The 144,179-nt window shown below is 39.8% G+C and overlaps 3 protein-coding genes across 11 annotated transcripts in view; 1 reads left to right on the plus strand and 2 right to left on the minus strand.

The window, feature by feature from the left end:
• The first annotated feature begins 54,799 nt into the window (after nt 1–54,799).
• CFAP92 (cilia and flagella associated protein 92 (putative)) lies at nt 54,800–88,384 on the plus strand. Its single transcript, XM_081319560.1, has 13 exons — nt 54,800–54,838; nt 56,703–56,879; nt 63,064–63,431; nt 71,091–71,285; nt 73,144–73,426; nt 75,509–75,673; nt 76,523–76,732; nt 79,259–79,403; nt 80,442–80,599; nt 80,995–81,158; nt 82,088–82,209; nt 84,440–84,598; nt 87,656–88,384. The coding sequence occupies exons 3-13, from the start codon at nt 63,385–63,387 to the stop codon at nt 87,697–87,699; spliced, it is 1,692 nt and encodes a 563-aa protein (XP_081175686.1). The 5' UTR covers nt 54,800–54,838; nt 56,703–56,879; nt 63,064–63,384; the 3' UTR covers nt 87,700–88,384.
• Nucleotides 82,811–112,288, minus strand: ACAD9 (acyl-CoA dehydrogenase family member 9). Of its 2 annotated transcripts, XM_081319558.1 has the most exons (18): nt 112,121–112,288; nt 104,030–104,123; nt 103,079–103,180; nt 101,824–101,930; nt 100,531–100,631; nt 98,108–98,186; nt 97,557–97,731; nt 96,140–96,213; nt 95,876–95,951; nt 94,391–94,461; nt 94,033–94,152; nt 92,084–92,212; nt 91,812–91,891; nt 90,515–90,635; nt 88,806–88,883; nt 88,392–88,520; nt 87,387–87,459; nt 82,811–83,074 (listed from the first exon to the last, which is right to left on the minus strand). In XM_081319558.1, exons 1-18 carry the CDS (start codon nt 112,244–112,246, stop codon nt 82,974–82,976), a joined length of 1,836 nt encoding a protein of 611 aa, XP_081175684.1. In that variant the 5' UTR covers nt 112,247–112,288; the 3' UTR covers nt 82,811–82,973. The 2 variants fall into 2 exon arrangements, with proteins under 2 accessions (XP_081175684.1, XP_081175685.1); XM_081319559.1 differs by lacking the exons at nt 103,079–103,180; nt 104,030–104,123; nt 112,121–112,288 and adding an exon at nt 102,081–102,139.
• A 6,441-nt stretch (nt 112,289–118,729) lies between these two features.
• The window catches only part of IQSEC1 (IQ motif and Sec7 domain ArfGEF 1), a 332,174-nt gene continuing 306,724 nt past the window's right edge, over nt 118,730–144,179 (minus strand). For 7 of the 8 annotated variants that reach the window (XM_081317422.1, XM_081317423.1, XM_081317421.1 and 4 more), the window contains 5 exons: nt 140,465–140,564; nt 138,264–138,425; nt 136,079–136,255; nt 124,186–124,235; nt 118,730–122,898 (listed from right to left, as the gene is read on the minus strand). In XM_081317422.1, the coding sequence (XP_081173548.1) occupies nt 122,323–122,898; nt 124,186–124,235; nt 136,079–136,255; nt 138,264–138,425; nt 140,465–140,564 (1,065 nt within the window). In that variant the 3' untranslated portion in view covers nt 118,730–122,322. The remainder of the gene's footprint in view (nt 122,899–124,185; nt 124,236–136,078; nt 136,256–138,263; nt 138,426–140,464; nt 140,565–144,179) is intronic. The other variant, XM_081317425.1, reaches the window with a different exon arrangement.

Here is a 144,179-nt window from a genome sequence, read left to right on the forward strand (position 1 = left end):
TATGTACTTCAAAACGCCTTATTTTTCTCATCATGCCCTGGATTGGCTCAATCAATTCTTTCCTATTGCTGGCAGTGTGACTTCTCTAAATCTTACAGGCAGTTCATTAGCAGACTCTCTCAATGGAATTTTGCTAATCAATTTAATCAGTGGAGGAAAGTATTCTTTTCCCTTTCATTTCATTATTCCCCGGGATGTATTGACAATAGCAATCAAGCCTTTTGTTCCAAATGGTTCTGCCAGACTTTTCCAACAAGCCTCTCTTCCCCCAGAATAAAATACAAACAAAACGTAATCACTAAGGTAAGGTTTTTAGAAACAGCAAGTGATTATAATATATTGCACTACATAAAATTATAGCCACCCGGTTTGGCTTCTCTGAAACAAAATTGCATGCAGTAGAATCACAATATAAGAAAGAGGCTAGAGCAATTTCTCTGTATGCCAGCATATAACATCTGGAACTCGGTTTCTAATTAGTTTGCTGTTGTCAAGAAAGCAAAAAAGGAGTCATTTGCTTCCTTTTTGCATCAATGGTAATAGCATCTAGATTTCCAAACTAAGATACCACCTAGTAATCAAAATATAACAAGGAATCTACTGCTTGTGAAAGTTTTATATTGAATGCTTAGAAAATATGGGATCATCACATGAATGAACAAATTTTGCAGTTCTTGTCCAATAAATTAATGATAGGGTATTTATTGCATGGAGGAAACTATACAAAGATGGAAACTATGCTGAGTTGGAAGCTAACAGAGCTTCCAACTCAACGTTTTAAGAAAATTCTTTCCACCTTGACTTGCCTGTTAAGAAAAGCAGTGGCATAGCATGTTGTATAATCTGGTATGCACATCATCATATTTTAGGTACCTCTTTGTGAGAATTGGGAAGTTGTCCTTCAGTATATACAGGCCACTCTACAACATATAGAAAAGAATGATGATGAAAAGCAAATTACCTTTTAGGTTGTAACGAACATTATTTATCTTGTCTCTAGAATCTCTTGGAAGTTGCTTCCTATAAAAGATAGTTTGTCCATTATAATTATTGTGCATTGCTGACAGGAACTTTCCAGTATCTCAGATAAAAATGTATATTTCTTTCTATAACATTATTCTTTAATTATGTGCTTGTGAGAGAAATATTTACATTACTTTTAAGAAATTGCATATTAGCCTCCTTGACTGGACCTTTAAAAAACCCTTTTACTTCTGAAAATATAAACATTCTTAGTTATTGGCAACTGCATTCAAATGTTTAGTGGGGCAGATGTATCAAAGCAAGCATTTAAAAGCAAAGTGCTTGCAGACATCTTAATAGCAGCACCACTCAAAACCACAATAAAATTCATCGCTGTTTTGCATGAAGGATCAAAGTGGACGATTCCAGTGTTCATGGCTGGAGTTGGTTAAAAAAGAAGTCCTGCTTTCTTGCAGTTCTGTGTTCATGTCTAGCATTACAAGAAGGAAAGCTGTTGCTAGAAATGAAAATATCTTTTTCAATATAAGAAGCATTTACATTTTATTATCTTTTTACTATTTCTAGGCAAAATGTTACTATATATGGCTCGTTCACGTATGACATGCCATGCGCTAAATAAATACATAATTTTTTTCCCAGGGCAAAATAATATTTCAGTGGGAGAATAGATTCCAAAAAGACAATTTAACTGAAAATGCTACATTATTTAGTTTTGCTAAATCAAAAAGCAACGCAAATGTTACATCTTTTTAGGAGAACAAAGCCATACACATTGGCTCTGAAGTACAGTAAATCCCTCACAAAAGGATTGAGCACAGCAGTTTTATTTGCATGCTCAGTGACTGCATATTTCCAAAAGGAAGCCATAAGAGTTGAGAACTTGCAGCACTGATCCCCCCCCCAAAAAAAAAGACTATTGCTATGAACCATTATGCTCTTTCTTTCCTGGCTTGGCCATGATGATTAGATTCACACATTTCATTTTACTTAAGCACAGTTGGTTGACTAAGGAGAATGAAATCATACAGCATTGCATGCAAAAGGTTATGGTTCAAGAATTCAGGCACTGTCATGGGACCTATTCTTAGATAAGTGCACAAAGAAATTTCTGCTTGCTTTCCCACATCACAGTAAGCCAGTGTTTTACAAAATTGTTCACCTTGAATAAGCAATTGAGCTGATAAACAGTTGCTCAGTTTTTCCTGATTTGTTCCCCAGTCTAACAGAATGCTATCAAGGAATTATGTGAAGGAAATTAGGATTCTGCCTGCTGGTCCATTAGCAGAAGAGTTTTCTGAAAACTGAACAGAATGGGCTCAAATTTGATGTAGCAGGAGAAGTTGACAAAAGAAAGATTGAGTTCAAAAATGTTTTCCCCAGGAGAGGCAGTTGCTCTTAATGCTACTGGCCACTTCCATTTTTAAGCCCCCCCCTCTCCTCTCTCCCAGTCATGGAATTGTTTTGGGGGTTTGGAAAGAATTCTAGAAGAAGACTCTGTGATCTTTTTCCTGTCCTGTTTTATAATGAAGTATGAACCCATACTTTATGATAGCATGTTCCTCTTAAACTGAACAACTGAAGGTCAGATACTTTGCCTCTTGAATCCTTGGATGACCTATGTTGTTAACCCATTTGAATTAGCACTAGTTTACTATCAGGGTCATCGGCACAGGGCTAGTTTCAATTTTAACTTTTGGATCACATATTTTCCATTAGCTGAAATGGTCTAGTTTCTTGTGGGTTTTCTTTTTCTTTTCTTATTATCTGTTGGTGTTTCTCTGGGTTCAGTTTTGTTTCCCTTTTTCTTCATTCTTTGTACTCTGACCCTTGGATTTTCAATTTTGTCTTTTCAGTTTCAGAATTAGGATTAGAGTAGTGTAGTATAGTGTAGAATAGAATAGAATAGAATAGAATAGAATAGAATAGAATAGAATAGAATAGAATAGAATAGAATAGAATAGAATAGAATAGAATAGAATAGAATAGAATAGAATAGAATAGACAGTGCTTTTTTTGTAAAAGAAAAAGGTGCCGGAACTCACACATGTCAGACAAACCACCTTGCCTACTCTACAAGGTTCCATCCAAAAAATGTGCCGGAACTCCGTTCTGAGCGTTCTATGAGGAAAAAAAGCCCTGAGAATAGAATATATTTATTTGGCCAAGTTTGATTACATACACAAGGAATTTGTCCTCGGTGCAGAAGCTGTCAGTGTACATGCAAAACAACAGAACAATGATAATCATCATCCTAGTACCAATAGGAGGATGGAGTAAGAAGGATAATAACAATAATAATAATGCTACAGTCATACTAGTAGGGTAAATATTCATAGACATCAGACAACACTGTGAGAATTAGGTGTTCGACAGAGTGATGGCCTGAGGGGAAAAAGTACCCCCCCCCCGTGCTTCCTTTGGTCTGCAATGCCCTATAGTGCCATCCCGAGGGGAGGAACTGAAACAGTTTATGTCCAGAATGTGAGGGGTCTGCAGATTGCAGTCTGTACCTGTTCTGTTTGGTTCCTGTACCAAACCAGACAGTTATAGAAGTACAAATGAAAAACTCAAAAATTCCTCTGTAAAGCTGGATGAACAGCTTTTGGGGCAGTCTGAACTTCCTGAGTTGATGCAGGAAGAGCATTGTTTGTTGTGTCTTTTTAATGACAGTTCTAGTGTTAGGTGTCCATTTCAAGTCATTTATTTAGTTATTTATGCCAATGGTATGCAGGTATAATTCTCTATGATAACGACTATGACAAAAGAAACAAAGATAGTATCAATCATAATAAGAGCCTTGGGTGTAGCACCACTTGAACACAATCAGCATTGACAAAATCACCATCAGTTGCAAAAGACAACTTTACTTGGAACAGCTTACATTCTGCAACAATATCTTTAAAACCATCGAACAACCATATCTGCCTATCCCAGATCCTTCAGAAGTCATCAGTAGGTGGATAAAAATGCCAAATCCAGTTTAAACATCTGGCTGACTATGCAATGAACCATAAAAATAGAAAAGAGTTTGAAAAATCTGAAGTCAAAGCTAAGTGGTGGAAGTATCATTAAAGCAATCAATATTTAGGCAGTACCCATTATACCATGTACAGCAAGAATAGTTGACTGGACCCAGATAAAACTTGGTATTTTGGATGGAAAAACAAGAAAACTAATGGCAATACATGCTTTGCACTCCAAAATGATCAGCTACATTTGCCAAAATCGAAAGGGGGCAGAGGACTCTTATAGGTGAAACAAACTGCGGAGGAAGAGGAAGATGGCTTGAAGGACTATATTAAGAAAAGGCTGGGGGAAATTGGCATTTGAAGTCCACACATCTTAATGTTCCTGAGGTTGAGAAACACTGATTTATACACACAAAAACATTGCTGCAGGAAAGATAAACCAGAGAGGATTCTTTTAACATGCACACTTGCCTAAAACCAAGAATATCCTTTCCATTTATTTATTTATTTTGGCTCTGAACAATCTCAGTTTAATTCAGTGTGAGAATACTAGAGAAAGAAGTAAAACATGGCTAACAAGTCTGATAAGTCACAAATAATATGTTCTGCTGCAGTTGTATTCCCTCCACACCATCCTCAGTCAAGTTAATTTACCTTAAGGAAACTGTATTTTTAAGCTCTCCCTCTGCTGCTTTTGGGCTAGAAAAAAATAATACTCTACCTAAAGTTTCCTTCTTTGTCACTGCATAGAAAGTAATGTGTATGGGCAATAGCTTTACTAGTCTTGCAGGAAGGATGTGGTAAGGGATTGTTGAGGGGGCAACAATTTTGAAAGCAAAGTGCTTTTCTGCCATCTTGGGTATCAGGGAGAAGCCATCACATGGTTGTTGAAATAGGCTCTGTTGTGTGAAAGAAGATGGAAGTGATGTGGCAAATCATTTCAAGGGCTATTCATGGAATACATCTATTCATGCTGTCCATCTTTCACATTGTTTGTTTGTGGCAGGCAACTGCATAACCAAAGCTGTGTTTCCTGATCCCTGTTTCCATTTTTTAAAATCCAGAATTCATAGTCGGCAAAGTCCATTTCCTATACCTAATAGAAAGTAAAGGAGAGTACAACCATTGCTTCATTTTATTTATTGTTCCTGTTGGTCAATGGACAAATATTCTCTTTGGTGTGTTAAAGCCAAGTTCCAGGCCAAATGTACTGATTTTCCTCTGATATTATAGCCAGAGGTTGAAACCTGAAGCCCCTGGATGTTAAGTCTGTGCTGTACCACCAGGCTCCAGCCTTGTATGCTGAATCTTTAATTTGAGGTTATATAGTTGATTATATGGTGCTCCAATAATATGTATGTTTAACTTGTGAGCTATATGGTTGGTAGCCTTGTAAGCTAGACTTTGACGTGAGTCTGTCTTCTTTGTTATGCTATGGGTAAATGGGAATAGTTGATTTCTATTTTTTGCATTAAATACTGTTTCTGCCTTTCCTTACAGAGGTCGCCAACATGTATTCAAATGCATGTTGTTTTCATTTCAACATTTTACTACAGTATCAGCTTATTCTTATTGCTCTTTTTTTGAACTTCCTTTTGTCTCTATATTGGATTCCTTGATTTGTCCTTTGTAAACCATGTTCTTTCTCAAACAACAATATAAGTTTGTGTGAAATTATTGTTCCCATTATAATAAAACACATGCTCTGGGTCTGGGCCATACATATTTGAGAATGTTGGTTTTTCCATGTAGACCTAATCTAACCAAACACAAACCTATGGACCTGGATAAATGGAGTGATGATTTATAATACTTCCAGGAAAAGTGGTTTCTTTTTTTTATTAAAGAGTTTTACAAAAACAAAATTTTACAATTTATCCCCAAATCCCTCCCACCCCAAACCCACCCACTTCCCCCCCCCACTTCCCAGAGCTAAATACAGGATTATAGTTACAATAATCATATTCTAAATAAAAATTATGCATAATATACAATTAACCAAATTCATAATGCGCTTTAACTCTCTTTTAACATAACTACAAACAACGTACCAATAACAATATCCCACTAAAATCTATTCATAAGCTAAATGGTACTTTTTAGTCCCATATTTGTTTTGAATTTTGAAGTAACTTGAATTTTAATCTAACCAAACACAAACCTATGGACCTGGATAAATGGAGTGATGATTTATAATACTTCCATGAAAAGTGGTTTCTGACATGAAGACTGCTGCTGAGTTGCTTGAATTGCTACAGCATACAGATTTCTTATTTGCTTACGTGGTTACATAGACAATGTTACTATGGGGTTTCCTCATTAGTGGCACTTAGTTTTATTGAAGGGTAAGAGAAGGAAGGAAGGAAGGAAAGAAGGAAAGAAGGAAGGAAGGAAGGAAGGAAGGAAGGAAGGAAGGAAGGAAGGAAGGAAGGAAGGAAGGAAGGAAGGAAGGAAAAATGAGGAGTTTCCTAAGAGATAAAACCGTTTTTTCTGGAATTTATAAACGATGCATTCTCTAAATTCTGATGGCCATGCTATTCCACCAAAGTAACACACTGTGTTGTTTTCTGCTTGTTTTGTGTTGAAAGTGTATATGAATAATATCACAGGGATATTATGCCACAATCATCCTCTCATTGTACCTTATATACTGTAAATGTCTCTTCCAGTGGAATTTTGTGGCTGACAATAGTGTTGCCAGTCACATTGAAGGAGTAGAAGCTTTTAATACATAATCTTTATTTCCCCTTTAGTTGTGACTTTTTCTTTTACTGTCAGATTGCACAAATTTAAGAGTCCTATAGTGGAACATCTGGATCAGATTTCCCAAACAAATGCCTATAAAAGTAGAGCATTCCAATTGATTCATGTTTCTATTATGTGCGTATATGTCATTTCTTAATTGATGACATAGTTTGCAAATGTAAAATAAAATCCTAATACTTTATTCAAAGTTCTGAAATAATTAATTTTGATATAGTAGTTATATTCTGTAGCAATCATAAAGTAAGTGGAAGTCAGTTGTGCCTATAAACATCATAGTTCTCAAAACACCCTAAGCAGCAATTATTTAATGAATTTAAGTTCTTAAATTCTGTGGATCTCTAAATAAAGTGAATATTATCTTTGAATATTAAAGTAAAGGAAAATGGGTATAATAATCTATTCTGAACTTTCTGCAAATTATTATGCTAAGTTGCATCTGCTATTTAATCTGCATATATCAAGTCAAATGAACCTTCACCAAGAAGTAGTAAAGCAAAAAGATCCTACAGCAGATGTTAAACAATTATCAATGGTCTTGTCCCAACTATTTTAGATAATTGATTTGAAGTCTAACAAAATCTTTACCAGACTATTAAAATGTCACCTTATATTTTACCACAGCACCTGCAGTTTCCACATGAGTGGTGATTGAGTTTCTCACCCACTTCTTTCACTGGAATAAAAAGACTAAAGTATTATTGAAGGAAACCGAGCCTTTGTCAAACTGTTAACTGCCCAGCTGCTCTTCTTCTGATTTAGAGAATAGAGGTTGAATATTTTGAGAGATGAGTCTTTGATTTAACTATCAGGGTGTTAAAAAAAAAGAAAATACACATCAACACAAAAGCAATTCAAGTTCACATACATTGAAATAATTAAATATACCGATGCTGTGGGTTTGTGGCACCAACACTCTCTTTTCCCCTTTAACTAGAAAATACCACAATTGTGTTCCAGATTGAAGTTCTTCTCCAACTGAAAGAATTCATTGCAAGTCACCCTAAATATTTTACTCAGCTCACTGCTTATTCTAAACAAAAGCTTCACTAATAGATGTATAATCACATGATCACATAAATATATAATACCCATTATTTATATTATCAAGAATTCTTAAGACCTCAGACAATATTCCAGCCCAGGGCTTTTCAACATTTTCACCCATTGTACCACTTTTAGGATATGGCAACATCCGAGTACCACCAGTCGCCCCTGCAAGGTGTCAAAAAACTTGATGACCAAAAAAGGGGAAAAAGTAATGAAGTACAGGTGGTCCTCGACTTACAACAGTTTGCTTAGTGACTGTTCAAAGTTACAATGGCACTGAAAAAAGTGCCCCCCCAAGCCACAGCCAAGCAAGACACCTGCCTGCCCGCCCAGCTCTTCCTCCTGTCCCAGCTCCTTCCTCCTGTCCGAGGTTCTCATTGTTGTGAGCCTTTCTGTTGAAGATTGGCAGCGGGGGTGGGGTGGGGGGGGTGTTTGGTTTTTATTCCCCCCATTTGCTGGGTGGTTGCAGCAGGTTTTGCTCACTTCACATGACCCTGGGAGACTGACCATCATAAATATGAATCAGTTGCCAAGCCTCTGAATGTAAATCACAAGACCCTGGAGATGCTGTAACATTCCAGCTGATTGGCGCTTCTTTTGGGCTCAGCGCCAAGCTCCAGCTGGAGCCTGGTGCTGATCCTGGCGCTTCCGCTGAGCCCTGACAGTCCTGCAGCTCCAGCCATCTTTTGCTCAGGCTTGTGTGTTGCTGCCACCGGTTCAGCTCATTCCCCTCCCCTGCTACCACTTTTCTAGGATGATTGCATACCACCTGCTAGGTAACAATGTACCACAGGTGGTACCCATACCACTGGTTGAAAAGCCCTGTTCTAGTCATTAGAAACAGGAAGCTTATCAGCACTATTTGCTAGGTTAACTCACTTTCAGCCTACTGTTTATTGCATCTATTTTATTCCTGACAAAGTTATCTCAGGGGTGAGATATTTCTACTGTCTAAACATATCTTTGACTAAACATATCTTTGAGTAGTATGTTTAATATGTTGCTAATCAGAATGCTGTTTTCTTCAACATTAAAGATTATTGCACCCTGACAGTATGATGTTACTAGTATATAGTAATAAAAACTGAAAATAAAGTTGATAGTGTAAACGTCTGACTATAAATGAATACTATTGTTAGTTGAAATTACTTCTGGGGGATCTTCAAGGACAGCTACATGTAGAGTGCATTGCAATAATCCCATCTTGAAAGGATCAGGGCATGAGTAACTATCTGGAAGATCTCCTGATTGAAGAGAGGGTACAACTGGTGCACAAGATACAGAGCTTGTACAAAGGCCTTCCTGGTCATAGCTGCCACTTGCTCTTCAAGCAGTTGTTGTTCAGCTTCCAAGTTGTGTCTGACTCTTCGTGACCCCATGAACTACAACATACCAAGCCCCCTGTCCTCCACTGTCTCCCAGAGTTTGCCTAAATTTATGTTCATTGCATTGATGACACCATCTCATGCTCTTCCGTCCCCTTCTCCTTTTGCCTTCCATCTTGCTCAACATCAGGGTCTTTTCCAGTGAGTCCTCTGTTCTCATTAGGTGGCCAAAGCATTTGAGTATCTTCTCATTAGGTGGCCAAAGCTTCAGTATCTGTCCTTCCAAGAACAGTCAGGGTTTATTTCCTTTAGGATTGACTGATTTGATCTCCTTGCAGTCCAAGGGACTCTCAAGAGTCAAGCAATAGTTCATGATGTCTAGCACCATCACCATGCGGTACCACTCATGCAATAGGTTAGGAAAACCTTGAATGCAGGCTTGAAGCAAGTCGTGATCTAATCCCTGCTTGAAGTAGTTGATCAGTGACTGTTCTGGCCACTGTCCCAGCCAACTAGCAACTCTCCTGAATTCATGAACGTACAGGTTGGTCACCCTGTCGGCTGCTTCCCCCTCTAAATTTGCCGCCACAGCATTCACCATCATAGCCCCATCCAGGTAGGCATAAGCATAGCGATCTAAATGAGCCCACAACCGTTTTAAGAAAGTCAGCTTCTCAGGATCCCCATGAAAGGTCATGACATTTTAATGTTTGCCGTTTAGTGTACATTTAAAGTGACAATAAAGTTATTCTATCTATCTGTCTGTCTGTCTGTCTGTCTATCATCTATCAGCTTCTATCTAAGCACTAGCTGCACTCTGTAAGGGCTCCCCAGTTGCGCACCCATTTAAGACCAATGGGGTGGTTATTATTAACACATCATATCATACAGAATTTCCCTCCCTTAACTGCACCTTATTTTGTTAACATCTCATTTTACTTCAACCCAACCAAAGATGCTATGTAGAAAGAGGCTAATAAAGACTTCTATGTTTTCAGAAAGTTAAGTGCATCAGTTCAAAATATGAATAAATTCCTTTCCTAATTATATGCTAATACAAATCAGGAGAGTTCACACACTGAGAAGTTCACATATTTATTCATAAGATGGGGGGGGGGCAGTTCAACCTGGAATCCAGAATTCCTGAGACTTTGGGACAATCCCTTCCTTTTTATGACCCTGAAGTCACTATTTGGTGTAGAGTTGGGGGGAATGAATGGAGCTGAGCATTTACTGGCTGGATGCCCTTCCTGATGCCTACATGGAGTTTGCAACATTTTTTTTCTTTACGCCCTAGGAGAGAAACATCTGCCACTACCCCAGGATAGAACTCTTAGCCTTCTGAATAGGATGCAAGCATCTTTACTACTAGCCCCTCACACTGCTCTTCAGGACAATCTGTGATGGCCCCTAATTTGCAAGAAAAACAGCCTCTAAACTTTAATTTGTAGGGGAATATTGTAGACATAGCCAATGGAACAGAGATAATGCATAAACACTCAATATATGCTCAATTATGTTACCACAATCTTGGAATATTTCATATATATTTTAATAAAATGTGTACACAGTTGAAATAGAAATAAAATTTGTGCCAAATCAAAACCTCACTGGTTTTAAGTAATTCAAAATAAACCAGCAGTTCATCTATTGTATAATGCAGGCATGTCAAACTGCTGGCCCATGGGCCGGATGCATCATACTGAAACCGCGCCCACCTCATTGCTGGCAATGGGGAAAAAGTCATGATACGTTGTGCGACATCACATGATGTCGCGAGCTTGACATGCCTGGTATAATGTAACACTATCTCACTGCATATCTCTTTTCTATTTGTAGGTATAAGAAAATTTAGAATTCATGTATTACCAGCTGTGGTTCTTCTCCAGTCTCATAATCCTCTTAAGAAGAATTGTACATATTTTTGTATAAATATTTTATTAATTTTCTAGTTTTGCAATCATAAGTACTTAACAACTTGTTTTCTGGGTCCATTAGTAATTCAGTGGTACCTATTAACTTCCTCAATCTAGATCCAATACTACGCCATCCAGTGCTTCCTCCCTTCTTCCAGTGGTATACATTTTTCCACACTAGGCAAATGCAATTCTTTTTGTTGTTAATACATATACAATTGAGTATCAACTTTCTTATCACATTTTTCTAATATTATACATAATATCAATAGTGTCAGTTTAAAATATCTTTTCTCAGTGCTTTTTTTGTAAAAAGAAAAAGGTGTCAGAACTCATACATGTCATACAACCTGCCTTGCCTACCCTACAAGGTTCCATCCAAAAAAGGCGCCGGAACTCCGTTCTGAGTGTTCTATGAGAAAAAAAGCCCTGTCTTTTCTAACCAAAACATATCTCAGTTGCATTTGCACTTAAAATCCATTTGTTCAATTAATATCCTGTTTTTCCCACTTTTTTAAAATTTTGATTTCCCATCAATGTTAAAAGTGTCTCTATCACTTATAGTTTTCTCATAATAAATTATATTTGGGTAACCAAATGCTTCCCTTATTCAGACCCTCTTAGCATTTTCATATCTCCCTTCTCATACCAAAATATAGTATTCTAGTTGCAGATCCTAAAATTCTAGTTATAATACTTTTATTTCTAACAATTATCTATTCTATTAGCCATGTTCAGACTATCTATTTAATAATATAATATCCCATCTAATGGGTCAAAATCTCTATTTTCTTCAGTTTTACTTTAGCTTTCTTCCTTTGTCAACTAACTTTCCAAGTCAATGCATTTGAATCATCAAGTAATTCTTCCTCTATTTTTGTGTATATTGTTTGGAATAAGAAAGACAATTTAATTAAAGTATTTTTGGAAGAATGCTCAGCCCATTTATATTCATTAAACAATCTCCCTCCTTCAATTTTCCACAATTCTCCTAACAGGTTTATCTTTCGTTCGATCCACTCTTCTTCCTTATCCTCAAATGTGTTCTGAGATCTTGACAAGTAAGATATCTTTTCCTTTTCTGGTATTATCACTACATCTTCTAATTCTTTGTTTGTCTGAGTCTGTCTGTTGCTTCCTTCCTTAGGTCCTCCACCTTTGGATCCGCTTCCTCTAATTTTCCTTTTATTTTCTGGGTTACTAGTTCCTTCTTTGGGATCATTTTCTGAATTTGTAGGTTTAGATTAGAAAATTGTTCTTTTATCTTTTTTGCATTATTTTTAGTCTCATCATGAGCTAAGGCAATTGTCTCTTGTATTGATTTCAACATAGAAAGAATTTCTTTCTGAGATTCATCAACATTTTTTTGTTGGTATGTCAAGCTGGGGCTTTGAAGACAAGTGTTAGGGAAGTTTTACCACTTAAGGCTAAGTATGGAACATCCATTTTGATTTTGTATGTGGTGTTTATAGTCCAATCTATTTAGGGATTTAAAAAGTTTCAGTCGGTTGTCATTTGAACTCCAACTTACTGAACCAGCCTATGAGTCCATCCTTAAGCCTCCCCTAAACAAATATAAGCAAAATTCAAATTTTTCTGTCCAATGAAAAATGTATCCTTTCTGTCCAGAGAGAAAAAAGCAATTAAAAGTTGTTCATCAATCAAGGGTTTATAATCCAAAGTATTCCATCATCTAAATCAGTAATGCATGTTTCTTCTATAGGGACATAGCTCCACAACACAGGTCTAAAAGTCAGTATTTCTATTCGTAATCCAGGCAGGCCAGTTTCAAAATAGTTTATCGTCTCTGCCCGACAGATAAGCAGCCCAAGAGTTTTTGTTTTGTTTTTTAGTATATATTTTATTGGTTTTTTTTAACACAACATAAATCACTCAATAATTAATAAACAGTGTGTTGTCTGGGTAACATTTGTAAAACAATCTTTAACAATTCATTTCTATAATCTATATTCCATATGTTAATTTCAGTTGATTTCCTCTTCCCCCAAAGTATCCTTCTTTGCAAACATTAGATTAATACAATGCTCATTATTTTGATAAATAAGTTAAGTATATAGTTTTTCCAATATTCTTTAAAAAATTAATAATCATATTGATATAATATTTCTTTTCTTATTACTCATTTTAGTTGCCTTACCATAAATCCTGTTACTGTACTTATTTCAGTTTATTTCTCCCCCCCCCAAGTTCTAAATATTCTTACTGGTGAGAGTTTTCTCAACAATTGATTATATTTACATGGGTGGATTTAATTCTATTTTTTCCATATAAGCCCTCTCACACTTTTATATTTCTTAAGCAATAGATAAAAGAGTAGAAAGAAAAAAGAAAAGCAGACAAGAGGAGGAAAAGAAGAAAAAAAGACAAAAGCAATGAAATCCAACAAATAACATACTACTTAAAATATGTAACCCTCCTAACTTAATATATATTTATTCCCTCAATTACTTATTCTTTTTAACCATAGCTGAAAATATATTTAATCTATTTAAACTTTAAACATTCCATTCAATAGATCTAATCATCTAATCAGTCTGTCCTAGACAAGGTTGCATTCAGCAGTCCTAGATACGTAATTGTCACTAAAGGCATAGGAAAACTCAGTATTTAAACAGGTTTTCTTTTTAGCAATTTAAAGAAAAATATCAGCAATGGTTAGCCAAAAATGGATCAGGTAATGGGTTCAGGTGGATGTGTAATTAAAGATTCTTGATAATTTTTCTGTTGGATTGCTGAAATATGCTGAAAAGAGTTACCTTTGATGGTGGTTCAAAAGCTTCAGAAAGTCCAAATAGAATAGATCTATAATATATTTTATACTTCGATATTTTTTTTCTTTGTTTTAATATAATCATAATAATTTCCTTGGGAAGGACTTGATCAGTGGATAAAAATGACAGGTTCAGTCTAATCATCTACCTAGGAGACCAGCCATCATAATATATATCCTGTAACAATAACTTTAATATTGAAAAACCACAATATCTGCCCATCCTAAGTCCTGGGGAAGGACTTAAAAGGTGGACAAAATAGGTGTCAAATCCAGTCTAAACATCTGGTTGACTGTGGCCAACACCAATATTTTTGCCCAGCAGTTCTAGGTATATATGTACAACTTCTTAAAAAGTCTGCTATCCCTTACAAATATTCTAGCAATCTCTGGTTACTGCAGTGAATAAGATTATAAAGGAAAGTGTTTCTTAATTATGTGCACTTTTGGGGTGGCCTCTCAGGGATCTGTGCCAGATCCTCATCTTGATTATCTTCAGTCACAGTTTGATTTTCAGTGCTTCCTCTCCACTGGGATGGTATATTTAATATATTTTATATCTTAACTAATAGCATCTACTTTATTATCTGGGTTTTAATTTTTTATTGGGTCAGTAAAATTGGCTCAGTAAGTAAATAACTTTTGTCTAGCTTTGTTTTTGCATACACAATGAACCCAGCCTTGTAAATCATAGTTTATGACTTTGCTTGTGTGAATTGAGTGGTTCATTCAATAAGCTATGGTTAAGGAAATGTGGATCAGTGCCCTGGAATAAGTTGAGGTCTGAAGGCTGCATATGATCTTAAAGCTACTTTGTGTGTTTCCCCTAGTAGTTGCCTAGAAACTAGATATGGATTGGAAGCTGGTTGAAGTTTATTTGTGGGCTAGGCCAGGGGTAGGCAACCTCGGCTCTTTTATGACTCATGGACTTCAACCCCCAGAATTCCTGAGCCAGCCAAGCTGGCTCAGGAATTCTGGGAGTTGAAGTCCATGAGTCATAAAAGAGCCGAGGTTGCCTACCCCTGGGCTAGGCGAAAGAGTGGGATGAAGTGATTGGCAGATTTTAAAAAAAAATCCTTACTTTTAGTTCAATGTTTGTTTTGGTGTAAGAGGAAAAAAAGGATTCTAGAGAGCCCTTCCCTCTTGGGACTTAATTCTTCTGATTTACGGGACAGGTTATAAGACTTGATCTTCAAATGCCGAGATTAGTTATGTGCAAAATGGATGTTTTGGGTCCAGCCTCGACCTTTCAAACAGTTATTTTGTGAATCCTGCTTGCTCCAACGGATGGCACCGTACAACCGTTAGTAACTCCAAAAGGAGCCCTACGCCGCCGAAGGCTTGAGAATCCTGCAATAATGACAGAGGAAAAATCCCAGAAGACGAATCCCGGAATCCCAGCCCACGTCATAAAACTACATACTGTACGTTGGAAGGCTTTACCCGAGTTCCCTTTTTTTTTTTTTTGCTTAGCGGCGTTGGAAACGCGTCCGTTGCGCTTGGGCCGTCAGGCGGGCCCTTTCACAAAGCGAGGCCCCGGAGGCTCTCTCTGTTATTAGGAGCGTCTACAGGTGGGGACGGTGGTCTTCTTAGCGACCACTCCGGCCTCGTTGCCAGCCTTGTTTCGTAGTCTCTTGGATCCCTGGCCGGTTATCAGAGCGGGCGTACTCGCGGGGTGGGGAAAAGAGCCGTCGTAACTTCTGCTCTCTCCTCGCTGCCGGGCGGGTTGTTTGAAGAGCCCCTAGCACAGGGGTAGGCAACCTCGGCTCTTTTATGACTCATGGACTTCAACTCCCAGAATTCCTGAGCCAGCTTGGCTGGCTCAGGAATTCTGGGAGTTGAAGTCCATGAGTCATAAAAGAGCCGAGGTTGCCTACCCCTGGCCCTAGCAGAGCGGCTGGCCCGGCAAATTCCGTTCCCTCGACGTCCCAGCGCCAAGCGCAACGAACCGGTTGCGAGGGAGGGCGACTTCTAGGACCGAAAGGGGCCGAGCGGGGATTATTTGGCGAGGCGGAAAAAGCTCGGAGCCCGGACACTTTTGTTTCTGTTGCCAGGCGCTGTGCTTGCTGGCTGAGTGAGTTTCCCGACGAGGTTTTTGTTCGGTTGGCACGGGCTCCCTCCTCCGGGCCAACTCAATCCTGTGTGCGGCCCTTGAGTTTTTTTGCTTTTTTGTTTTGTTGCGGTGGAGGAGTTGCTGGCTTACTTCTTGAACTTGCGGCGTTGATCAGTTAGTTAGGCCGTGTAACTCGGTTGGCTTGCCGCAGGATTGCATTCGAGACTCCCGTTCTTTTGAACCGGCTGCTCCTCTCTCTCTCTCTCTCTGCTTGCCCGACACAACAGGTAGTAGTAACGCGGAGCGATTTCGTCTCGGTTCGGAAGCTAAGCGAGATGAACTCGGGTGCGTCCTTTGATGACAGAGGAGCAGGACTCGTTGCTATCTAGAAGGGCGGAAGGCAATGGCAAACGACCTTTGCTCCTTTGCCAAGACGGTGCTTTAATAATAATAATAATAATAATAATAATAATAATAATAATAATAATAATAATAATAATAATAATAATAATAATAATAATAATAATAATAATAATAATAATATAAAGTTGGAAGGGACCTTGGAGGTCATCTAGTCCAACCCCCTGCTCAGGCAGGAAACCCTATACCATTTCAGGCAAATGGCTGTCCAGTCTCTTCTTAAAAAAACCTCCAGTGTTGGAGCATTCACCACCTCTGGAGGCAGGTTGTTCCACTGGTTAATTGTCCATGTAGTCCCTGGAAGTCAAGCTGGAAGTCAACCCTTCCTATTTGGATGGAGGGTTTTGTGCTTGATGTGCCCAGAACATAGAATAATGGAGTTGGAAGGGACCTTGGAGGTCTTCTAGGCTAACCCCCTGCTCAAGCAGGAGACCCTATACCATCTCATTCTGCCCAGTCTGCCCAGTTGGTGGGACTTTCTGGAAGCAGGCAAGCTTCCAGTGGTTCCAGGCCTGGAACAGTGCTGAGGGGTGTTCTGTTCATATGCTCAGCTTATTTTCTTTAAACTGCCTTCCAAGCCTGCATAAGAATTGCAGCCTGAATAGGTGCAGGCTTCTTAATTTAAACAGTTGATAGCTAGTTGTCACATTCTCATTTTTGAAAATGACTGATTCAAGGTCTCCAGAGGTAACCATATCCATGCTGGCATATGCCTTATGTAACAAATGCTGTACAACTTCCTGATTTATATTTAAATTCCATGATTCTAGCCAAACAATTTTTTTGTTTTGTTTTTATATAATTTTTTAAAAAAAACACCTTTGCTTGGTTGGTAATTCCCATCATTTTTCTTCTTTCTGGTAACTTTTTGCTGCATATACTAGAAACTACAGATCTTAATATTGCAATTATTAGCTGCTGTATCAAATGAGAGAATGAAAATCCTTTAATATTATTTTATGAAAAACATTTCAAATAATATTTTGAAGCAGCTTAAAATATTTAAAAACCTAATTAAAAACAGTGTTAAAACAATTGAAACATACACATTAAAAGCAACAAGGAACAAATAATAGTATTAATCTCTGCCATTCAAATAGGGAAGACATTTCATTGCTGGAAACCTCATGATGCTACACCATCTGGGCGAGCTGAAGAAGATAGAAACAAATCTGTTTAATTAATGTAGAAATGTCTTTTGGTCTGACATTTTTTTAGTAAAATGATGTAATTAAATCTGTTCCAGGATTAATTCATTTTTATTTCTGGATTCTACTTCTAGTTAAAAATAACCAACATTGGGAAGTCTCTTGTAGACTGCACAATGCATAATATGCTTCCGATAGATGAGACCAGCAAAAAGAACTCCAGGGCAAAAAAAGTTTCCTTAAAGAACATATTTATTTGGCTATATAATATCTGGAGTTGAAAACTGAACCCAAGACTGAACCCCCACCCCAAAAGTTTACAAAGTTAAACTTCACACCCCAGTAGTATGTCATAAATCACATTCCCCAATTAACTACTTGCAGAGGTTTTCTCCCAGCAAAGTGCAGTTAGCAATGACCTTGGTTCCCACAGAACAATTTATTATGTTTAAGATAAACACTCATCCCCCCTCCCAATTCTGTGGCAACCAAAAACGAAGGGAAAATGGCTTCAACTAATTTCGTTTTAGAGTTGACAGCATAGCTAGTTTGAGAAACTAGCAAGTGTGTAGGTTGAGAAGGTGAAATCTAATTAAACTTTCTAATCCAGCTGATTAGAAAGACATGTTTTTAAATTACTGTAATATTCTAAAGGCTAATTAAATCCAATTTACCTTGTTTATGTATGATTTATACTTACCAAGATTACCCAAGGCAACTATTTTGTTTCATCTAGGAAGAGTTTCATACCTGATTTTATGTCCTTTTGCAATCTTAGAAGACTTTCCTCAGTCTAAGCAAAGAAACAATTGGTCTTTATGTTGTCTAATCTTTATAAATATCAGTCTTAGATAATAAGATAAACAGTTGGCAGTATCCTGGCAAAAATATTCATAATAAATTATAATACCATGTTAGTAAAGTGGCTACTGATCCCAAAATGACTATTTACAAATTGATTTGTTTGTTTTTAAGTAGGAAGAGGAACTTTTCTGTGGGCTAAACCAGCATAATACTGAACTGCAGCTTAAAATCATATTTACAAGCATAATAAAACAGCAGTTCAAAAATATCTCCTAACTGATAATATGGTACAGATTTTTGCAATACCGTATTCATTTCTCTATGCAACGGGATAGCATATTCTACAGAGAATATAGAGAATGATGGGAAAGTTTGTATGTAGCTATATATCAGTCGGGGAAAGAAAACGTGCTGCTGCTCATTTAATGAGACTACTAATGGGTCATTGATTTCAAAGTTAATCTCATTTGTCTCTCTGCATTTTATCCATTGTTCTCTTAGCTTTCTAGTTTGATTCATTGGGGTGCAGTTTAGATAATGACAGCTCTGCTTTTTATTATATTAAAATATGCTTTTCTTTCTCAAACACACAGTTGAAATCCAAGCTTGTATTTGTAACAAGGAGACATACGTGTGTCTGCTTGTTCTTGCCTTAAGAAATTATTTTAAATGAAAAGTTTCATTTCCTAATCCCTGGGTAGAATTTATCTGGTTAAAGCTGTATTTTTAATCTATCTAGTCATAAGGCTTGAATACTGAATGTAACAGCATATAGCAGCTTTCTGTCTCTGTGGTTCTTGATACATCAGGAATGCTTGAATGAAAACTTGCTTGTTTATGTGCGTTGCCATTGTTGGTTTGGACTGCTTGATTATAGATGTCAGTTCATCGTTTGTGGTTGTCTTCTCTTGTCTTTGGGCCTTTTGGTTACCTTGCTTTGTATTGATAGAAAACTTGTCATGCAAAATATATGTCAAGAGTGGCACACCTTCATGTGGTATTAAAAAAGAATAGCTTATAGTTAATCAGGATTGCCAACTAAGTGTAAATACGGTATATGCATTACATATACTTTTCAGCCTTAGCCTCTGTCTCAAAGTGGTTTTCGGGCTGTCTCTTTTTTTTTTATTAAAGTGTTTTACAAAAATTTTTACAATATATCCCCAACTCCCTCCCACCCCAAACCCACCCACTCCCCCCCCCACTTCCCAGAGCTAAATACAGGATTATAGTTATAATAATCATATTCTAAATAAAAATTATGCATAATATACAATTAACCAAATTCATAATGTGCTTTAACTCCCCTTTAACATAACTACATACAAAGTACCAATAACAATATCCCACTAAAATCTACTCATAAGCTAAATGATACTTTTTAGTCCCATATTTGTTTTGAATATAATTTATCCATCTCCTCCAAACTGAAATATATCTTTCCTGTGAATGATCCTTCAGATAAGCAGAAATCTTAGACATTTCTGCAAGATTCGAAACTTTAAACACCCATTCTTCTACAGTGGGCAAACTATCCTTCTTCCAATATTGTCCCACCAGTAACCGTGCTGCCGTTATCATGTTCAACATCAAGTTAGTTTCTTTAACATCACAATCTACAACAATGCCCAATAAAAACAATTGCGGGGAAAACTTTATCTTTCTCTTAAAAATCTTTTGAATGTTCGAGACTTCCGGTGGCGGCGCGGCGCCGGAGACAGCCCTTTCGGGCTGCCCGCGGCTCAGCTGTGTTATTTCCACCCGAAACAGCGCCGATCAGCTGTTCGGGTGGATTTGAAGCCCCCTCCTCGGGAGAAGAGGAGGGGGTGAGCCCCCAGGTAGGGGTTGAGTTCTCCGGGGCCGCCTGAGCTTAAAGCTTGGGCGGCTGAAGGATCGAACTCCCCCGTAGCCTGGGCTGCTCCCAGCTGGTCAGCGTCTCTGCTCCGTGATTTCTGGAGCGGAGCCAGGCGTTTGCGACCACCCCTGCCAGAAGGAAAGACCATGGAATAAAAGGAGCAGGCAGAGCGGTACAGGAGGGAAAGGTGAAGAGGATTTTCATTGCTGCTTTCTAGCTTAATGGATTTTATAAATTTAAAAGTGAAAGTGCGTAGTAAGTGAAAGTAAAGATGGCGGCTAAATCTCTCCCAAAAGCTCTTTGGAGTGCTGGAACTTCTCCGGTGCAGCAGTCATCATTGCAAGCGTTGCTTCTTCCTGATGTATTGACACCGAAGGATTTACAAGATGCTCTTGGAAAATTTGCCCAGGTAATTCTGGAAGCAATGGGTGATAAATTTGCAAAGATGGAGGAGAAGTTGGAGAAATTGGAGGAGAGAATAGAAGAGAGGATGGAAGAGAAGTTCAGAGTGATGAAGGTAGACATTTTGTCTTCAGTGTATAGAGTGGCTGAATGTGTGGAAGATTTGGATGAAAAAGTGGAAGACTTGACTCAAAAAAATGCCATATTAGAAGCAAAAGTACTGGAAAATGAAGATTTAAGAGACAAAATGGACAAAGAATTGAGTCTTGCTCAATATTACCAGATGCAGTACGCTGTTAGAATCAGAGGTTTAAAAGAGAATATTAAGGAAGATCTAAAGCAGCTGATTTCTGAGGCTTTGGAAGTAGTATTGAGGCAGCCAGCATCTGAAATAAAGGGAGGCATGGATAAAGTGTTTCGTGTGAATTCATGGATTGCCAGACAGAGAAAGCTACCTAGAGATGTGGTGGTTTATTTTGCAAAGAGGGAAATTAGAGACGAAGTTATTCAAGCTGCTTATGGTACTAAAGTCGTGATTGCTGATCAAGAAGTTTTGGTTCTAAAAGAAATTCCTCCAAAGATTTTAAGGAGAAGGAAGGATTTTACATTTGTTGTGCAAGAGCTCAAGCAACGAGATATAAGGTTCAGATGGGAGATTCCAGTTGGGTTGATGGTGATGCATGAAGGTAAAAGGTACCGTTTGGCTACTGTGATGCAGGCGCGTGATTTTTACAATAACGTTTTAAAAGCAACCCCACTATCACTTTTGGAAGCTGCAAAGGGATCTGGAGAAGGAGAACACCAAGAGGCTGAAGATGGACAGACAGAGGAGAATGGTGCTGGAGGAGATCAAGCTACAACTTCTTTGGATGATTCTAGAGAGCAGAGGGAGACGCGTGCTGCTTTAAAACGATCAAAAAAAAATAAAAGAATAAGATCAGCAGAAGTCTATGGAATTTCTAAAATGTATTTACAGCCAAGTAGTGGGAGGAGCACGGCCTAAAAAAAGATAGTCCTATTTAAGCAAAAGATGCTTTTAGTTGGATTATATGCTCCTAATCAACAACAAGTTGACTTTTTTAGTTTATTTCATACAAAGTTTACCTAGTTGGATTATAAAATTTTTATTTTTATGGGGGATTGGAATGGTGTTTTGGATGTACAGATGGACAAGGCTGGAGCTTTTAAGCGCGGCCCAAGTCATGCTAGACTGTCTAAATCCTATTTTGAAATGAAGGATGACTTGGAACTGCGAGATATTTGGCGTGAAAGACATTCGCATGAAAAGGATTATACTTTGTTTTTCTGACAGACATCAATCTTTTTTCAGGATCGATCTTATTTTGTTGACTAATGACTTTTTTTTTAAGGATTAAGAAGGTGAAGATATGTGCAAGAACTATTTCTGATCATAGCCCAGTTTGGCTAGAGATTTATAAGGAGAATAGAGATAGGCGCTCGTGGCGCGTAAATGAGAATTTGTTTAGAAACCAGAGAAATGTGGAAGAATGTAAACAGCGGATGAAGGGTTTTTTTTTTGAAATTTATATGAATAAGGGCACCTCTATGGATATGGTTTGGGATGCTAGCAAGGCCTATTTGAGAGGGGTGTTGATATATATGAACAATAAACATAGATGTGCTGTGGAAGCTAGGAGGGAAGAATTGGAGAATGAAATAAAGGAAAAAGAAAAGGCTTTGATTTTGAATTTAGAGGTTGTGAAGTCTAAGGAGGCTATTAAACTGTTAAGAGGAATGGATTGAGTATATCCAGAACAAATATGGGACTAAGAAGTTTCATGTAGTATTTGAATAAGTCTTCCTTTCTTTTTTTTCTGTTTTTTTTAATATATTCTATATTAATAGTGTTTGTAGTTATCCTATGTGAGCTAGAGAGTGATAGATTTTAGAGTCTATGGTTGTTAGCATATGGTTGTTTATGATTCTTTCTTTGTTTTTTATACCTTGTACTTAGCTCTGGGAAGTCGGGGGGGTGGGGGGGAGGGGGGGAGGGGTAAGGAGGGAGGGACAGGGGAGGGGTAGGGGGGACTGTCAAAGATAAAATGTATGATAAAACTTTTCAATAAAAAAAAAATCTTTTGAATGTTCCACCAAATTTTAATCCAAAAAGCTTTTATATTTCTACAAGTCCACCACATGTGAAAATAGGTAGCTTCTAAACTACCACACCTCCAACATTTAAACTGTAGATTAGGATACATGTTGGACAGCTTCTTGGGATCCAGATGCCATCTATAAAACATTTTATAAAAATTTTCTCTTAAATTTTGAGCCTGGGTAAATTTAACATTTCTGACCCAAATTATCTCCCAGGTGTCCAATGAAATTGGTTCCTGAATATTTTGTGCCCACTTTATCATGCAGTCTTTAACCAGTTCCGTTTCCGAATCCAATTCAATTAAAGCATTATATATCCTCTTTATATGTGCACAATTTGAATCTCTAATTTGCTTTACTAAATTTTGATCTGTAGTTGTGATGCCAACCTTTTGATCTGACTTCCACTTAGCTTTCAATTGGGTATATTGAAACCAAGAGTAACTTATGTTTTCTTGTCTTAACTCCTCTACTGGTTTAAGTTGCCAATCATTCCCTTGCAATCTAAGTAGTTCCTTATAAGAAACCATATCCATACTCACTCCCATAGATACGCCCTCTATCGCGTGTCCAGGAATTCCCCAAATCGGTATTTTATAATTTAACTTATAATAATACTTTTTCCAGACACGCAATAAAGCACTTCTAAGAATATGAGATTTAAAAGCCCTGTCTACCTTCTTATCATAAAGCAAGTATGCATGCCATCCATATACCAAATCCCATCCCTCAAGTTGAAGTATTCTCTTGTTAGTTAGATTAAGCCAATCACTAACCCGGGCTGTCTCTTTACTGTAGCTCATCATGGTTGCTTCATGATGTTCTCTTATGCCAGGTATGAAGGACCTGCAACTTTGCAGACTTAATCTTGAATGGATCTGCTCTCCTTCCAACCTTCTGTGGTAAGAGCAGCATTTTGAGGACCAGGCTTAATCTTAGAGTGTCTGTAGGTAAGGCTGTTTCTCAGTGGCTGAATGTCTTCTGGTGAACTTGGCAATAAGCCTGAGAAGGAACTTACAAAAAATGATTAATTTTTTTAACCTGATTTGTGTGACGTACAAACCAAACCAAAAATGAGTGCTTCGCAACCAAAAGAAAAAAAACCACTTTGCTATTTTAAAATTATGTCTGTATTCGATATGCGGGAACAATATCATCTTTTTTCAAGGATGATTCAGGCCCAGAATAAAACAACTGTTCACATTCTGGTTATGTTTCTATGGCCTGTATGTTTGTTGAAAAGAACATACAAATAAATTTCTTCCAACTTCTCTCTGGGGAGAGTTTTAGTAGAGCATAGGATGGCTTACTGCATTTTAAAAATAATTAATTTTAGAAAGAAAAGCAGAGATCAGAAGAAATTAGAATTATTAATAGTTGGATTTCTGTCCCAGGATGGCAAGTAAACAACTAGATCCTGAGGGAGAAAATGAAAAGGAAGAGGGATCTGAGGCAGATCTCCATGCACAATATTCGGACAGCAGCTATGTATCTGAAAGCCCAGAAATGTACAGTGGTGGTGGCGGCGGCGGCGGTCATCCTACTCCTGAGGATGAAAACCAAGCATCCGTTCACTCCATGAAAAGCCAAGAACTTGATTTTCAGCATCTGGTTACCTGCACATTCTCGGTTTCATTGGCTGTTCCGCTTACTCTTCCAAGTAGGTAAATGGCATTGTGAGTTCTTTTGAGAATGTCATGCAGGTTTTACATAGGAGACTGAACATAGAAAGGCCCTTACATGTTTGTTATAATATTTAAATAAGTCTATACTACACCAAGGGACGTGGTGGCTCAGTGGGTTAGGACGCTGAGCTTGTTGATCAGAAGGTCGGCAGTTTGGCGGGTTGAATCCCGAGTGCCGCGTAACAGAGTGAGCGCCTGTTACTCGTCCCAGCTTCTGCCAACCTAGCAGTTCGAAAGCAGGTAAAAATGCAAGTAGAAAAATAGGGACCACTACGGTGGGAAGGTAACAGCGTTCTGTGCGCCTTTGGCGTCTAGTCATGCCAGCCACATGACCACGGAGACGTCCTCGGACAAGCGCTGGCTCTTCGGCTTTGAAACGGAGATGAGCACCGGCCCCTAGAGTCGGAAACGACTAGCACGCATGTGCGGGGGAACCTTTACCTTTACCTTTATACTACACCAGATTAATGTTATAAATCCGATCCATTGCTGATCTTTGGAATATAAAGATGTGGAAAGTGTATCGATTCTGTCTCAGCACAATTTAACTTCTGCAAAGCACTGATACAGATGGGAGTGGTACAATAGATATGGATAAATGTCACACACTGCATTGGCCTTTTCACAATTTCTGAGGCCTGGTATATTAAATATTTGTTTGGGTGTGGAAATAAGTGTCTAGCTATATCTATACCTATACCTAATGCAGCACATCCTAGGGATCCTATAACTATTTCTGGGAAAAGTGAAATGGTTTTGGTGCTGCCTATTCAGCATCTAATATTGGTACGGATTGCTGTTGGGAAGGATGAATGAGGGTGGATGTTTATTTGAGCATCTTTTGGTAATTTTATCTGGTAGGTATGGATAAATTTACAAATATTTAATCAAACTATGAGATAACTAAATATTATTGTGTTTTCTTTACAATATTTGTGGCTTTTGAATACAACCTATGCAGATTAATTATGTAAATATGTTAAATATGTTAAGATTATACTTTTGTAGGTAAAATGCCAATCTTGGAGATTCTTAATGAAACAGAGCAATTCTAACAGCAACACTCTCACTTTCATTGTTTTCTATTTTTATTTATTTTCAGCAAATAAACCTTGGCAGTCCTCTAAATCAGAGTTGCAAAGATCTGGATCTAAAGGAAAAGAAGGATTTATTCCAAAAATGCATCGTTTTTATCATATGGAGTATTTCCTTCTACCAGATGATATTGAACCTCGAAAATTAGATTTGGTATTGTTTGGTCCAGTGGCTAAATTATTTCTGGATACAGAATCTAAGGTAAAAAAAAGATTATTTATTGTTTTGCTATTCTTAAATAATCATAATACATTCCTGAAGTTTGGAAGTACTGTATTCCAGTTTTATATTATATCACCAATCGTGTTAAATATTGGAGAAATGAAATTCAGTAGTTGGAAAGCTGAATTAGACCACTGTGATTTCTTACCTTTTATGACAAGTGTTCTACCAGATAATTATGAAGAACATGATAAAGAAGATAGGATTAAAGCTTGACAGAATGTGGTCTATGTCAAAGAAAATTCGAGATTAGAAAACCATTCTGAATATCAGAATGGAGTAAATTCAGCAGATGAACCTTTAGAATGAAGAAACTAAAGTAGATAACTTCCGAGGTTGGATGGATTTGTCAGAGGCTGTTTTATCTTAATCAGAACCCCATGCAGGTTCTTCTGGTTTATATTCAAGAGAATTTGGCTTCAATTCAGATTATCCCCTTTCCACCTGACATTCTAAGGCAAAGATGGGCTCGTGGACCATTTAAGAGCCCAGAGGGCGAAAAGTCATGTTTTATCCTACCTACATGATCTACTTGGCACAATGTCCTCTATATAGAAAGTCACCGTGGGGGATAGGCTAAATTGCTAACACTTTATATAGGAAGAATGACATGTGCACCTGGAGATTTTTAGTAAGTTTTTAATAAGTTGATGCCCTCCTTTTGATCTGTTTCTGAGAATGGGACAGCAAGAAGATGAAACACTTCTTCAGATTCCAACAGAACACAGAGGATTATGCTTGGTGGCACTGTGGCTGGAAGGACATCTGTATGCCTTTCTGCACTTTACAGTGCTATCCAAGAGATGCTATCCAAGGGATGCTTAAGACTTGAATGATTCTTATCATGTCATTCTGATACTCTAATAAAGAGATGAGACAGGAGCAACTATGGCATCTTCCGAAACCTCTCTACATTCTGCATCAGGCTCTGGAATCGCATTTGACAACAGAGACCATCTTGGCCCCAGAACAAATGAACATCACCAAAATGAATCAGTTGGCTTGGAGCTTCTTTAATACAAGTAGGCTGTTGTGATTCAGGGTCAGCCTGTGGGTTCGGCAGTTGGGTCGGATGACTCAGATGAGGGGGAGGAGGGGGGTGTTGAAGAACTTGCTGATGATGGCTTTGAGGCTCCGCAGAGCCCCCAGCCAGGCCCCTCCTACCTGGTGGAGACCCAGACCCAGCTGTGTGAGCCTGACAGTGTGGATGAAGATGACCCACAGCTGGCCCTGTTCAAGGACGCCCGACGCAGGAGGCAGTCAAGTAGGAGCAAGCAGAGGAAGGCTGTGGGACTTCTCGGAAGGAGGCAAAGAGAGGCCACGCCCTGAACTCTTTATAAAGGGAATGTTTGGGGGAGGGCTGGTTTGCTGAAAGCAACCGCTCCGATAGTGTTTCAAAGCTCCGGTATCTTGTTTCATGTTTTGTTTGTGTAATAAATTTGGCAGACGTATTCCAGCCTTTTGCCGTCTGTAAAGGGGTTGCCTTTTCTGCAAGGCCGGTAGCAGGCTGGTACAGAACAGTTTGCTTTCAGCCTCCCACCCCTTACTAATATTATGGAGCAGCTACGTGCGGAGAATGCCCAGCTCACCCAGCAACTCACTTTGCTGGCAGCTCAGGTGGCTCAACTGCAAGCTCAGGTTCATGCTGCACCCCCACCATCACCCCCACCCAGGAGAAAATGCCAAGTTGCAATGCCGGATAAATTTACAGGCACTCCAGAACTGTTTCCTGCTTTCCTGGGACAATGCCAGGTCTTTATCAGCGTGAGAGCAGCTGATTTCCCCACTGACCGGGATAAGGTGGGGTTTGTGTTAAGCCTTCTTTCGGGTGATGCAGCTCGTTGGGGCACGCCTCTGCTGGCTCAACCTAGCCCATTGTTGGACAACTTTGTGGGGTTTTGTGATCATATGCGTCTGATGTATGAGGACCCTATTAAGACGCAGACTGCTACTCGACGTCTGAAAGCTCTGAGGCAGGGTCAACGCCCCCTACAGGGCTATATCAGCGATTTCCGGCTGCTTAGCCAGGATTCCGCCTGGAATGAGGCTGCGCTCGTGGATGCCTTCCAGGATGGATTGTCGGAGGAGATGTTGGATGAGCTGGCCCGTGTGGATATTCCCTCAGACCTGAATGGGCTGATCCATCTCTGCCTGCGGATCGATGCTCGGTTGCAGCAGCGAAGGAGTCGCCGTGCCACCCCACAGACCCCTGCCGCCCCTGTTGTGCGAGAGCCCCCAGTTCAAAGGGAGGAGCCAATGGAGCTGGGTGCCGCCAGGTCTCGTCTATCGGTGACTGAAATGAACAGACGATGATCGGGGGGGTTGTGTTTTTACTGTGGGGACCCTGGACATTTGGCTGCTTTTTGCCCAAAGAAGCGACAGCGGGCATCAGTGATCGAGTCTGCCCCGAGAAAGTCCCCTACTTTTCTGTCGGGAAACGCCTCGAGCCCAATCTAGACGGTGTGATAGATCGGGCGTCCCACAACAACAACACTGAGCGACGTCTTTCCGATGCTGCCTGTGGACCTCCATGGCATCTGATATTGGAGGCACGTCTGATCCTTCCTGGCAAGCCAGAGGGGATTCTAGTCCATGCCTTAATTGACTCTGGGGCCACCACAAATTTTATGGACTCAGCATTTGTGGCCAAATGGGCTGTTCCCCAGTGCCCGGTGGATCCGCCCATGTTAGTGGAGACTATCGATGGTCGAGTGCTCCTGTCTGGGCCTATTATGGCCGCCACGCAACCATTATGTATGGCCATCAGTTCCCATGTGGAGGCCATCCAGTTCTATATCACCTCAGACCTGCATTTCCCCGTGGTCTTGGGACTGGCGTGGCTCCGGGCGCATGACCCACAGATCTATTGGTCACAGAACTTGGTCACCTTCCCAAGCTTGCAGTGCGTGGACCACTCCCGCCATATTTGTGCCGGCCAGGTGGAGGGTTTCCCAGGGGTTTCCTTGCCTCCCGAACTGTCCGACTTTGCTGATGTGTTCAGCGAGACAGAGGCGGATCAATTACCCCCGCACAGGCCCTATGACTGCCCCATTGATTTAGTCCCTGATGCGCCTCTCCCAGTGGGGCGTTTGTACTCCATGTCGGACCCCGAGTTGGCTGCATTGCGGGACTTTCTGGAGAAGAATTTGGCTCGTGGTTTCATCCGGCCCTCGTCCTCGCCAGTGTCTGCACCCGTGCTCTTCGTCAAAAAGAAGTCGGGCGAATTACGGCTTTGCTGCGATTACAGAAAACTCAACGCCATCACGGTGCGCAACCGTTACCCGCTGCCCCTCATCCCCGAACTCTTGGACCGACTCCGGGAGGCTAAGATCTTCACGAAACTGGACCTGCGTGGAGCTTACAACCTCGTCAGGGTTCGGCCGGGTGATGAGTGGAAGACGGCGTTTGGTACTCGCTATGGACATTTTGAGTACACGGTGATGCCGTTTGGCCTGACCAACGCCCCCGCTGTGTTTCAGCATTTCATGAATGACATTTTCCGGGATTTGTTGGATCAGTTCGTCGTGATCTACTTGGACGACATCCTGATCTACTCCCCGTCGCGTGAGGTGCACCATCAGCATCTCCATCAGGTCCTGCAGCGACTCCGAGAACATCGGCTGTTTGCCAAGTTGGAGAAGTGCCAGTTCTACCGGGTGACCATCGATTTCCTGGGTCACCGCATTTCTCCTGAGGGCATTGCCATGGAGCCGAGTAAGGTTGAGTCTTTGCAGAGTTGGCAACCCCCGCGTCGCGTGAAGGATGTTCAGCGACTTCTTGGATTTGCCAACTATTACCAAACTTTCATCCCTGGGTTTGCTGCCTTGACAGCCCCCCTCACCCGGCTCCTGCAGAAGAAGACTCGGTTCCAGTGGAACGCACCAGAACAACAGGCTTTCCAGACTTTGAAGGAAGCCTTCATGAAGGAGCCCATCTTGAAGCATCCTGACCCGCAACGGCCGTTTGTCGTGGAGGCAGACGCCTCCGACATTGCCATTGGGGCGGTGTTACTCCAGGCAACGACGCCCAGCGGTACCCTCTTCCCTTGCGCGTATCATTCACGAAAACTGAACCCTTCGGAGCGCAATTATACAATCTGGGAGAAGGAGCTGCTGGCCATCAAAGCAGCGTTCGAGGCCTGGAGACATCATCTGGAGGGAGCGCGGCATCAAATCGAGGTCCGGACGGACCATAAGAATCTGGAAAGCCTGCAGACCGCTCGGAATTTGAACCAACGCCAGATCCAGTGGTCTCTTTTCTTTGCGAGGTTTGACGTCTGGGTTCGGTACATACCTAGCGGGCACAATCAAAGAGCGGATGCTCTGTCCAGGAAGCCCGAATATTCCCGAGTGGAAGACAAGCTTCTGCCCAGGACAGTGATCCCCGTCGAGTCTTTTGCTGCGGTACGGGAGCCGGTTGATATACGGGCTCGGATCCGGGAGGCACAGCAGCAGGAGGTGTGGGTGGCTCAGCGGAAGGAGGAGGTGGGGCCAGATTCTCCTTGGACGGTCACGGATGGACTCTTGTATTATCATGACCGGCTCTATGTTCCGGGAGGGCCACTCAGGGGACTCATCCTCAGCCAGTGTCACGATAACCCGGCAGCGGGGCATTTTGGCCTGTTCAAGACCCTGAACCTGGTCTCCCGTACCTTCTGGTGGCCCCGAGTCCGACACGACGTCCAGTCCTATGTCACCTCCTGCATCCCATGCAGGCAGGCCAAGTCAGCGACAGGGGCCCCGCCTGGATTACTGCAGCCCTTGCCAACACCCAAAAGACCCTGGGGGGCTGTGTCCATGGACTTTCTGACGGATTTACCCCCATCCTCTGGTTTTACGACAGTGTATGTGGTGGTGGACATGCTGACCAAGATGGCGCACTTCATCCCCTGTCGCGGCTTACCGTCAGCCCGCGCCACTAGTATGTTCATTCAGCAGGTGTTTCGGCTGCATGGCCTCCCTGATAGAGTCGTCTCTGATAGGGGGGCCCAGTTTACAGCCCGCTTCTGGCAGGAGTTGATGCATGCGTTGGATATCAAGATTTGTCTCTCGTCCGCGCATCATCCTCAAACTGACAGGGGAACCGAGAAGGTCATCGTTATCCTGGAACAATATCTGCGCTGCTACGTCAATCTGCAGCAAAACAATTGGGTGGACTATCTGGCCATAGCTGAGTTTGCATTTAACAATTCGCAGCACACCTCCACACAGATGACACCGTTCTTGGCCAATGTGGGTTATCACCCCCGGTTTTTCCCCCTTTCTCCCGTGGACTCACCGGAGCCGGCAGCGAACGACTTCATGGCAGAGTTACAGGCGATCCATCGATTGGTGCGACGTCAGTTAGAGAAGGCCAAGGCCGATTACAAAAGGTTTGCTGATCGGTCAAGACGGGATACGCCTCCACTCTCGGTGGGGGATCGGGTCTGGTTGTCCACCAGGAACCTACTGTCAACACGGCCGGTGAGAAAGTTAGATCACCGATATTTAGGACCGTTCCCAGTCGAGGCTGTCATCAATCCGGTCACCTATCGCTTAACTCTGCCACGTTCCCTGCGCGTGCACCCAGTCTTTCATCGGTCTCTGTTGGTCCCCGAGCAACCGGCTTGTCCACTCCGCCGAGCGGAACCTCCCCCATCAGGACCTCGTGATGGAGGCAGCACCCCCGAGTACGAGGTTGCCAGCATCAGGGATTCCCTTTGGCTGAAAGGTCGTTTCCAGTACCTGATTGAATGGAAAGGTTACGGACCAGAGGACTTCACCTGGGAAGACGCGACCGCCGTTCATGCCCCTGCGTTGGTGACTGCTTTTCATGAACAATTCCCATCCCGACCGCATCCGGATTGGCAGCCCCGGGGGAAGGGCCCTGTGGTGCGGGATAGTGTTGTGATTCAGGGTCAGCCTGTGGGTTCGGCAGTTGGGTCGGATGACTCAGATGAGGGGGAGGAGGGGGGTGTTGAAGAACTTGCTGATGATGGCTTTGAGGCTCCGCAGAGCCCCCAGCCAGGCCCCTCCTACCTGGTGGAGACCCAGACCCAGCTGTGTGAGCCTGACAGTGTGGATGAAGATGACCCACAGCTGGCCCTGTTCAAGGACGCCCGACGCAGGAGGCAGTCAAGTAGGAGCAAGCAGAGGAAGGCTGTGGGACTTCTCGGAAGGAGGCAAAGAGAGGCCACGCCCTGAACTCTTTATAAAGGGAATGTTTGGGGGAGGGCTGGTTTGCTGAAAGCAACCGCTCCGATAGTGTTTCAAAGCTCCGGTATCTTGTTTCATGTTTTGTTTGTGTAATAAATTTGGCAGACGTATTCCAGCCTTTTGCCGTCTGTAAAGGGGTTGCCTTTTCTGCAAGGCCGGTAGCAGGCTGGTACAGAACATAGTCCTTGACTTAAAATCACAACTGAGCCCAAAATTTTTGTGGTTAAGTGGAACATTTGTTAAATGATTTTTGCCCCATTTTATGACTTTTCTTACCACAGTTGTTAAGTGAATCACTGCAGTTGTTAAATTAGTAACGTGGTTAAGTGAATCTGGTTTTCCCATTGACTTTTCTTATCAGAAGGTCGTAAAAAGTAATCACATGACCCCGGGACATTGCAATGATCATAAATGTGAATCAGTTCCCGAGTGTGTGAATTTTGATCACATGACCATGGTGATGCTACAACAGTCGTAAGTGTGAAAAAGGGTCAAAAGCCACTTTTTCCAGTGCTGTTGTATCTTCGAGCGGTCACTAAGTGAACTGTTGTAAGTTAAGGACTACCTGTAATGGTATAGAAGGCAGAAACCAGTAGCATTGGCAACAGGGGTCCCTGAAATATTAAGCTATTGCTTTAACAAGGAGTCTATTCTTGTATATGATTAAGAGATACCACTTACATAGCTTTCTCATATACACCAATTCATTTTTGTTTCATTGTTTTCTTTATCTTTGATACTTAGGATATTAGTAGCTGTTCTTCTTGAACCCATTACACATATTACCTCTAACATTTTTAAGAAGGCAACCATAGTTGGGAGGATTGAAGAATCTCTGCATGTTCCACCATACAAAATGATCCTAAGGCCAGTTTCCTCATCTTTGCCCAAAGTCTATTTCCATGTGCCATTGAACACAAAAGATTGGCCTTTATAATGTCAGTCTGGGCCCAACCTACTCCAGAGAGTGGCACTTGGCCTAACATAGGCGTGAGCATTTGGATATGCTTCTAAAGTATATTAGAGAGATGAAGAGATGTTTGTCTCTTACAAAAAGGAAATGAAGGGACAATTGTTTTTCCTTGCACAATTAATGGATGAGTTTGAGAGGCAAGATACCACTCCCAGTTCATGGCACCCTTTGTAAGAGGAACAGCTATGTCATTAGTCTTAACCACAGAAACATGATTAATATAGTCTTATAGCAAATCATCTCCCTTTATAGAAGATTGTAAAATAGACAGGTTTACAGTTTTGAGTTGCACTGAGACACAAGGGATGCTATAAACTGTTCCAATAAGCCACTTTGGGTATATTGTAACATATCCTCTTCAAGTCTATCTGACTCGAGTTACCAAGAATGGTAGTTGGAGATATTCTGAAGTACTTTTCTGGTTATCCAGAGATGGAATCCACCTGTGTTTTCCAACAAACTGACCAATATTTTGAAAGCAGATAAAAAACAATAACAACTGTGGCTTCTACAATTCACGTTGTTGCCCAGAAGAATTAATTATGTCTGCTTCTAGTTGTGATGATGAAAAAAATAACACAAATGTGGTGATACCATAAGGTAAACCCTATACTTTCATAGGTGTCCCAATGTTAGTTGGAAATACACAAGTCACAGTGTTCAAATGTGATGCTCATTTCATTATTTGTCCCTGAAAATGGTAGTGGCTGTGGTTAGTTTACTTTCAGAAGGCATACTGAACTAAGTGAGCCAAATACAAACTCTAGTTTCTTATTAGGATTATGACTTTTGGTCTTAACTATAACCTTTAGTACAATCTATAGTTACGTGCCCTGAAAACTTTGCCAGTAAACTGACTTACTGTGTTATACACACATATTTGCAGCTTGTTCAAGCTTTTTTTTTAGAATCAGTGGTTCTAAAGTGCTACAAAATCTACATGACATTATTTTAATAGTTAAAATATTAATTTAAAATATTAGAAAAATAGGATTAATAGCATATTAATAGATAAGAAGCTCCTGATATCTGTAGAATTGAAATAGTCTATTTTACATTTTTCATTGGTCTGTTTTCTTTATCATAGCTTTTTCCTCCTTTCCTTTCTTGTTTCTATTGTCATTTTGACAGCCAGGGACTCCAAAAGACAATGAAGGAATCAGATTTAAAAAGCCATCCACGCTGAATATTTCAGTAAGTGCAGATAAGATTCTGGGTAAAGAATGACAATAAATGATGTACGAAGCCCAGGATGAATGACATAAATTTTATTTTTCTGTGCTGATGCATTGTGGTATGCTAGAAACCTACTGTGAGGTTTCAACTTGATAATAGGTATGCTTTGATCCAGTAGTTTTATTTAGTGATATTTCCATGGGTGCTAAAGTTGAATAAGTACACCTAATGAGTGCAGTCTAAATTTCAAATAGTTTAGTTTAGAAATGGTTTGGTAATCCAATTGTGTTTCAGTCAAAAGACTGAGGGCTTCAGTACTTGAAGGATTGTCCTTAGTATGTTCTTGCTTGAACATTAAGATATGGGGGAGAATTCCTACATTAAGGGAGGTGCATTATGTAAGGAGCATCCCAAGCTTACATCAACATGGAGCATTTTGTAGCACTAAATGAAGAGCTGTGGTGGCGCGGCAGTTAGAATGCAGTATTGCAGGCTAATTCTGGTCTAATCCTGACCGGTTCAAGGTTGATTCAGCCTTCCAGCCTTCCAAGGTCAGTAAAATGAGGACCCAGATTGTTGGGAGCAATATGTTGACTCTGTAAACCTCTTAGAGAGGGCTGTAAAACATTGTGAAGCAGTATATAAGTCTTAGTGCTGTTGCTATTGCTATCTGACCTTTTATTTTTCCAGTTGAGATGGTAAGTCAACTACAGGTTTTGATTTGCTTTTTTAAAAAAATCCTATATGATCGTACAGATAGTCCTCGACTTACAATAGATCATTTAGTGACCATTCAGAGTTACAATGGCACTGAAAAAAGTGACATGACCATTTTTCACAATTATGACTGTTACAACATCCCCATGGTCACATGATTGAAATTTGGATGCTTGGCAACTGGCATGTATTTATGATGGCTGCAGTTCCTAGAGTCCAGTGATCCACCTTTTGTGACCTTTCTGATAAGCAAACTCGATCAGGAAGTCAGATTCACTTAACAACCATGTAACTAACTTAACTGCAATGATTCACTTAGGAAAGGTCATAAAATGGGGCAAAACTCAATTATCTGTCTTAGCAACAGAAATTTTGGGCTCAGTTGTCAAAAGTTGAGGACTACCTATACATCAGGCAAAAGGGATTTCTTTATAGTATTCAGCTTATATTTCGTTTTTGGGGAGATGACTACTTCATAGTAAAGAGAGAACATCATTTGAACTTGTAAAGTCTCAGAGTCAACCCTTGGCTTCTGCAACTAAAAGGAATTTTCCAGTACTATATAGGAGAACTATTGTCAACCAGAGTAGTTAGTAATAGCCTTGATATGCTAATACGCTGGCCTGCTATAAAATGTTTTTCTGTCTATATTGAGTTTATTTATACTGTTACAGAAATCTGCCTGAATTTAAAGTTTAATCACACTGAATGTATTTGGATTGAGCCTAAAAGGTTTCAGCCATTATTACTTTTAATAAGATTCTTTATATAAGCGTATCATAATGTTACGACTTTCAGCTGATGGCTAGAGGGGAGAGAACATAAGTTTAATCCTTCACTGATTTGTCTTTCTAGTGCTTTAAAAGCATGTTCTTTAATTGTGACCTGGAAAGTATTGTTGATAATGTATTGTTTCAGTAGTATGTTTTTTTTAAATAGGTAGTAAAACCATGGCTTGAAAATGACCAGATATGGGTTTCATGGAACCACAGCATTGAAATTAATATTACCAATGACTTTCTAATAAAGCTAAGAGAACACAGCATAAAATTAAGGTTATGGGATGTCAAGGAAAAGGTTTGTTCAAAAGCCAGGTTTTGTAAACTAAAGAGTAATGTACCACTATCAGAACAAGGAGAATTCGAAGGTAAGTATATTTAAGACATCACTACTCTTGAGTCAGTCTCTGGCCATATAATAGAATTAACATGTTTGATTTTTACACTTACTACAGTCTTCAGTTATATATCTCTGACTCTGGAAGAAACTGATAAGTGTTATGACTTTTAATGGAATTTTTTAGTTGGAAATGGTACAATGAGCGTCTCTGCATTTGCGGAGCGGCAGAGGTAGAGGACCTGGCTCACATCCTATTTGACTGTTGTCTGTATAAGAGGGTGAGAGACAGGTATCTTGGTCTATATACCACACGAATGACCCATTGGGATCCCCATATCAAAATAACTTATCTTATGTCCGGTCAGAATTTGAAAATAACATTTAACATAGCACAGTATTTAAACAAAATGATCCGGTTAAGATCTGCATATGTGGGACTGATTGGGGTAGATTGCAAGGGCGACTCCGAAATATAATGCTATCATATTTTATCTATATCTTAAATTTGTATTTTATTACTATTCATCTTAAATTGTATTTTATTTTAATTCCATTTTAAATTGTATTTTATCAAATTCCATTTTGGATTGCTTTTATCAAGTTTTGGTGACGGTTTGTTGCTGGAACTTTGCACTTTGATATGGCCCAAGGGCTAATCAATAAAGTTGTTGTAGTTGGAAATGGTGGTATCAGACTTCTGATATTTTGCCACCATAAACACAATTCTCCTATAGTGATAAGTGTATAGTTACTTTATTAAAGCTAGTTAGATCTTCATCCAAACCAACTGAGGTAAAATCATGTCCATCAACTATTATCCAGCTTTCTTTAAAGACTTCCTAAGAAAAGACTAAAGATTTACAAAATGGTTATTTTGATCTTGACAATTCTGTCCTACATAAGGGAATTGTTAAAAGTATACAACAAGTATACAACAATATCTATATCCTGCTTGGTAGAGTCTTTGGACTGATATCAGAGTTATCACCATAATTCCTGTTTACTTACCCATCTTATTTTCTCTTAATAATATAAGCACATAGTAAACAAACTGTTAGCTGTGAATGCAACTTTGTACTGCTTTTTCCTATTCAAGGTAATGTCAAGAATATGGTTTTGTATCAGAGAGAATTCTTAGAACGTAATGAAGCCAAACCCAGCATCACAGAGGTTAAACCACTAGCACCCTTTGTGCGAAAACAGACAGATGCTTTGTCAGGTATGATACTGTGAACATAAGACTCTGTTATCATTTATACAAGTACTTTGATATATACGAAAACAAGGAGCTTCAGCTGTGATCTTATTTCATGGTCTGCTGTTCCTGTGGTAACAGTTAATGTAAAAGGCAGCAATTAATTGTTTGCCTGTTTTTCATTTCTTTCCTATACAAAAAATAATTCTGTTTCAATACAAGTACCATGTTACAATGAGATCTCATTAATTTCTTAGTTTGGGTAAGATGCTTTAATGCAAAAGTTGTTATACAGACTTGTTTGCCATGTACTAATTACATGCTGTTGGGTTTTGTCTCTTGTCCAAACATGGTTCTGGCAAAGCTATCTAACCAAACTTATAAATTTATGTGATTAGATGACATTATAGGCTGTTTTTTTTAAATTTGTTCTCATATTGACTTGTATAAGCCATTCTGATTTAAAAAAGGATGTACTTAAATTAATTCAAGTACTTTTCTGCCTGACACTTATTTTCAAATTCCGCATACTTATATGTTGTAAAAAAGCAATTTCACTTTTCTTCCTCCCTTAAAGTAAACTCATTAGGAGAACAGTTGATAAAATTGTGTTTTATTTAAACAGATTTCAGCTTTTTTAACTGGACAAATGTATCCATTCAGTTGCTGTTTGAAGAACACAGCTTTTGTTCAAGTCCTGACCTAATTTCCACTGAGTCGTTGCCTTTCTGCTGAGCATAGTATCCTGTTTCCTGCTTAGAATTGTCCTATCATTTTGGTGTGATACATGAGATGTGGATAAATATTTCTTAAATTGATGAACTTCTTAGATACTACATTAAGTTAGACTTTTCTAATCACCTATTATATTCCATAGCTCCCATTTAAACTGTTCACAGAGCAAACACATTTGCTGAAATCCTGAATCATGTGAGGGGATTTTTGTCCTCGCCTTTCCTAGGAAAATTTGCTTTGGAAATTTGAAAATCTCGAGAAGATTTTGAGAATGTGCTAGAGCTGCAAGGAGAGGGCATCCTTCCTTCCAAGATAGGCCCAGGAAAACTAGGCTATGTCCATGAAACAGTGGACTCTGTCCATGAAACTCTTGTCAGTGAATTTCAGGCAAAATTCCAAAATGATTCTCAGTAGATGGTGTTTTTATTTAAAAGGCATAATATGAGAGAGCCTTCTTTTCAAATCCATAAAGGAACTTAAAGTTAAAAACAGCCCTTTGAATTAGATCAGGAACTCTATTTTGGGTTTCAGTGCAGGCAGCCCCTAACAAGATCCAGTGAAGATAGAAGAACCTTAACAACAGTTGCTCATGTTACTTAGTTCCACTCAACAGCCTCTCAGGAACCTTCTGGATGCCATGAGCCATGAGTAGTCCAGAAAAGAGGTGAATTTCACTGACAGATTTTCAGCTTTTGTTGAGTGTTTCCCAATGTTTGGGACCCATTTTACAATTCTTTGAGGTGCTGTGTCTTTATTGTTTTTTCTCTTTTGATTGCACTTTTTTCACGAGAGAAATCACAAGTCTTTTAACCAGATTAATTTATCACACTTATAATTCAAGAGGACAAGTTAGAAAGATACACTAGTTCAGTTATGGGACAGGGCTGTGCAAAATTTCGAATTTGAAGTGAAATTGCTTCAGAGCATACAGGACATACTATACCAACTCTGCATGCTAAAGTCAAATATATTAATTCTTTTTGCAACCCCATAGTTTTCTGATGATTCCTCTGCTTTTTTTCTTGCATAACACTTCTCTTTATGCAATGTCACAGATGCCAAAAAATACAACTGAAAAAAAAAGAATATCTGGAATCTTACAAAGCCTGATAGAACACAGAGAACCTTTAAGATTTGGCTGTATTATGACTTTTTGGCTATTTTTAGTTTTTTTTTAATAAAATGGAAGTGGCTGATTACCATCTATTAGTATCATATATCTGATTATACATACAGAAACTGTGTTCTTGACTTTGATTTATTCCAAATATTTTAAAGCAAGGAGTATACTTTTAATCTTGGATTGAAATTATGCCATTTTGTACTACAACCTTCTTAGAAGTTTTCTATATTTTAAAAAATGCTACTCAATTATTGGTATTCAAATCTTACTCCAACTTAACTTGGGAGAATATCCCATTCAGCATACTGATATTTATTCATGAAAAGGCATGATTTGTATTACGCTCTGTAAATTTACTAATCCATCATCAGCCTCTTACAATATATTACTGGTCTTCCTACTTCAGCTGTGGGCAAGCGCATGGAAAATGAATCCAAGGCTAGTGATCAAAAATACTCTCCGAAATTTAGTTTTTCACCGCCTCCTGTAAAATCTGATGAATTGAACCGTTCACTGAGGTAAGTCTGCAGGATGTGCAAATATCAGAATATCTTCTGATTGATTGTGACGCAGAATTATTCTGCATTTATCAATAAAATTAAAAATGGCTCTTTTCTTCCACTTCTGATGCTATAGTCATGCTTCATGAAGGAGGTATCTTAGCATGACACCTTTTGAATGTCTGCAGACAAATAACAGTGTGAGTGTTGGTGACATATGACTGCCTTTTTATCTAATCTCTGCAGCTGGTCAGTTTAGAGAGAGCTAAAGGTGAAATCTTTCTTTGACATCATACAGCAGACGGATTTGGGTGTTCCAACCAACTTTCAGTTTGGAAACCTTTGATATTCACAAACTATTTTATTCACCCTTATTTTCCCATCACATTGTAGAAACTTTGGCTTGTTTCAGTGCCTTAATACTATGCTGTCACTACAGTTAGAATGAACCTGGGACTCTATTGCATACATTTTTTTTTGCTGTCCTTTCTACACCAATTTATGTACTGTCTAACAACATCTGAATCTGTTATGAGATTGTGTGTGTATGTATATATATGTGTGTGTGTGTGTGTGTGTGTGTGTATAATATACATACACACACATACATACATACGCTCCTATATCTGTTTAGCAGTAGTAAAACAAGATAAAGTTTCAATGGCTTGCATATTATTTATGATACTTTTACACTTCTCAGTTTTGCAAAGCAGGTGATACTTACTATAGCTGCAAAAAGGGCTAACTAAGTCAATTCTTCCTCACATCTAACTGCTTAGGTTCTTACTTTGATTTTTTTTCTCCCCCTCTTGCTTCTGCATTTCACTCTTTCATTGTTCACCTATTCCAGCCTCATCTCTGCCCCCAACCCCTTTAGTTGATAATTTTCTGTATTCCAGAATAAGGCAAACAATTTGCTTCAAGGTCATTTTTTCAACAGGAGCCCTCCTTGTGCCAGTTAGCAGCCTGCCATTTAAGAGCATCTGGAAGCTTCGGCTGGTGCAGAATGCAGTGGTGTGCAAGTTACTGTGCTGTTCTCCAAGAATTGTACACATTACACCTTTGCTCCACAAGCTGCGTTGGTTGTCAGTGTGCTTCCAGATCCAAGTCAGGCTGCAATCTTTAAAGCCATACATGGCATGGGACCAAGTTATTTCTGCTCTGCCTCTCCCCAGATATATATCTACCCATCTCAATCATTCTGGCAGAACTGGCATGTTATGAGTCCTGTTAGCCAGGGAGTTTTGTTGGTTGGGATCTAGGATGAAAGCTTTTTCTGCTGTGGCTCCTCACTTTGGAAAACTGTTCCTCTGAGGTGAGTCTGGGACCAACTTGTTGGCTTTCCAGAAGACCCTCAAGATATGGTTTTGTTAACTGGCCTGAATCCCATGATAGGCAGGAGCCTGCTAAGATGGTTACATAATAGTTACCTCTTTGTTTCGGGTGCTTTTTTGCCATTTTTTTTATCTTTTAAATTAGTTTTGGTTGTATTTTCAATTGGTGCCTATCTATTTGGATTGTTTTATTGTGTGTGCCACCCTTATGGGAGATGAACAGCTATATAAATGTAATTAATCTTGACATTTTCTCTCAATTTGTTGTCTGCTATCCTGAAAAGCCACTCATTTCCATGCAAAAAGTTTTAGGTACATGTAATTTGGCATTTATTTGGCACTTGCCTGGCAGAATTATCGACTTTGTATGTATTTATTGTTTTTTTTAATTTGCCTGATGGTCGGATTATGGACAGATTCCAGAATTATGAAAACAAAAAGAAATAATACAAAGATTAAAATAAAAAACCCATAATACATTAATAAGCAGCCCAGATGTAATAATGGGGCTTCAGGGGGAGGCATGGCTGTGTAAAGACATCTGTAGAAAGTGGAGTCGATGACTGCAACAAAGACCAAAGTAGTTTACCAAAGTAGTGCCTGGGTTCACTGGTTCTTCAGAACCTGTCCAGATAAGAGGAGGGACAATAGCCCACGTGTCCTCGGGAGGGCTGCTCCTTGTGAGGAGATCACAGGACAGGGCTCTTCCCCAGGTTTGAGCACTGGAGATGAAGGGATTAGCTATTTTACTTTCAACCCCAGTGGAATCTTTTTAAAGGGCAATACATTTGCAAGCCTCACTTTCTAATCACTTTTGGAAATTTCCCATTAACTATGTTACCTGAATGTACAGTAGGTTGTTAGGGAGAATGTGTTCTGTATTGGTTTTGTTTCCTTCTTACCTGTCTTATTGTGGGGTGTTGTTGTTTTTTTTTGAATGGTGTGTAAATGTGTATTTGCCCAAATGCCAAGCTTCCAGGAATTCCCTAGTGTTTTTTTTAAATATGACTTGGTTTAGGATGGTCATGTTTCTCAGTTGAAATTAATGCTGTGACATTGAGTGTTTATCATATCCTCTGATTGATGTTCATGGATGCACTCTGCTAGTCTTCTGCCGATATAGTGGCTATTACAATCGAATAGAATAGAATAGAATAGAATAGAATAGAATAGAATAGAATAGAATAGAATAGAATAGAATAGAATAGAATAGAGCTGGAAGGGACCTTGGAGGTCTTCTAGTCCAGCCCCTTGCTCAAGCAGGAGAACCTATACCATCACAGACAGGTGAGTGTCTAGTCTCTTCTTAAAAACCTCCAGTGATGGAGCACCCACGATTTCTGGGGGTAAGCTGTTCCACTGGTTGATTGTCCTCACTGTCAGGAAGTTTCTCCTTAATTCCAGGTTGCTTCTCTCCTTGATCAGTTTCCATCCATTGTTTCTTGTCCTTCCCTCTGGTACTTTGGTGAATAACGTGACCCCCTCTGCCTTGTGGCAGCCCCTCAGATATTGGAACACTGCTATCATGTCTCCCCTATTTCTTCTTTTCTTTAGACTAGCCAAACCCAAGTCCCGTAGTCGTTCTTCGTATTATAGATGATTTCTGGGGTTGGGTTTTGGTTTTTTTTGAACTACTGGATCCTTTGGGTTGCTTAAGATGTTTTGAAGGGTTTTAGTTGTAATAATCTGTTGAATATTTCTGAGATGTTTTTTATATATGGTAGTGTTGTCATTTTCATAACTTTCAATACATAAAATTAATAAAATGTAGCACACACAGAACACAGTAAATAAAGGTCTGAGCTAAAACAGAAAGAACAGCTTCTACAGACTCTTGTAACAGCTGTTCTACCTATTTCCCTTTAACTTGATTTGCCTTCACTCTGGAAATTTCCATCAATTATTTTTGAGATTGTGGGAAAATTGTTAAAATCATTTCACATCTCTGTAAGCAGATTATATCTCTCATTTGGAAATAAAAGAGATTGGGGGATCATGAACTTCTGGAAATAGATTATTGCAAGGTGCTAACATTATTTTTAAATTTTTTGAGGAAATATTGAGGCATGTTGCTGTTTTAAGATTTCTTGATTTACTAAATTTCTTATTTTACACACAGCTTAATTTCCTACTGTGTAGATCAAATATATGTTTCTTAGTCACATATTTGCATTTTTCCTAATGTATCTATTTTTTTCACTTTTATTTCCCAAACAGGATAACAACCCAATCTTACATGTTAACAGTTAATGATAACTATAATAAAAGTACTACAAGCCTATTATCCCATTTTTGTAGACATGTTGTATGTTGCCAAGGAAATAGACTTAAAATATTCCTTGGCAAACAATGATGTGAGTTTGACATTTCTGAAAATCTGACAGTAATAAGATTTGTTGCCAAAGGAAACAACTTCTTTTATCACACTTGCATTGCAAAAGATACTAAGCCAATCAGTGTAGAAATATTTCTTCATTGCTGCAAAGAGATTTTCTTCCATAGTTACTCTGAGCTGAGTGCTGAAAACTAACTCCTGTCTAAAATAATTCAATAGCTCTTAAGCCATTAATGATGTTTTTACAGAGACTAGCTATATCATTATTAGCCATTATCAAATGACTGGTATAGCTAGAAATCAGAGGAGGGTTAGTGTGAGTTGATTTAACCTGTCATATGTATTTATACCTCACATCTATAAAATGGAGTATGCATTCCAAGAATGCATATTATTTTTTTTGGTGGTCTCTTTTAGAATAAGGAAACCAGAACTCATTGTCTCCTGCTTTCTAGTCTGCCTTAACCATTAAATTAAGCTGGTGTTGATAGATGCTGTTTGTTTACCAGTGCCTGCAAATGTGTGACATTTTCACTAACTCTTATTGCTAGAAATCATCATTTGTGTAGTTGATTAGGCTACACTCCCAAATGTTCTGTTCTGGAGCTTTTCCTGAGAGCCACAGGCATGCAGAGACTTTGAGTGGCTGTTTCTGTAGAGTAAGGAAAATGAGCTTGACAGAGATAGGCATGATTCTGTTACTATTTTTAAATGTAGTGTTAGCTTGATGTGGAATTGATTTATTGGTTTGCTTTACATAGTGGGATTGACATCAGTCTTGCACATACAGTGTTTTACCATCACTACCACCCCAATTCTCATGTGAATTAAAAGAATTGCATTCTTTCTCTTGTTTTGGACTTAAGGCATGTTTTTTTCCTTGTAGCTTTGTTAAATGATTTGGCCCATGTCTCTCAAGGTCATGTGCCTTACTTTCTACAAGTTCACAACCCCTTTGAGTGTTTTCCAGCATTCACACACATGTCTAGTAGATTTGAGGGAGTCTCCAAGTCTGCTGTGCTGTGCTGAGTATGAGCTTATGGAAGTTGTAGTTTTTACATACAGGAAAGAGATCAGGTTGGAGAAGGCTGGTCTATACATTTCTGTTCACAAATTGTGTTCTCAAGAATTATCTGAGCTAGTCTATCCTGCATTAACCTCCTCAAGATAGTTGCTAGATTATAGGATTTGTTTTGTCATACCTGGAGTATTTTCATGTTAAATTCTTAGCAAAAGCTGGATATTTAGAATTAAATATTACAAATTGAAAAGAGAAGTAAGAAAAATATTTGAAATTTCATCATAAAATAAAAAAATGCAATAGAACAATAACATGCCTCTCTTTTATGATAATAAAACTTTACTTAATAAATAATAATAATAAAGTTGGAAGGGACCTTTGGAGGTCATCTAGTCCAACCCCCTGATCAGGCAGGAAAGCCTATACCATTTCAGACAAATGGCTGTCCAGTCTCTTCTTAAAAACTTCCAGTGTTGGAGCATTCACAGCTTCTGGAGGCAGGTTGTTCTACTGGTTAATTGTTCTAACTGTCAGGAAGTTTCTCCTTAGTTCTAGGTTGCTTCTCTCTTTGATTAGCTTCTTGTCCTGCCTGCAGGCGCTTTGGGGAATAGCGTGACTCCCTCCTCTTTGTGGCAGCCCCTGAGATATTGGATTTGTCATGAATATTCAAATCATTATTATTCAGGTGATAAGAACAAGTTAAATAGGGAAGGATCTTATTTTCTGACTTTTCCTCTCCACCAGTGTGAAGCTAGCTTGAAGGCTGAGCATTGACAGATGTTATTGAGCCAGCCTATAGCATCTGATTTGCACACTTATTTCCAGGAATATAGTACATACCTTGGTGGCACTCAGAATACCTGGGGGGAGGGTGGCAGGTATGGAGGATGCAGAGCAGTCAGATCTCTGTCCTCTTTTTTCTTTGGGTTCCAGCAAATATCTTAATGGGGTTATAACACAGATATTGCTGCGTCCCACATGTTCCTTTGTCTGCAATTAGTAGATGACCACCTGTTTCCAAAGAACTTTGCAATACCTTTAAACTTTGCAGCCACAAAGTTCATCCGTTCTATGTTTTAATCTGAACACTTAACTATTTTTGTTATCATTGGATTTATTTCCGGTTCCTAATATAAATGAAGCCATCTATGGCCTGTTTTCTTCTATTCATGTCTATCGTTAAATGCAGATAATGAGACACAGGCACCATTTCTATTCTAACTAAATTTCACTCACTTTTCAAATTGTTCTGGTTCTTTTTAATTTAAGAATTGAAAGGACTATTTAACTACAAGAAATTAGAGTTTGATTTCTAAAACTAAGGCTGAGGGTGGGAAAGAGGCCTGCACTGGAACATTGTCTACAGGTTTTTTACTACCACCAAATGTATTTGGATTGGGGCCATTTCGTCCTAATCAGATTCACTTTCTCACAACAGCTGTCCATAATGTTGCTGGCTTAAGCAGCATAACAGAACAACAGAGTTGGAAGGGACCTTGGAGGTCTTCTAGTCCAACCCTTTGCTCTGGCAGGAAACCCTATACCATCTCAAACAAATTGTTGCTAGCCATCTCACTTTGCTGCATTTGTGTTTCATGGCAAAGAAAAAAAATCTGGGAAAGCAGGAAGATTTAGATGGCTTCTAGAATTATTTCTAGTCTCTTGAAAATAGCTCTGTGCTAGGTTACCTGATTGGGAAGAGAAGCAGAATGGGACTTAGAAGAGCAAGTGAAATCCTGTGCTATGGCCTGTTTTCCCCTCTCATGTGGCTGAATTTTTTTTTCAGGATTTTGTCTCCTCATAACCTCTAGCCCAGGGGTGTCAAACTGCCGGTCCGCAGGCCGGAGTGTCACGGAGAAACTGCACCCATCCCATTTTCGGCAATGGGAAAAAGTTCCGATACGTCGCGCGACGTCACGTGACGTTGTGAGTTTGACATACCTGCTCTAGCCAGATTAGGTCCATTTTCAACACAAGCTTCCTTTTTCTCAAGTTCTCTCCCCATGCCACATTTTATCCAGTTGTGGTTGGTTTTCAAAGACAGATAGGCAGAGGGAGGGAGAAATCTGGGCCTCTTCATATCATTTCTTTCCAACATTCCCTTGGCTGGGAAAGAAAAGCAAGCTTGGACGGACATAAGGACAGTGAAGAAGGATGGGAGAGGACTAGGAGTGACAGGGAAGTCCCAGGAATAGGGAGTAGGGATTAGGTAAGAATTCCTACCAGAAATAAGTGCCTTGCCCTGCATCCTGGAGCAGGTACTGCAAATATATTCTCGTGTTTCCTTGGGATCAAAAACTGAGCTGATTTACATCTGTAGTTAATTGGCTCGGCTTTCACTGAGGTTCTCAAAGCACCACAATATTGTTAGGAACATGCAGCATGGTACAGCCCTTGTGGGGCAATCTTCCATATGGCCTTATACAGGCAGTTGGACAGTCATCAACTCTTGGCGTAAGTTTAGCAAATGTTTATTTCACAAATAGTTTTTTTTAACTAATAGGCTGTCCTGCAGACTCTGCTGTGGGTTTTGCAACAGCTGCAAGACTTGGCAACGTTTCCGTGAGAGAAAGAAGCATTTCATTATAATCTACAGCTCTGAGCAAGTTAGACCATACAAAGAAAAATTATAACGTAGTTACCTGTTCCACTGCATTTCTGCTGTCTTATTTTGTTGCTCTCTTCTTACTGTGTCCCATAAATGCTAAATGCTCCTATGTATGTCTTTCTTACAAAATCTAGTTCTCATGTGCAAGAACTAAAACCAAGAGTTGGAAGTAAATCATTCCAGCCAAAAGGCTGTCCAGCTTTTTTTTTAAAAAAACAAACCTCTCCAGCCAGTGGAGAGCCCCTCCCAATTATTGGCCCCACCATAGAACTGCTTTTACCAATAAGGTCAGTCCCCCCCTCCCCCCTAACATTCAGTCAGAATCTGTCCTCCTTCAAATTTGAATTATTTCATGCCTTGCATTCTGGAATGTTTAAGGTCTTCTCTGTATGTCAACCTACCCTATCATTTCAATAATAATTACTAAATATTAATTATAATAACCAGTTCAATGAAGAGTACCCATCCCAAATTATACAATTTGCATCAGCAAGGTTGCACAAAATACTTAATCCTTGAAGACATGCAGAGGGCTTTTAACTAGCAGGGTAAGCCCTCTTACCTATAAATTTTTGTTTCTATTTGCAAGAGCTTGGGGGAAGTGATTGGATCTCCATCGCTTTTCAGCAGAATTTCAACTGTTCAGAGCTGCTGGGAAGTGCTACATCCTGTAAGTTTTGGAAGGGCTGCACCAAAAAAGTAGCGGCCCGCGCACCTAACGGTGCGCAAATTATATAACTAAAAATCAAAAACAGCAGCGGTACATTCAGGGCAAGTGCATCTGAGATTTGTTGTATCTCAGCATGTCTGGCTTAGTTCAGTGCAACACTTGTTTTGCAGCTGTCTTTCGCAGTACCCTTTTCAAACTTGGAAACTGTCCTATCTGTAAACAAATCACTCATCTACAAGGACAGATTATTTATCTAGGATCTGTAATCTGTGCTCTTCAGGCAGAAATTAGGTGTCCAGTTCAGCCCTTCTACCCTATTGAGCCTCCGTGCTATCAGCCCCCTCTACCATAAAGATCCTGCAGGAGAAGGGCAGTGTGGACAACCGTGGGATCTGGCAGGGTGAGATCTGTGAACCATAAACCCAAAGCTTTTGCTGTGTCTCTGTACAACAGATACAGTGCCCTTTCTGACCTTAATAGGGACATTAAGGAGACAGGTGAAGGTATCTGTGATAATAACTCAAATAAGCAGGGGATCGTGGTCCAAGATGAAAAACTTGTTTTCGACAGGGAGAAGTGTGAATCTGGTATTACACACCAGTCATGCAAGAACAGAAAGGCATCCAAAAAGAGAAGCCACCTTCTGGTTTGTGATTCAATTATAAGGGATGTAAATTTAGGAAAGGACACAGAGGTTTTGAAAGAGGTCAGGTGTCTTCCAGGTGCTACTGCCAGTAGGGACAAGAAGCATATTTCTAAAATAATCAAGAATGCCAGCAAGGACTGTGATGTGGAGGCTATTGTACATCTTGGCACTAACGATCTGTCCCAAAAAGATGTACTCTGTGCAGAATGATTTCCAGAGCTTGGGGCAGGAACTTAGCAGAATAGGCTGTAGGCTTACTTTTTCAGAGGTTTTACCAGTGTATAAGGAGCAAAATGGAAAAGGCCAGCGTATAGCAGAATTTAATATGTGGCTAAAGGAGTGGTGTAAAGGAGAAGGCTTTGGTTATATTAGTCACGATGTCTGTAGCTGGTCCAATGAAAAAATGTATATAAGAGATGGTCTGCATCCATCCAAGAAAGGGTCTGAGTTACTTGGCAATAAAATCACAGCTTTTCTGGAGGAACATTTAAACTAAACAATGGGGACAGTGAGTTAATTGATACAGAACATCACTGTCCCCTGCAATCTAAGAAAATAGGGGAAGCCAGGCACCACACAAGTTATGCAGCAAGTAAACACAGGGTCAGTCATAAAGGACTCAAATGTCTATACACTAATGCACAGAGTATGAACAGTAAACAGGGTGAATGAGGGCGGATATGATATTGTTGCCATTACGGAAACATGGTGGGACGAAACCTACAAATGGAACACACAGCTAGAGGGATTTAAACTATTTAAAAGAAACAGACTAAAGAAAAGAGGAGGTGGAGTTGCTCTCTATATAAGAAATAACTTTATCTACAGAAATAGAGCAGAACAATGACGAAAACTGTAAACTTGAATGCATTTGGGTCAATATAAAAGGGGGGAAAATGACATTGCCATAGGTGTATACTATAGGCCGCCCAACCAAGCAGAGGAAATAGATGAACTTTTTGCTAGTCAGCTAACTAAGGTATGTAAGAAGCACATCACAATAGTAATGGGGGACTTTAATTACCCTGATATCAACTGGGAGACAAACTGCACCAAGTGGAAGATCAAACAGATTCCTGACAAACCTAGCAGACAACTTTCTCTCCCAAAAAGTAGAGAAGGGAACAAGGGGATTAGCCATATTGGATTTAATTCTCACAAACAGAGATGAAATGATAGAAAATGTCGAAGCCACAGGAACCTTGGGGGGAAGTGATCATGCAATATTGGAATTCAACATTCTGGAGGCACAAGCAATAGAACACAGCCAAACTAGAGTCTTGGACTTTAAAAGAGCTAATTTCAATAAACTTAGAGAGACCAAGGGAAGAATTCCATGGATGAGAATCCTAAAGGGGAAAACAACTCAAGAAGCTTGGGAAATTTTGAAAAGTGAGATAATAAAGGCCCAGTCTAGTACAATACCAACAAAGAAGAAAAATAACAGCTCTCAAAAGAAACCAGCATGGCTGCATAAAGAACTCTCTGATAAATTGAAAGATAAAAAGGACAAGTATAAGAATTGGAAAGAGGGGCACATAACTAAGTCAGAATATCAGCAAATAGCCCGTGCCTGCAAAGATGAAGTGAGGAAAGCTAAGGCTCAAAATGAACTAAGGCTTGCAACCAAAGTCAAAAATAACAAAAAAAATGCTTCTTTCAACATATAAAAAACAAGAAAAAAGTTAAGGAAATGATTGGTCCATTAGTGGGTGAAAGTGGCAAGAAGGTGACAATAGGGAGAAAGCAGAACTATTTAACTCGTTTTTTGCATCTGTCTTTACACAAAGGGAAAAACAGTCCAACCTACCAAAACCAGTGCCATAAAAAACAGAATAGAAACACAAGTTAAGAGGCAAAAAAATGGTAAGTGAACACCTGTCCAGCCTAGACGAGTTCAAATCACCAGGACCAGATGGATTACACCCCAAGGTTCTCAAGGAACTGGCAGATGTGATCTCAGAACCACTGAACTATATTTTTCAAAGATCCTGGAGCACTGGGGAACTACCAGAGGACTGGAAGAGAGCTGATGTAGTTCCCATCGATAAAGAGGAGGGGTACCTCGTTGATCATGAAGAGATGGCGGTATTTTTGTTTGATCTGAGGAAAACCCTCCAAACTGTAAGGGGAAAGACTGGCTACATTTCTGTGGCCAGCCATTAGCTGCTGACAATGGAAGAAGAAAACCACCAATTAGCACAATCGTAAACAGCATGTTTGGAACTGGATGAGAATATTGATCCTTTCTTTACTATTTTACAACTGAATTTCCTGGGAAAGGCTCCCAAGAACCTAAAAACCTCCAAATGTGAATGGAAGCAGCATTTTAATTTTATGGGGGACAGAAATAATACTGAAGTGGAAGTAACATAAAGGTACAGTTTTGATAAATTTGACAACTGAGATAATTGTTAAGATTTTCTTTTTGGAAAAAAAACATTGAGGTGAAATAGTGAAAAATAAACTTTGAATGACATCTAGTGGTGGATTTGTGTACAGCACTATAACTTGCTTCCTGGCTGCTTGGTGACTCCTAGTTTGGGAGAACCGCTGGCAATAAAGGAAAATATTTTGGCATACTTATCACCCTAACCTTGGACTATAAACATCTACTGAGCTTGGACTTTTAATCTCAAGAGTTAGTGGGAGAGAAGGAAAATTTGACTTTGGACTATGCCTGGCTGGGAGAGACTTTTGAGCTGTTTTTGACCATTTTGAACACTTTGAACATTGTGTATTACAACCTTGCCTGACTGACAATTTTTGGATACCTGAGACAAAGGATCACTATAAAATATTGCTTTCGGGTCTGGACCTATACTCTGGATTATAAAGGCTACACATAAAGACCAGAAAAGTAGATGAAACTTTGATTTACTAAGACTGGTGAAACTTTGATTTACTCTTACTGAGACTGGTGATACTAGAGAATCTCCAGGAACAATGCCTCAAGAAAAAACAAACACCTTTCAGAAGGAAATATACTCTATGCTACAACTAATTCACCAAACAATTGTTGCATATAAAGAGGACATAAAAAGAAACCATAATGAGACTAAAAACAATTTAGATAATATAAATGAGCAAATCTCCAAATTAAATCTACAACTGGAAAGCTCCCAGGCAATGAATACAAAAAATAAAGAAACCAGAAATCAGAAGACGAAGCAGAGGAAATGGATTTAGAGACAGAAGAGATAAAAGAAGGGAAATATATACCACCATATACAAACAAAATTCTGCAATATCTAGCCATAACAATGAAAATCCAAAAGACCTTTTACCCCTTAAGTCTGCAAAATACATCTGATGGCAAGGAAGAAGATTTTAAAAAATGGAATATAGAGTTGTTAAGGGAAATGTCACAACTTGGGAGACAAGGAACGAAAAGAGAAATTGAGGAGAAGGAAACGGAGTTGCTTAAGGAATATAAATGGGCAGAATTCTCTCCCCCAAAAAACCTACCTCAATTGTCTTCCTCATGCCAAGCAAATTTCACAAAAATAGAAAGAAAATTCCTGGGTAATTTAATTGCCCTGGTGTGGAAAGCTACTTGGTAAAGAAAGAAAGCGAGAGATTTAAAAAACAGAAGATTTGACCTTTTAGAGGGGGCATTATATGTTTAAATACTTGTTTGAATAAGATTAAAAGAATGGTTGACTCTTAGATACAATTAGATTTCTGTAATGAAAGATATGATTTAGAATTAAAATAGCATTTTTTATTTCTTTTTTTTGATATGGGAAATATGAAAATAAGAGGAGGATTGCTATGAATAAAACTTTTAGCTATAAAAATATAATTAACATTGAGAAAATCATAACTGACAAAAGATATTTCAAATATCGATAGGACATCAAACCTTAACAAGAGCACGAAAAACAGGATATTGATTTATGAATTGATATTACTGTTATTTGTATGACAGTAAAATATGATGAAGATGTTTATATTTAACTGTATACACCAATAGTATAAAAAATTATACCATAGTTTCTGGCGTATAAGATGACTTTTTAACCCATGAAAATCTTCTCAAAAGTCAGGGGTCGTCTTATACGCTGGGTGCTGAAACTTTAGGGACAGGGCTGGCTGGAAAACCTGGAGCGGATCTCCCATTTAGTCTGCGCAGGGAAAGCGGGACCAATTGGAGAAGAAGCTGCAGTCTGTGATTTTTTACAGGCTGGGGTCTGGGCTTCTTTCCTTCTAAATTTGAAGAGCAACTGTAGTCTATCCCAACTTGAAAGGCAGGTGGGGAATGCCGCAGCCAGAGCAGCTGCTTAGTTCTAAGGACACATTTGACTCAGGAACTGGGCGGGCTGGCTGGAAAACCTGGAGCGGATCTCCCATTTGGTCTTTTTTTTAAAATCCCATTTATATCCCGCCCTTCTCCGAAGACTCAGGGCGGCTTACAATTTAAAGCACAAATCAATGTGCTTAGCAATAGCCTTCATTCTATGTATATGCCTGCTTATTAGAGCTTTCACCCCCCCCCACAAGCAGCATTATTACAAAGTCAGCTTATTGCTCCCAACAATCTGAGTCCTCGGAAGGATGGAAGGCTGAGTCAACCTTGAGCCTGGTGGGATGCGAACCTGCACTAATTGTAGGCAGCTGGTGTTACTTAAGGCTCTGCGCAGGGAAAGCTTTAGAGTGAATTAGGAAAAGTGAAAAAGTGAATTAGGAAAATAGGAAACGGTTGCTGGAATTGGGTATGTGTAGTTTAACCAAGAGAAGGGTGAGGGGTGACATGATAGCAGTGATCCAATATCTCAGGGGCTGCCACAAAGAAGAGGGAGCCAAGCTATTCTCCAAAGCACCTGAAAGCAGGACAAGAAGCAATGGATGGAAACTAGTCAAGGAGAGAAGCAACCTAGAACTAAGGAGAAACTTCCTGACAGTTAGAACAATTAACCAGTAGAACAACCTGCCTCCAAAAGTGGTGAATGCTCCAACACTGGAAGTTTTTAAGAAGAGACTGGACAGCCATTTGTCTGAAATGGTATAGGGTTTCCTGCCTTAGGGGGTTGGACTAGATGACCTCCAAGGTCCCTTCCAACATCATCATCATCATCATCATCATCATCATCATCATCATCATTATTATTATTATTATTATTATTATTATTATTATTATTATTATTAAGTTTAATCCACTTGCACTGTTTTATGTTTACATGTTTGATGACAAACAGCCTTATGTTTATAAGTGACAGTTTTCCTACTAAGTACCTGCATGTCATAAGCATTTGAATTAAAATTACCATATTAAAATCAAATCTGATATTTTTTAATTTTTATTTGGTGTGCGTTGGAAGATGGGTAGTCTTATATGGCGAGTATAGCCCAAACCCTATAATTTAACAGGAAATGTAGGGGGTCGTCTTATACGCCCAGTCGTCTTATACGCCGGAAAATACGGTAATTGTAATGAGGGGAAAATGGAAAAAAATATGGGGAAAGGAGGATCAGGGAAAAAATACTGGATTGTGCAATACTGAACAGATTCATATTGAAGAAGTTAATGTCAAATATGTGAACCTAGACAACACATTGTTTACTAAGTGCTGAAGATTGTAATTTTTAAAAATAAAACATCTTTTTAAAAAAGACTGATATGGAGTGGAGAAGAGATGAGGCTGGTATTCCCCCTTCTTTCTTCCTCTTTGTTAAATAGACCAATTTGTTAACTACAATGTGCTTTTACTCCCTCCCTCCCGCCAAAGGCATACTTTCCTTTGTTTTAAATATCAGGTTCCTCCAATTACAATAACATTAAACTCCCAAAAACAAAACAAAGATGGCTGAAAACATGATCCAATCCAAAGGGTCTTGTTTGCCATGATCTTCTGCAGAGGAAGATAAGGTGGGAAATATATGCGGGTCTCTCTCTCCCCCTCCCTCCCTCCCTTTCTCTCTGTTTAAAGCCAGGTACATATTCACCTGTGGTGTCATTCATCAAACCAAAAGATGAGAATAGTGTGGCAGTAACTAGAAATCAAAAGGACGTGGTGGCTCAGTGGGTTAGGACACTGAGCTTGTCGATCAGATGGTCGGCAGTTTGGCGGGTCGAATCCCAAGTGCCGCGTAACAGAGTGAGCGCCTGTTACTCGTCCCAGCTTCTGCCAACATAGCAGTTCGAAAGCACGTAAAAATGCAAGTAGAAAAATAGGGAACACTACGGTGGGAAGGTAACAGCGTTCCGTGCGCCTTTGGCTTCTAGTCATGCTGGCCACATGACCACGGAGACGTCCTCGGGCAAGCGCTGGCTCTTCGGCTTTGAAACGGAGATGAGCACCGGCCCCTAGAGTTGGAAACGACTAGCATGCACGTGCGGGGGAACCTTTACCTTTACCTTTTAACTAGAAATCAACCTTATGGCAGCTCTTTCATAAGGTTGTTACACCTCTGAGTCAAACTGAAAAATTAAAATAAAATAAAATGGGAATTCCCAGCTGAGATTATATTCTCCACAGCAACGAAAGGATCAAGCAGCTACAGAGGCCCAGAGTCCCACATTTGGATGAGAGGTGATGGGCCAGTTTGGGGGGAGGGGGTTTGCTTTCCACAGTCAAGAAGATGGATAGATCTTGAGAGACAATTCAGAATGCCATCTGTATTTTCTCCCTTTTTATTTCTACTTTTTATAAGTGGAACCGTTAATTGATTTGTTTTCCAGCAGTACCAATATAAATAGTACATAGTATTTTCCTCTTTATTCCTTTCTTTTTAAGCACACTCAGTTTATCCGGGAGCATAGCGTCTTCTTTTAAAGAAAAAACCATTCAGGAGGCTAAAATTATAAAACAGAAACACCGTGCATCACTGTTAACAAAAACCAACGGTAAATCGCCAATTTCTTCAGACAGAAAGGAAAGAGCGTCTACAGGTGAGTACGTCACTGAGATTCAAGCAATCCTGTACATTTTCTAGGAAGCAAATGCTACAGATAGATTTTTTTCTTTCCAAATGAATATACTGACGATTGCAATTTTAAATAACGTGGAAATCTATTTAAGATAATAGATTTAATAAGCAACATAATAGTGAATGTTAACCAATGTTAATGAAAATTTTGTAGGTGATATGTAGAAGACAATACAGGTAGTCCTTGACTTACGACTACAATTGATTCTAAAATTTCTGTTGCTAAGTGAGTCAGTTGTTAAATGAATTTTGTTCCATTTTACAATCTTTCCTATCACAGTTGTTAAATAAATCACTGCAGTTATTAAGTTAGTAACACGGTTATTGAGTGAATTTGGCTATCCCCCATTGACTTTTGCTTGTTAGAAGGTCGCAAAAGGTGATCATGTGACCCCGGGCCACTGCAACCGTCATAAATATGAGTCGGGTGCCAAGCATCTGAATCATGATCTCATGGACGCAGCAGTGGCTGTAAGTGTGAAAAATGATCATAGGTCACTTTTTTCAGTGCCGTTATAAGTTTGAATGATCACTAAAATAGTTGTAAGTCAAAGACTGCATATACAGTGTATTGACAAACCAACATTTCTGACTTTACGCAGAAAAAGAGGATTGTGGGTAAATCTTCCAAAATACATATTTGGGGTCAAGGTTAGAATTCTTGTAGTTTGATTTTCTTTCACCCAAGGATCTGAGCTGTGCAGAGCCATAAAATATCTCCACCCCTTTTACCTCCACCTCCACTAGATGTACTACATGGGGCTCATTCAAAAGTTTGATTCTGCTTATACCATGTGAGACTGATCTCCTAGTTCATGTGGGCTAGTGCCCTAGGGGGAAAATGTCAGGGAAGGACATTTCCTTGGAAGTTAGTTGATGGCAGCAGTCTTTACAAAACTACTATACCAAGACAGGACGTAGAACTGGAATGTGTAATACTTCCCAGTTCAATTTCTTGACATATTTCAGCTTTTTGAAACATTGCTTTATTCTGGAATTGCTTACTGTTCTGTAAATAGTTGGCATTCTGTTGCTTAATCTAATCAATGTACTGTTTGGCTGAGAGCACATTTCTGCATCCTTCAGTATGGATAGCAAATAGCTATCGGAGTTTTATGAAGTAAACTCTGTAATAATCTGTTTTTAAGCACTGAAAACAATCCAGTCTGGATCAGTCACTGAAAGCAACCTTTGACAAGGTCCCTTGGGAGAAGGGCGGTATATAAATTAAATTAATAAATAAATAATAAATAAATAGATTAAATTAACATCTAAATTAAGAATTGAGAAAATGAAAAATAAGTAAAACTAATGTATGGTGCTCCCACGTGTCCAGAGTTTTCCTTATAATTGAGCTGTAATACTTAACAATAACATTACAAGTTTGCAATAGTGTGCCATGGGTATTGGATGGATGAACTGCTGCTCAGATTGAGAGAAATGAATTGCAGTGCAGAGAATTTAGTAAGACACATCAAGGATTTCCTGATTTCATTCTGCCTGTCCCATTTTTAGCATGCCTTCAGGTCTGGAGATATATGTATATCCATCATGCTCTTACCTTTCAAGATATGCAGCATTATGCAGAGCTGAGAAGTAAGATATAGTGAGGCAATGTGTCAGTGAAGATTCTCAGTTATCCCGATAGAGTTGTCAGGAAATTGAATGATGGCAACTGGACTCAAACCCAAAAGAAACATCCAGTTGTTCATGATTCAACTTCCAGTTAGCGATGCTACGAAATTAAAGCTAAATGTAATAATCACCTTTCTGTCTTTACAAATCAATTTTATCCAAATTATAAATTAATTTCTATAATTTTCCAGCTTTTCTTCACTCAGAAAAGCGGAGGCCATCGCAAAAAGGTAATGTTTTCAGTATTGAGAAGAAATCAAAACAGGCTGCTCAGAGGTCAGCTGGTAAAGAAGCCGCTGCCTTGGCGGCCCATGCAAGGAAGTTTGGAATAGCGGTTTTGCAACTGGACCTCATGCCTCTTCTAGCAGGTATTCTCCCCAGAGACAGGTAACAGGGAAAATGGGAATGTGATGAAGGAATATCAGGGAGGGAGATAAATACTTCCAAGATGGCGGGCATAGCATCGTGATCCAAGCCCTACTCACCTGTACCTGTCAACAACAATAAAAGTTCCATCGCTGTGTCTTATCACCTGGGCAGATTTGGAACCCTGACCCCTGAGGATGAGGATAAAGATCAAGCAGCTTTTCTGAGAGAGGAATGATTGTGTGATTCCTTTTCATGATAAGATGCAAGATTTGAGTTGTGGGGCTGCCAAGACACTTTTTTTTACATGAAATGGGCAAAACTAGACAGTGTGAAACAGTTTCAACAAGGCTAATGTCAAGCAGGATTTCCTTGTGGTTGTTGTGAATTAAAGTGCAAACAGCCTTGCTGGTAAATCTCATGAAATTGCTAGTCTTAAAAAAAATGTCCAGCCTTTGTGTTCATTTACATAAATTAGTAAAAGGGACGCGGTGGCTCAGTGGGTTAGGACGCTGAGCTTGTCGATCAGAAGGTCGGCAGTTTGGCAGGTCGAATCCCGAGTGCCGCGTAACAGAGTGAGCGCCTGTTACTCGTCCCAGCTTCTGCCAACCTAGCAGTTCGAAAGCACGTAAAAAGGCAAGTAGAAAAATAGGGACCACTCCGGTGGGAAGGTAACAGCGTTCCGTGCGCCTTTGGCATCTAGTCATGCTGGCCACATGACCACGGAGACGTCCTCGGACAAGCGCTGGCTCTTCGGCTTTGAAACAGAGATGAGCACCGGCCCCTAGAGTCGGAAACGACTAGCACGCATGTGCGGGAGAACCTTTACATTTACCTTTACATAAGTTAGTGTTCAACTTACATAATATTCTGGGCGGGGGGGGGGAGAGAAGAAGGGACTGATTCATATCATTTTATAAAACGTCCTGGTTTGTTTGGGCTTTTTTTTTTTACGGCCAAGTCTTCCTCAGGAAGGGCTATCCTCAGGACTGAAAAAGAGGCCAAGTCAGACCTCCTTTTCTTATTGCAAATAAGTTTGCAAATTATATAGGCTGGAGTCCAGTGACAAGTACCTGCTTGATTTTCTGCCTCAGGTGTTGCCCAGTAAACAGTTTATTGCATCTTGAGGAAATCAAGTTTCCTGAATGAAATTCACTGATGAAGTTTGTAAAAGTCTGCCTGTATTTTATGTCTCTCTTCCAAGTTGCTTCAAGGCTCATTGAATTATAGTGCTGATTTGCAGACTCCCACTGCTGACGCCCCTTATTGTATCCAAGTGAGAAGCTTGGACAAATTAAAATAAAATGCCTTTTGGAACCTGGGCTGGTGCCTGCCCATCCCTGTACCTGAATCTGGGTGTTCTGATCTCTGACTGTGTAGTGATTTGGAGTCAGTCTAAATTGGAAACGTGGACACTTTATGGTAGTACTTTGCAGCGCTCTCTCTTTTTTAGAATTCCTTAGTACCAAAATATTATTAGACTGGTCATTACCATTTAATTTTTAGACAATCAGTAAAACCTAGATGATATGGAAACATGTTGTCTAAGCTTATCTCTTGGTTGATCCAAAACGATTTTAGTGGTTTTAGTTTTTTGCAGCCTTCCAAGCAAACAGAATAATTTTTTGCAAGAGTCCACACACTGTGTATCCAAGGCTCTTTCAACATGAACAGTTCTATACTGTATAGAATGTAATTCAACAACACATTTATTTGCTTGAACCTTTAGTTTCTTGCAAATGTTCACCATAGTAATAGCTAATCAATAAGGAGCTGCTTGTGGACTTGACCCAAACATATATGAAACACTGCTTTCAAAATGCACCTCAGTACGGAAGCCATATTTAGTTTTTACTGCATTTATTCTAAGAGTTTAAGAGTATTTCATTCATCTTTCAATATCTCCCTTCATCTGGGCAATATTGTTTTCTTTTAAACAAAATATTTTCATAGAAATAATTATCTCCAGGTATTTTATTTAATCACCATAAAATACAAATATATCTTTTACATATACACAGCTGTTTGTTACCAATTGGCATGATATTACATGAATTCCAATTGTATTCTTGGACTACCTGCCATATTGTTGTACATTTCTTACCAAATATGTTTTAGTATTCATCTTTAATAAGAAGATTGCTAAGAATTATTCTTAGTAGGTCCCATCTATGGTGTATGTATTACTTGACTGGTTCCAAGGAAAGTTTTTGACTGAAAACATTTGACTTCAATTAATCTATTGCTTCATATGCTTTCCCGCCTCCTCTCTTATTATTTCCTAGATATTGGTGCTTTCTTAGTAACTTGGACTAGCTGCATCTAACCTTTTAGAGACCGAGTGCCCAAACTGCAACCCAAAACTCACTTATTTATTTATTTATTTATTTATTTATTTATTTATTTATTTATTTATTTCAATTTATGTACCGCCCTTTTCCCGAAGGACTCAGGGCGGTTTACAGGGCAAAATTAATACAATATAAAAATAAAAATAAAATTAAATCAATAGCCCCAAAATTTAAAATTAGAATTTAAAAACCTTAAAACCCCTCAGTCCAGGCCAGCTAACTCAAAAAGCCAGGTTTTAGGTCCCGGCGAAACGAACGAAGGTCGGGGGCGATCCGGAGTTCCACCGGCAATTGATTCCATAGGGCAGGCGCACCCACAGAGAACGCCCTCCCCCTGGGGATCGCCCGCCGGCATTCCCTGACCAGCAGGACCCTGAGGCCCTCCCTGTGGGAGCGCACAGGACGATGGGAAGTTGATGCTGGCAGCAGGTGCTCCCTGAGATAATCCGGACCCATGCCATTTAGGGCTTTATAGGTCATCACCAGCACCTTGAATCTTATGTATCATCAGGTGCTGGATGGGCATGGCCCATTGGGTGGGTGTGGCTGCGGTGGTCATGGCAGACTGCGTGGGACTAAAAAGTTCAACCCATCAATTCCAACTCTGCGAGATCTTTTTTTCCCCGCGAGAAGCTGAAATGGATTGATTGATTGAACCTTTTTTTCCCCGCACACGGCGGCGGAGGCCTAAAGCAAAAGGCTTTATAAAACCCAGCTGAAGGCCTAGGACTGGGGCGATGGCGCACGTGCCCACAGAAAGGGCTCTGCGTACCGCTTGTGGCACGCGTGCCATAGGCTCGCCACTACAGACCTAAGTAATAAAAGTGAGAGCTACTGCAGTCCACTTATATTTTCAGCAGCAACAGGAATGTCTTGCTGCATTAGCATCAGCCTTTCCGTCAATCCTAGCAGGTGGCTGTATTTGTGGCTAAGCAGGGTTGGCTCTAGTTAGTAATCAGTTGGGGGAACACTTGGGAATGACAAGGTAGAGGAAGTCTGATGGGAAAAACATCTTAGAGGCAGACAGAGACAACCCATTTTAGTGTTTTTGCAAAAAAAAATTGTATATGGTCTTGTCCATAAGGACAGCAAGGATCAGGCTCAACCTAACAGACTGCGTTTTTTTATCTGAACACTTATAAATAATTCAGATCCTTCTCTCCATCTGCAGGTGAATACTATATAGCCAGTCGATGGGAAGAGAATTCCCCCAAACTTAATGAAGCATACTTAGGTTTTGCTATAGACAAACCTATTATGAGTGAGAAACACAAACATGACTTAAATCCACTGATTATTAAGATTAAGTCTGCAAAATGTCTACCAAATACTCCTGTTCCAATTGCGGAGTTGCAGGTAATTCTTTTTGGTTCTATATCGTGATAATAGAGGGTATTTTGGGGCAAAAAAATAACTTTTAAAGTGACTTTTGTTTCTGGATTTGCAGAGTATTTATAAATAAATTTATATATAAATGTCCTGGAATGAAATGTAGGAAGCTTTAATTTTTCTAATGCACAGGGACTCACTGGGCTTCCTTACAGTAATTCTCTTGTAGGGGAAACCTTGACTATAGCTTTTGTAACACAAGGATCACTGTTGAAGGTTATTTTTCATTTGATTGTTTTTCAGTCTGATTCAAAAGAGCTTTGAATGAAGCATCCTTATCTTTTTTTTAATCACCCAGCAAAGGATTCCCCCATTCTCCTTTCCTCTCTGTTCTGCGGCTCTGTCTCCAGATAAATTTATTTAGAAGGCTTTTATCTTTCATAAACATTCAATTCCTCTTTCTATATTTTTTCACTAAAAGCCACTTCAATCCTTTGTAATGCTGCTATTATTATTGTTGTTTTGTTTCCACTTTATATCCTACTTGACCTAGGGTGGGGGAGGACTTCTCATTCTCCAATCCTCTCATATCCTATTTGTATAATTACTACTGCAGTATGAAGGGTTCTTTCTAAGCTTGGTGGTGTTCTTGCAGGTGCTTCATTACCCAAATTACATAACATCAACACGGCTAGTGATGTTTTTTTTACAAACTAAAAAACAGGACTAGCACTGATGGAAGTTACCTAATTTGGGTAATGAAACATCATCAAGAAAACAACCAAACTCAGGGAATGCCGAGAACCCCTCATTTCAACTCTGAGCTACAAATATTCTCCTTTATTGGTACCTCTCTGGTGTGTCCACAGTAACTGCTAAGTTATGGATCTACTATATATCTCACTCATCAAATTAGCATAGACATGATGGCTCTTGCAACTGGCTGATGTTAGACATCAACCATTATCCATTATAGTGGGATGTCCTGAATTTTAAGTGCTGTAGAATTTCCTCTTGTTTGCCCTTCACAATTTAGATCTACAATGAGCAGAAATCTATTTTCACATTGTAATTCTGTTATTTTGCAGTCTTTTGATCCGATTGTGTTTTCAAGGTCCTTGTTGCTGATGAGGATAACAATTTTTCTACCATCTACTTGCTTAACTGTCTGCTGCTTGTTCTGTCTTCCAAAGTATTTATATCATTCATCCCTAATCATTCTCTCCACTAAAACAGATAAATCCCTGAAGATAAGAACAAAATATTCTCTTAAATCATTATTCCTTTAATTCATCATGAATTTACTTTTCTATTTGATTAATGTAAAGATTCTTTTGTTCCATATAAGAATAGCTAGCATCACACCTGAATCAGATGAAAAAGAAAACAAAAATGTATTGTTAACATACCAGTGACATCCCATTTCGGTTCCCAGTCTGACCTGGATTTAATAAATAGATACTATTAGTGTGTTAGATAAGACAGAAATGTGTGACTTAAGTGCTTAGCTTAATATTCTATCACCATGTGTGTCATGGCCTGGGACTCAGATAGAATCCAGAGAAGCTACTGTAGTTGAACCAATTGAATGCCAGAATCAGGGCACATTGAGCCAGGAATCATTTGAGGCACAATCAGAATAACCAGATGTTGATATACAGCTTCTAAGCACTTGTACTTGGAGAGTAGAGGAGCTCATAGCAAAGATGCTCAGTAAGGCTTCTTGCCAATCAAGGATATATGTGCTTTAGACACAGCTGGCTTCAGCCTTATTTGAGAGGCAGCTTTGACTTAGTTTCCTTGTTGGAAACAATGGTCTGATTTCCTGTATCTGACCATGTTGTTGCCATCTGCTTTGTAAGCAATCTAAAACTCCCATCCTTGGAAAGGATGAGACATCTTGCTTGGCTCTCTCAATTTTGGATTGTTGATTATTCTACTATTTCTGTGGAAAGTGAAACTACCTTATCTTCAGAGATTGATTTATGTTCCTTTGATTGTTCATACTGAAGCAACTCAAGTTCCTAGCAACCCTGTGTGTATGTTTGAAACCTGAAACAGGACATTATCTTCAGAAGTTGATATATCAAGTATCTTGCCATGTGAGATGTGAACGAACACAAGCTTTTTTCAGTTGTTAGATTAGAGAACACCTTGTTTAGGTATGTGTGCTTGGAGTATTCTGCATGCAGCCATCCCTCTTGGACCATCATTGTTTTTCCCCCTACTTTAATTTATTTGATATTTTCTTTTTGATTGTCTTTTGACAATCAGTTATTTTGAAGTTGTTTTATTAGATGTCTGGAATATATTTGTATAGTAAATCAACTTAGAATCAACAAGTCATATTTATGCTAAACATTTATACTGTTACTTTGTCTTTTGTAGAGAACTTGCACTCCTGTTTACTGCAAATACACTTTCTACAATATGTGTCCCCATTATACAAAAGGTCGAGATCATGGAACTGATGTCTTCTTTAAAGATATCAATGTGATTCTTGTAGGAACAATAGACCCTGCAAAATTCAGTGAATACCTAAGAGGACCAGCCTTAGAAATTGAAGTTCATGACCGAGACAAGAAAATGGAAGATCCCAAGATGAAGCCATCTTTGTTTGGAGAGGAACCAGGAGACAGCAAGCTAAGTGACATAAGCACTGTCACTTCGAGATATATGGTCCAGAATTCCATTACAGCCAAAGGAAATATTTGTAGCCCATATGGAGTAGCTAAAATCAACTTGAACAATTTACTGCTAGGTGAAAGGACCTTGAATTTCTGTGCACCAATTCACAACAGCTCAATTCAAGATACATCCCTATACCATGGACAAAACACCAGCCCAGGGGCTAAGAAAACAGATGACTGTCAGGTTGTTCAATTTCCAACTGTGAATTATGTAAATGCTGAGTCATATCTTAAAGTGAGAGTTGAAATAAGTGTACCATTAGGTCCTGCAGAGGAAGAGGATACTGCTGCTGCTGCTGCTGCTGCACATTGTCCATATGGCTGCATCATTTATCTTTTTGATTATAATAATACCTCATTCTTACACTATTTGATGCAGGAGATCACAAAAATTAATGCAGAGGCTTTCCTACTTGATTCCTATCCCATAGATACAACTCAAAAATCTCTTAATACTTTGAAACTGAATCACAAACTTTCCTTAGAAGAGATTTCTCGGCTAGATATTATTACTGGGTTTCACATAATTGACGGGTCCATTCACCTTCTTATCCTGGAAGGTTTCAGAAATAAAGCACTTAAGAGGATGTGGAATAAAAAAATTGATAGGTAATCAACACCATTTTACTGTTAAAATTATTTTTTCCTGCAGTTATCTACTTCTGAAGGTAGTTTACAAGATGTTACATCCTAACATAGTAATGGTGATAAAATTCAGAAGTGATGTCAAGAGTACCTGGTGCTCCAAATGCTCAGCCTGTGAACATTTCATAGGTGACCCATTGCATAGATTTGTAAACAGAAGTATTAGATTTTTCCCTCTTAAACTGTGGCTCAAGTGGGCCCTGATGTTTTTTAAAAATATTTGTGCATACTGAAACAGTATTTTGTTGTTGTTAGCTGCGAAGTTGTGTCCGATCCATTGCAACCCTATGAACAACGTTCCTCCAGGCCTTCCTGTCCTCTACCATCTTCTGGAGTCCATTTAAGCTCACGCCTACTGCTTCAGTGACTCCATCCAGCCACCTCATTCTCTGTCGTCCCCTTCTTCTATTGCCCTCAATCTTTCCCAGCATTAGGCTCTTCTCCAGTGAGTCCTTCCTTCTCATTAAGTGGCCAAAGTATTTGAGTTTTAGCTTCAGGATTTGGCCTTAAAGAGCAGTCAGGGTTGATCTCTAGGAGTGACCGGTTTGATCGCCTGGCAGTCCAAGGGACTCGCAGGAGTCTTCTCCAGCACCATAGTTCAAAGGCTTCAATTCTTTGGCGTTCAGCCTTTTTTATGGTCCAACTTTCACTGCCATACATTGCAACTGGGAAGACCATAGCCTTGACTATACGCACTTTTGTTGACAGGGTGATGTCTCTGCTTTTTAGTGTGCTGTCTAGATTTGCCATGGCTTTCCTCCCGAGGAGCAAACATCTTTAAATTTCTTGGCTACAGTCCCCATCTGCAGTGATCTTGGAGCCCAGGAAAATAAAATCTGTCACTACCTCCATTTCTTCCCCATCTATATGCCAGGAAATGAGAGGGCCGGATGTCATGATCTTGGTTTTCTTAATGTTTAGTTTCAACCCAACTTTTGCACTCTCCTTCTTCACCCGCAACAAGAGGCTCTTTAGTTCTTCTTCACTTTCTGCCATTAGAGTGGTATCATCTGCATATCTTAGGTTGTTGATATTTCATCTGGCAATCTTAATTCCAACTTTTGATTCATCTAGCCCTGCCTTTCTCATGATGTGTTCTGCATATAAGTTAAATAGGCAGGGCAACAGTATACAGCCTTGCCGGACTCCTTTCCCAATTTTGAACCAATCAGTGGTTCCGTGTCCAGTTCTCACTGTTGCTTCTTGGCCCACATATAGGTTTCTCAAGAGACAAGATGGTCTGGTACGCCCATCACTTTAAGAACTTGCCACAGTTTGTTATGATCCACACAATCAAAGGCTTTAGCATAGTCAATGAAGCAGAAGTAGATGTTTTTCTGGAACTCTCTAGCTTTCTCCATGATCTAGCGTATGTTGGCAATTTGATCTCTAGTTCCTCTGCCTCTTCGAAATCCTGCCTGTACTTCTGGTAGTTCTCGATCCACGTACTGCTGGAGTCTAGCTTGTAGGATTTTAAGCATAACTTTACTAGCATGAGAAATGAGTGCAATGGTGCGATAGTTTGAACATTCTTTGGCACTGCCTTTCTTTGGAATTGGAATGTAAACTGATCTTTTCCAATCCTGTGGCCACTGTTGAGTTTTCCAAATTTGCTGGCAAATTGAGTGTAGCACTTTTACTGCATCATCTTTTAAGATTTTGAATAGCTCATCTGGAATACTGTCACCTCCACTAGCTTTGTTGTTGCTCAGCTTTCCTAAGGCCCACTTCACTTCACATTCTAGGATGTCTGGCTCGAGGTCAGTGACCACCTCATTGTGATTATCAGGGATGTTAAGCTCATACCTGTATAGTTCGTCTGTGTAATTTTGCCACCTCTTCTTAATTTCTTCTGCCTTTGTTAGGTCCCTGCCATTTTGGTCCTTTATCATGCCCATTTTTGCATTAAACGTACTCTTCATCTCTCCAATTTTCTTAAAAAGATCTCTGGTCCTCCCTATTCTATTGTTTTCTTCTATTTCTTTGCACTGTTCATTTAAGAAGGCATTCTGATCTCTTCTAGCTATTCTCTGGAATTCTGCATTCAGTTGGGCGTATCTTTCTTTTTCTCCCTTGCCTTTCACTTCCCTCCTTTCCTCAGCTATTTGCAAAGCTTCCTCAGACAGCCATTTTGCTTTCTTGCATTTCTTTTTCTTTGGGATGGTTTTGGTTGCTACCTGTTGTACAATGTTGCGAACCTCTGTCCATAGTTCTTCAGGCACTCTGTCTATCAGATCTAATTCCTTAAATCTATTTGTCCCCTCTACTGTGTATTCAACAGGGATATGATTTAATTCATACCTGAGTGGCCTAGTGCTTTTCCCTACTTTCTTTAGTTTAAGCCTAAACTTTGCAATGAGAAGCTCATGGTCTGAGCCACAGTCAGCTCCTGGTCTTGTTTTTACTGACTGTATAGAGCTTCTCCATCTTTGGCTGCAGAGCATATAGTCAATCTGATTTCTGTGTTGACCATCTGGTGATGTCCATGTGTAGAGCCATCTCTTGGGTTGTTGGAAAAGAGTGCTATGACCATCGTATTCTCTTGACAAAATTCTATCAGCCTGTGCCCTGCTTCATTTTGTACTCCAAGGCCAAACCTGCCTGTTATTCTGGTTATCTTTTGGCTTCCTACTTTAGCATTCCAATCCCCCATGATGATAAGGACATCATTTTTTGGTGTTAGTTCTATAAGGTGCTGTAGGGCTTCATAGAACTGGTCAATTTCATCCTCTTCAGCACTGGTGGTTGGGGCATAGACTTGGACTACTGTGATATTGAATGTTTTGTCTTGGATTCGAACCGAGATCATTCTGTCATTTTGAGGATTGTATCCCAGTATTGCTTTTCCTATTCTTTTATTATGAAGGCTACTCCATTTCTTCTGAGGGATTCTTGCCCGCAGTAGTATACCTGATGGTCATCTGAATTAAATTCACCCATTCCTGTCCATTTTAGTTCGCTGATACCTAAGATGTCGATGTTCAGTCTTGTCATCTCTTGTTTGACCACATCCAGCTTTCCTTGATTCATGGATCTTACACTCCAGGTTCCTATGGAGAAAAAATCTTTACAGCATCGAACTTTCCTTTCACCACCAGACACATCCACAGCTGAGCGTCCTTTCGGCTTTGGCCCAGTCGCTTCATTCTTTCTGGCGCTACTAGTACTAGCCCTCTGCTCTTCCCCAGTAGCATATTGGACACCTTCTGACCTGAGGGGCTCATCTTCCAGCGTCATATCATTTTGCCTTTTGGTACTGTCCATAGGGTTTTCATGGCAAAGATACTGGAGTGGGTTGCCATTTCCTTCTCCAGTGGATCATGTTTTGTCAGAACTCTCTGCTATGACCTTTCCGTCTTGTGTGGCCCTGCACGGTATAGCTCATAGCTTCATTGAATTACGCAAGCCCCTTCGCCACGACAATGCAGTAATCCATGAAGGGGACTGAAACAGTATATTAGAATGAAATCTATGCCTGAGCATTTAAAAAAAATGAATAGTGCTGTAGAAATTGGTAGCTTTCTATATTTGTTATATTTAGACTTTCTCTGATATTTGAAATATCTATATCATGTGTCTGTCTGTCTAATCTATATCATCTGTCTATCATCTATCATTTATATCTATATATCTATCTTTCCTAATCTATCATCTCTATATCATCTGTCTTATCTATCATATTTATGTCTATCTTTATCTATCTATCTATCTATCTATCTATCTATCTATCTATCTATCTATCATCTATCTATCTATCTATCTATCTATCTATCTATCTATCTATCTATCTATCTATCTATCTATCATCTATCTAATCTTTGAGTTATTTGGATATTTTGAACATCTCTATTTTGTATGTTAGGAATCCACTGTAACCAAATCATTTTTCCTAGGAATGGTGGAATTCATAAAGCTGAATGACTTTTAGGTACAAACGATTCTATTTTACACAGCTCACATTTTATATCCATTGTTTTTTGAAAGGAGATGCTAGGCATCAAGGGACCTGATGTAGTTCAGGATTTACATGTTGGGTTGGAGTGTGGGTGGATAGGGAATCCAGAGTTCTTTCCCTCCCTCCCCATAGCTTCAGTCTAAATTTATTTATTTATTTATTTATTTATTTCGATTTATATACCGCCCTTTTCCTGAAGGACTCAGGGCGGTTTACAGGGCAAATTAAAACAGTACAATATATACAGGTTAAAATTACATTAAATTAAATAGCCCCCAAATAATTAAAAATTAAAACCTTAACCCAAAAACCCTCAGTCCAGGCCGGCAAGCTCGAATAGCCAAGTTTTTAGGTCCCGGCGAAACTAGCGAAGGCCGGGGGCCATCCGGAGCTCCATAGGCAGCTGATTCCATAGGGCAGGCGTGCCCACCGAGAATGCCCTCCCCTTCGGGGCTGCCAGCCGGCACTCCCTGACCGGCGGCACCCTGAAGAGGCCCTCCCTGTGGGAGCGCACAGGACGATGGGAAGTTGATGCTGGCAGCAGGTGCTCCCGAAGATAGTCCGGACCCATGCCATTTAGGGCTCTATAGGTCATCACCAGCACCTTGAATCTCACCTGGAGGGCAACTGGAAGCCAATGCAGCTCGCGGAGAAGAGGCGTTACATGGGAGTATCGGGAAACCCCCCATCACAACTCGCGCAGCCGCATTCTGCACCAGCTGAAGCCTCTGAGTGGTCCTCAAGGGCAGCCCCATGTAGAGAGCATTGCAGTAGTCTATCCAGGAGGTCACAAGCGCATGAGTGACTGTACGTAGGGCGTCTCGGTCCAGATAAGGCCGCAACTGGCGCACCAGGCAAACCTGGGCAAAAGCCCCCCTGGCCACGGCTCCTATATGATCTTCCAAACTGAGCCGTTGATACCTTTCAGGGAGTTAGGGATTGTCTGCTAGAATACCCAGCCATTTGGGAGGAATAAGAGTTCTATAAAGCTGTACTATATCTATTATACCTTGGATGAAAACTTTTGTGTTGCAGTTAATACTTTTATTAATTAGGGAAATGGTTTTATTTCAGCATTAGTCATCTTCTACCTAAGAAGAATATAACATATTTAGACTATTCTTTTGACACTGAGTTTGTACATTTACAGGACACATTTCTTTGCTAATTCTCAAAAACCACCCAAAACCAGAGTTATGTGAATGTGAATTTAAACTTAGTTACTTCTACCTGGGGTAACAATGGCTCAGTGGTTAAAGAAACTGAGATTGTCAGCTGGAGAGCTGATAGCTCAGGTTTGAGACCTGAATGCTGCAGAACAGGGTGAGCTACCATTACGTGCCTCAGCTCCTGTTAACCTAGCAATTCAATAGCATGCAAATGTGTCCTTGGGCATCTAGTCATGCTGACCATATAACCATGGAAGTGTCTTCGGGCAATGTTGGCTCCTTTGGCTAAGAAGTGGAGTTGAGCATCACCCCTTAGAGCCAGACATGATTGGACTGGGGAAACCTTTTTCTTTACCTTGTAACTTATTCTGTCATTTTCAGTCTTTAGAGATGACTACAGTGTTTGTAAAAAAAGCTTTAAAAATATTTTAAGTGTAGGATATTGACATTCAGTTCTACCCCCCTTTTGTTTGCAAGGATTAATCATGATAGTTCAGTTGCATAGTCCAGAGAAAGATAAATGTTTCTTTAATATCCATCACCCTCAAAGACCAAGCCAAGCAGTTAGATCAGCTTTTGCTACACTGTTAGATTAGAATTTTACAGTACAAGACTGACTTAAGACACAATGGAAAAAGCTAGCTTTCTTCTACTTGTATGATGTTATTATTGTGCAGGACCAGGAAATATTTTGATGATCCTTGGTGGAGCAGTGGGCTAATGCCTCCTTAAGTAACACCAGCTGCCTGCAATTAGTGCAGGTTCGCATCCCACCAGGCTCAAGGTTGACTCAGCCTTCCATCCTTCCGAGGTAGGTAAAATGAGGACCCAGATTGTTGGGGGCAATTAAGCTGACTTTGTAATAATGCCGCTGGTGTGTGTGTGAAAGCCCTAATAAGCAGGCATATACATAGAATGAAGGCTACTGCTAAGCTTGTAAGCCGCCCTGAGTCTTCGGAGAAGGGCGGGATATAAATGGAATAAAAAAATAAAAAAATAAAAAATCCTTGGAGCTGAAATAGTCAACTCTTCCAGGGAGCCCAACGTAGGAAACTACAGTCGTGCATGCTACTATGATACTACTTTTTATTACAAGGTTACAGTAAAAGAACCTTGCAAGTCTGAATGTATCTCCCCACTCCCTCTTTATCTTCACGAGAACTAGGGAAGATCAAGTCTAAGAGGCTTTTTCAAATTACATTTATGCACAAGGCTCACATTTCTTTTGTCTGACTCTTGCCTTTGGCTGCAGCTCTTCCTCCTGTTCCCCAAGGCTATTCCTATGGCTGTTACGCATATCTATTTAAAAAACAACCTATGGTGTGTAGTTTAACAGGACACAATATTTAGACCAAACTATACTTGAATGTATTAAAGTGACCTCCTGTTCTCATTCACACCAAAGGGATGCCTTTTGAGCCAAAGCTTCATATTATACTTGCTTTTCGATGCATACCTTTTGTTTTATATGCAAATTTCTATATCAGCGTTATAGGAAGTGCATAGATAGGAGTAACATATTTGCTATATTTGTAGAGTTAAAATGCAGTTTGTTCCAACATAGCATTAGTACAGCTACAAGGAAGAAGGCTGATCTGAGTACTTCATTTATAGTCTTGCCTTTATTTCTGCAGAATGTTAAAATATGCTGAGTTTGGCAGTAGCTAGATGTTAATTATTGCAGCAATCCTTCGCAAGTAGAGATCTAGGCATGTGAATGGCCTAAAGCAGCTGGAAAAGTTCATAATACGAATTGGCTTCAGTTTCCCCAACTCGGCATGATCTCAAATGACAAGAAGTGCATGTTTCAGACCAGTAAGCCATTGTTGGTGCAGGTTTTCCTTAGTTATGCCCTTTAAAAATATTGCAATTTATTTTGCTGGGATTTGCTTTTTCAGGAATGCCATTTGTGTCTTTATGTTGCTTTTACAAAAGAGTAGGGTTTTTTTTGGAAAAATTGTAGAAAATTGATATGCAGTACAGAGATTTATTTGTATCTGTGTTTTAAAAGTCAAATTCAACAGAAGAAATTAGGGCTTTATTAGTTAATGTAGTCCAATTTTCTATCTTACAGGGTGCAGGAAACGGAACATGGGAGATTACAGATATTCTATAATTCACACCTGTCTTTTCACAAGCGGCTATATATAGATCTTGAAGCTATCCTGCTTCACATCCGTCTCTGCAAGCCACTGTCAAGCATCATGAAACAACCTTTGCTATATATCAGGGATATGGTTCCTCAGCCGTGTTTTGAAGCTCTTTCCAGGTTACAGCTTTGTTAAATTGTGGCATATAAGTTATGTGTCATGGTTCCGACAGATGAAACGCTTCAAAAGAACTTAGAGGCATTGTTTATCTAAAAGGATCTTTTATTCGAGTAGCATAATATCGCCACTTACATAATCGAAGCCAAAAACTGAATTCCTCTCCCCTGGGCACATAGTATCAAAGCACAATTCCCTCTTCCAATTAACAGTCATAAATCACATTCCCCAATTAATTTGAAGCACGGGCTTCCTCTCCAGCTCTCCAGCCCGCCAATTCTTTATCAGCTCTGGCTCAATAACCTTGATTCTCATGCTACGTTTAGTGTTGTTATGTCTAGCTGGACTCTCATTTACATTCCCCCTCCCAGCATCATCTAACTCTAAAAGCGAAAAGGAAAAAATGGCTACATTTCTACCTGTTGTCAATTGAAAAACATCTACGTTAGCGTTGACATCATGTAGATTTAGAATTTGAATATGGTAAGGATTTATCTTGGGTTGGGGTGAGGGTCTGGCCGAACTCAGATTTTATGGCCTCCATGATAGCTGTAGGTCTGTCCCAAGTAGCCTCAGTCTGACTCAGGTGAATGTACAGTGGGTTTTGTTTTGTCTCTGAATGATCATTCTGTGGCTCTGAATGCATAATCTGATCACTTCCTGGTCCAGATGAGATTTGTTGCTACCTAGAACCTCTGCAGAACTGATTAGGACACAAGTACTCAGTGCTACACCTGAAAAGAGTGGAGCAAGAATTCTGCAGATGATTTGGCATATTGAAAAATAAACAGTACACAATATTTATATTTAATAAATACTTAATATAAGCTTTCCATACTCAACTGGACAACTTCTAAGTTTACCTGCAAACAGATCAGATTGGACAGTTAATAGACATTATATTATATAATACACACACGCACACACACTTATACACATATACATACATATATACATACGCACATACATATATACATATATATATTTGAAGTCAGTAAAAATAAAAATGATGGAACTTCGGGATATAAGAGAAAATTCTTCATTGCTGAGCTTTTTTCAACAAGCTGTTGACATCAGAGCAAGGGCTGAATGATAAGGAAGTCAGTACATACACTTGTATGGCAGTTATAACGTTCAAATTGTGGAATGTGGGTGTGGCCTGTTTGTGACAAGCTCGCTCGTTTATAATTACAGTGGTTCCGGCTTTGCTGGAAAAGGCCAGTCTCTAGTTGATTTTTAAAAGTCGCGCCTGATACGCACCAAGCAGCTGCTAGGCACAACTTTTAAAAATCAACCAGAGACCGGCCTTTTCCAGCAAAGCCGGAACCACTGTAATTATAAATGAGCGAGCTTGTCACGAACAGGCCACACCCACATTACACAATTTGAACGTTATAACTGCAATACAAGTGTATGTAGTGACTCCCTTATCATTCAGCCCTTGCTCTGATGATGTCAATAGCTTGTTGACAAAAGCTCAGCAATAAAGAAGAATTTTCTCTTATGTCCCGAAGTTCCATCATTTTTATTTTTACTGACTTCAAATGTCTACACCTGGGATTCCAGTTTTTAAATTTATTATACACACACACACACACACACACACACATATCCCCATTATATTAGTTTTATATTCATTGTCAGTTTGATTGGTTTCACTGTTTTGATTCTTGGTCCAAAGTAAAATGTTGCTATGTGATTTTTTTTTATTAAAAAGAGATGCAATTTGCTTTTCAACAGCACAGTTAAGGTGAAAAATTTAAAACAAACAGTTGTCAAATTAAAAACAAATTTAATAATTCCCTTATTTAAATTACAGCACTGATCTTCAGTTGTTCATTCTTTCTTTCCACCCTGCAGACTTGATTACATCTGCCACAATAAGAAATTAAGGGAAGTGGTCCATTACGGTCTCTTGCCTTCAGCAGAAATGATCACAGTGTTGAGTCAGGAGTTTGGGGTTCCCTTGACTAAAGCTGACATGTATGCAAAGGAGCCCCCAGAGATCTTGGAATCATTCGGTAAAATGCAAAAGGATTCAAGCATGAGGCAGTATGGGTGTTCTCATTTGGATAACTACAACAAGGAGTATGTACTGAGAAAAAAGGAACAAGAGAATCAGGCACCACGTAATTATATCCAGGTGGGTGAAATGCAGTAGTGAAAATAGCCTCGCAGAAAGAATTGGCAACCTGTACAGATTTTATTAAGGTGATTTTTTAGCTGTGCTGGGTGGGGCTCATCACCAGATGCCACCTTCTGTTATGCAGATTCCCCCCCTTTTTTAAATCCCATACAGCTGCACATACAGTTAATCCTCAACTTAACAGCCATCTGTTTAACGACCTTTTGAAGTTACAGTGATGCTGAAAAAAAGTGATTTGTAATTGGTCTTTGTGCAACCGTTGCAGTGTGCCCGTGATTAAAATTTGAATGCTTGGCTACCGGCATGTATTTATGATGATTATAGCATTCTGGTGAACCCCATTTTTGACCTTACCATGGAACATCTGACAAGTTACATCAGTGGGGAAGCCAGATTCCCTTAACATTCTCAGGGGAAAAAGGTCGTAAAATTGACTATTGCTCACTTAGGAACTGCATCTCTTCTTAATGATAGAAGTCCCAGTCTCAATTGGGACTGTAAGTTGACTGGTTCCTTAGCATGCAGATTGGAGCCCATGTGAAAGTAATGTATCCATTCCAGGGAAATTTGATCAAGTACAATCTCTATATAAATCTTAATGGATTCTGGAATAAGTTCGTGAATGATTTCTGCATTCAGTGAATCTATTCTTGTGAGCTAAAACTAATGCAGCCTTCAACCACATCATCCTATCTGGAAAGACACTTATTCAGAGGGTTATTTTTCTAGTACAGGTAGTCCTTGACTTATAACCGTTCATTTAGTGACCGTTCAAAGTTACAGTGGCACTGAAAAACTGAGTTATAGCTGTTTTTCACACTGCTTCACACTTTTCACAAGGCCGCTGCAACATCCCCATGGTGACGGGATCAAAATTCGAATGCTTGGCAACTGACTCATATTTATGACCGTTGCAGGGCCCCAGGGTCATGTGATCACCTTTTTTGATCTGACATACAAAGTCAATGGGGAAGCCAGGATTCACTTAACCGTGTTACTAACTTAAAAACTGCAGTGATTCATTTAACAACTATGGCAAGAAAGGTCGCAAAATTGGGGAAAATTCACTTAACAAATGTTTCTCTCGGCAACAGAAATTTTGGGCTGAATTGTGGTTGTAAGTCAAGGAGTACCTGTAATTGAAGGGTAAGCTATTGGTATTTTTGTTTGTATGGAAGCAATTGTGTCCTGAAAATAGTATTTTCTCAGAAAACAAACCTGAGGATTTGTGTTCAGCATAATTATGCTTGGCCTGACCATTCATAAGATGCCAGCTTAAAGGGAGAAGTACTTTCATCCCTTAAGACACATAGTTTGTCTTATAAAGCAGCGATCCCCAACTTTCCCACCTTGGTGGCCTGGCCTGGCGCGAGGAGGGGAGGACGTGTGAACTGTAGGCACATGTGCATGCACACAGCTCCATTGGTGAGCGGAGAGTACTTGAGTGGGAAGCTCCATTCATGTTAATGGAGCTTTGCATGCAAGTACAAGCTTTCTCCACTCAAGCATCCTCTGCTTACGGGAGTGGAGCTTTGCGCACATGCGCCTGCTGGCCCATCACTCGTGCAGCCCAGTTTCAAACAGGCTGCTGCCCAGTATTGGGCTGCAGCCCAGGGGTTGGGGACCCCTGTTATAAAGTACTATCCAATTATTGCGAATGTTTCAAGAATTGCTTTTAGGACTGTTTGTGATTTTTTTTTACTTAACCATTTACTTCTAACATGATATCATCACTAATTTTGTATGAGAGATGCAATTGAATTGTTATCTTAACTAAAAGTGATTGGCTGCTAGCAGTCAACAACACAATGTTAATTCACAAATAGAATTGGGCTTCTACATTTCTGTTACCTGCAGAATATTGCCTTTAAAGTAGCATCTTAGGAAATCCTTTTTCAGAAAATTGGCAGAGAGGACAGGTTTAATTTTAATTTACTGTTCTAATGCTTAATGGAAATATGTGTTCTGTATTTGCCAGTCTAATTACTGATGTTTTCCAGAGTAGTTAATATATTTGGGGGGGGGGGAAAGGAATGCATTCAAAGCTAGTATAATTTTACATGTTTATATGTCTTTCAGTCCAATATTGATTATGTGAACTTCCTCAATGAGATATTGGAAAGAGAGATCCCGAGAACTATCAGAGCTTTCCCTTTTGGTGAAAATGCTATCTTTAACTATAGTTGTCAGACGTTAAATTCAGCAGAAATTGCAAAGAAGCTACTTCGACAAGAAATGGCAAAGGCAAGGAAACAAGATTTGTCTTTAAATATTTTTCATGTTTTTTCCTAGAAATCTATATGGAAATGTCTAATAGTCTAGGCACGTTGTTCCAGGACTGCTGAAATTCCAAATGAGAGAGCAGAGAGCTGGAGACTGATGTGCCTCTAGTGGTCCTCAAAATGTGCCTCAGTGAGGGGAAAGAGGAGAAAAGTGACTTGAGAAAAGGTGTAAAGAATAGTAGTTTTCTGGGTATGAGATAAAATTAAATAAGACTACCGATGGTCATCCATTACATGCCTAATGTTTGAAAATGAAAGTATTAAACTTTGTTAACATTTTGCAGGAGTGGCGAATATCTGTAGCTCGGATGTAGGGTGAGGGTAAAGGTTCGTACTCCGAGCTTTTGGGTTGGTTTCCAAACATTTCGTTGTCAGGCTAGGTGACATCTTCAGCAGAGTTTAGGGGATGTCAGTGTCAGTGTTCTTCTGTTTAAGAACACCGACATCGACATCCCCTAAACTCCACTGAATATGTTACCTAGCCTGGTAATGAAATGTTCGGAAATGGAAACCAACCCACAAGCTCGGAGAACGAACCTTCACCCTCATTTGTTAACAGTTTTTGAATTTACTTCAGACAAAGGGACCCAAATGTGATATTCTCCAGATATGTTGGGATCAGTACAACTGCATATTCTAGACGTTTGGACCTTGTTAATTGAGATACGAGTAGTTGCAGTATTGTAGTATGAATGACAGCAAGTTGGAGAAGGCTGTTCTCTGCATTGGTCTATGATGAATTCCACTAGAGTTCAGGGTATGTATATGTACAATGTGTGCATATATAATTTTATATATTTCCTTTTTTTAGATGCCAGGAAAAAGATATGCCTATAATGAATATCTGTCAGGTATGTTTGACCCAGTGGATGAGGAGAGTATATTAAAAGAACGTATTCAACTATCAAAGAAATTGTGGTTGTATCCTGGAGGGTTTGCAAATCCTGGATTTAAGAGCAGCGCAGACTCCAACAAACATCCCCGTAGGCCTGATGAGGCACGAGTGATAGAATTAAGAGAGGTAACTATAAGTTTTAGATTTCTAGCAACTTGCCATATTTATCATCTACTAGGAACAGCATGCTTCATCGCTACACTGTGAGGAAAATTCAAGAATTGATATTTGTTTCAGGCCAGATTGAGACTAAATTCAGACTTGAAACTCTCACTCTACTGTTACTGGTAGATATTTTATTGTTGTGAGGATATGAAGCAAATTTCTGCAGAGAAGTTGATCAGTAGTATATGCTTATCAGGTTATGCTTGATTTGTACTAATATTGCTAAATTTAGTGAAACATTTTAACATATAGAGTCCAATGCACATTTTTAATAAGTCTCTTTATTTCCCTTAACTCTTGTGAACAGGATACACTTCACAGTGGATCTGAATTTTTTTTTACTTCACTTTCACTTCACTTATTTAAGTGCAGGGATAAAGAAAAGGGAGTGATGTGCTTCTTCAATAAGCAAATTGATAGCTGTTTTTATATTATTTAATTTCAGATTCTTCTGCAGATAGTAAGCAATATCTACAGAGATATTAAGATTTAGACTTTGTTGTTTTTCCTAGGAAAAAGACTCAGTGAACTCAGTATTTATTTCTGGGTAAACACAACGTGTGGGTAAACATACCTAGGTTTATTCTGTTAATTATGTGAGAACAGTAATGAGACATCTCCACATCTAATTGGTATTTTAGTGCATGCATGATTATAACTGATCAGGACCAAAGGCTGGTCTCTGGATCTCTCCATGAAGCATATGAGGAGAGTTATATTATGGGCAGCTACATACATTTGCCAAATACTACATAAATATATTTTTTTCTTTTTTTCTAACATTGTTTTTGTTTCTCTTGTAAAGTCCTGCCTCAGCTAAATACTCCCAAGAAAACAGAACACTTGAAACTGCCATTGTTTCAACAGGAACCTTTATTGAGAGATAGTGAAAGCAGAAAGGCTAGGCAAGATCTGAATAATTCCCGTGCGAAATGTTACATTAAACCCCTCTCTTCAAAACCTCTCCCAGGTACCCAACTGCCCAGTCTAAATCCAGCCAATCCACAGGTGTGAAGTTGTTATGAGGGCTGGCAATTGAAGGCATTGCATCCTCTTCTCAGTGGAGCAGAGATAAGGCAGATAGCCCTAGGCACATTCCTCCCCCTTTCACACCCAAAGAGATACATCAAAGCTTGAAAGAACAAAGCAGAAGAAACACATCCCAGAGCCCACGACCTTCCCCCTCCCAACAGAGGAAAAGCCCTCCCAACAGAATGGCAGCGCCCCGAAAATGATTTGAGGGGCCTGACACATGCAATTTTACAGTGGCCATGGCATCTACAATGGCAATTGCTGTTGCATTTTCTTTCCCATCCCTTATCACAGATAAAAGCCATTCACTTTGTTCAAAACTTTATTTTCTATAGAACAAGCAGGTTCACTACTCCCCACAGATTTTTCTAAAACTTCCTGAAAATAAACATTTTGATTTGCATCAGGGTCACGGTCATTTCAAGGTTCTTCACTAATACTGTACAGAAATCAGTTGTTCTAATCAGTTATTTCTGTTGTCCAAAGCATATTTTGACATACAAATTTGATAAGGTACATGTATATTAAAATGGTGGACAAACAGGGATAAAAAGGAACCAATGATAATTGAGTGGGCCCAAAAGGCTTTGAATAGTACAATTCAAAGAGATGTCAATAGTTTTGTTTTTTAAAAGCTTTTTGAAAATCATTATTTGAGATTAAATTTTCCCTTGTTTCTGCTTCAAATCAACCTGTGGCAAAGATATCACCAAAAACTAAAAGAAAGATGATTTTTAATTTAAGATTACTGTCTCTCTCCCCCAGGAGTAGACAGAATATTTATATCTATGTGTGTGTTTGTATGCGTGTGTGTATGCACACACACACACACACACACACACACACACACATTTGCACACACACACACACACACAAAATACTATACACACAAACACAAATACATACATAAAATATAATACAAAACAAATTAGAACATGGTTAAGGCATTAGGCTAAATACTAAGAGATTGGGAGTTGTAGTCCCACCTTGGTACAAAGCCAGCTGGGTGACTTTGGGGCAGTCACTCACTTTCAGCCCTAGGGAGGAAGCAAGGAAAAACAACTTCTGAAAACACACACACACACACACACACACACACACACACACCGGCCCAGGGGAAAAATAGTGAATTAATAATTTTAAGCTGCTTCAAATCACTAATCAGCCTATTCTGAATGTGAAAGAAATTCAAGATGCTTGCCATCATTGGCACATTTTGCAGTTAGGAGTTTTTAGGACTTTTAATTTAATAAAAGCCAGCTGGGCAACTGTGGAGCTCTCTCTCAACCAAACTATCTCACAGGGTGCTTCTTCTGGAGAAGCCTCCCAACAGGAGAGGGAAGGAGTATTAGGTATGTTCACCCCCCTTGAGTTATTTGCAGAAATACCGTAATAAAAGATGGGATATAAATAAAATAAATTGATAAATTTATTATGTTTCCTTCCTTCATTTAGAAATGGCAGGAGAATTTCTTCAATGCTAGTTTTATGAAGCCAGTTCTGGATCGGGATAGATGGAGATGGGACAAACGGAGGGCTGATTTTGAGCTTTACCAAAAGCCTGTAGTCCAAAACCCGGCTCCTGACCCTTGTAGAGAAGGTAGGCACTAGATTCCATGCCAGGGCAGTTCTAGCTACTTACAATAGTTAAACTTTCCTACAAATCCAAATCAGGTGTACAGTTACAGAGAATATTTACTGGTCAGTTTTGACTGAAGTTAATAATATTAACCTGAGTTCAGTGAATAACCAACATTGAGCATCACCAGAGAAACTTTTCTAGGCATGCTTTTTGAGAAGGGCAGCTTTTTCTCACCTCAAAGCATCGAGATGTGCTCTTTTCTGGACTCCTCCTGTAACATTGCTATAGCATTTAAAGGCAATGTGGTAATTTGTGTAGTTGGATCTAATTCTCCTTCCAGACCTGTAAGTGTCCTTAGCAGTGATGTCTGGGAGATTGGCTCAAAGGCAGAAATTCTTATGACCTTCCAAATATCACTGAATTGCAGTCCCGCATAGTTGTAGCGTAGCATGCAGGCCATATGTGCCATTCAGCCTATAATACTGAGCAAAAGCTACCCTTCTGAAAAAGGGTATGCCTAGATAAGTTTCCTTGGTGATGCTCAATGTTGGTTATTCACTGAACTCAGATTAATATGATAGATAGATAGATAGATAGATGATAGATAGATAGATAGATAGATAGATAGATAGATAGATAGATAGATAGATAGATAGATAGATGATATCGGTAGATATGTAGATAAGAGGCAAAGATCAGAATAATGTCTTATGTTGGTGTAAAAAGGTTTACAGTGGTTTGTATAGTTTCTTATATTAGGGTTTTTAAAATTTCTTACCTAATTTGAGCTTATGGTTTGTTCACTAAAATATGAGCAGCATATGGGGCTAAATGTGAGTACGCTTACATTTAATGTATTATGTAGCCTTGCTGCTACTAATTTTTAGTGTCTCACATTTATTCTAGATCTAATTCCGGAATTAAGCCAGAAATTCTATTAAAAGTTAATTGGAATTGAATGATTTAACAGGATTATTTAGATGTAAGGATCTGACTGATACTCTTCTTACAATGTCTTTTCTGTGCCATTGTTCAACTGGTGCATCTGAACAAAAGAGTCCAAGATACAGGCGTCTTTTAATACTGCGCTGAAAGTTCATCGGTGCTGCCCAGCAACAGAGCTTATTTCTAGTGGACCCAAAGCCAGCTGCCAAGTCGCTCGTCTTCAGGGTCTCCTGAAGGATAAACCAGTCAAGTTATCTCTAAAGATGCAGGTAAATCTTAGTCCTGGCTTCTTGCGTAGTTTTAAAATTTTAAATCTGTATAGTTTTAATATTTTAATTACTTTTCAATTTAACTTTTTATAATCTGTAAGCTGCCCAGAGTTGTCTTATAGCAGAGATGGGTGGCATAAAAAATTAGTAAAATTGATTACTGAAAAATTGCAAATATTTTGTAAGCAACTGTTGCTCAAAATTCTGGTTCAAACACCATGCTGTTAAATCAGGCACCAACAGTTTCATCATCATTGCCTGCTGAAATAGTCCAAAGACGTTGCAGATATATCGTGTGGCTATAATCTTCTAACATATTTAAATTTATGCTGAAGCTCTTGAGGAAAAAGAAAATCAAACCGCATTCTTGTAAATCTCAATCTTTCTCATTTTAGTCTATTCCAGTTCTGGGAGTTTTAGGTAACATGGAAGAATGCAGTCCCTGTAAAGGATTTGTTCCTGGTGCTGAAATTCACCACAGCTTGATGTCAAACCACAATATTCCGTGCTATGACAGGGCACACAATGTATTTAAAAATCTGAAAGGAGCAGATTTCAGGTGTGTCACCTGACAGATAAGTAAATGGCAAAAAACGTTTAAGAGTGTTTACTGAAGGTGTGTGATATTGAACAGAGTTACAAATTCAAAGGGTTTAGTCAAGGGATCACTATAAACAGAAGAGAAAATATTTAAACCTGGCTCCTCTGCAACCAATTTAGCATCTAGGCGGGGGTAGGCAACCGTGGCTCTTTTAGCCAGCTCAGAAATTCTGCGAGTTGAAGTCCACGAGTCATAAAAGAGCCAAGGTTGCCTAGGCAAGATGTGCTGGTCTAATGAAATCCATGTATGTAGTCAATTCAGTTCAGGCTCCCAAGGCCACACTTCTCTAGTGACCACGAATCTTGGATAATCCAGGTCCTGCAAGGATGAAGCAGGCTTTCCTTTATTCCTTTTCTTTCGAGACACACACGCACACCCTATACCCCACTTTTATTCTAAATTACTGTATTTGTGATTGGAAAAAGTAAGTTTCCTTTATGGACTTTTCACTGAAAATGAAGAAGAAAGCTCGTGATTTATGGGTTTGATGAATAGAAAGGGAAGAATATGAAACAGGAAACCATTATGTAATCATAAATGCATTTATGACTGTTGTAAAGAAGGCTGGAAGCCACACTTTATATGTTCTTTGTTCTTTTCTCTCTCTCTCTCTCTATTTACTTATCACTTTTCTTCTTTACTTTTATTTTTTTTTAAAATGTATTAGTCTATAAAAAAATCTTTAATAAAATTAATTTAAAAAATGAGAAAACTTTGACTGATGTAAAGATCTCTTCTTTGGGAGAGAATTTACACCATCACTTCTCAAGCCAACGCTTTGTTTTAATTTTACTAAGTCGACACTTGAATTAAGTTTTAAAATTTAGCATTTTAATCTCTTTTAAACATGAGTTTATTCTAGTCTAACTGTTGATGCTTTTTTCCAGACTAATTTGTCAGAATCATTCGTATCTTTACAAGAGGTACCCCCCACAGGATTCATTTTTGAAGAAACATGTCTCAGCAATGGATAAAACAGAGAATGACAGTAATGTGGCAAATGGTAATTGTAGGTAGTGTACATGTAAAACAGTTGGTAAAAGGTCCTGTACCCTGGAAACGTACTGGCAATATTTTATTTTATAGGTAATGCCTGAGTTATGATGGTAATTGGGAGAGGAATTTCTGTCAGTAAGTGATGCACTCATAAAGTGCACTATCATGTGACTATACCACATAGTGAAAGCAATCCCACCAGTCCTTATTACCGTTGTTGTGTGGACTGTGTCTTATTAAATGTTAAACCTCATTTGACAGTAACTTGTGAGTTCCTGTTGGTTTCCAACAAGCAAAGTCAATATGGAACCCAGCAGAAAGTCATAAGTCTCAGAAGACTTGCAAGCAGGCTGGTGGACAGATAAGTGGCTGCTGTAGTGCTGTGTGAATATGGCTGGGTTGGATTTTGCTGCTGCTGTTTCCAGGTGGGAGACTACCACCTGCGCATCACACACACACACAATGCGCATCCATTTTTTAGTATTGTACAGCAGCAAACTGAAAAACTTGGTCTCATATCTGACCACATGTACTTTCTATTGCTGGGGAGGGAAGGAGGGAGGAAGGAATGGATAGATAGATGATAGTTAAATCATCAACTGGAAGCAGGCGCATGTAATTTATTACTTTATTGTATTCTATAAAATTGCACTGTAGAATATGAAACCGTATCTTATTAGTCATGCAATTTGCCTCAGATCGAAGATTATACCTAAGGATCCAGTCTGAATACATTCAGTTACTGTGTTCTCTGGCTCCAGTAATATTTTTCAGCTTTCAGAAAGTTCTGTTTAGTGGATGGGAACAAATATAAGATCTTTTTTCCAGCACCTGATTTGCCACTTTTTTAATGCTGTCATCCAGGTTTTCAGGAGAATCTAGAGATAATGGAAACAGAAGCAATTTTTCCTTTAAAGACAACACCTAAATGAGAAACAAGACAGTATATACAAGCTGCTAAGCAGGTGGCAACAAGTGCATATTCTTATTTAAGGGAAAGAACATATTGTTGGAAAAATGAAAAGCCTGCTTTGACCCACGTTCTAAAGGAACGGGTTCAACAGGTACATAATCTGAAGTTGCACTAGGGGTCTCCTAGCCAGGACTGCTAGCTTCTTATTGAGCAGGAGTTGTGAGTCCAGAAGGATCCCCAGATTGTGCATAGGGTCTTTGTGGGGCAGTGCCATCCACCCAGAACCAAAGATAGTAAGTTCCCAAATCCTGATAGTCCCAAAACCTAAAATCACATAATCTTGTCAGATCTTGTCAGTACCTGGCCAATCTAGGCTCAGAAGCAGACCAAGGTCAAATCTGGTTAATAATTGGATAGAGGATTTTGAAAGGCTATCAGATCAATAAGCCAGATCCAAAAGTCTCCCCCCCAAAAAAAACACAACAACCCTGGAAAGACAGTGGCAAGCCATCTTTCCAGCAATGGCATCAAAATGTAATGTCCAGGGGTCGGCAACCTGAAAAAGTGAAAGAGCCACTCGGAACTGGTTCCCTCAAAAAGAACAACCCGGGGAGCCGCAAAATGTGCATGGGCATGCACGTGCGCATGCACAAAACGGGGCTTGATTGAAGAGTGAAGCCTAAGGCGAGACACACACCGGCCCTGCCCCCATCCAGCTCTGGTATGGACGGCTCTGCCGTCCTGGCTTCTCCTCCCCTTGGAAATGACTGCTCCGAGGGAGCGGAGGAGGAGTTGGACGGGGAGAAGGAGCTGCTGCAGCAAATCTTCTGAGGCTGCTGCTCGGACTTGCCTATCTCAGCTTGCTGCAGGATTTGGGGGGTTTTGTGAGATTTTTGCATGCAGTTTACTTGGGGGGGGGGAGGAGGAAGCGCGGAGCAGCCAATCAGAGCCGAGATTGTTTCCTTATTGAAAGAGAGAGAGAGAGAAAGAAATAAGGGAGGGAAGGAAGGAAGGAAGACAAGCAGGAAGAATATGGGAAGGAAGGAAGATATAACCTTCAGCAAAGCAGCCTCCCTGCAAAAGAAACACATTCGCACTTATGTGAGCAGACGCGTGCCCCCACAAGCAGCTCCCGCCCCCAACCTCTCTTAAGCCAAAAAACCTCACCCTGCCTTAATTGTGGGCGAAACCTGCAGAAAGCCCAACCAGTCCGTGCAGAAGCGCTACCTGCTCGCCTTTCCAGGGCGCTCCAGCCCAGCTTCTTTCCTCCCTTTTAGCTGGACAACCTTTAAAATCAGCCTTTTCTTTTTATTTATTTATTTTGGGGCAGGGGTGGAATCTGCAAGCTTGCCAACTGGGACAGTGGGTTGGGCCGGAGAAGAGTGGGAGCGAGGAGAGCGGCCAGGCCAGGAGGACGCACAACCTGCCCACCAGCTGATCCAGGCTGAGCTCACGAGCAAGCCGGGTGACGCCACTTTGGAAAGCAAAGGTAAGCAAACTCTTCCCTTCTCCCTCCAGATTTGATTTCATAATCCCGGCTACTTTTGCTTTTTTTTTTAAAAAAAAGATTTTTTTAAAAAAGGAGCAAGGGGAATAGGACAGAGAAAGAGAGAACGAAAGGTAGACGAGGAGGGCTCCTCCCTCCCTCTCCAAGGCAAGCTGCCCTCCTCTCCATCCTGCGCCCCCTCTCCCAAAGAGTTTGGCTGGCAGTTTGTCAATCGCAGCTCTTCCTCCTCCTCCCCCTCCCCATTCCAGCTTGAGCAGAGAGTTTGTGCCAGAAGAAGAAGAAGAAACGGGGCGCTTCCCCCCCACCTGGTTTCTCTTCCTCTCTTTTTTCTCCCATCACTTCTTTGGCGCGTGTTTGCTGGGAGCCCACCCAGATTTGAACACCTTGGATTCCGACTCTGCCTCCCACACACCCCACCCCCATGCATTCCTTATTCCGGCACAGCCCACCCCCTTTTTCCTGTACTTCCCATGAGTATGCAGGGGCACACCTAGCTTTCAATGGGATCGGCATGGAAGGTGATGCTGCCGCTGCCGCCACTGCGAAGAAGGTAGCAGCCCCAGCGCCTGGGCGCAGAAGCCAAAAGGGTGGCTGAGCGCCCCCTGCGCCCCTATTAAGCTCTCTCCCTCCCTCCCTGAGCCCCGGAACGTTCCCCCTTCCCCACTACTCTGAGCGCCGTTGCGAAACTTCGGTTCAATTGCAAGGGGGGCAAGCGAGGGGACTGTGAGAGTGTCAAGGGGCAAACCCTGTGGGGTGCCAGGCTTGGGTTTTTTTTTTGAATGTGCCATAAAATCAGGAATGAGGAGCTGGCTGGCTGGCTGGGAAAACTCCCCTCTTTTGCCTGTTTCCCCCCCTTCTGCCTTCCCAGGAGGAAAACACCAAATTCTCTTTCCAAACTGCAATGCCCACCTGACTCCTCTCCTGCTGGCGCCCTGCTCACAGATCCCGATGCTGCTATTTCGGTCTTTTTGGGTAGCCCCTGGCCTGGCCAGGAAGGGAACTTCTGGGGACAGTGTCCCAGAAGGGGGGCTGAGAGGTTGGGCAGGCAGCAAGCTTGCTATCGCGCTCATAGAGAGAGAAAAAATAATGAAAGGCACGCGAGACGGCAGCAGGGTTTTCGGAGGAGGGGAGCCCGGGAAAGGTGCAGCAGGTGGGAAAAGGGCTGCTGCCGTCTCACCCAACTCCCTCCCCACCCCACTCTTTCACAGCAGGGCCGTCCAGCCCTTTTCCCACCTGCTGCGCCTTCCTCGGGCTGCCCTCCTCCGACCATGCTGTTGCTGTCTCACCCGACTCCCTCCCCACCCCACTGGGTGAAACAGTGGAGGAGGTCAGTCCCAGGAAGGCGCAGCAGGTGGAAAATCATGCATGCCTTTCATTATTTTTATGATGAGGGAATTGCAGGTAAAAGAGAGGGCCAGCGAGCTCGAGGCTTGCAGGAGGGAAGAGCTGGAGGGCTGGAGAGAAGCCGAGCAGGCAAACTTAAACAATGAAAGCAGAGGCCACCTCGGCTCGCCCTTTCTCTTCGCCGCTTAAGCCCCGCTTAAGCCCCGCGGTGTCCGCGCCCGAAACGCGATGGTGACCAGCCCGCACTTCATTTCTTCCACCTTCGCCTCAGAAAATCCAGAAAGAGAGAGGGAGAAGGGAAACACAAGTGCCTCTCTCTGTCTGTCTCTCTTTCTCTCAGCACGATAGCAAGCTTGCTGCCTGCCCAAGCTCTCACCCCCCCTTCCGGGACACTGTCTCCAGAACTTCCCTTCCTGGCCAGGCCGGGGGCTACCCAAAAAGACCGAAATAGCGGCATTGGGATCTGTGAGCAGGGCGCCAGCAGAAGTCAAGTGGGCGTTGTAGTTTGGAAAGAGAATTTGCTGTTTTCCTCCTGGGAAGGCAGAGGGGGGAAACAGGCAAAAGAGGGGAGTTTTCCCAGCCAGCCAGCCAGTTCCCCATTCCTGATTTTATGCCACATTCAAAAAATCCCAAGCCTGGCACCGCGCAGGGTTTGCGCCTTGACACTCTCAGTCCCCTTGCTTGCCCCCCTTGCAATTGCACCGAAGCTTCGCAATGGCGCTGAGAGTAGTGGGGAAGGGGGAATGTTCCGGGGCTCAGGGAGGGAGGGAGAGGAGAGCTTAAAAGGGGTGCAGGGGGCGCTCAGCCACTCTGGGGCTGCCCTCCTCCACTGTTTCACCTAGTGGGGTGGGGAGCAAGTCAAGCGAGGTGGCAACAGCGTGGTCGGAAGAGGGGAGCCAGAAGAAGGCTCAGCAGGTGGAAAAAGGGTTAGACAGCCCTGCTGCAAAACTCGGGTGAGGAGGGAGTCGGACGAGATGGCAGCAGCGTTTTCGAAGGAGGGAAGCCCCAGGAAGGCGCAGCAGGTGGAAAAAGGGCCCACTCATCTTTCCAGCAGTCCTCCAGTCTCTTTCCTCCACTGCCGCCATGTGCAGTCCGAAGAAGAAAAGAGGTGTGTGGGCAGTCCCACAAACCAAAGAATTTCAACCAATCAATTCAAACTTCGCAAGTTTTTTTTTGTGAGAAGTTTGAATTGATTGAATTTTTTTGGTCCCACTTTTTTTTTCGGGACTGCACATATGGCGGAGGAGGGCTGGGAGCCGCAGGAGATGACTGAAAGAGCCACATGTGGCTCCAGAGCCGCAGGCTGCCGACCCGTGGTGATGTCCATATCCATGAAATCAACAGGAATAAACATTTACTTGAAGGATTTTTAAAGATACTTTGTCACAGCTGAAACAGCAATATTGAAGTCAATTGCAACACTTACCTTTTTCTAATGATACTATTGTGTAATTATTCTCAAAAGAAGCTTCAGTGCAGAAAATATTTGCAAGTAGCACCTAGAAATCAGTTAAGTCATTAGTGGTTTGAAGTGATTCTGTTCCTAAGTGCACTTCCAGAATTTTAATGTAGTTATCCTGATACATGTGGTTTTGACATAAAATCGGCTTACTGAATTCTAGGTACACTATCTGTTTAGCAAATTGAAACTGACTTGCTTTCTCTTTCTCTCTCTCTCCCTCTCCCCCTTCATAGTGCCTGTTTTCTCACAGCTGAGTAGCTCCATGACTGAAATTTGAAAGAATAATAGAAGAGTTTTTTTATTAGTTGCCTGTACAATAATCAGAATCTAATAATAAATTCAAACCTTCTGAAAAAACCCTTTAATTTTTACATTTTGTTCAATGTTTGGTTTTGTAATCTAACAATCAGCTTGAAACATTGGCTTTGTCCTTTAAGACAGGGGTCCCCAACCCCTGGTCTGTGGACCATTACCGGGCCGCGGCATGCCAGCAACCAAGCCGCATAAACAAGGAAAGCCCCATCCACAGGATGCAGGCAGCACACAAAACCACACCCCTTCCAGTCCGCGGAAAAACCTCTCTGCACGTAACTGGTCCCTGGTGCCCAAAAGGTTGGGGACCTCTGCTTTAAGACATACTTTTCAATATGTAAATTCTAGCAGAAGAAGAATAAATTTGCTAATTCACTGTTAAAAGGCCTACTGTAGCTCATCTGCTAGTGGATGCAGGATAATCAAAAATAACATGCTAGACATGTTCAACTCCAATATCTACATGCAAACTTTGTACATGGGGCTCCATTTAGCTGATAACCATAAGAAAATTATTTTTTAAATAATACCACAACTGGAAATCAACGTAAACCTTGTTTTCAGTTAAAGTAAAAATAATCTGAATTCCCCCTTCTGTCTGCTTTATTATATTGTCATTTAATTTCATCATATCATTAAGATGTAAAACAAACTCACCTCATGATCATGATTATTCAAACCAATGCAGACTGATCGACTAGCCCTGGATATGACTGCAGTCATTGCATATAAATTAATAACAATGTTTGCCACTTTTTTAAGAACCATCTGCTCATCCACAATAGTCTAGTATTAAAGAAAACAGTAATAATCACTAGCCATAATGAATTGTAATGATTTTAAACAAATACAGTAATCATCGTATTGCTATACTGGTATGCATCTTGTAAGCTATATTAATTTCAAAATTGTTAGATTATGGAAAACAACCGGATTTATATATATATCCTAAGGTAGTGTTTTAGTGGAAGGAAACTTCAGACATTTAATTTCTCTAGATTAGGATATAATAACAAAAAGGTGAGAAGACAAATAAAATACCCTCTGATTTATTATTCTGGCCATGTTTACCTTGCCAAACCTTATTAGTAAACTTTCAACTATCTTTCCAAACTCAAAGATGTTTTCTTCAAGTTTCTTGACACTTTCCTGCAAAAAAAAAAAGATACTATTTTCATCTCAACTTGAGACATGGTCATAAAGTACATATTTACATGACTGGGTAATTTTTTTCAGTCTTGAGTTTAATGGCTCACATTATGCACACGATGTAGACAGCTATTCAAAATCAATGTGTCAAAAAAATAACTGATCTTTTGTTGGTTTGTTGATTTTAATACAAGCAGACTTTTTATTAAAAAGAGAGTTGGTGGTCAGAAGGAAGAACATATGTTTTTAAAGAAACCAGAGTTAATGCTTTGACATAGGTTTTGCAATGAGATTATCTTTTAAGTTTCAAACTTTTTCTTTTTGATAGTTCTATTACCAACCCAGAAAATATATTTGTTTTCTTAATTGCATGCAGGCTGAAGAACTAACTCATGGGGGTCAGTAAAAATGACCTTGTTCAGCCAGTAACTTTTATCAGCTTTACACCTGCAGCCAATTGAAATATACATTTCAAAAAAATGCTCCTTATTCCATAAAAGGGTCATTTAGCTCTTTTCACACATCAAATACCATGGCTTCGCTATTAGGCATAAATATACTGATACCAAGAGCAAGGAATGTGACATATGACTGAAGCATTATAAGGTAGTTTAGTAAAGCAGTCCAACCACAATTTGGTTTATATTTATATTAACTGATATAGGATTTGGTAAATACAAATAATTGCATAGATTTAACAATTTCTTAGTGAAGCAACGAGTTTCTAAACTTATGCAAAAACTCCATTGTAAATACCAAATTAATTTTATCTTATTTATATCATTCCTTTTCCAAATGTGAATAGCAGGGTAAAATATTAATCATTTGAAAAAAGATTTCACTGACAGCAGCAAGAAGTAAGCATACAAAAATTATCATGCGAAAAAATACATTGAAGCTGGAAAACAGCAGTCAATTCAGTAAAAACAGTTAGACAAGGAGATATCTTCTTAAGGGGACTGTACAAAAGGTTACATGTGCTTTTTATGTGGACAGTCCCAAGTTCTCCAGGCAAGTTTCCCAAGATGCAGGAAAGCTATTGGCAGCCAATTTGCAGGATGTACTTAACCAAATCAATGAAATATCAAATGTATCATGCAAATTCAACAGTTGGCTATTTCCCGATTAAGATCCTGGCTGAACTAACCCAAAAGTACTTGCATTTAATAGTAACGTAGCCAGGCTCAAAATCACAAGAATAATCACAACTACTGTTATGTTTCCTAGTTATTTTTATCCCCCTTAAAAAAAAAAAACCACCACCAGAAGCTACAAAGGATCATTTGTTAAGAAAAATCCCTTCGTAGCCAAAGGGGCTATTCTACAGCAGCTAGAGTGCGCAGAAGGGGGCAATTTCACCAATAAAGGACTAAATGATCAAAATGCATTTTTCAATCTTAGCAACTTTTTAAGATGTGTGGACGTCAATTCTAATAGCATTCCCCAGCTGGAGAATTTTGAAAATGGAGATCCATACATTTTAAAATTGCCAAGTTTGCAAAATACTGGCCCAAACTATGTAAAATCAAACGTATTTTGTTTCCTAAGTAATAAATGGAAGAATTTGGTATTGCACTAAAAAGCCTGGAGGACTATAATAGGTGTATCACTTCTCCATACGGAACGCTTACTTTGAGACTGGGATGAATTTCTCCTCCACGTCCAATTACTTCTATGCTTGGAGGCTTGCTGCCAAACAGACGGCCCACAAGTAGATTCCACATCACTTTTACGTTTCTTTTCTTGAACTCTCTGCAGAAGAATTATTGTATTAAATGGTGTACCCATGTAATAATGTGCATAATTGTCCTTTTTTCTTCTTCACCTAAGTACCTAGTTTATTCAATATTTGTTCCCACTACTTTTCATTCCTACAAACTGCTGCAGCTTCGGTTCATGAGGGAAGATGGAAGGCAGGGAGCCACACTTGTCAGTTCAGGAGCAGCCTTAAGTACAATGTGACAAGAGCTCTGCTCTGAAAAAAAAATGAGACTCCTGCTTTTTGGGGGTATTCGGGTATTCAGTGGCAAGAGGTGAAAATGCATCTTAAACTTCTGCAAAACCTAAGGCACCCCAAATGCAATGAATTAAGAGGGGTCAAATCGTCTTGGCTGCTTTGATGGCCACTGTCAAGTATCAGTTGTCTCTGAAATGTGCTTTGTATATGCCTGGATTTACTTTTAACCTACCAACTACCCACCAAATTGATTTGGCTGCCCATCTTACATATAGTACATTATTCTGGCTGGCTTATAACAATCAGCAAGAAAACAATATAAGTAAAAATCTATGAACAAAACTAACAGAAATGGAGTAACAATACAATAAATAAATTATAAAATGGGGCAAAACTCATTTAACAATGAAAAGTTTGGGCTCAACTGTCATAAGTCAAGGACTGCCTGCATAGATAAAAATTCTGACATATCATAGCTACTGTGGTATTAGCAGAAACAGCGAGTTCTCATCTGCAGAATCCTTATTATCAGATAAGCTACCTCGAGTTTCCTTGATTACATACCCTTTCTACTGAATTGATGCCAATTCACAGCATCAGTAGTTAAATGACCAATATAACAAACATATTTTGTAGTTTTTATCAAGTTACAATAGGCTTAACTTTAAAGGAGAATATTTGTAGCAGAGGAATGAAATGAGGGGACCTTGGTGCTCTCTGAACTTGGCTGTTGCAGACATTTCATTACCCAAACTAGGTAACATCATCTGACCTACTAAAACTTACTTTAAAACTATCCTTCCAGAATAATACAAATGGACCATTATTAAAATGATCCGTTAATGCAAGCTGCATATCTTCAAGAAAAAAAGTGAAGCATTATTTTCCTTTATTGCTGTTCCTACTGACCAATTTTCAATCTACATCCAGTATTAATTCAGTTAATATGATTATTTAAAAGAATTACATACTTTATTTTTTCAGTTAAGATTTTGCCTGCATATTGCATGCCTGTCAAAGCAATATACATCCTCAAAACTTCATTTGTTCCCTGAAACAGAAACAGAAATATTTGAGCAACTTAAATCTGTACTAAAGTCAGACTTTATTTCTGTCAACAGCTTGCAAAGATACATTTCAATGTTGTTCAAACATTAAAAGTGCCTTACTGTTATAAGACTACGGAACAGTTATTATGATGTATTTTCTCTGAAAGCATAACTATATAAGAATTCATATTTACCTCAAAAATCATAAGTATCCTACAATCCCGGAGATAGCGCTCATATGGATAGTCTTTTATGTAGCCAAGGCCTCCAAGAATTTGTAGCGCTTCACTCACACAAACCCAAGAACTTTCAGAACTGAACACCTGTCCGTAATCGTAGGAAAAAACCTGTTATTCTTAGAAAAGTGAGTGTTTTTTAAAAAAAACTTAGCAATATAACTTAAACTTTAGTTTAAGTTATTATTGAATTTTGTCATGCTAGTGGGATGAAGATGTCAAACCATATTTTGAATTATGAAAAATAGCATGGGCTTTTTAAATGGAGATAGATTTGGAATATGTTCTGATTTTTATTTTATTTTTTTTGCTTTCTTCTGCTAAGCCATGGTGGTGCAGTGGTTAAAATGCAGTATTATAGGTTAACTCTGCCCACTGCCAGGTGTTTGATCCTGACCAGCTCAGGGTTGACTCAGCCTCCCATCCTTCCCAGGTCGGTAAAATGAGGACCCAGACTGTTGGGGGCAATATGCTGACTCTGTAAACCACTTAAAGAGTGATGTAAAGCACTATGGAACAGTAGATAAGTCTAAGTGCTATTGCTATTTTGAGGTATTTATACTGCTAGAAATTCTACAATCCTCCAGTTCTGATATAGCCATTCTTCAGTGCCATTGGAAAGCAATATTCTGAGAACCAGAGCCAGTTCTCAACGTTCTCACAGAATGAACGTTCTATATAGCATTTATGTGTGATATGAACAAAGCTAAACAAGTGGGCACATAAGATATGCAAAGCCCCAACTGAATTTGAATAAATTTGCATTAATTTGTGAAATCAATGTAATGAAATTTGTAATAATTTCATTGATAATTTCTACAATCCTACCTGCATTTGGGAACCCATCTAAAACAAATGACTGTATTGGGGTTTATGGTCAACTTACACTATAGTCAAATCTTGGTAACTGGCAAACTGGAACAATGGGCCCTATCCAACAAAATGAGTTTCAATGTGGAGAAAAGCAAAGTTTTACATTTAGGCAAGAAAAATCAAAGATATAAGTAAAGATTAGGTGAGACCTGGCTCAAAAACATTAACTGTGAGAGGGACCTTGGAGTCTTAGTGGACGATCACTTGACTATGAGCTAGCAATGTGCAGCAGCAGCCAAAAAAGCCAACACCATCCTAGGTTATATAAACAGAGGCATAGAATCAAGATCACACGAAGTATTAGTACCACTTTATAAAACCCTAGTGAGACCACACCTGGAATACAGCAGCCAATTTTGGTTACCAAATCACAAAAAAGATATTGAGACCTTGGAAAAAATTCAGAGAAGAGCAACTAAGATGATCCAAGGCCTGGAGACTAAAACATATGAAGAACGGCTACAGGACTTGGAATTGGCTAGTCTAAAGATAAGAAGAAATAGGGATAACATGACAGCAGTATTCCAGTATTTGAGAGGCTGTCACAAAGAAGAGTGGGTCAAACTATTCTCCAAAGCACCTGAAGGCGGGACAAGAAACTGATCAAAGAGAGAAGCAACCTGAAATTAAGGAGAAATTTCCTGACAGTGAGGACAATTAGCCAGTGGAACAGTTTGCCTTCAGAAATCGTGGGCACTCCATCACTGGAGGTTTTTAAGAAGAGACTGGACAGCCACTTGTCTGAGATGGTATAGGTTTTACTGCTTGAGCGGGGGGCTGGACTAGAAGACCTCCAAGGTCCCTTCAAGCTCTATACTATTCTATTCGCATTCTATTGTTTTCATTTCAATTAGATGTAGAGAGTCTTGCAGATGAGCAGTCATATAACAACAAAAAAGAACTGAATTGATATAACCAAACAAAAGTATTTAACTAGAATAGTTGGAAATGAAGAAAGGGGAAATATATATTTCTTGTTTTCAACATTAGCAGAAATATTTCTAGCTTTACACCAATATCTCAATAAAGCTTACTTTAACAATGGCAGCTTCAACTGAGCAATCTGGGACTCCTGGCCTGTCCATCATTCCTGCAGTGAGATAGGCCATGCTTTCCATTACATAAGCTTTCCTAGCCATAAGAGCAAATTTCTCCTGGAAGATTCATTTAAAAAATCCATTATATTTAAATATTCTGCATAAATTAAAAATAAGATTAGAACTTCTCATTTTCAAGAAATTATGATCTAATACATTATAAAACTTGCAATAATTCATTTTATTTACAACTACTGTACTGTAAATTTTTAAACAATTGTTACAATTTGATGTCGCTCAAAGCGTGTTAAATTCCTTACCATTTCTCAAATAAATTAAACAATTTCTTATTTACCTGAATTAATCCAAATTCACTCAGCTTCTTATTGAATTGTTTTCTTGTACAAGCATATTCTGCAGTCATTTCTTGAAAAAGTGAGAAAAGGAGGCAATTGAATAAGCCTATGTATTATGACTGAGTCTGAAAAGCAACAAATTGTTTAAATGTGTCAATAAAAAACAATTTAGAATTAATATAACAAATGAAACTGACTCATCTCTCAGATGGACTACATGAAATCCCAATGAAACTTTTGCATCAATTTGTGGCACCATCAGTGAAGTGTCAATTGTTTTTATATTTAAACATTTATATTGAGATCACTGATAGTAGTTGCATAATTTCACTGATGTGAAATATAATTGCCATATTTCAAAATATTATTTTAATGACCTTATGTCCATTTATTTCAAATACAAAAAAGAATGGTATGAACTTCAGGATATTTAAAGGCAAAGTGCATTTTAAACATTCATGTTTGCCTCAGTTAAAATTAAAAAATAGTTTTTCAATGGCTTGCACACGTTTTTCTTCCAAACAGTTGTATAAAGTAGGTAAACAAAGAACACTCTTTTTGAGCCCAGGACACATACAATTTGTTTTTAAATGTAATGTGTGCTCTGTAACAAAAAAACAAAGCCCTGCCTTATCATCGTAGGCAAATCATTTCCAGGAGACTGAGTAAAAAGAAGGAAGTGATTCCAAATCCCCACGTGGTAGGTATTTATGAATCTCTATAGCACAATAGAAACTTGTTTCCTCCACCAAATCTTGTGATTTTCATTAAAAATTATACATACAAACAGCATTTAGACAGTTTCTCCAAACCACAACTCTCTAAGAACATCACTCCAGGGTCCACCTAGCCCAGGGGTAGGCAACCTTGGCTCTTTTATGACTTGTGGACTTCAACTCCCAGAATTCCGGAGCTAGCCTTACAAAGGTATTAATTACAAGCTTTCTCTCCAGCTAGCACCTTTCTCAACTTTGTAACTTGCTGCACTAATGTCTATGGAGATTCTCAGTCATCCAGGTCATGGTTGCTCCAAAGATGCTTTTTCACGAGGCAACTGGACTTTCTGGTTTTTCTTTGAAGACGTTTTGCTTCTCAACCAAGAAGCTTCCTCAGCTCCGACTGGATGGTGGGGAATGGAAGGAGTTAAATAAATATTTAAAAGGACGGATTTAAATAAATCCATTCCCCACCATCCCAGTCAGAGCCGAAGAAGCTTCTTGGATAAGAAGCAAAACGTCTTCAAAGAAAAACCAGAAAGTCCAGTTGCCTCGTGAAAAAGCATCTTTGGGATTGCTGCACTAATAAATAAAAATCTCAACTGCGATCAAAATAAAGATCAGCATGTAATTCCTAAAGAAAATACTACGGCAAATAGATGCAATAACCAAAACTAATATTTATAAGGATATGACAGTAATCTTTGCACAAAAGGTCCCAACACAAGAACTTTAACTGAACTTGGCAATCCAGAAGCTTAGCCTTACCGATCAGTTTCTTAAGCATTCCAGCAGAAGCACTGCCCATGCTAAATCTTCCACTGTTTAGAATATTCATTGCAACCTGAAATACAGATAGGTATAAGGAAGATGCAAATGGTTTTTCTCTTTTCTTTTATGCAAAACCAAGAGTGGGGTTTTTCATTTAGCTGGAATTTTGGACAATTGATCAAGATATTTTAGGATTAAGGGTAATTTGAAATTCACTCTAAACGTCACAATGAAGTGGATGGCATTATCTCTACATCTTACCTTAAACCCTCCTCCAACTTCTCCAATAACATTCTCTATAGGAACTTTTGTATTTTCAAAGTGAACTTCACAAGCTGTAAGATTGAAAATGTTCAAAGTTTTGCGATATCCTTGGAGATATAAACACTCATAATGAAATCAAAAGACTTGAAGAAGATTTCAAGACTAGGAGTGAGGCCTAAGACTAATTATGGAGCTCATCATTCTAATTTCCAACTCTTCCCATTCCCCAATTTAGACAAAACCTGTGGCTGTTGCCAACAGGACTATGTGTTATATTTGAAAAATTCCAATTAGATGCGGGTTCTCAATGAGGTGAATAGATGAGAAGAGGTATGTGTACAATTCTATGAGTCCAGATGCTGTGTCCTGTGTTCAGGACTAATTCATTTAATTTAACAAAAAGGGCTACTTAAAAGAACTTGAATGTAATATGCAATGTAATATATTACATATTAATTAACATAGCTACTATGAAAAAAGATGATCCCTGTTCTAGACTCCTATACAATTACAAACTAATATAATGTGTGTTAAGATCTGGCATGACATTAGTCGTCCTAAACATTATTTGTGTGGAATGCATGCTACAAAAATGCCCATTTCCTATCATATGCTTATTCTGAATGGTAGGTATAATTGCACAAATCATAAATTACATTGAGTTTCTGATAAAATGTTATTTTCAGCAGGACAAAGATGACAAAAGGACATAAACAAATGTGGCATATGAAGTCCCACCATCTGCCACTAACTTCAGTTAATGAAGGATACATCTTACAGAAGAGGATAATAATGGCAGTGGGGTTTTACTTGGAAAACTGCAAATATTCTAAATGCAGATATGAAGTAAAAATGTGAATGTGATCATGCAACTAAAAATTTTCAGAAAATATATGCTTATACTTTTTGCCAATTAAAAAATTTCTGTACCAGACATTTTAGAAAAAGTTGTTGACAAAAACCCTGAAATTGCTTTTGAGGTTTAGTAAACAATTTAGTAAACAAGGGACGCGGTGGCTCAGTGGGTTAGGACACTGAGCTTGTCGATCAGAAGGTCGGCAGTTTGGCGGGTCGAATCCCGAGTGCCGCGTAGCAGAGTGAGCGCCTGTTACTCGTCCCAGCTTCTGCCAACCTAGCAGTTCGAAAGCACGTAAAAATGCAAGTAGAAAAATAGGGACCACTACAGTGGGAAGGTAACAGCGTTCCGTGCGCCTTTGGCGTCCAGTCATGCCGGCCACATGACCACGGAGACGTCCTCGGACAAGCGCTGGCTCTTCGGCTTTGAAACGGAGACGAGCACTGGCCCCTAGAGTCGGAAACAACTAGCACGCGTGTGCGGGAGAACCTTTACCTTTACTTTACCTTAAACAATTTGCACTTGTAACTTCCAAAATAATGTGAATACAATTCTTACTATTAGATCCACGTATACCCAGTTTGTCCTCTGCTTTTCCATTAGTGATTCCACCAAAAGCTCTTTCTACAATGAAAGCAGTAATTTTGTCTTTGAATGCACCATCTTTATCAACAATTTTGGTTTTTGCAAACACAGTAAAGATATCTGCAATACCACCATTGGATATCCATATCTGCAGTTGAAAGAAAAGAACACATTTTATGTTCCACTCAGAAGAAAAATGAAAGTTACTTCACTAAATACGTATGAACTGATATGCAGATGTTGTATCTTTAGTATTCATCTGTAACATTTTCTTTTCAGAAATAATTACCGTGTGAATACAGATCTGACAAACTGGATTCAACACTGGGAAATGAATCCTTTTTAAACACTAAATGGTTAGAAAGTTCACACAAAGAAAAGCACCTTTGGATACACTTGCTTTCTTATTAGGTTATTTTAGTATCTGTGCAATTCACTCTTGAAAAAAGGCTGATATCATTCAGCTAGCTTTCTCTTTAGACACGTAGGTTAAATCGACATTGACAAAGTAGCCTGTTCTGTACCTTTGAACCATTCAATATGTAATGCTTTCCATCTTCACTCAAGGTGGCTCTGGTCTGAATGGATGCAGCATCGCTTCCACTGAAATACGGGTAAATCAAGAAAATGAGATTTGGTAGCTGAATTGAGCTACTGAACTCAAAAACCCTTTCCCTCTCCAGAGAAATCTAAATCTGAAAAGGCTAGGCATTCTTCTTCTTCCAAACATTTAAAATAATTCCTTAAAATGGTTCTTAAATTGCTCCTTTGAGTAACAATAAATGGGAACTTAATGTACACCCAACAGAAAGACACGCAAACAAATTTGTACACAAAGAGGGTCACTGTCAGATACTCTCATGCAGCGTAAGTGGCAAGAGTTTCTCCACCTTGCCTGAAGCTTCCACCCCCAGAAGAAAACCACCCAGCTTTGCTCTCTGGAATTTGTGTCATGGACCCACAGGGGAGGGTCTCTCCGAATGACGACAGGGTGGCCTGCATTCATTGCAGCTTCACTATGCCTTGCCCTGAGTGAAGCTTTTGGGCTTGTCATGTGCCTTTGGGACTGTCCTGGCCCTTTGAAAAAAAAGCAGCTTATAAACTCTCTGGATCATCTATCAGGTAGTTGTGGAGAAACTAACTGTCAGAATCCATTTATATCACATTCATAAATGTATGTTTAAAACATTATCCCGCCCCCCCATGGATTCTGCCATCTCCCGAGGAAGGAGGAGCGCATGTGGATTCAGCCTGCCTTAGGTTATTTCAAAGACCAAGGGGAACCTTTTGAACTGGGGGAACAAAAGGGAGGGTTAGAGAAGAAGGCATCTGGCCTGTGTCTCCATTTGAATTTGTAGAGGAAGAAGGCAATAACCATAAAGATTCAAAGTTCCCTTTTCCCACAAAAGGGATGACACGAAGTAAAATGATGGGGGGCTGACCAAATGGGGGTTGAGGGAAGGGGGGTTGAACCAGGAACTGTCTTGTATTTCCACAAGTCCTGTCTTGTATTTCCACAACCAAGCATGTCCTAGTAAAAATTCCTTTTGGACTAGAACTGACTCCAAGAGTTTTTGTTTTCCTAAGACGTGGATTGGGGTGGGTCCTGACACTAACACGGGGAAAAGTCTATTAGCTCCCCTTGAGTAAAAAGCAGGACAGCAACATTTCTCCTGTCTCCCTTTCAGTCTGTTGCTACTATCATTCAACAGCTAGGTGCTTCCCTTTGGCCTCACCCTCACGGTTTCCGCAGAGCCTGCTTCCCCAGCTTGTCTGTCCTTTGTCTTTTCTTTCAAGCTAAATATAAGACAGTCTTCCCCATTTTAAAGGCACAATAATTGTGTGTATGCCCTCCGGCTTCCCTCTCAAGTGTTTGTCATGTTGGAGCAATTCCAGCAAGAAAAATGTAATTACGTGTGCGGACATGGTTCAGATTCTAAGAACAGATGAAATACACAGCAAGAATTACAGGTGGTCCTCAACATACAACCGTTCGTTTAGGGACCGTTTAAAGTTACAATGGCACTGGAACAAGTGACTTATGACCGTTTTTCCACACTTATGACTGCTGCAACATACCCATGGTCATGTGATCAAAATTCGGACATTTGGCAATGGACTCATGACGGTTGCAGTGTCCTGGGGTCATGTGATCACCTTTTGTGACCTTTTGGCAAGTAAATTGATTTGTGCTTCTTAGATTGTAAGCCGCCCTGAGTCTTCGGAGAAGGGCGGGATATAAATGGGATTAAAAAAAAAAGTCAACGGGGAAACCAGAATCACTTAACAAACATGTTACTAACTTAACAACTGCAGTGATTAACTTAACAACTGTGGCAAGAAAGGTCATAAAATGGAGCAAAACTCACTTAAGAAATGTCTCACTAATCAATAACAAATTATAATATTGACATCCTAAATTTTAATTAATATTGATATAATGCCTTTATTCTCTAATTTCATACTCTTAAGATATATAAATAATGGAATGTCAATGTGTTTGTGGAGTGGGAATTGATTAAATATGCATTTACTGCCTTAGATCATTCAAAGTTTAGCAAGAATTTCTTCTTGTACCTCTGCAATTGTTTTGGGACAAGGGTAAATATCTACAACTCTGAGCTTTTGATGAAATGAAAGGTTATACTTGTCTGTAAGTATATCTGTCTGTAGTGAGGGAAAGGAGGAAGCTTGCCCTCTTGGACGCCTTTTTTTCAATGAACAAGGCTTCTCCCATTCTCACAAGGTTTGTCCCAGACACCATGGTGAGCATATTTGTTAAACACCAAAGTGGGTTAGCATTATTCTGATAAATGCAAATAGGAAGCAGAATATGGCTTAGCTAAGGCCACAGGGCCAGTTCTTGACTGGAAATCTTTCTCACCAGGGATCAATCTCACCTGTAAATAAATTTAATCTTTTAATGAGTTTATTACAAAAATGCTACCTTCCTGGTTCTGTCAGACAAAATGCTGCAATGTGCTCCCCGGAGGCCAGTTTAGGTAGATACTTTTTCTTCTGTTCCTCAGTGCCTGCGATCAGGAGCCCCTGCCAACAGCAAACAAATAAACCAACCAGTTAAGACAGGGAGGCATTTTTGAATTATAGGTATTGTGCTCACAGAAACAAGCTATTCCTGAGGGCCCTGTCATTCCAGGAAGTGATATTCTGAGCGTCGTGTCTATGGAGATTCTCAGCCATCTAGGTCAGGGGTCGGCAACCTCGGCTCTTTTATGACTCGTGGACTTCAACTCCCAGAATTCCTGAGCCAGCATAGCTGGCTCAGGAATTCTGGGAGTTGAAGTCCACGAGTCATAAAAGAGCCGAGGTTGCCGACCCCTGACCTAGGTCATAGTTATCTCAAAGGTGCTTTTTCACAAAGCAAGCAAGTCCGGTTGCCTTGCGAAAAAGCACCTTTGGGATAATCTGAGTATCCTGGCTTCGTGCATAGCTAGTCTTCCTAAACTGGCACAGCACCTGTTTCCAGAAATTATTAAATGAAAGGGGCACTGACATGATGATCATTCAGTTAGGTAATGAAGGCAATTTCATTAACAGCTAACGTAAACTCTTCAGAAAACTGTATGAATTAGTACATACTACATTTTAAAACTTCTCAGAAGTTAAATGTATTTATCTAAACTGAATTAAGTCCATGCTGCTTTTGTTTTGGCCTACTATTTATTACACAAATTGCTCTCAATGTTTATATAAATGGAGTTGAGCATCTTACTTGTTATTGCTCAAATCTAAGATTTCAATTTATTATCAAACTTGTTTAATCTCTCTCTCTCTCACACACACACACACACACGCACACACAGACATAATTTGAGCCTTGGTGGAGCAGTGGGCTAATGCCTCCTTAAGTAACACCAGCTGCCTGCAATTAGTGCAGGTTCGCATCCCACCAGGCTCAAGGTTGACTCAGCCTTCCATCCTTCCGAGGTAGGTAAAATGAGGACCCAGATTGTTGGGGGCAATTAAGCTGACTTTGTAATAATGCCGCTTGGGGGGTGTGTGAAAGCCCTAATAAGCAGGCATATACATAGAATGAAGGCTACTGCTAAGCTTGTAAGCCGCCCTGAGTCTTCGGAGAAGGGCGGGATATAAATGGAATTAAAATAAAAAATAAAAAAAATAAATAAAATAATTTCCTATTATCTTCTCCAGTTTTGAAACACTGACTCTTATGGCGTTAGATAAATACAAATTAATATGTTAAAAAAGGAAAAATTACCTTTAGCCCTATAGCCTGATGAGCTGCCAAAGTTACAGCAATAGCTCCATCTTGAGAAGTTATTTCTCCTAGACGGGCATACATTGTGTTTGAAAGACCAAGGCCACCTGGAAAAGGAAAAAAAAACTGTGTACAACACAAAAAATAAATAAAATTGCTTTGTGATTTTTTAAAAAACTTTTAAATTAACTGAAATTTTAATTTTATTAGAAAACACTTTCTGTGTTTATGAAAGTAAAGAAAAAAAAAGCACTGACTCTGTTTGGGATTGCGTACTATACAGTATTTCAGTTGCAGGTCCAGCCTTGGTGTCTGCACCTGTCTGCAGCTCTTTAAAACTGTAAAACGTCTCCTGAGACTGACAGGAAATATATATATATCATATATACTTGTGAATAAGCAAACATTTTAGTTCCAACCCCTCCCCACCACATATACACACACAATTGCGCTTGGCATATTTTTATGCTACATTGGTTAAAAAATTAAGAGGTCAGTTTACCATATATGCAAGTATATATTGTATATTGCACTTCTTTTAAAGAGTTGCACAAAAGTTCTGTGTTCAAGTCCCAACATACTCCAAAGCTCTGTTCTGCAACTGAATCTTATAGAAAGTTCAGTCTTATTGCTTAAGCACCTAAACAGAAATATAGCCAACTTTCTGTCAAGATTGTTCCCCATAAAATATTATTTAATACCTGTTTCCATTCTGTTTCACCAATATAAAGCAACTCTATATAAGGTTTCATTTTTTTACACATCTGTCATGAAGACTCCAATGCTTTATTCTATAATCTTGCTTTCATTACCAGCTATGAGATAGAACTACTGTATCCACCAATGGTGTGTAAGTCTAAGCATCTAGGCAAGAAACGGAAAGATGGGGAACATCTTATGATTGTATATGCTAATTTATGTAAATGTGTATTAAGGGGTTTCCCGAAAGAATCATGTTCTTTTGAACAATACTACTAGTAATAATAATTGCAAGTGAAAATTTCAACTTTACTAGCCCCCAAATACTACAAAGAAACAGCACTACTACATCAACTCAAACACAAATAGAAATTTTAAATCTACAGGGAAATAAGATTTTCAATTCTTTGAGGTAAATAATTAAAAACCTATACAGGAGGAAACTAAATTAAAAAAAAATTAAATTAAAAATATGTAAATATGTATAAACAAATGTGTAAATGATCAAAGTATTTCTTGCTCCTGAAGAGGGAAAAATACATTCATTTTCACTCACCATATTCCTCTGGTATCTGCATGCCAAAAAGCCCCAGATTCTTCAGCCCATTAAGAGTTTCTTGTGGAATTTTAGCATCTTGATCAATTTTCTTAGAATCCACTAAGAAACACGAGAAAACAGAGATTATATCTGATCGATAATTAGATGACTCAACAGTTAAAATTATTTCAGCAGTCACAACAGAAACAAGCTGGTTCATTCTATTTTAGTGACTTATACTTATTTAGTTACAAAGTTAGCAAAGGATTTAAGTCAGGCCTGGGCATTTTATGGCCCCCAGGCCTCATCCCTGGCCTTTTGGCTATCTCTGTCTGGATCACATGAGGTCAATGGGAAATTAGAAATCAAATGTAAATAAGGTGTAACATATATTCTTACTGGTAGCAGCTAATCAAAGCTATATAATTTGCTACTTTTTATAAAGTGGTAACATTAACATTGAGCAGAATTAAGCTCAACCGATTGGTTCAGCCCTCCACAATAGTCCCAAGTTTCTTATATGGCTCCTTGGGAAAATTAATTGCCCACCCCTGATTTATGTCAATATCCTTTCTTTAGTTTTAGTGTTATTTCTCCAGCTGTTCATAACCATTCTGGCTTCCAAATTTCAGCTAAATTTAGAAGAACATGAAGGAACACTTCTTTCTAATAGAAGTAAACCTCAGGTATTAAAAATATGTCCCAAAATGCCATCAGCAAACTCAGAGAATAAAGGAGAAAAAAAGGTAACTTTCTGAAAAAGTACAAATGCAGGTTCCAGCACAGCATTAATAAAACTCCTTAGTATGATTCTTGCTATTTTTCACTTTTTGCTAAAAAAAAAAATACAGATAAGCAACCTTGGACATTTCCTTGTTAGTATTATATTTTATTTTTATATTTGGCATGATGAAAACCCTTTCAGAAAAAGATTTTTTTAAAAAAGTCCCCAGGAGGGCAAAATTGTACCTTCTTCCTGGAAGAATTTTTCCACTGGTGCTACGAAGTCATTGATTTCTTCCAATTCTTCATTGCTAATTTCAGGATAAGGAAATACTTCCTTCTGAAATGACAGATTTTAATGATTTTTTTTGTAAAAAAAAAAGTTGCTTATAGTGTTCGAAGAAATGGCCAGGGCCATTTAGGTGATTGAGTTCAGCTTCCTGCAAGTCAGCTGTCTCTAGTCTCTGCTTGAAGATATCATGAGATGGGAAACCCACCTGCAGCCTACTAGGTATCTGATCTTACTAGTAAACTATCCTTAATGTTTTATCACTATTTCACAAGAGAGCAGATATTGTTCATCCAGGAATGAGCCATATAATTTAAGGAAAAGGAAAATGGTAACTTCTAATCATCTCTCTTTCAACACTTCAGAAGCTTATTTGCATTTTCTATAGTGTCATGTAATTTTAAGCTGAAGTGATAGAAGTTCCTTCTGCTCAAGCTGTAGCGATCCTCTCCTTTAAAAAGTGTTTTGTCTCTTTCAGGCGTGAAATATTTAAACAGTCTCAAAATCCTGTTTCCCTCTATAGTAACCGTAGGTGGCTTATATGTGGTTATAAGACAATTTCTTATAAAATTAAGTAGAGTTGCACCAGAAAAATCAATACCAAAACACACAGAACACTTCGAGATAAGATAAAGGTGAAGCCACAGCATATTCTAATTCAAAGTCACTTCAGGACACATTTATCCAAAGTTCTGACACAATCAATACCAGAGAAAAAACAGGTTTTCAGGGTCTTAAGAAAGGCCAGCAAGGTTGGGCCCATCCAATCTTGGGAAGGAGGCTGTTCCAAATGCAGGTGCTACAACAACACAGAATGTCCCAGAACTTTAGATTAGACCTTCCCTAATCAGGCAGCTACTGATTAAGCACCTTCACTAATTTCACGGTGATTTGATGAAGAACAGGGATAGCACTGTGTGTAATGAACGTATTTATGGCGCAGCCCTCACTTCAGTAATTTCACGGTGATTTGATGAAGAACGGGGATAGCACAGTGTGTAATCAACGTATTTATGGCGCAGCCCTCTATGGCATATTACTCACAGCAGCCCTAAGCTTCTTTGGTCTAATGTGGTGTCTGATTTAAAGAAATGTTGACCTCTACTCTGAACCCCTACTCTGGCACAGCAATGAAGCAGAGACCTGCCCCTGGGAGGATGGTGAAGAGAGGTTGGGTGTGGAATGCCTTCTTTTGTACCAGCTTTTGTGCAGAAAACCAATTTGTTGGAGAAGGCTTGGGCAAATGTGAATGGCCAGACTTGGGTAAGCGAGTGCTTGAGATGGAGGCTTTAGCCTGTTTTCAAACTGGTCAAATGACAGGTTGTTGATGCAGAGGTGCTCTACACTGGTAGCTCCTCACATGGTCTATTAGTCTCCTGAAAATGCAACTGACACAAACAGAAGACCTACCTGCCAGTCCACCAGTCTTCTGTAAGACTGACAAACCTCTGTTCCCAAATAGCCCAGCTGACAGTTTGATGGGACAAAGGAAGGAGGTGGACTAAAGCTCCCAGTAGTGCTGCAGTCTACCAACCCACAAGCAGGACTTATCTTTGGATAGAGATATACCAATATTACAAAAGACGGGTACATAGTTCTACTATTCTATCTGTTTCTCTGGATAGAAGGAGAAACTAGCAGAACTCCCATTAATTTCACTCTGCTCCAAAATATCCAAAACGAGATAAGTGTCAGAAAGACTTTGCAAGTGATTATAATGTCAGGAAATAACCTATAAAGCATTGCTGGAAATGAAAGATGCAAATGAGCCTCTGAATGACTTTGCTTACCGTATCTATACAGATGATGAATAATTTGGGTGATAAGACAGAATTCCATAATATAATTGCTATGGGGTTTAAATCCCTCCCACATTCCCCACAACCAGCACAATTTCTGGAGAAGACGTACAAGGAATGGTAAAACCATGGAAAATCAGTAGCACCCACACAGAACTCAACTCTCCACACAATGATACTATTGTTAGTATGAAAACTTGCTCGAAAGTTCCAAAAGAATTAACAAATGTATACACTCCATGTTCTTTTCCCAGTAAAGGACATCCAACAGAGTGACCAAGATTGTTTCAGTGCCAATCTAGGACAAAAGCCTTATTGAAACAAACCTTGAAAGTTGCAAGCAAGAATGAACACAGCTGATCTATCCCTTCCTTCAGAAGATATATTCCTTAGTTATAATTACTAAGATCTGAATATTCTTATTAGTATCTGATATTTCTACAATCTTTTTGAAAAGCTATATAATTGCTTAGACTGAGCTGGCCACCACCCTTCTCGTTAATGTGATAAGATTTTACACAAAATGACCGAGCAATATGTAAAAGTACTTTGTAGATCCTTGCCTCAAGAAGTGATGTTGGCTGGGCCCAGAAATTAAGCAGTCAGCCTGTCTTAGTACAGTAGTGGCCAAAATTGGGAAAACCTTTTGGGAAAAGTGTACATTTGAGGTCTGATGGCTAATAACACCATTTTTTTGGAGTAGTACCATAAAATTATATATCAATGAAAAGATAATTTAATCAACAATGTAACTTTTATGAAGGATTTGCTATTAGAATAGCAGTTATAGAAGAACAGTGAAACGCGTAGAAAAAATGATATATACAAAAATTATCACCATAGAAAAAATGAGATATACAAAAATTAACACGTCAGTTAATACTTAGTTGGGTAACCTTTAGCATGAATTATGGCCTTACAACCTCTTCCCATGGAGTGAACAAAGTCCTTTAGTTCTGCAGCTGTTATAATGTGAAACCAAGATTGAATGATTACTTCTATTAACGGTTTTATTGCTGGGTCGCTTCTGACTAACAAGTTTCTTTAGTCAGCTCCATATATTTTCAATTGGGTTAAGGTCTGGGCTATTCCCAGGCCATTCCAGCAGTGGAATATGATTATCTTGAAACCACTTTTTGCACACAGCAGAAACATGACATGGAGCTGAATCGTGCTGAAATATAAATGATTCATTGTTTTGGAAAAGATCATGTGCGGAAGGCTTCAGTTTGGGCTCAAGTATTTCATTAATGTATTTTTGACCATTTATATTCCCATTAATCACACAAATTCTGCCCATACCTTTTGATGTCTTACAACCCCAGATCATAACACTGACTGGGTGTTTCAAGGTACATGTAATGCAATCAGGATGCAAATCTTCTGATTCTTCTCCTTTATGCCATCACTACCAAACAGGGAGATCTTGGTCTCATCACTCCAAATAACACTGTCCCATTGTTCCTCTGTCCAGGTAACATGGGTTTTAGCCCAGTTTAGTCTTCTCAACTTTTGCTTGAGAGATAAAAGTGGCTTTTTTCGTGGAATTCTAGATTTTAGGCCAAATTCCTGCAGTCTGCACCGACAGTCCTTGCACTCAACTTCTCATTGCATTGCACCATTTCATCTTGTATATACCCAGCTGATTTTCTTCTGTCACATAGGCACAGTCTCTTAATTCTTCTATCATCACTTGCTGTTGTGCACCTTTTCCTGCCTTTACCAGTGTGGTTTTGTAGTGACTTGAGTCTCCTTATACCTTTTCAAAAACCTAGAAATGTCACCTTTGGTTAAGTTTTGGTTAAGTTTCCACCAATTTTTCTTCTAATTTCTTTATAACTGTAGCCTTGTTCACTTAATAATACTATTTTACATCACTTGCTGGGCGACCAGTCAACTCTTTGCACCATTACTTTAATTTTATTACATTTTACAAGCTCACTAAATGAAAGAACCACACAAAAAAACCATAACACACTGACAAATGTCCTCCTCTCAGCTTCAATACATGACATCAATAACTGAATCCTACTGTGATCTGATTGGCTTGTTGCCAAAACAAGATGACACCTGATTGGCTCTCTAAACACTCATGCTCATTGGCTACAATCAGATGAAGGAAAGCTACCTGATATCAACCTAAGCAAGTTGTGCTTCCTTTTTCTGGTTATTTGGCTATACCTTTTCATAGAATACAGATAATTAAACAAACTTTGTTGCATTACATTCTTGATTAAATTATCTTTCCATTGATATATACTTTTATGGTACTACTCCAAAAAAGTGGTGTTATTAGCCATCAAACCTCAAATGTACACTTTTCCCAAAAGGTTTCCACAATTTTGGCCACTACTGTATATGAATAGGAGATTACAGGGAATACCAGGATTATATACTAGGCTGGGAAGGCAAAAACATTGAAGAAAACAATAGCAAACATTTTGTACTGTTGCAAGAAAATATCCTTAGTGTTTACAAACTTCACTAATTCACAATGCAAATACCATATATCTGAAATTCTTTGAAAATTGAGAGCACTGATTTTTGGAAAATAGTTTGATAATACATTAACATATTGATCCCTAATTTCCCTCTTGGAACCCAACTCATAAGAAAGTTACTAATAAAGAGAATATTTGTAACCAACTACAAAATGACAAGCCAACTAAAACCTTCAAAACATCCTAAGTAAACCAAGACGCAGCAGCCTCAGGGGAAAAAACAGGAGTTATCTACAACATATAGTGTAATAATTGCAAAAGTCACTACTTAGGGCAAACAAGCAGAAACCAAGTCCAAAAACGCTAGGAAATTTCAAGAACCCTGGCACTCTGACAAAGCAGCCATCAATAGACACATTGACACAAATAATATTTATATACTATGCAAAAGAGAATCAGCAAGCCAAGAAGAGAACAAAAATACCCAAACACCTCCCAATTAGCAGCCAGATTAGCATAAATTAAGCCCTAAATTAACCTCAGACCAACAATCAAGTAAACAATATTCCAGTCAAGGAACTGCCAAACAAGCCAACAGTAAACAGCCCAAGCAAAGAACCTCTAAGACCACCCACATCAACAGTGACAGTGCAAGCCACTAAAACCCAAAGGTGCTTTTTCAAGAGTCCACTAGACTTGAAACAGTCCAGTTGCCTCTTGAAAAAGCACCTTTGGACAACTATGACCTGGGTGACTGAGAATCTCCATAGACAACAAGCCACTAGAACAGGGGTGTCAAACTGGTGGCCCACAGCCCGGATGCATCACGCGCAGGCCATGCCTACCCCGGCACCACAAAGGCAAAAAAAAAAATCACGATACGTCATGTGGCACAATCGAGTTTGACACCCGTGCACTGGAACATAAACTGAGAGCAAACCCCACTCCTTACTAGCACTGATGATGTTATCTAGTTTGGGTAATGAAACACCTGCAAGAAAACAATGAAGCTCAGAGATCACCAAGGGTCCTCTGAAGAAAATCAATCTGTGCACTAGGATTCCTTCAGATTTATTCATGTCACGCATAGAAAGTAGGACAGCTAAATTTCTTAAACATCGTTGAGGGGGTACAATAAATCCCACTCTATTTTGTTTCCTTCTGGTGGACTAACCACCAAACAGTATAAAGCAACTGACATTCCTTAAAATCTGAAGCCACCAACTGTGTAATACGGGCTACTCCAATTCTCTATTCCAAAGTTCTTATTGATTTTTTTTCTAAACCATGTTATTGTATATTTATTAAATTTATATTTATTAAATTTAAATAACTCACTGTCAAGCAACTCTGGGAAGCTTACACCATTAAAAACAGCAATAAAAATAGGGGTCCTTAATATCCTTTTATCTGAGCAATATAAATTGAAATGTTCTTAACCATTAGGCAGAATATATTTCGAGGGATTGGATGCTGAATGTTAAAGGAACTTGGAGCAGCAGGTTTTTCAACTCTCTCCTGGCTGAGTTCATGCATACCATCCCTGGGAATATTGCCTAAAGACTGGGAGTCCAGATTTCACAATAAACACTGCTGCTCTGCGGCAATATTTACACTTGCTCCATAATCTACCCCCAATTATTTTCTCCTATTCTCTTCCATTTTCCAAACTAGAAGATATCTTTATGCTTTATGTCACAAATAAATGGCAAATGTGCACTGGTGCTTTCAGCAAAAAATATACAAACAGTGAATAATATGAGTTCAGGTTCATGTAACAGGAACCCCACACTATCAGTTGCCTTTTCATATAAGTGTTAAAAACTATACTGGGCCTTAAATATTTCTACAGAAATGACTAGTATTAGGTTTTTGTATCTTCAGGATGCATTTTTATTGCATAATGTTTATTTGTTCATTCATTTCAATATATTTACAGGTGGTCCTCAGTGAACTACTTGTTCAGCGACCAAGGTTACAATGGCACTGAAGGAGTGGTGTTTACGACCAGTCCTCAGAGTTCTGAGGTCCCAGCATTCCAACAGTCACATACATGACTGCAGTTCAGGAGCTTGGCAACCTGCTTGTACTTATAGTGGTTACAGAATCCCGCAGTCACCATTTCACTATTTGCAATATTCCCTGCCAACTTTGCAGAAGCAAAATCAATGGAGAAGCCAGCAGGGAATGTTGGAAATTGTTCTAGTAAGTTGCTCCTTCCCTGTGCTTTTTCTCCCAAGGAGTCCAACTATATAATACAAGATGCCAGAGATGCAACGTGCATCCACTCGTAGCACCACTGCCTACACTCCATAATATATGCCCATTTGTGTGGTGCCAAAGCAGCCACCTATACATCCTCCTGCATCCTACTGCCATTCCTACCTTGGCTGCTTCCCTTATCAACACTAGTTACCTTCAGGGAGAAGGCTCCGTGGTATCCGAACCAGAACATCCAGATTCAGCCACAGTTTCGTTCCATACAGTATAAACCTTGTGAACTCTCAAGCTTCCTCCTTCCGTTATATATTCAAGATGGACAGTGTTTAATATTCATATGTAATGTATATGTAGGGGTGTATATTTGTACATATGTTGTATATAGTATGTTTAGGTATATGTCATGTATGTGTTCACTTTGAGAGCGGGCAACTAAATTTCATTTTTGATGTGTATCATTGTGCCCACGGTAAAAAATGACAATAAAGGTTATCTTATCTAGTCACTCCCAGCACAGCTGCACTAATGCAGCACTGCAGCAGCCACTTACATGCCCATTGGCCTGCTTGTCAGCCACCTGAGAATTGCAACTTACTACCAGTTCCTCACTGACTTTACTTGTGGGCGTTGGCAGGAAGTTGTGAGGAGATCCTGCTTAACCATCCATGATTCTCACTTAATGATGGCAACGGGGACTGCTGGGATTACCATCATTATTAAGTGACACTTGACATTATGCTTTATGACTGTGTCAGCAACGGAAATTCCAATCCCAATTACCACTGCTAAGGAAAGACTTTTTATTTATTTATTTATCCCATAAAGTAAAGGTAAAGGTTCCCCCGCACATGCGTGCTAGTCGTTTCCGACTCTAGGGGCCAGTGCTCATCTCCGTTTCAAAGCCAAAGAGCCAGCGCTTGTCCGAGGACGTCTCCGTGGTCATGTGGCCGGCATGACTAGACGCCAAAGGCGCACGGAACGCTGTTACCTTCCCACCTAGTGGTCCCTATTTTTCTACTTGCATTTTTACGTGCTTTCGAACTGCTAGGTTGGCAGAAGCTGGGACGAGTAACAGGCGCTCACTCTGTTATGCGGCACTCGGGATTCTGCCGACCTTCTGATTGACAAGCTCAGCGTCCTAACCCACTGAGCCACCGCGTCCCTTATTTATCCCATACTGGTTAATAAATTGACCTTGAAAAGCTGAAAATCACTACCCTCTGGTCTGCCCTCTGAGTGGAATCCAATAAACAATCATCACTTACGTGCGTGGATCCCTCCCTTCCCAAACGTAGCCACAGCTTATTTATTTGAAGCTACTACAGGTACCATCTCCAAATCTACTCAGCTACAGCCTAAAAATTACAAACGTTGAGAACTGAATTCGAGCTTAACCACGAGAGGAGAAAAAGTGGTTTTCCCACCTCCCTTTAACTCTAACTTGAGAATCACCATCCGCAGTTAAAAAGCAGATCCCTGCTTCGCCAAGGGATTCCCGGAGATGCTGGCAACCTGGGTCTTCCTCTCCACCCCTTTAAATCCCGACGTCCCCAGCCCAGGGAAACCGCGAAGCTTTCGGCGGCCTCACCTCTTGGAAGTTTCCCATGAAAAGCTCCTTAACGAAAGCGGGCCGAAGGCAGCCGGTGCGAAACGGCCTGGCTCCGGATGGGAACGCCGTTCGCGCCGCTCGCAAAAGCAGAGCCAGCCCGCTCATGTCTCCGGCCTCTGCTCGCCCTCTTCGCACGGGCGGCGAGGAAGCGAGCGGCGCCCGTTGATGACGCAATGTCGAATCGCCTGCTCAAAGGCAGCCCACGTTGCCCCAGCCCAGGGGTAGGCAACCTCGGCTCTTTTATGACTCGTGGACTTCAACTCCCAGAATTCCTGAGCCAGCATAGCTGGCTCAGGAATTCTGGGAGTTGAAGTCCACGAGTCATAAAAGAGCCGAGGTTGCCGACCCCTGCCCCAGCCCCACCCTCGCAGTTAGAGGCGGTGGGAAGCTGCGCGAAGTTCAGGCGTCCTGCGCCAAATGTGCAAAAGAACTTCTGAGTGAGCCAAACCTGTTCGGATGGGAGGCGAACCAGGGCTTGCTGGAAACGAAACCTGGATTTGGATCTGCAGCGGTTGATTTTGACTTTTGCTGCAAAACGTTTTGGAGGCTTCTCGGCCTCGTCGCTCTTTAGCTGTAAGAGTCGTAGGATCGCTTTTTGTGGCATAATTATCTGCTCATCCTGTCTCGAGGGATTCTGAATGTTTGATGTTTATTTATTTTTAATCGCATTTTTCCACGTCCCTTCCCTCCCTTCCTCCGTGATGCTCGGTATTTACCTTTGCACTAACGCGTACGTTTTGCTCACGCCATTTGGTTTATTTTTAGATGTTCGTTTTGTGCTACTTTATTTCCATTTTTATTTATGGGTTGTATTTCTCAATATCTATGGAGATTCTCAGTCATCCAGGTCAGGGTTGTCCCAGATATGCTTTTTCAGGAGGCAACTGGACTTTCTTGGTTTTCTTTGAAGACGTTTCGCTTCTCATGCAAGAAGCTTCTTCAACTCTGGATGGTGGGGAATGGAAGGATTTATATTCCTTGCAGACAGCTGGTCATTTGCATTCTTTTAGAGAGTCTTTGAAGCCACTTGGAGGTTAGTCTGTGTCCTCAGGGTCACCTGAGTGGTGCAAATGGGTGTGTTGCCTTCTTGGAACGGCTGAAAGGACACTGTTGTGAAGCTGTTCCTTCTGCAGGATGTTTTCTGCCCAGTATGCCTTCGCTGTTGAACACAGGGACAGGATTTTGGGGATGAATCTGTGTTGTCTCCGTCTCAAAATGAAATGCAAATGGTTTTTGTAGTTGCAATTTTTCTGGAAATCCGTTCATACTCCTGCATCACTTGAAGGATGTTCGTCCTAAAGCGCATAATTGAATGTCTATGGAGATTCTCAACGACTCTCTAAAACAGGAGTCTTCAAACTTGGCCCTTTTATGTCTTGTGAATTTCACAGGCACGCTGGCTGAGGAATTCTGGGAATTTAAGTCCACAAGTCATAAAAGGGCCAAGTTTGAAGACCCCTGCTCTATAAAATGCAAATGACCCAACTGTCTGCAAGGAGTATCCCATCCAGTCAGAGTTGAAAAAGCTTCTTGGATGAGAAGTGAAACATCTTCAAAGAAAAACAAAGTCCTCTTGAAAAAGCACCTTTGGGATTTTCTAATAGATTTTTTTTAAAAAAAGGATCAGCCTGAGTGATCTTGCTTTATTTTTCTTTCAAAAAAGTAAGTTTTTTAGTAAAATAGGTCTGCTTTGGACTTTATCATCTATTGAACCTTAAGCTTGTGTTTTTAGGAATGCAGGATGGTTTCTGTCTGGTTGCCTGATTCCACCAGAACTCTGGGCACCTTACAGTTAAAAATAAAAAATAAAAACATGCATGAAGGAAATAAATAGTATAGAAATTGGAACCAAAAGGGTTCAAGCCATAATTTGGGAGAACAACCAGGTAGTTGATAATTATATTTAACATGTTACAGTATGCTCAATTTTTATTGTAGAAGAAACCAATTTGGCAGAAAAAGTGCAAGAAAAGGAGAAGTTTTCTACTACAGACTACTTGTTTTTCCACACTCTTGCTATTTGAATATTTTAAAACACTTAATTTTCTTATTTATTTATGAATAAATTCTGTTCATTTGAACAGCATGAGATACATTGGAAAGCAGACTGGCAAGGGCTACATCTAATTATTGAAAATTTCTGCTCTTCCTCCATCTCTTTTAATACCACACAACTGGATAATTCTGGAGAATCCAAATACTTACATTTTTCTGGCCCAAGACTGCATCATGGTTTTCCAGGTAGTTCTTGCATTTTTCACAGATAGGGCCAGTCACTCACTCTCAGCTCAACTCACCTTACAGGGTTGTTGTGCGGAAAATAGGAAGAGGAAGTATGTCACTAACTTGAATTATTTATAAAAGAACAAAAAAGATAATATAGTACCAAATTTTAATTACCATTCCTTGTATGTGGTTCTGATGTAGATAATGAGGTTGTGCCTACCTTCACTTACTAATAAGGCACATCAGAGCTTAATATTGTAACATAGCCTTCACACCTCTGGCATTTCAAGACATTCTTCCATTTGACTAGGGTGGTTTTTCCCCCAATCTTGAATATTTTTCATCTTTCAGATACATTCTGATTGTTCTATTTCAAATGATTTATAAAATTATTTTACCTAATATACCTAAACCATATACCCAATTAAAACTGAGGATTTTTTTTCTAGCTTTAATGAAAAATGAGAAATACCACACTCTGTAATTCCTTGGTGAGTTTAAAATGTTTTGGATGAAGAGAGTTTTAACAAACCAGTTAAATCAAATAACAGAAGTTATGCAGAGAAGCTATTTTTATATGATGAGAGAACTTTGGCTGGATGATTAAGTCTTCATCGACGTATGTAACAGGCCTTATTAAATACATTAGCTAATGAGTTCACTATTGTGGTTGGTAAAAGGTGTAACTTCTTCCTATATCAAATTTGACAAAGATTACCTGGATGATCCAACTGGCTATGAACAATATTCTATATAGAGAGGAAAATGAAACTTTTCAGCATTATGAGATGTTTGGAGAAAATGAAGCATCAGTGCCAACAGAAGAACTTAACCCAAACATGAGATCATGGTAGTGGATATATGGAGCTGCTTTGGAACCTCAGGATTTGGATAGCTTGCAATCTTTGAGAGGACAATGGACTGTATCAGCAAATTCTACAGAATGTCAAGATACTGTATCCACCAGTGAGCTGAAGTTTAATCTGGGTGATGACAGCATGACAATTTTAAACAATGAAGGAAATCTACGAGAGTATGACTAAAGCATAGCACATTTTGTAATGGTCAAGTCAAAACATTGATCTTAACCCAGTTAAAATTGCAACATGACTCCATGAGTAGTTCAGTGTGTTGCAGCAATTCTGTATAAAGGAATGGGCCAAAATATCTCCAAGCTGGTGCTGAATAGATACAAAAATAATTGTTTGAAATAACTCCTGCTAAAGGAGACACAAGAAGCTACTCAATCTAAAGATTCACATATTTTTTTCTCACAAACTTTTATTACTCTTTATATGTCCTTTATATGTCTTTAAATGTCTCTGAAAATATTTTAGATTTATATGTTGATTAAAGAAAATAGTGATTGTTGTCTACAGGTAAATTCTATTTTAAGGTATAAAGCCGTATTTTTAAATTATCCATTGTTACTCGGTGAATCATCCTTATAAATAATAGTTAACCTATTTCAATAACATTTAAGAGATTTCCATATGTTATTCAGAACATCATGAACAAAAATTAATTTTATGACTAAATGACTAAAAAGTTGTGTTTTTCAATTTAATGTGATGCTTTGTGTAATTGTTATTAACTTCAAACTGTTCAGTTAACAAATGTGATTTTTTTCACTATTTAATAATAAATTCTTTGATAGCCAGACTGAAAATCTCATCTTTGTTCTAATTTTTGGAGAGAGAGCCAGAGTACATATGATAAAATTTATTCATTTATTTCACAAAGTATTTGCAAAAATTCATAATTAAAAACGAAGTGGTATATAAAGCAGTTAGAAAAGTGGTCAATGGAAAAATACACATATTTTCATAGGAAAAATAAATTTCATTCCAGTTTTGAAAATAATTGATGTAATTAGTAATATATTGATCTGTGACTTAATCTGTTGTTTCATAAAATATGATTACAGGTAGTTCTCAACTTACAACCTTTCATTTAGTGACTATTTGAAGTTACAACAGCACTGAAAACAATGACTTATAACTGTAGCACTTAGACTTATATACCAGTTCACATTGCTTTACAGCCCTCTCTGAGCAGTTTAGAGGCAGCATATTGCCCCCAACAATCTGAGTTCTCATTTTACTGACTTTGGAAGAATGGAAGGTTGAGCCAACCTTGAGCTGGTAAGGATCGAACTGCTAGCCTGCAATACTGCATTCTAACCACTGCGCCACCATGGCGCTCTTATGACCATTTTTCAACATTCATTGCAGCATCCCCATGATCATGTGATCAAAATTCAGATGTTTGGCAACTGGCTTGTATTTATGATGATTGCAGTGTCCTGGGCTCATGTGATCACCTGAAGATTGCAGTGTCCTGGGCTTATATGGATCACCTTTTGCAAGCTTCTGACATGCAAAGTCAATGGGGAAGCCAGATTCTGGTTATAATCATGTTACTAACTTAATAACAGCAGTGATTTACTTTATAACGATGGCAAGTAAAGTCATAAAATGGGGCAAAACCCACTTAACAACTGTCTTGCTTAGCAACAGAAATTTATGGCTCAGTTGTCGTAAGTTGAGGGCTACATCTATAACTTTCAACTTAAGCACATTGGAAAACACAGAAAACAAAGAGCTATTTAGAAAACTAGTAAAAGATTATTATTATGCTGAATAAATTGTTGAAAGTGTTGTAGTGCTCTGTTATCTTGTTCTGCCATGCTGGATCGACCCAGCATCTGTAAGGCTGGAATATTCATTTTTAGCAGTTATTACTATAGCAATAACCCCTTTTGACAGTAAATTCTGCAATTGTTTCGAAGCACCTTTCAAAATGAAAGTAAAACATAAGCAGAGGGGAAGTAATATTCAGATTCATGGGCTGTTCTCCCTTGCAGACCTTATTATGCCTTTTCTAGAGACTGTTTTCTAACTTAGTTTTTTGTTTCCCACATCTCTCCGGTGAGGTGCAATGGAACACCAATTCATCAGCCTATCTTTGCAATAGTGAATAGAAATTGAAGTTCAGATTTTTTGTGAAAAGCCTCTAATATGAACGCAACACAATTTATTTATGGAGTTGATAAAATGTGAAACAGTCTGTAGTTACTCAGAAACTGAATTAAATAATACCGTTATAATAAATATGCTGCCCAAGCAAAACCTGCATCTTAGTTGATTTCCTGCGATTTTCTTAAGGCTCAATACTTTTTAGTCAGTGATTGTCCCCACTTGCATTGTTTCCAAAATGAATGTATGTCCTCCAGTGTGGTGTTTGCTTTTTAATAACTTGTGGTTGGTTTCTGAACTTGGTTGTTTTCTTGCAGATGTTTCATTACCCAAACTAGGTAACATCAGTGCTATCATCACTAGCGCTGATGATGTTACCAAGTTTGGGTAATGAAACATCTGCAAGAAAACAACCAAGCTCAGAGAGCAACCAAAGGCTCATTTCAACCCTGAGCTATAAGTATTCTACCTTATAGAAAATCTTATCCTTGAAGTATTTATCCTATTTATATGCAGAAATTATAAATACAATAACCATTGGGATCACCACAGCCGGTTTATGCCATAATCTTTCAACTTTGATTTTCAGACCTTAATACTTTTTGATATTCTCCAATTCTTGCCTTCCACTCTACCGTCACCTTGTATTACATATCAATTGCCTACACTTTCTTCTATTCATTCAAAGTTGAAAAGAAAAAAGGGTGGGCAATTTGGTGTGTTATGAGCCAAGACTTTATCAGCCTGATATGAAAATCCCACATTTTCACTCATTTTTGACTACTTTTTCAACTATATGTTCCCACCAATTTTTCATTACTGGTACATGTTCTAGTAATATTGCTCCATTTTGGCAACTATGTTATGTCATGTATAGTCAGTTGGTGTGATCTTGCATGAACTGAATGTCTTATCTATTATTTCTTCATCTTCTTCACACACTCTACACTTTGAATCATTTGATCATTTTTCAAATCTGGCAAATCTTTTTCAATTCTATTCACCAGTTCAACTAGTCAACTCTTGACTAGTCAAAATCAAGCCTATAGGTTTTTTTCCCCTTGTATCATTAACATTACTAATATTCCTTATGCTGATTATAAGGGAACAGTACTGTAGCTGATGTGAAGCAGATGATCCATAATGAGCATTGCATAATGATTACCAATAATACTATGTACACTGCAGATCCATTATCTGAAATGAATAAATAAATGCAGTAATCCGTCTTTTGAATGTAGTATTTCTCCTTAAAACAATGCAAAATGAGATATCCAAGAATTAAAGTGGCATAAATAATTTTATTCAATTAATATGAAAAAATATATGTTCTACAAAGAATGAGAAACTGGGTGAGTTCAAAGTGATTTATTTGATTTCCCACATAATCACAGTTATAGTTTAACAACAATAAAGTCTGATACTACTTACAAACAAATGCATATTAAAATGAAGCACTCTTTCCTTTCCAACAGTTACAAAATCTCTTGAATCTCCCTTTACAGAAGCTTCTCGTGAGCATGATGTTTCTTGAAGTCTTTTAACAGTCTGCATTCAATCTAATTCTAACAGTTCAATACTATTCAAAGCTGGGATTTAGTTCCTAGCAGAGACAGGTACTGCATTGTAACCTGTAAAGTGACTGCAGACTTATATTAATACTAATTTACACACTATATACAGTTTAGAGAATTAATTCTTCCTACTTGGTCCTGTTTCCACTCCCCTTTTTCCCTCCTTCAAAATTGTATCTTATGATTGATCATTTTTTCTTTGTATGTACACACTTTTTTGCAGGCAAGGTGTGATGATAATTTACAATGGAAACAGCAAAATTCATGCTTAATTGCAGAAAATGCACAGCTGTATATGAAACAGCAAGTCAACATGTAAAGTGTCATTGTTAAGTAGCTGCTGACTGCTTTTCAGCTCATTTAAAAACCAGGTTTCAGCTGCATGCAGTGCTTGATGGAAAATCATCCTACAAGTTATGCTTTAAGACTTTTAGCAATACAAGACATTTACATTATAATAGGATAACTTTGGTTTTCTTTACATTGATTTACATTTCATTCTTAATTAAAAGAAATATATAATTAATGGTTGTCCCAGAAAAGATATTTTTACAAGGTCCGATTTTCTTAACAGTTTTCACTGAGAGAAAGAGACGTGGTTCAGTAGTGCTTTATACTGCTTTTTAATCAATAAGGAAAACATAATTAATACTTTCCAATATCTACCTTTTAAAAATTAAATCTATTTTCTTCAGTAGCATATAAATTGTAATAATGATTACTTTTGTTTCCCAAAAACAAGAAGTTTTTTTTTTTACTTTTAAACCTAGAGGTATTTCCCTTCCTTGGATGGTTTGTCTAAATGGCAATAACACTGGATTTTTATGCAATAACATATTGATTGAATGGATTTATTGAATATTTTTTATATTTGTTAATCATCAAAAATTGTGATGATTACTTTTTCTGTATAATTATAAAAGATAAAACCTGTATCTAACTAAATGCATATGAATCTAGAAACCTAAAATCTTTCATTGATTTTCCTGGAATATCAAAACAATTAGTATAAAAGATGGACAGCATTTTTAAAATATGCAAATAGATAATACAGATATTAATGCTTGAAATGTAAAATAATGACTATCCAGTCCATTGCTCTTGATATATGCAAATTATACAATGAGCAACATAAAGAAAAAAAAATTCCCTATCATATCTTTTCTGGAACAACTTATAAGTTACAATTCAACTTACTATTGGTACAAAGGTTTGAAGAAAAGCTGACATATTTAAATGTTAACATTTTACTTCAACTAATATCAACAGTAACACTGAAATACTTTGCAAATATATGTTATGGAGAGTGTAGCCTCAATACTACTAACATTAGATGACATGCATACAGTTGTATTATTCCTTATAAGAAGAAAACCCAAATTTAATTGTGTAGAGCTTCTTGGGTGTGAGGTTCCCTCTTAGGTAATCTGCACAATCTAGGACAGCTTGGATAATAACATTATTTTTTATTAAAATCTCCTATGAATTTAAATTAGATGGAGGGAAAACCAAGGACAGGAAAAGGTGCCGTATATTGCATAAGAAATAATTGTCAAATTTAAACAGATTGTAAGTGGTTGTTTCTGCTGAATGAAAGTTAACAAAACTACTGAGCTTATTTTTTGCTGGTACTCCACATAATCCATATATTAGAAAATGAGGGAAGAAAACTGGAGATCAGAAATCACCAGTATAGGAAAGATGTTTCATACGTTATAACTTCTTTCAGAAGCAATAATCAGGTTTTTGGTTTTTTTTGGCTTTACCCATCTCTCACTGGAACATTTTTCCTCCTCTTCTTTTAAATCAACAGTCAGAATTCTGCTGGTGCAGCTCTGCGGTTCCTTTTGTTTCTGTCTTTTAGATGTAAAGTCGTGACTGAGGTGGCTCAAAATGCTGAAACTACAAAGTATGCTCCATGTATGATTTTATTTTATTAAAAAAAGGATTTAGGCTTACAAAGAAATATATGGTCTTGCAAATGACTCAGTACAACACATAAGCAACAACAGCACAGTTGGATTTTACAAGATGTCTTGGACTAACTGGACTATGACAGTTCGAGCAGAGACTCAGCCTGCTGAGTGCTGGATAAAACTAACAAATGTGATGAGAAAAATGGTGAGAAAATCCTGCTGCCAGCACATGGCTACATGGAATTACAGTTATAAAAATCTATACTCAATACTAAAATAAACTTTCAAGTTTCTGATTGCTTTCATGTGGAAAAAAAAGTCTGAAGTTTTTATTGATTAAAAACCGAGTATTAAATGGTAAAGAGGCAATGTGGCCGAAAGGAATGGATGTTGGTTATTTCAGGGTCTGAGATGAATGTTCATGCAGCGTATGTAAATACCATCTATGTAAATCTTCATGTGTATTTATTAAAATATACACAAATACAAAAGAAATGTAAACTATGTAAGTTCACAGTTATCACAGCCTTTAAAGTGTCTAAGAACTGGAGGAACCAAAATGTAGAGAAAACCTAAAGTAAAGGTTGTCTCATGTTGCTACTGTATAGTTACTGCATCTTAACTAGTTTGTTTACCTGAAATAGCAGAACAGTTATAATACTGAATAAGTATATTATACTAATAAAGTACAAAGCATATTTCATTGCACAGTTATATGCTATGTTATTTGGCACATTTTGCAAAGATTGCTTAAAGATTTTATTCTCTCAAGTCCAGAGAACTTGCTCAATGAGTACTGAAATGCCTGGAATTTGTTCCTTAGTTTTTTGGTCTACACTTCCATTTGCTACTCATCTATTTTACTGCCCTTTATCTGTAAGGGAAATTATGGAAAAGTATATATTGCTAACCTTGTGGACTGAAAAAACTTTGTTCTAAGCATAAATGTTAGCTATACAGTCTCTCTCTCTCTCTTTTTCTGTATATATCTATATCTATATATTTATATATATATATGTCTATATTTATATATTTATATTACATAGAGTTTACTTACGTATTTTCATCAACCATATGAGGTCTACATTTTTTGCCCATTGTAAATTAAAGAGCAAGAATGCCACATTAATTTTATTTCATAGTTTTCCTTTTATTTTGAGTAAGTTATGTTTTCATTACTTGTTAAAAATGGTCATGCGGATGAAAAAAGGTAGCTTAACGTTTTCAGCAAGCAGCATATTTTCAAGGCTACTAGAGAAAAAGGAGGGAAAAGGTCACCACCGAACTGTAAGACCAGCACTGTGAGGTTAATATGCATTGATCCATTGAATCCTTAAGGCAAAGGAGTCAATTAAGTTGCTTCTGGTTCGGATCTTTTAAGATAAATTAAAAAAAAAACACCAGAATTATAGGCTGCTTCTGTTTCCTGTAAGTGCCTTTACATCTAGGCCTAGAGCTACAGCTGTGGCTGGGTGGCTGGCTGGCTTCTAGACTATTGTGCTGATGCCGCTATGCTTGGGCTTCGTGCTGGCTGAAGAAGAAGGGGCTATTGGTTGTGCATGGTGATGGGAAGGATGTGCCAAATGAGGAGGGGGCAAGGGAGGATGGGGAGCGTGGGAATACGGGGTGTGGGAATGTGGCAGGTACGAATGCTGGGCATGAGCTACATGCTGCGAGTGTGGCCCATGATGGTACTGGTGCGGATGCTGGATGTGCTGGGGCGGATGATAGTGATGGTGATGGTGATAAGGAGGTGGGTTCTGCATATGGCAGTACTGAGAGTGGTGGCTGTGCACTTGTGCCTGGGTCTGCCCTTCAGCCGGACCCGGGTGGTGCAAGGCAGGAGGATGTGGAGAGTGCTGCGGGTGTGACATTATGGGAGGGTGCTGAGGTGGCAGTGGTGGGCCGGATGCTGAATGGCCTTGGGAAGGCTTTCCTCGCTTACTACCAAATAAGGACCCTAGTAGTGAGGAAGAATTAGGCATAGTCTGGTGAGGGCGAGATGGACACTCTCGGGTTGATGTAGCTCTTCGGCGCATATGAGGACTGCTAATGATGGACCCCTAAAAAGAAATTAATAGAAAATAAAAATTAAAAAAAATCTTAAAAATATGTGTAAAAGAAAAAGTTCACAATGACCATCATGTTTTCTTTAAAAGCTCATATGGAGAAATAGCTGTATGAACTGCAGGAGAAATCTGATTGTCTCTTTTCTTTTTCTGCCAATTTCTTTTTTTCAAGTTGTAAGTGGGTAATACTAAGTATGATCCATTAACAATTACTGGTGGCTTTCTTAAAAAAACAACCCTGAAATTATTAAATCATAAAAAGTAATCAGTTACCACAAACTGTTTGATTTTGCTTTACATTCTTTACCCTACTAAAAATATAGTCATATTATTTATTTTTCTCTTCAAGGACAAAAATATATACAGTTATGTTAAATTAGGCAGTTACACATTATTAATAGTCAGATTTCATGGTAAATTTTTCAGTAGAATTATAATTAAAATAGCCTGATTCTCTTTGTAATGTAGGAAATAAGTATGTTCTTGCAAATAGATTGCTTCTATTTGTTTGCAGGTTGATGTGCTGTCTAGTATTTCCAACTATTTATCCTTTAGGTATCCAAATTTCTTGTTAGTCTCTGGATGCTTTTGTTTTCTTTACAGACAATTAACTGCCAATGCTTTGTGTGCTATTATGTGGACTGCACTCTATTCAGTTTTAACACACACACACACACAGACACACAGACACACAGACACACAGACACACACACACACACACACACAAATCTGCAGGCTGAATTCAAAGACATGAACAATATATAAATGGTTTGAAGATGAATGAAATCTCATGAAATCCACATTGAATTCACCTGTTTTCTTTTCTTTTCCCATGCCCTATCTATGCAATTCCATGATGTCACGACTGCATACATTTCACAATTTAATTAGAAAGTAAGCAATGTGAATGACTAAGCATGAATTCAATACTTTGCGTTAAAATAACAAATAGCACAATAAGTGCACTGTGTAACAAAGAATCATCGGGCCTTTACAAAGGGACCAGAGTGACAGTGGCAAAAGGGCACATCATATTCATTTAGTCATGCTTGCAGGAACAGAAGGGGATAACAGCAGCTGAAATAAAAAAATGATGCATGATCTAAACAGACCAGAAATAGTGTTGGTTTTTTAATGGCTAAAACTATAAAGCCTTGGCATGCATTTTATTTGAGGCAGGCAGGCTGTATGTTAGAAGAAAAAAAGAGCAAAATATGTATATAAAATAAAGGTTTGAAATGCACATCACATCCAGCTAGACATCAGTAACTTCCTACTTACTTCCATATTGCTGTCTAGCGATCCTGCACTGCTGCGTCGCCCACGCTTGCCTGCCCAGGACATGCAATACCATAGATTAGAGACCAAGACAAGACCTGGGGAATCAATAGCCACTTTCCCTAACGCATTGCAGGACTTTTTTCTGGCAGCCTGAAGATTAATTCTGCATGTTGTGATAGCCCAGGAATTGTTATAGAAGTACAAAGTTAAAATTAAATTCTATGCACGCTCACTCAAAAGCAATTTCTCTATTTTTCCATGGGCCTTGTGCTCAGGTAAGAATGTAATTTACATTGCCTAGCAGTCGCTGAGAAAATTTCTATTTCTTTTAATGAGGCTGAATCCAGACGTAATATAAGCCTATTGGAAGCTATGGTACTTAATTTAATCATTAATAATTTTATACTCCATGGATTTCAATGATACCTGCTTTAAATATGACCAAGTTGGAACATAGCTCCTGATTTATGATGGAAGAATTAGAAGTTAAAGCCACTAGTTTCATTATAAATTTGTCTTATATGTATTTTTGTGGATATCCATATTTGGGCATTTTAATATATGTATTTATAATTATACATATGAACAATAATCTGTGTATGTGTGTGTTATCTTGTAAATGTTCATATAAAATGGCCATACTGGATAGGATTTGTATTTTTTTTAAAAAATAATGGCTATGCATTTCTCAAAATCTATTTACCGTATATACTTGAGTATAAGCCGAATTTTTCAGCCCACTTTTTGGGCTGAAAAAATCCACTTCGGCTTATACTCCAGTCAACAAAAAAAAAAGAACTTACCGAGGACTTGCGCGCGGCCGAGCTACTTTGCCTGACGCTGCTGGGGTCGCCCGGGCGCCTCTGCTCGCCCTCAGCAGCACCTGGCCCGGAATCACATGCAAAACAAGCCCGGCAGAGGAGCCGGAGCGGCGAGCAGAGGCGCCCGGCCCAGATCCTGCAAGGCCCGGCCGAGACACGCCCCCAGCAGCGGAGCTGCTCCGGCTCCTCTGCCGAGCTTGTTTTGCATGTGAGCTACTTTGCCTGACGCTGAGAAGACCCGCTTGGGCACTCGGGTTGGTGTCAGTCTCCGCAGGCCCTTCTCGTTTCCAGGAACGTCAAGCGCGCTTGGCTCCCCACCCCCACGGCAGGGCAGGGCAGGGCAGAGACTTGCTCGCCCTTCTGACGGCCCTGAAGAGAAACGAAGGGCTTGCAAACTCCCCGCGAGAAGCTGGGCGAAGCGCGCGGCTGGGCGAGTGTGTGCCTGCGCGCGTATTTACGAAAGAAACGCTCCGAGAGTTCTTTCTCCGCCCCCTTGGGGGGAACTCTAGCGACTGCTGTAGCCGTGCTTCTCTTCTCGGCTCCGAAAATAGGGATTTCTACTCTCTCTCTCTCTCTCCCCTCCCCACCCCGCATTCTCCTGCCTCTTCGATTGCGACAATAAAAGGGCGAAGGGTGCGCTGGTTTCTTCCTCCTTCCTCCCCCCCTCCCCTCCCCTCCCCGATTGTCAGGTGAGGCAGCTGGAGGTCTGGCCGGGAGATTGTGGCCGTTTTGAAACGCCGCGGCTTGAAACGCCCGATCAGCTGATTTTCGGGGCGGAAAGAGCCACGGCTTGAATCTGCTTGTATTTGTTTGAACTTAACCAGAAACGGCTCGTAATGGCTGGAGGAACTGCGGAGGGAGTGAATGCTCCAGCCTGGAATATTTGGAAAGGCTGGGGGAACCGGATGAACTGCAGCTTAAGCGACTGTTGCCGGAGGAGCCATGGCTTGAAACGCCCCAGTTTTGGGGCAGCGTTTGCTTGTTCCGGGTAGAAAAAACGCTGTCGACCCCGGCATCTTTTGCGGGGATTTCCCATTTCCCGTTGCGAAACCAGCCGAGCCCAAGTCCACCCTTTCTTTTTTTTCCACGGCACGGCCTTTCCCACGATCGTGTCTCCTTCAGATCTTACGCAAGCTTCCTCGATTTCCTGGTGTGTGTGTGTGTGTGTGTGTTTCTTTCTTATTCCTCCCTTCTCTGGTGGTTGGAAAGGCGTGTGACGCGCTTCGACAACAACTCTGCTGGCTCTCTCGGTGGGAACCTCCCATCCTCTATATACCCCCATTTCGGCTGCTTCGCAAACTGCTTCCTCCACCCCACCCCACCCCACCCCACCTCACCCCTCCCCGCAAAAGATGCCGGGGTCGACAGCGTTTTTTCTACCCGGAACAAGCAAACACGCAGGCAACCCTGCACTATTCAGCTCAGTGAAGTCACGCTTGGTTAAAAAACAGATTTAATAATAATAATAATAAGAAGAAGAAGTTGGGCTGATCAAATGTTTCAATAATGACTGAAGGAGAGCTGCTTGTACCTTGGTCTTTGTGCTGGTGTCTTGACATGCCAGTGTTTTTATTTATTCCATTTATTCCATTTGATCAGCCCAAAGTACAAAAAAAAACCCCCAAAAACAAGGTCTAGTTTCACGGCGATGAGCGACCGGAGTGCCAATCAATTAGTTAACAGACTTCATCAGTTCCAAAATCAAGATCACACCGGCAAGCTTTGTCAGTTGTCACTCGCGGCAGTACAAATACACTAGTACGGAAAGCTGCCGTTCACTTTCGGGGGGAGGAAAAAAAAACACAACACCGCATGCTTTCCGCCCCGAAAATCAGCTGATCGGGCATTTCAAGCCGTTTCAAGCGTGACTTCACTGAGCTGAATAGTGCAGGGTTGCCTGCGTGTTTGCTTGTTCCGGGTAGAAAAAACGCTGTCGACCCCGGCATCTTTTGCGGGGAGGGGTGAGGTGGGGTGGGGTGGGGTGGAGGAAGCAGTTTGCGAAGCAGCCGAAATGGGGGTGTCAAGCCCTACGGGGACCAGGGGAGCACTTCCAACAATGCCCGCGCAGCACCGAAGGCCCATTGGCACCCGCATCCCCCAACTGTTCGGCGGGCGAACGCCAGACCCGCTGCCGCACTTACAGCTGATCGGCGGCCGGAGGAGATTGTGGACGGGCGCAGAGGGTCCGCGTCAGCACAGACAGCTGATCGGCGGCTGAAGGAGACTGCGAGCGGCTGCGGAGGTTCCGCGCCGGCACAAACAGCTAAGGGGCAGCCGGGGACGTCTACCAGTGGTCACGCAGCGCGATCAACTGAGCGGCAGCTAGAAACAGCCGCCGACGGTCGCACGGGCCTCACGGGACTTTTCGGGTCCGATGGCGGCTTGGAGAGTGTGGGTGGCTGCTTCGCAGACCTTGCATGCCGCTACAACCGCCAGGTCTGCGAAGCAGCCACCCACACTCTCCAAGCCGCCATCGGACCCGAAAAGTCCCGTGAGGCCCGTGCGACCGTCGGCGGCTGTTTCTAGCTGCCGCTCAGTTGATCGCGCTGCGTGACCACCGGTAGACGTCCCCGGCTGCCCCTTAGCTGTTTGTGCCGGCGCGGAACCTCCGCAGCCGCTCGCAGTCTCCTTCAGCCGCCGATCAGCTGTCTGTGCTGACGCGGACCCTCTGCGCCCGTCCACAATCTCCTCCGGCCGCCGATCAGCTGTTGATGTGGCCGCGGAACCTCTGCAGCCGCTCGCAGTCTCCTTCAGCCGCCGATTAGCTGTTTGTGCCGGCGCGGAACCTCCGCAGCCGCTCGCAATCTCCTCCGGCCGCCGATCAGCTGTAAGTGCGGCAGCGGGTCTGGCGTTCGCCCGCCGAACAGTTGGGGGGTGCGGGCGCCAATGGGCCTTCGGTGCTGCGCGGGCATTGTTGGAAGTGCTCCCCTGGTCCCCGTAGGGCTTGACACCCCCATTTCGGCTGCTTCGCAAACTGCTTCCTCCACCCCACCCCACCTCACCCCTCCCCGCAAAAGATGCCGGGGTCGACAGCGTTTTTTCTACCCGGAAGAAGCAAACGCTGCCCCAAAACTGGGGCGTTTCAAGCCATGGCTCCTCCGGCAACAGTCGCTTAAGCTGCAGTTCATCCGGTTCCCCCAGCCTTTCCAAATATTCCAGGCTGGAGCATTCACTCCCTCCGCAGTTCCTCCAGCCATTACGAGCCGTTTCTGGTTAAGTTCAAACAAATACAAGCAGATTCAAGCCGTGGCTCTTTCCGCCCCGAAAATCAGCTGATCGGGCGTTTCAAGCCGCGGCGTTTCAAAACGGCCACAATCTCCCGGCAAGACCTCCTCTGCAGTTCCTCCAGCCATTACAAAGCAACTCTGGTCAAATTCAGGCCGTTTCGGTCTAATTCAGGCAGATGCAAACAGATTCAAGCCGCGGCTCTTCCACCCGAAAATCAGCTGATCGGGCGTTTCAAGACGCGGCGTTTCAAAACGGCTACAATCTCCCGGCCAGACCTCCAGCTGCCTCACCTGACAATCGGGGAGGGGAGGGGAGGGGGGGAGGAAGGAGGAAGAAACCAGCGCACCCTTCGCCCTTTTATTGTCGCAATCGAAGAGGCAGGAGAATGCGGGGTGGGGAGGGGAGAGAGAGAGAGAGAGAGTAGAAATCCCTATTTTCGGAGCCGAGAAGAGAAGCACGGCTACAGCAGTCGCTAGAGTTCCCCCCAAGGGGGCGGAGAAAGAACTCTCGGAGCGTTTCTTTCGTAAATACGCGCGCAGGCACACACTCGCCCAGCCGCGCGCTTCGCCCAGCTTCTCGCGGGGAGTTTGCAAGCCCTTCGTTTCTCTTCAGGGCCGTCAGAAGGGCGAGCAAGTCTCTGCCCTGCCCTGCCCTGCCGTGGGGGTGGGGAGCCAAGCGCGCTTGACGTTCCTGGAAACGAGAAGGGCCTGCGGAGACTGACACCAACCCGAGTGCCCAAGCGGGTCTTCTCAGCGTCAGGCAAAGTAGCTCACATGCAAAACAAGCTCGGCAGAGGAGCCGGAGCAGCTCCGCTGCTGGGGGCGTGTCTCGGCCGGGCCTTGCAGGATCTGGGCCGGGCGCCTCTGCTCGCCGCTCCGGCTCCTCTGCCGGGCTTGTTTCGCGTGCGAGCTACTTTGCCGGCCGCTGCTGAGGGAAGATCTCTGGAGAGGAGCATAAGGTGAGCTGCTGCATTTCCCAGCCTCGGCTTATACTCGAGTCACCAACTTTTCCCACTTTTGGGGGGTAAAATTAGGGGTCTCGGCTTATATTCGAGTCGGCTTATACTCAAGTATATACGGTAAACGTTTTTAGTCATACTCAAGGTCTTCAAGTATGGTGACTGCATTTTGACTTACAGATTTGCTACTACTACATGATAATTATCTGAAAGATAGTAATAGATTTCATATAATCACAACAAAGAAAACTAAATTTAATTTTACACACAAAAATAATTAATCCAGTGATATGTCCAGATTTGTTTGTTTACTGTGCAGTTCTTATATACATATGGATTTACAAGGTTTTTTTAAACACGGATGCTCGGATCAGATATTTCACACTGAAAGTTTGTTGAGTGCCGATTCCTAGCATAAGGGAACCCACTCTCCCCTGGAAAAACAGAGATTCCACCAGGACACCTCTATGGTAATCTTACTTTATATGAAGTGTAACATTACGCCATAATAATGATAAGTTATTCAGCTTGCATGCCATCCAACTCTCAATGATTCAGAGTGCCTCTAAATTTAAATTGAAAGCAGATAGATTTAAAATGGGAAGAATCAAGTTAACTATTAGATTTGGGAAGGTGCCAACTGTGGAAACAGAATGGAAATAAACAACAGCCCAACGGGGGCTGTTCAGTAGAAAACAACATTACTTGTTTTGTCCTCGAGAAAAAATATACTTTCTGTCTTAAGAGGTTCTGCCTTATTAAATGTGAATGAAGATTTAGAATAAAAGGGGGTAAGGGCGATTAATTAATGACTTTCTGACAATTCTAATCATTGCAATGGTTATTGTTTAGGTAGCCAAACAATAATGTAAGGTGGATGTATAATATCTGCTTCTGTATGTAGTAGTTAACAAAACACCGAAAGTCAAACTTAAAGGGACAAGAAGGAAGCATTCCACTTCTTACTTTACAAATGTCACAGTGAATTCCACAAGAATGAAATTGATGCATAGTGAAATTCAATGATACTGAAGAAGTTTTAACAGAAAAATAGAAAAAATAGAATAGAAAAAAGTGTAAGATCCTAAGTTCTACTGAGTGAATCTCAATAGGAAAAAAGAGTAAGATCCTAAGTTCTGAGATGCTATGCGATACCCTTTATTATTTTAAGGTAAAATAGAATATTATATAAATAGGGTGAATGTAATTTATCATTAGTCAGTTAAAAATATTGGTTTAAAATAAAAATCTGTCACTCAAATGTTACTTTTCACAATAATAAGCTATTCCATATTATTCTGTATAATACGTTTCTGATTTTTTAAGAACAAGTACAGTATGGTATTCATCGTTACATTTTTACTTACAAATGTGCAAAGCCTTTCAAAGAAGTGCTTTATATATCACATGATAGTTCGTACAATGAAAATGTCTTCTTCAGAGAATTAAAGCAGATATTTCTTTTTCCGGGAACCGAAGTAATAGGTAAAGGAAAGAAGCAGGAATGTAAGCCCAGAGAAAGACACAGCTGCCTTTCTGGATCTAGGAATAATCCTTTGTAGGCACAGTCACATGGTACAAAGTATCTCTTTCAAAGGATTTGCACAACCCTGATAAAATATTGTTTAAATTGGGTTTCTTTCAAATAGGCATGGCTCTCCTTAGATAATCTCCATTCTAGATTATGGTTACCGTAAGACCTATTCAATAGCCCATACAAATCCTAAAGTTAGAGCTATGTGATTGAGTCTGAATGAAGTTACATGCTGTCCTAAATCAGCTTTATTTATTAATTTTTTATGCTACCCATCTCGCTGATGCAGAGACTCTGGGCAGTTTAAAACATAATTACTGAATGCACTTTCATATTTTTTAGGATTTTTTTTAAAAAAAAATGTGTTTAGGATAAAAAAAATGTCAGTCCAAACTAATACCTCTATATTACTTCAGGAATATTTTAAGGTGGAGGTTCCAGCTTCTATTAATGATACAGTGATGACGATGGAAAATTTGATTATTCTCACAGAGGTCACTCATGTGTTAAAAATTAATATTTGTGGTTCCAGTATAAGTTGTGCAAAGATTTTTCAACTCTTTATTGAATCTAATGATCTAGTAATGAGATTCAACTGAGAATGTAGAATAAAATGTTGCAGAACAGAAGCTTCAGGAGTTTAATCTCTTTTTTCTACGGTCCAACCTCACTTCCAATTGTTGTTCAGCATTCTGTGCCACTAGCCATGCTCACTCCTCACTGAGATATTTGGAGGTGGTTGGGATCTGCAATTTTTATGAGGATGTCTGTAAAAACTGTTCTCAATCCCAGTTCCATTGAACTCCTTGATCTATTCCTTGATTTTTAAGCAATGTCTATTGTTGAAGACATTTTAAAATAACTTCTTAGTATCAATCAGATATGACTGATGCAGAAGGAAACTTGCTATCCTTTTAATATTTATCCCTCCTAACCCTCCTTTTCCAGTTTCCTCAAAATTCTGGGAGTTGAAGCCATTTTAATGTTGCCAGCATTGGCAAACACAAATCAATTGTATTCTCCTTCTTTATCCAGTTTTCATTAGGTTTTTTTTTAATTCCCTCTCTAATGTTTCCTTTGGATAATTCAGCAAACTACAGGGTCATTTCACGTTTGCCCTCTTGTGCATGGATAGTGATGTTCCGGGTCACAAGTGCAAGCAAGAAAAATGGAGTCAGAAAGAAGAGATATGATGCTTGTAACCTAAAATATATTTATAGTATGAGGGATATTACTTATTACTATAACAGGCAAAAAGCCTATACTATGATAGAAAACCAAAAGGAATTCTCATTATTCCTTTGCCTGAGAAGCTCAGAAACAGTTAATGTGACTGGCAAAGAATAAATAAAATATTAAACACATTATGCAATAGAAAGCAGAAAATCAGATGATTTGTTATAATATACCTCAATAGTTTCATAAAGGGTACTGTTACTATCAAATCCATCTCCTAGGCGAAGCCATGTATTTCTAATTTGTATTTTCATTGTTACATGGAATCCCAAATCTCTTTATATTAGACATATCAAACTCGCAACATCACATGACGTCGCACAACGTATCGGAGCCTTTTCGCCATTGCTGGCAATGGGGTGGGCGCAGCTTCTGGATGACACGTCCGGCCCGCGGGCCAGAAGTTTGACACCCCTACTTTATATAAACATGGTCTATGGAAAGTGCAGTTGAAAAAAATCATCTTAATATCGTTAAAAATTACTTATTTATATATTAAATTATATGCCTTCCATCTCACTCAGCAAAGCAAGTATTCAGTAAAGAGGGGGAGATTTCAGAATAAATTATTTTTATGTAAATTCAATATTTTAAAGTTTTCCTTTTCTTTTATTTCATACAAATTTTGGGGAGTTACTTTAAATAATAACAAAAATGAAAATAATCGTAATTTTACTAGCAATTCAGCAACTACTGTGAGTCAAAGAATTTTCCAGAAATGTAGAAACTGGTAAGTTCAGGTCTTTAATTAAGTGGGGGGCTCCAAAAAGATATTAGATGGTCATCTGTCAAATATACTGTAGTAGTTTCTACATTTAAATTTAAGATTGATACATTTGTGTGTGGGTGTATCTTGTAGCAGAATCAGTGCCAAAACTGATATTTTGACATAGTTAATTCCCTTCTGTGATCCAGTGTATCTAATATCTTTTTCCACATTTTAAAAAAGATACTTAAACTGGATATTATAGGAAAATTAATACCCATAGATTGTGTCAATATTAGTAACTACTTGCTCCTAAATTACATCATATGCTATCAAGGAATATGACAACTGAAAAGATGCACTTTGTATTATTTTTTTCCCCAGCCTAAAGAACAACCAATCAATACATTATTGATTTTATATACCCACCTCAATACATAAAATGGGATTTAAGGGCTATGTTTACTGGAGAATACTCAGAAATCTAACTTAAGTGCTCAAAGCAATTGGATTTAAAGACACCAGAACACCCTACATGTTGAGAAGTTAAACTATGACAATAATTCTGTACCGCTTGCTATTATAGTTCCCTAAAATAAACGTTAAATAGCATTTGTTGATTTGGAAAAATCAAACTCCAGCCCTGGAAGCCTTGTTGTGGCTTCACTTCAATCTTCCCTTGAAGTTAGTAGGGAAGCTGCTGTTGCTTCTTCTGAGTTTCCCAGCATTCAGGCTGCTGCTAGAAGCCACAGCTCATACAATGGAAGAAGCATGTAATGGCAATCTCCTTCTCTCTCTCTCTCTCTCACTCTCTCTCTCATCTCTCTGACGGTGAGAACTTGTAATAGTATGTGGGAATGATCTTGGGAGATAGGAGGAAGAGTCTCAGCCTAGTCATCTGATAAATGAAATTTGAGTCCGAAGGAAAAGGAGTGGCAAAAGTGACTCAGAAGGGACCCTCCCTAATTTTGGGGAAAATAAAAGTGAGGGACAGGAGGGGTACTTTTGAGACATGCAAAGATAGAGCTGGTATTCCTGGATGTGCTTCTCATCTGAACTACTTTGCAGGGCTGACACTCCTCTGATTCAGGCAATAAGAGCCTCTAGCTTTTGATGCCTGGTAGGTTGGCTCACACTCCGGAAGCCTTTCTCACCTGACCTGACCAGGTGATTTCCTCTATGTGGACCCAAGAAGAAGAAATTGTGGTATCTGCCTGCCTTTATATTCACAATCCCTATCAAACCTTTTCCAGTGAAAGCCTTCAAGCTTTTTTGGAGATAAAGCTTGCAAACAAGGTGCTGGGAAGCAAGGAAGACCATGCCAGCTGTTGGGGGTTGGATGGGGCAAACAGATTAAAGGTATGTAAACTCAGAAAATGAATAGGATGCCATATGTGACCTCCAAGATTAGTGCTCAGGCTGAGATCCTTAGCATAACCAAACATGGCAAGCATAACATTTGGGAATAATTTTGACAAGTTTTCTCTAAAACCTCTCTATAAAAAAATCCTTTGTTCTAGATGTTATTCACACCTTCTGCATTAAGATTCCAGGAATGAAGCTGATCCGTCTAGAAACTGGATTGTCTCTTAAGCTTTTAATCATTTACCAATCTACTCACAATTTATTTCATTATTTTAGTTCTTTTATTCAAATTAGCAACAGTGAAATTTCCTAATGATTTTTATGCTTGAACTCATTCCCGTAACTACAAAAGCCATTGTATTATTACAGAAAAGGCCTGATTCTATGTTTAACACCCCAATTGACTCCATTTTTATTTTCAAATTAACTGCATTGCACAAGCCCAAACATAAAAGTTTCATAATATTAACTTGAAAAATATTAAAGTTCAGCAAATATTAATATGTTCATCACTTAAGTCCTTCATCCTGACATCTATGTTTGGCTCTGGAGAACAACTGTCAGTATTGCCTATGCCAGCAGATGGCATGTGCTCTAGGCATATTAACTATTTTGTGATCATTAAAAATTCATCTTGTTTATTGTAAAGAGGCAAGATGAAACTATCTACATGATAATGTCTGAAATAAGAAAACGAGAAGCTCCTATTAGGATGAAATGTATACATTCATAATCCTCTCAGATAATCAGTACAACAGTGAAATTCCTGTTTCTAAAAATGAATGTGGCCATTCTCATGTGAAAAGCAAAAGCAAAAAGTGGAACCATTCTTAAATGAAATTACTAACAGTTACTGAGATTTCATCCAAATCACACAAGTACATTTTAAAGAATTATTAAATCTGTTTCAGTGAAATTAATATAAATATCACTGAATTTCCCTTAGTTGTTTAAAGTGAATAAAAAGCTATGAAACAGAATATAACCTACAAAGATAAAGAATAATGAGCAAATAAATGTTTGTATGTGATGATTCATACTCCATACTTAAGATTTATAGATAGAATATTGATTGTATCCCTCATCATACATTAAATTCAGAACATCTGTAAAATGAACATCCAATATTTAAGAGAGCTGCATATTACTTTATTGAGTAATGAAAACAAGAAATAGGAAAAATATTAATTAAATCATGTATTTATAACGGATAAATTTAATTTAAGATGATGTGCATGATGTTAAAATGCAGAGCAATACTAGTAGCAACAATAGGAATCATTTCTGTGTCTAATATTACGCACACATGGCTGAAATGTCCTGCTTGACATGCAAAATGCACCACTGATTTCCAAACGTAATAACAGGGGTATTTATCTAATTCCTGCATTCATAGAAAATGTATATAATCCCAAACCAGGTATATAACATATATATATATATCAATATATGTTAAACTGCCATCACAATCCATTTTAAGCCACAAAGCAGTAAGGTAAAACTGGAGTAACTACTTTGCCATGATGGTTCCCCCCCATCATACTGGTAAATAGCAGTACAATATAAACGTAAGCTACATTTGACAAAGTCTAGAATTGTTTTCTGAGCAATATAATTAAGTAGCATCAATCACACAGGTATGTCTGATATGTATTTCTCTATAGAATTTAGCAGGGCTTCACTCAATTTCATTCATCAGTATTCTACATGGATACAAACAATCACAAAAAGCATAAGCAGCAGCCAGTACCCAGTGATTTGGGTGGATTTTTTTTCCTAATGAAATTAATAAATAGAAGAAAGCAAAGATAAAAAGCGAAACTAATTATTCCTTGTAAAAATATATATATATTTCCGTTTATTCCTCTTTAAAAATACGTATACAAAAACCACCTATAGCAATCTAATATTTTTGAATGCAAAGGAAAAATAGAAAAAAAAATACTATATAATTTTTCCAAATGGATTTCTAGACTTTCATGTTCACAGGCGCATCCTTCTATTACTCCAAAATTAATCTAAGAGAGAAGAAATGCAAAGCTTACCTGCTTCAGAAAGATCTCTAAGGGAGCTGCTAAGAGCGCTCCTTTTGAGGCCTTCCCCGGTGGCATAGCTGTCATCCAGGCAGGCCCGGTTCAATGTTCCATTGCCGGACTCTTTTTTCAGGCTAGAGCACTGAGACATGCTTGGTCGCACTACACCTTTCTGCTTTTCTAATTCAGCTGAAAAAAAGGTAAAGAAGACTTCTATGATGAATCGAAACCTGTGTACTGTATTGCAGTAGGTCAAAATTGCGTTATTTTGGCAACACAAGCAAATTCTGTGCTATTGCTGCTCAATGTAGATACTGTAACTCCCCCCAAAATAAATACACACACACACACACACACACACACACACACACACACACTTATCCCATATCTCCCACATCATGGACATGCTTACTGTTTATTTGTGAATTTTAACTTTTACTTTGTTTCTTCATTTTATGATACTTATCTATGATAATAATAAACTTTAACTAGAACAGAACAGAGTAGAAATAACAAGAGTCCAATTCCCTGCTTAGGCAGGAAACTGTACCACTTCAAACAAATGATTGTCCAGTCTCTTCTTAAAAACTTCCAGTGTTGGAGCATTTACAATTTCTGGAGGCAGGTTGTTCCACTGATTAATTGTTCTAACTGTCAGGAAATTTCTCCTTAGTTCTGAGTTGCTTCTCTCTCTGATTAGTTTCCATCCGTTGCTTCTTGTCCTGCCTTCAGGTGCTTTGGAGAATAGCTTGATCCCTCTTATTTGTGGAAGCCCCTGAGATATTGGAACACTGCTATCACGTCCCCCCTCATCCTTCTCTTCATTAAACTAGACATACCAAATTCCAGTAACCGTTCTTTGTTTTAGCTTCCAATCCCTTAATCATTTTTGTTGCTCTTCTTTGTGCTCTTTCTAGAGTCTCAACATCTTTTTTACATTGTGGTGACCAAAACTGAATGCAGTATTCCAAGTGTAGCCTTACCAAGGCATTGTAAAGTGGTATTAGTACTTCACGTGATCTTGATTCTCTTCCTATGTTAATGCAGCCTAGCACTGTGTTGACTTTTTTGGCAGCTGCAGCACACTGCTGGCTCATATTTAAGTGATTGTCCATTAGGGCTCCAAGATCCCTCTCACAGTTACTACTACTGAGCGAGGTACCACCTATACTGTACCCGAGCATTTGGTTTTCTTGCTTAAATGTAACTAATCAACTTTTTAACTTTTTAGCTTTTACTTTTTAACTAATCAACTTATGTATTGCATTGGAGCTGCTTTGGTCCCATCATTCTTTCTCAGCACAATCTACACCTGTGGAGAAATTGGGGAAGAGTAGTGTACTAAATACATTTCTTCCTGAAAGGAAGGCAAATATAAATCTAATAAATAAATACAACTGAAAAAGAAAATTAAACTATTTTAAAACTTGGACAAATATTGCACTGCAATCCATCAATTATGTTATACATGACAGAATTTCTGTATGGTGAGAGAAAGCTCCATTCAGTTCAATGTAGGGGAATATTCTGTGTGCTAAAAATGTCATTTCCACTTGAAACAGGCACACTTGTGGAGGTATTACTACAACTATTTACAAAAAAACAACTCAAAGTACCAGTAAAGAAGAATATTTGTAGCTCAGGGTCGAAATGAAGGGTCCTTGATGCTCTCTGAGCTCTCGGACATTTACTGATACTTATTGATATGTTACCTAGTTGGGGCAATGAAACAATCAAACTCAGAGAACACCAAGGACCCTTCACAACTCAAAGTCAATGGCCGGCAGACATAAAAACTTGGCACCTGTTGAAACAGCCAAGCCTTCAAGGCTTTCTTTAAGGCCTCCAGGGTTGGGGTTCTTTAGCCTCAGAAAGAAGGTTGTTTCTTACAGCAGCTTCACAACACAGAGGTCAGGCCTTCTAAGTCATACAAAATGATATTTTTTAACAGATAAGAGTCTAAGCATACTAATCCTAACATAACTTTCTGGATAGGGATGGACAACTCTAGATAAGTGGTTTTGCAAATATTCAAGCTTTACGCAATGTAGAGCTTTATATAAATATATGTACATGATATGTTTGGATGTATTTATATATGTGTTTCTATTAAAGCTGTGCAAAGCACTTGAAATAAGTGTTTCATAAAATATATAATTAATTATAGGTACTCTATTGTATCTACCTTGGTACTTACACTCTATTCTGTGTTTTTCCATTTCTTGTACTTCTGCAACAGATTCCCTCAGATCATCTGTAAATTTCTTTCTGTCCTGGGGATTTGGAGCATTGAAATTTATTAAAACTTTGATATCTGCTCCTGGAACAGCTGATGTCAGTCGTATGCCATTTGGATAATCTAAGAGGTAGCAAAAAAATAAAAAAATATCCCATTTGTATTAATTCCATTTCATTATTTCTCCACAGCTCCATGTATAAAAATTATTTCAATAAAGGATTTCTATTACTGCATAAACACACTTTTTTCCTATTTCTTCTAAAGAAGAGCTTCAGAGATTTTCCCACACTGTATTTCTAACAAACTACGAGGGCAATTTGGAAATAAACCTCCATTTGATTATCAGTGACAGACACTCACAGATTCAGAACGTTTATTATACACATTAGAAAAACACAACATTGCATTACTTTTCTACATAATCACCATTCAAATTGAGGCACTTGTCATAATGTCCTACAAAGTCTGAAATTCCTTAGTAGTAGTTGCTCAGTGCGAAATCTGGGCTATGGGTGTGTGTGTGTGTGATCAAAAACATCCCAACAGAACTGCTTCAAAAGTTCTTGAGTGCATCTAGCAGTGTGTGGGGGTGAGCATTATCGTAAACCAACACCACACCGGAAGTGGTGCCATAGAAAATCTCACCAAATGTGAAGGTGCCAAAGGAGTACTGCTAGTGAAGTTCACGGAGCGTAGTTCAACCATCAATTCAAAGGTCTACTGTGAAATGTTATGAAAACTCAGACGAGCCATCCATAACAAGCGTCGGGGCACGCTGATTTCCAGTGTGGGGATGTATTAGGTTGTAGTTTTCTAATGTGTATAATAAAAGTTCTGTATCTGTGAGTGTCTGTCATTGATAATCAAATGAAGGTTTATTCCTGAATTGCCCTCGTAAATCATCATTTCTCACATTAGGTATTCAGGATACAGCTACTGGAGAACATAATTTTAGCAAATGTTTGAGTGTGTCTTAATTCCTCTTATAGCAATGCTTTCAGTAATGTTCATATTTTCAGAATCTTTAGGGGGGAAAACCCTTAACTTAGAAAGTCTTTAGGAAAATCAGAAGTATATTCTGCACTTGGGGTACATGCAGACTGGACTACTGCGTTTCCCGAAAATAACACCCTGTCTTCTTCTTCTTTTTGCCTTCAAAAGAGGCACCAGGTCTTATTTTTGGGGAGTGTCTTTTCCACTCACCTTGCAGTGGTGGCACCGACAGTCCTGCCACTACTTCTGCGGCTGAAGGAGCAGCTTCATTCTGCAGCTGAGAATGGAGCTCTGGCCTGGTCACCCTCAGAGGCCTTCTGGAAAGGCCTCTCCAGCCAAGAACAGAGCTACAGGTTGAATCCATAGCTTGGTTCTCAGCTGCAGAGTCCTTCCGGAAAGGCCTCTGACTGTAAAATGCAGGCTGACAACGCTGCAGAAGAAGTGGGCTGGCGAGGAGAGGCAGGTGTTGATACATGGGAGGCCTGGTAAGTGAGTGCGGGGCACGTGGGGCAGCTCTACCATCCCTGCCCTACCTTGATTTTTAGGTGTGCGCTTCACCCCAAAACTAGGGCTTTTTTGGGGGGGTGTTAGGGCTTATATTAGGCCCACAGCCAAAAACCAAGCTAGGGCTTATTTTCGGGATAGGTTTTACTTTCGGGAAAACATGGTATAAGCAATGTCTGTGCAGTGATGGTATCTAAAACTAATATATTCAAAGGCATTATGTATAATCCAAAGCTCTTAACAAACTTAGTTTGTTCAACAATGCTTGTCTGTTAACTTTCATATTCTTATGCAACTGCCAGTGGCTGATCTACAAGTCAGTTCCAGAATTGTTCTGGATTAAGGAAAGTTGTAATATTTTTAACTTTATGTATTAAAATCCTGTATTAAAATATTTTAAGTTTAAATGCCATTTAAGCATAGCCTACAGGGTATGTATTGTTTCTAACTATGTTGTGATTTACCATCTGGAAAATATATTATGGACTACTGTATAAATTCCAAATGTTAATTTTGGAAGCCAGAGAAGCCAAGCAATTTCTTTCCATAGTGAGATAAAGATGTTGTTATATATCTTGGGAATTAGAAAAATGTAACTAAAAGATACATTCATTTTTAAAAATGATTTACAATGAATTCTCAAATCAGATAAAGGGACTTACACTGATTCTCAAAAAGGAGAACTTGCATTCCATAGAGGGTAAAGGACTGTCGAAAACTATATGTGACTGAATTCTTCTTCTTTTGAAAAATTTTAGTGACCTAAAAATATTAACCACAAATAAATAAAAATAAACATATTATCTAACTAAAACATGAGTACCGTATATACTTGAGTATAAGCCGAATTTTTCAGCCCACTTTTTGGGCTGAAAAAATCCACTTCGGCTTATACTCCAGTCAACAAAAAAAAAAGAACTTACCGAGGACTTGCGCGCGGCCGAGCTACTTTGCCTGACGCTGCTGGGGTCGCCCGGGCGCCTCTGCTCGCCCTCAGCAGCACCTGGCCCGGAATCACATGCGAAACAAGCCCGGCAGAGGAGCCGGAGCGGCGAGCAGAGGCGCCCGGCCCAGATCCTGCAAGGCCCGGCCGAGACGCGCCCCCAGCAGCGGAGCTGCTCCGGCTCCTCTGCCGGGCTTGTTTTGCATGTGAGCTACTTTGCCTGACGCTGAGAAGACCCGCTTGGGCACTCGGGTTGGTGTCAGTCTCCGCAGGCCCTTCTCGTTTCCAGGAACGTCAAGCGCGCTTGGCTCCCCACCCCCACGGCAGGGCAGGGCAGGGCAGAGCAGAGACTTGCTCGCCCTTCTGACGGCCCTGAAGAGAAACGAAGGGCTTGCAAACTCCCCGCGAGAAGCTGGGCGAAGCGCGCGGCTGGGCGAGTGTGTGCCTGCGCGCGTATTTACGAAAGAAACGCTCCGAGAGTTCTTCTTTCTCCGCCCCCTTGGGGGGAACTCTAGCGACTGCTGTAGCCGCGCTTCTCTTCTCGGCTCCGAAAATAGGGATTTCTACTCTCTCTCTCTCTCTCTCTCCCCTCCCCACCCCGCATTCTCCTGCCTCTTCGATTGCGACAATAAAAGGGCGAAGGGTGCGCTGGTTTCTTCCTCCTTCCTCCCCCCCTCCCCTCCCCTCCCCGATTGTCAGGTGAGGCAGCTGGAGGTCTGGCCGGGAGATTGTAGCCGTTTTGAAACGCCGCGTCTTGAAACGCCCGATCAGCTGATTTTCGGGTGGAAGAGCCGCGGCTTGAATCTGTTTGCATCTGCCTGAATTAGACCGAAACGGCCTGAATTTGACCAGAGTTGCTTTGTAATGGCTGGAGGAACTGCAGAGGAGGTCTTGCCGGGAGATTGTGGCCGTTTTGAAACGCCGCGGCTTGAAACGCCCGATCAGCTGATTTTCGGGGCGGAAAGAGCCACGGCTTGAATCTGCTTGTATTTGTTTGAACTTAACCAGAAACGGCTCGTAATGGCTGGAGGAACTGCGGAGGGAGTGAATGCTCCAGCCTGGAATATTTGGAAAGGCTGGGGGAACCGGATGAACTGCAGCTTAAGCGACTGTTGCCGGAGGAGCCATGGCTTGAAACGCCCCAGTTTTGGGGCAGCGTTTGCTTGTTCCCTCCCTCCCTCCCTCCCTCCCCTCTAAATCCTTCCTTCCTTCCTTCCTTCCTTCCTTCCTTCCTTCCTTCCTTCCTCCCTCCCCTTTCCCTCCTCTCTAAATCCTTCCTTCCTTCCTTCCTTCCTTCCTTCCTTCCTTCCTTCCTTCCTTCCTTCCTTCCTTCCCCAGCCCTAATCCGGAAAGTGGAAGGAAAGAAGAGTAAAGGCTGGGCGGAGGAGGAGGGGAAGTTTAAAAAGGGGGCGGCGTTCCCTTTAAAAAGCCGCCCGCCACGCCGCGCTCCCTCGCAGCACTCGCGGCGGCTGGCTTCTTGGCTCCCGGTCTCCCCCAGGCTTCCCGGCTGTGATTGGCGAGCGAGCCTCCCGAGCTCCGGCGGCCGTGACATCAGCAGAAGCGGAGCAAGCAAAAGCGAAGGGGGAAGTCTCCCCTCGTCCCGGGAGACTCTCGCTTCCCCCCACCCCCCACCCCCCACCCTCCCTACATCCCGAGCCTTCCAGATCTTCGCCTGCCTACTCGCGAGCAGGCATGTTTTCCAGCCAATCCGGGCCTGGGAGCAGGGCGCCGGCGGCACGTCCACTTTCCCCGCACTCTCCGTTCAGACGGCGCCCTTTGAGCCTGGAGTGATGCGGACGTCGGAAAAGGGCGCCGGGCGAAAGCAGCGAAGCGGGATCGCCGCGTGCCCCCCACTCCTCCTCCTCCTCCTCCTCTTCTTCTTCTTCCTCCTCCTGGTCGGCTTGACACCCCCATTTCGGCTGCTTCGCAAACTGCTTCCTCCACCCCACCCCACCCCACCTCACCCCTCCCCGCAAAAGATGCCGGGGTCGACAGCGTTTTTTCTACCCGGAACAAGCAAACACGCAGGCAACCCTGCACTATTCAGCTCAGTGAAGTCACGCTTGAAACGGCTTGAAACGCCCGATCAGCTGATTTTCGGGGCGGAAAGCGTGCGGTGTTGTGTTTTTTTTCCTCCCCCCGAAAGTGAACGGCAGCTTTCCGTACTAGTGTATTGGCATGTCAAGACACCAGCACAAAGACCAAGGTACAAGGAGCCCTCCTTCAGTCATTATTGAAACATTTGATCAGCCCAACTTCTTCTTCTTATTATTATTATTATTAAATCTGTTTTTTAACCAAGCGTGACTTCACTGAGCTGAATAGATGCCGGGGTCGACAGCGTTTTTTCTACCCGGAACAAGCAAACACGCAGGCAACCCTGCACTATTCAGCTCAGTGAAGTCACGCTTGGTTAAAAAACAGATTTAATAATAATAATAATAATAAGAAGAAGAAGAAGAAGAAGTTGGGCTGATCAAATGTTTCAATAATGACTGAAGGAGGGCTCCTTGTACCTTGGTCTTTGTGCTGGTGTCTTGACATGCCAATACACTAGTACGGAAAGCTGCCGTTCACTTTCGGGGGGAGGAAAAAAAACACAACAACACCGCACGCTTTCCGCCCCGAAAATCAGCTGATCGGGCGTTTCAAGCCGTTTCAAGCGTGACTTCACTGAGCTGAATAGTGCAGGGTTGCCTGCGTGTTTGCTTGTTCCGGGTAGAAAAAACGCTGTCGACCCCGGCATCTATTCAGCTCAGTGAAGTCACGCTTGGTTAAAAAACAGATTTAATAATAATAATAATAAGAAGAAGAAGAAGAAGAAGAAGTTGGGCTGATCAAATGTTTCAATAATGACTGAAGGAGGGCTCCTTGTACCTTGGTCTTTGTGCTGGTGTCTTGACATGCCAATACACTAGTACGGAAAGCTGCCGTTCACTTTCGGGGGGAGGAAAAAAAACACAACAACACCGCACGCTTTCCGCCCCGAAAATCAGCTGATCGGGCGTTTCAAGCCGTTTCAAGCGTGACTTCACTGAGCTGAATAGTGCAGGGTTGCCTGCGTGTTTGCTTGTTCCGGGTAGAAAAAACGCTGTCGACCCCGGCATCTATTCAGCTCAGTGAAGTCACGCTTGGTTAAAAAACAGATTTAATAATAATAATAATAAGAAGAAGAAGTTGGGCTGATCAAATGTTTCAATAATGACTGAAGGAGGGCTCCTTGTACCTTGGTCTTTGTGCTGGTGTCTTGACATGCCAATACACTAGTACGGAAAGCTGCCGTTCACTTTCGGGGGGAGGAAAAAAAACACAACAACACCGCACGCTTTCCGCCCCGAAAATCAGCTGATCGGGCGTTTCAAGCCGTTTCAAGCGTGACTTCACTGAGCTGAATAGTGCAGGGTTGCCTGCGTGTTTGCTTGTTCCGGGTAGAA

The sequence above is a fragment of the Vipera berus genome (genome assembly GCF_964194415.1).
Source record: "Vipera berus genome assembly, chromosome: 2".
Classification (NCBI taxonomy): Eukaryota; Metazoa; Chordata; class Lepidosauria; order Squamata; family Viperidae; genus Vipera; species Vipera berus.

What these genes read in the sequence shown, in the direction of transcription:
- ACAD9 (XM_081319558.1), bottom strand. Translation starts at nt 112,246, where the DNA reads ATGAGCGGGCTGGCTCTGCTTTTGCGAGCGGCGCGAACGGCGTTCCCA. An exon ending in GGATACTTATGATTTTTGAG is followed by an intron (nt 91,892 to 92,083) that starts GTAAATATGAAT and finishes TTTCTGTTTCAG; the next exon opens with GGAACAAATGAAGTTTTGAG. An exon ending in AATAGTATCATTAGAAAAAG is followed by an intron (nt 83,075 to 87,386) that starts GTAAGTGTTGCA and finishes CATTATCTCTAG; the next exon opens with ATTCTCCTGAAAACCTGGAT.
- CFAP92 (XM_081319560.1), top strand. Translation starts at nt 63,385, where the DNA reads ATGGACAAAACACCAGCCCAGGGGCTAAGAAAACAGATGACTGTCAG. An exon ending in TTCGACAAGAAATGGCAAAG is followed by an intron (nt 75,674 to 76,522) that starts GCAAGGAAACAA and finishes TCCTTTTTTTAG; the next exon opens with ATGCCAGGAAAAAGATATGC. An exon ending in TAATGTGGCAAATGGTAATT is followed by an intron (nt 82,210 to 84,439) that starts GTAGGTAGTGTA and finishes ATTTTGGGGCAG; the next exon opens with GGGTGGAATCTGCAAGCTTG.